We start from the raw sequence: 130,010 nt of genomic DNA on the forward strand, positions 1-130,010 counted from the left end.
GTTGTTATAGTCCATTAGCGGTCAAGTTTCCAGTGAAGAGAAGGCTAGAAAGGAGCCACATCACTTTTTTCTATGGCGACAAAGCCTCTTTACAAATGTATCGATGAACAGCTTCAGTAAGGTATGGCCGATTCTCGCAAAGCTCATTGAGAAAAATTATTCCTTGCATGTTACGTGATGCATGTAAAAAAATTTCATACTCGTAGTAATTCATTAATAGGTATGATGAGCAAAATAAACATTGTATAGTTTCAGAAATTTAAACTATCGACAACTAATTGTGGCTTGGAAATGTTATTGGAAAATGTTTTTCTGTAATCAATGAGTGAATGCTATCTGAATTTTATCGCAGCTTGATTCCAGAAAAAAAATATGTGTATTGGATTTGATGTTCATCTGAATCTATGACTTCATTTGAAAATTAAATAGAAAAATTGTATCATGGCTTCTTAATTTGTCATTCAACAAATAACAATCGAAAAAAGGGTCACTTTAACTACATGCAGAATCCACAAAAGGTAACACTGCAATTTTGGAGAGTAAACTTCCAAGAACATAGCGCCGCCATGTGAGCGCTGTTGCTATGGAGAATTAGAAAAAATATTGGTTGCTATTATCCAATCAGTTTCAAATTCACTGTTTTAAACAATACGTATTTAAATTTTTCCCAAAATCATTGAAAACACTGAAAATTTCTGTACATATGCTTCTCAATCACCTTTGATATAAGAAACTATATTCTGTGACGAAAGGATACTGTATCCTTCACTTCACTACAAATATGACCAGGAACAGACACATCCTAAGTGGCTTGAAAAATCCTAAGTGCAGCTTGCCATGTGACTTCAAAATCAGTATTGGAGCCTAAAATTTTCTATATTTGATTGATAAAACAATCTAAGAATGACAAAATTTTCTGATTTTATAATGATGCGTCTTCCAACATGAAATGAGACATCAAGTCTCAAAAAAGTCGAAAAATTATCTAAGACTGGAATAGTTTTTCCCCTTTCTTGGGAACTGACTATTATTGGCTTCTGAGAAATCTTTCTCTCTGGTGCCTAATTTTTTTTCTTTTTTCAATTTGTCACTCGCTGCACTAGGCCTTGAAAAAGTTTTAAAAAAATTTATGGTAGCTTTCCTCAGAAAAAAAAAGAAGAGAAAAACATGCTTGGATCTCAAAAAACTTGGCTGCCACACTGATTATTAATTACCATATTCAGAAATATTTACTCACATCCATGGTCTTTCCTAATCAGCAAGAAAAACAAAACTAAATCTAATATCTACAGGCATCCAAAACCATAAACAAAATACAATATCAGCCCACTATTCATATTGCAACAGAATATATCATAATAATTCCACTTTACCTGCTCGGCAGCCTCCGGAGAATTAAGTGTCCTCTCCATATCAGCATATTTTTTCCAATAGCCATAGCAATAGGGATACCGAGCAAAGAATGCAGCAAAAGCTTCTCGTGCTGCTTCAATGTTATTCTGTATTGAGAGGGTAGAAACAAAATTAGCTCATGAGAGAGAGATAAATAAATGACATGACATAGTAAAACATTAAAAGTACAGGATGTCCACAAATGATTGAAATGGTTTAAATATTTTATTGCAGTAGGTAGCTACACGTAGAGGCTATAACTGCAGTTGACAATCATTTGCCAATACTACCATTCATTGCTTACACACATATCACAATATAGAATTCAAGAAGAATCCGTGAACATTTTAATGGAAATGGGACAGCACTACCTTATTAATAAATAAAACATATTAGGCTTTCATGGCCATCATTCGAATATAATGGAAAGATTTCAGGCTGTTTGGCTATCGTGAATGAGTGGTAAAATTGAATTGAGCATTAGCTTCCCTTCCTTGAGTATTTCTTCTATAATGGTAGTAGACTCTTCATCTGCAGTAGACTCAAATTTCTAAGGCCATACACATAATGAGGCGACCAAGAGGTATGAGAGATTATAATGAAGACTTGAGACAAAAACATTGTTTTGTTCTGAACAACATATACTCGAGAGGAAGAGAAAGAGGCACTCAACGAGGAGTAAAATTTGAACAATCCAGTTTGTTTTCACCTTGAGGTGGTGAGTGGTGGTTTTTGCTATCTGCTGATATTGGTCTGTTTCTCATTTTTCTTTCCCTCTTTTGTGGAGGCATCATCACCATCACACCCATACATTTCACAGCCCCTCCAGCGATTTTCTCTATATGCATTTTTTTCAGTAGCAGCTTATCTCTTCACTCTACTATAACTGCAGCTTAACACATCCAGATAGATCCTGATAGAAATTGGTTCGAAGAGAAAAAAGGTGACTTGATGTTTGATGTAATTTTACCTCTTGTAAGTAAAAACCAAATGAAATGATGAAACAGACTGATATTTGCATAACACCAAAATCAATTACTATCTATAAATCAACCATCATAAAATCATGAAACCACTGATCATTTGTAAAAACCCTGTATGTAAACAGAGTAAAGTTACAATGAAAGTGAATCTAGGTTTTTATTTAGTTTTAAAAATACAAAAAAAAATAACGATGACTGCAGCAGGCAAGCGATTGTTTGGTACCAAAAAAAGTCCAACACACTTTTCAATAGATGAGATTCTCAATATTGTCATTTTCGGACAGCATTTCTTCATTTGAAGCTATGATCTTGAAAATGACCAAACTGTGATGAACCACTTGCCTCAACCGAGATCACAATGAGTACCATGAAGTAATCCAACACAATAAGAGCTGAGATTGAACACTGAATAATTTATGTTAGAGCACTTATTTTGAATGGGGTGGTCCCTCTTTCACCTACTGCGGGTCCATACAGTTATATTCCGCGAATCAACAAAAAAAAATTCTTCACAGAAAATTTTTCTGCCTAGGGAGAAGACCTAACAGAGATGGCATGAAATACAATATGCATTAAATACACTCAAAAATAATTATTATCCTGCATGAAATATCTATAACTTAAATCCAGAGTCTAGTGTGGACACAACTGATTTTATAACTCTAGCTCTCAGAAAACTGCTTCACCAGACCTGCGTGGGCCCTCAGGTCATCCAGGGTAAAAAACCCTTCCAAGAATACATATATACAATATATAAAAACCCTTAAAAATACACATTAAATACAATTAACCTAATAGGTCCCCTACAAAAAAATAAATCCCCGATATGCATCAGCAGTGACAGAAAGAAAAACCAACCCATTGCCTAACAACACAAACATCATGACACACAAGCGCTAATGTTCGAAGAGAGCATAAGTGTTAATGAGAAAAATGTAAATTTTTGATTACAAGTTTCCACTCGGCTAGATCAGCCATGACCCTCATCACCTAGTAACCAGGAAACCAAAAAAGGAGGATGTCATCACAAGATTGATTTCCCAGTAAAGATTTGAAAGATCCAGGGGGTCTATTACGCTCATGTCGTTATGTCCGCGTTTCAAACGTGTTTGGGGTTTGCGGTGCATTGTGGGATAGATTTACGTCACCATCGCTAAAGGTTGATTTTTCTCACATCGTTACTAGCGATTTTCGTTATCGACATCGCTACGTGAAACGTTAACTAACGAGAACCGGAGACCACTCGTTATGTTCGCGTTACGGAAATAAACATGGCCGCTCGCGCGTACATTTTTCGATGGTGAGAGCAACGGAGACAAATTAGTTAGAATTGGAAATTATTCATTCATTATTAATTTATCAAGTTGTTCATTATAATGAATAATAATTCTCTGAATTACATTACTTAATTTAGTAACATGATTTAGAGACAGCATTATCGTTTAAAATGTTATCTGTACACATACTGATTGGAAAAAATTATTCATAGTGGTAAATCGTTATAAATTATTATACTCGGTACAAAGATAAATCACTCTACACAACGTTATTATTTTTTTTAATCTTGTATGGAAATGTCTTTATTCTAATCTTAAACTCATCTCAATATAAGAATATTATTTAACTGGTAAATCTCTCTATCGCGATGTTTTCAAGACATTTTGAAATTTGCTCAATATTTTTTTTACATCTCGTTCAAAATCAACGTCAATATATATTTAAACGTCTCCAGATTTTCCCCTTCTTAATTCGTTTAATAACATTGATATTTTGTAATATGAATTAAGTGTTGCTACTTTCTGTGCAGTACACAGAAGTGTAATGCAGTAAACACCATTACACACACACACACTATACTCTGTACACTATAAAAAAATCAAAGTAAATTTTATTAATCAACAAATAAATTTTTTCTAATCCTTGAGTGCATTTTCTGATCGGAGTATAAAAAAGATGTCAACAACAGTGTAAATTTGGTGGTACTTCATTTTCATGTGTGAAACAAGAAAACCAATTTTCTAATTAATGATGTAAATAAAAGGTTACTTGTTCTTGATTTTGACTTAATATCAAGACGGTAGATAAATGTGTTAAAAACATGGTAAGATATGATATTTTTGATAGTCGTTTTGGAAATTCATAACATCATTGAACTTCAATAGAAAATCATTTTTTAAACGTAATAATTTAGAAAATTTCCCCGCGCCAGTATCATGTGTGTGCATAGCCTACCTTTTTCTCAAATATTTGATGAAAATAAAAATAATCCGGATGAATTAAAAAAAATGCAGCTTAGAAAATTAGGGACAACCAACACACACTAACGCGTACAAATAAATAAAATAATAATAACGCACGTGCTGCAGCACTCGTTGATAGTGATGATGATTATCAGCAGCGGAGAAAATTATCCGATTGGTCCATCCCTTTCGGAGCTAACGCAACTCTCGGACCAGGGAGTTTTTCGTAAAATAGATAACGACATACTGCTGGTTGCTGAGAAAAATCGATGTGAGCGTAATAGACCCCCAGGCCAATACGTGTCCAATCTGGTCGAAAACAAACGACCCTGCCTAGCCCTCATTTTGTGACAAACCACTTGTCACAACCAGAATCTCAATGAGTACCACGAAGCAATTAAATGTCAAGACTGAACTCTGAATAGTTAATTTTAGAGCACTTATTTTCAATAGGGTGGTCCCTGTCCAGCAACTACTGGTCCTTACGGTTACAAAACATGGAACTAAAAAATTTTGAAACATTTCTCAATCGATAATCAAACATGCAATTAAGGAAATTCTCACTTCTTGCTCCACATAATGAAGAAGGTATGTCCACCCAGGAAAGTCTGCTGGATTGTCTCGAACCACCTGCCAATACTTTTCAAGCTCTGTCAATGGCTTGTTACCATCTTTCTCTAAAAAAAAGCAAAAAACAAAAGATCAAGGGAGGAAAATTTAGCAAATCTAATATTACTGGAACAATCAACATATGCATAACACAAACAACGACGATATGAGCTATATTCTTTTTTCTTTTTGTAAATCGAGAACCCAAATACTTTACAGTTATATACTTAAGCAACACACACAGTAAGTGTTCAATGCCAATATTTTTGGTGCAAACATTCTCTCACACTTACAGCACAGCTAAAGAGCAATTTGGAGGATAGGCTCCACAATCCTGTTGAAAGAAATAGAAGAAAAAAAAAACAAGAAAAATTCTTTTTCAAATAACAGATTTAGGGGGCAAAAAAGGCCTTTTTTTCCTGTTCCTAAGAAAATTACTCTCTATGAGATAAATGCATGAAATTAACCTTGGTGCTTTTTCTTTTCTTTGGTCTGATCTTCAGTCATTTTTCCAGAGATTCTCTTTCGTTAAACCTGCAATCAAGAATATATATATGCCAAATTAAATTCTGCCATAGTAAAACGTGATTCATTTATATAAAGGAGAAAAAAATACTAACGACAAGAAATTTCAGGTTGAAATCTGAATCAAAGTATCTTACTTTATTATTGCATCAAGACCAAAAATTGAGTGTGCCACTCTTTTGCCTTTACTTAACGTTGCCAGACATCCAGTTCTTATGTTTATTGGTTATTACCTGTGACATGACTGTCCTATATTTTAAAAAAGGGCTGGACAAATGCCAGGCACCATGGTGGATAAAAAATTTATATTGGCATCTAAAATTTTCTTCGTACAGTTACTAAATTATAGGCTGAGAGTAGAGATGGGATGAATGTTCAGCAGCTATTCAGCCCTTTTGCTGGATATTCAGTACACCAAATAATGCCTAGGTATTTGGCCGAATATCTGCGGAAATCTAAGTATAACAAATTTATTTTAAAAAATTATATTACTTGGAATTTTTAGCATAAATTAAAAATTTGTTAGTGGAGTATGTCCTTCCTGTGAAAGAAGTCAAGTCAGGGTGAATTTATTGGATAAGTAAAACACAAAACTGAAAATAGAATCCTACTACAATTACACAAGTTCACTAGCTGAAGAATTTATATAAACAAGAGCCATGGGCAGAGATACAGGGGTATTGCCCCTCCAGCATCAAAGGTGGAGTCGACTGATCTAATGCATGTCTATATATGTATTGACATTATCATCATGCCCCCCAGCAATGAGACCATGCCCTCCAGACCTTCAAGTCTATCTCCGCCTATGACAAGAGCCATATTGAGCTACTGAAAGAGGAAAAAGGGACAAAGGATATCAATGAAGGAAAAATTTGAAAATAAGTTAAAAATTTTGATGCATTACTAGTTGAGAATAAATAATGATTGAGACATTTTCCTGATTAGTTGTAAAACTGATGTGTTGAAAAATAAATTGTTTGTGTAAGTAACATTAAAATGAAATGTTTCATCGTTTTTGATTGTCAGTATCATATCAATAAAAATCTTCCAAGTACAAATTTAATATTTATTGAAATAAATTGCATAATTAAAATTATTAAATAAATTCTATTTTATATAAAATTTATTGATATTAATTTTATTTTAATTTAATTTATAATTGTGATGAATTTTAAGAAAATTGATACTTGGCCAAAACATTATATGAATATTCAGTATTCGGCCAAATCATTATTTGTCCCATCCCTAGCTGAGAACAGCACAAAAGAATTTATATCAGCATATGGCAAGATGAAAGAGGGTCATTATGCCCTGAAAAAGTCAAAAGTAGTATTATTTTGAACGTTTTTTTTTTTTTCTTCAGGTGAAAAATCTGTTGGCGCCTAAAAATTTTTCTGGCACCTAGATCTTATTTTGATTTGTCCGGTCCCGTTTTAAAAAATAAGCTATTAGTGCCCCAAATGTTTATTAGATTTGATGTGCGAACTATTTTATTTTCCTCCAAAAACTTCTGAACTCTACAATTTTCAACATTGCATAGGTGCCAATTCACAGACTTGAAGAATCTGTAGTTCATTTTGTATTTCATGTGACAAAATATTTCACTGCCAAAAAAACAAATAGAAAGGGAAAAATAGGGATTTTTTGAGAGATCACATAAGGTGACCATATCTTTTTTTCCTGGACATTCCGCATTTTACCTGATTATGGACATACTTTCTTTTAACGCTTTTGTGGGTAATTTTCTTCCTTTCGAATTTCTCTTCTTTTTTTTTCTTTGTGATTTTATTGTTTTGAGAATACCAATAAACAAAAGAATTGTCATTTTATTGAATATATTGGACTCAAATAACATCAAGCCCAAACTACTATAGTGCAATATGCACTTCCCAACGGAGCATTTAAGAAGTGTAGGTGGGAAGTATACTTCAAAGGATTAAGATAAGATATATAAGGCCGATATGCTGATGACAAAAATAAAGTGAAGATGATATTAAAAATATAAGGATAACATTGGCTTGAAAAACATTGTTGGCCAATGAAAAATTTTAATAGAGCCAGTGTGCCAACGTAAATTATTGGCACCAGAAAAAACTGCCAATTTGACTACAACCTCGCTTATGAAATCAATTTATACATTATAATTATACCCATTTATACATTACTTATAATGTAAAAATAGAGCATGAAGATTCCTTGACCACCAATCTCACAAAAAGAAAGTACAGTGAAAGTTCCCAACAATGATGCTCAATATAACTATAAATTTCTCTATAACTACTTTTTCTTGTGGTCTGCAGGTTATTATGTTGAGATTTGACTACTTGAAAGCCCATTTACAAGCATTAATTAGTTAACTAAATTTTAAGTTACGAATGGTTAAAAAAATGTCCACACAATATTAAGTAATTGGATAATTTTTATGGAGGCAAGCGCAACTGGCACATATGCACTAGTCTACCCTAATCAACGGAGGAAGACACACGTAACGCAATGGAAAATATTAATAATTTTTTATATATAACTGGCATTCAGAGAAGTTTTTTTTTTAAAATCATAGCTTTTGCAACCATGAAGATGATCCGGTAGAACTTACGAATATTGTGATTAGAGCCATATTATATAATATATTAATCAAAGTTAAAGAGATAAATTATGAATTATGTAAACCGAAATGATTATGGAAGTGGACATGGTTATTTAGAAGAGGTGGGATGGGTGGAAGCGCATTTTTGTCCCACGAACTAGCAGATGAAGACAAATCAGAATACTTCCACGCAATTAGAATGTCCAAAGAGTCGTTCTATTATTTGCTATCTAAAATAGAACCCGACATATAGAAAAACAGACACTGTAATGAGATGTGCGTTACCACTGAAATTAAAATTAATCATTAAATTTTCTGGCAACCGGAAACAGTTTTCGAAGTTTGTCCCACTTCTACAGGGTATCTGAATCTATTAGTATAAGCAAAATGTTACCTGTAGTAATTCATGAGAAATTTGATTATGTATTTTTACCAATAGATAGCAGCAAATTAGTTTTGGGTAAGGAAAATATTCCAAAAAGCCCCATTCAGTTTTTAATATATAAATCCTTCACACCCGATATTTTTGAATCTTCAATTTTTTCAACTAGTGGGAGCACGTCGACTGAATACTTCGCAGCATCCACTACATAAAACAAAGATTAATTTTCAGCTAGTTTTTTAAGGTAGTTTTCATCATTTCTATGGGTCAACAAACTTCATGATGTAGATATTTTTCAACAAATTTGAAGGCTGTGTCCTCCAGCCACTTCGCCATCCTATATTTTCAAGGAATTCTAGCTAAATGAAAGGAGACAACAGAGCATAAACAGGTTCACGCTTAAGATCAAAATAACCCCCGAGAGCAAGAAGACACTCGGTAGACCTATGCACTGGCACGTGATAGGTCTACTTAACCAAAAAATACAATAGTCTTTATTTCACTAAATTACTTAATCACTTACCAACAAAACCCATAAACTCAGGTCCTTATCATCTGCATACATTTTAAAGTACTTGACAACTTAAAAAATTTAGTTTACTTAATCACTTAATGCGTGGAAATGAACCTTTATACTTCCGATCAATTTAATTGTGCTTAAAAAATATAGTCCTGAAATAGACAAGATACAACCCGAATAACATACAAAGAGGAATTAACATCTTAGCAGTAGTGTTGTATGCACTGGCCCCCAGAGTAGACTAACATCCTCCCTACATCTGGTTAGCAAACCAGAGATGCCCATCCCCACAAAGTTCAGGGGCCAAGGTCTTTTCTTTTACATAGTCGCGGCATAAATGGTTAACACACAAGATGACTTTGAATAAATCAGGTTTTACTCATACTCAATCAACAACCTCCTCGGATGCTGAATTTCACAAGCCTATAATGTTCGGTACTCAAATTTTTCATTGGGAAAAAAAAAAAGTTATTTTCTTTAACAAATTGAGGAAACAATGAAGAGGCTGATTCTACAAGCAAGGATGCAGCCAAACAGATAGCCTTTTTTTCCCCATCACTAATAGTTTAACTTGGCACATTGAAAACTTTTCATTGGCAATCAAAACGTTTCCAAAGCTGGGAAGATACTTTCATTTAGCTTTAGTGCTGTCCTAATCTATTTTTGCACCACTTGAAATTCCTAATCTATTTTTGCACCACTTGAAATTAAGTTTTTGTCAACAACATCTCAGCCCTCTTGTATTATCGTTCTAGTTACTTAAATATGCATCCTTGACTTGGTAATTTTTTAATTTGTTTTTCATTGAATGAATAAAATATGATGAGAAAACGTTTCAGTAAACTTTAACAGAAATCGGTCGCATACCAGTAGAAGAAAACCTTGTTTCTTGCCTAAAATGTGTTGCTAAAATGATTTCAAACACACTGACACCAAGAATTTTGTTGCTGTTGACTGATTTTTTATGTTAATTCTAGGTTGCTGTGTTTATCTTGTGTTATCTTGGTATTTGAGTGTTGTGTAACTTTATTTGGCAGCCATATTCAATTTCTACGATTTTGAAGATGTTTGGTAAACAATAAAGTTTTGTAAGCAAAGTCGCAGTCAAATAGGAATGCTTTTTTGTGTGATCATCAATAGTTTACTTCGGCGCACTGGCTCCTAAAATTTTCCATTGGTAGCCACAAGATATGACAATTTAAATCAGTTTGATTCATAAATCACTTGATTTTTAAAAAAAAATCATTGATTTAAATCACAAAATTTAAATTTTGTGTTTTTTCTTTACAACTTCAATTATATTGAAGTAAAGGTAACCTGGTATAGTTTGCATGTGATAAAGTTCGTTATTAAAAGAGAAGTATAGAAGATCTTTGTGGTAAATATAGACTAACTTAATACCTAGATATAATACAGAAAGAAAACTGCTCATTTCTAGATTTTGTGCATAGAAAAAATTACAGAAAAACAGAGTTGCACTTAGCTTAACGGCACTAAGTATTTTCAGTGCATTTTGATCTGACACTAGGGTTCCCTTGATTAAAAGAAAACAGGAATTATTTTTGGTATGAAGTCTTGAATTCTATGCCCTAATTACTGATTCCAAATAATAGATTTTATAACAACATAAATATCATTGGGTTTTGGACTTTACTTTTTGTATTAAAATTTTGAATTTGCTCGTTTTTTTAAACAAAACTCATTGAATTCTGTGAAAGAATTAAAATGTGTAAACTATTAAGAAACATCATGCAAGATGGAAACACATCCATTCATTGTGCAAGAAACAATCTTGCCAATATAGAATTTATTTTATTTAGCTGATGCTGAATGGACCTATGGTTGTACATTGAGTGAATTGGCATGTCTGCACCATACGTGGGATACTTGAGCTGCCACCACAAATTTACTTTAATGGGAGGACAGCCTTTTCTCTACAAGAAAAATATTAATCCATGAAGTAAATTTGGGCGGAACAGCTTCGGCATAAGGGACACGCCAACTTGGCGACTTTTTCCCGACGATAAGTTGCCAGCGCCGGCACACTGTGGTGTTCTGCGTTGTCAATGTTCTACAATTTTCTTTGTTAAAAAAATACAGCAAGATGGCACTGGTGGTTGTTTTCTATTGTTTCTAGTGCGTCTTTTAAAACTTCCAACTGCCATTTTCAAACGTATCTTCATTCTCCCTCTTTTCTTCCAAATGACATCACCTTATAGCCGCGACATTTTGAATGATTTGAAAAATCATTAGAGATTAGTTCATTTATCTCTTCCTTCCTAAATATAATGTAGTGTGTGGGTCGAATTAATAATTGGATATCTGTTCCCTCAGGTTGTACCTTAATATTTTCCAATATTTATTCTTTTCTACATACAGGATGCCCCTGTATCCTTTTAATTTATTTTTCTTATTTTATTCGAAAGAACCCAGATTTCCGGAGAGTCCGGGTTTTAATTAATAATTCATCGAATATATTTATTTATACAACATGCAGGACCGTTGCTTATTTAAAAGAATCTGGATTCCCGGAAAGAGAGTCCGGGTTTTAATTAATAATAAATAGAATATATTTATTTATACAACATGCAGGACTGTTGTTTATTTTCTATGCTGGTGATTTTTTTTTTCAGCGCCTGTAATGTGTATAACGGCCTTAGCGAATTTTAATGGGGTCGTTGGACATGTTTGGCGTCGAAAAAAAAGTCGCTGTCGCCAAAAATCGCCAACCTGTCCCTTATACCAAAGCTGTTCCGGATATTATACCGGGGTGAACTCGAGGGAAAAGTCATCTAGTCTCCGCCGGGAATCGAATCTAGGACCCCTTGCAAACTGGGCAAATGCATTAGCGTACACCGACAAAATAATCAGGGCGGGACAAATCCCAGGCAACTAGAAAATCGGTATTGGCAATTGAAATTTCCTAAATCCTCCAATTCAGTTGCTAAATTGGAGTAAATGTCTAAATTAAAGTTAACGGATGGCGCAAAATTTCGTGATTTCGTTACGCTATGTCTCTTAACATTAGAAAAGTAAAGGGAAAACATTATTTAGGACCGTTTTTTTAACCAAAATACCACGCTTGGGTCCTAAGAAATTGGGCTGGCATCTTTATCAATAAATGTCCCCAGCCCCGCATGGGACTAGATTAACACCCCTCTCTACAACTAATTAGCCTACCCGAGGTAGCCCCCGAAGTTCAGGGGCCCACTTCCCAAGTTTTTTTCCCCCACGTAGACACTGCCGTGGTTTACCCAAGAATATCAGTTTGAGGAATCGGATTTCATCCAACTTACTCGGATTCATAATTCAAAAACCTATAAAACACTCGGTATTCAAATTTTTCATCAAAGAAAAAAAAGGCCTCTATTAACCGATCGAGGAAACGACCAAGACATTAAGGGATACGCATACTATAATTAACTAACCGGTTTGTTTTCGGGAGACAAATACATGTACTTACACAATCGTAAAACAAGATTAAAAGATATCCCGAATCATGAATATAATCGAGATACTTATTGCAGCTGCTCTAAAACAAACAACGATTAACGGCAAATAGATAACCCTATGAGGATGTGTCTCTTCAAGAAGCGTCTCAAGAAGGTGGAGGAGGCCGACAGCTTGGAGGAGATGCCGACGAACAACAGACGACAATCTGTTTGAATCTTGAGAAAAATAAATAATATCGTTATATATGACTCTATGTTGCTGCTGCCATCTACACCAATTGATGGTTACTTTTGCAAGGGTTAAAAAAAATAGCGATTTTCGATTTTTGTTTCAGTTTCATGTTAGTTATGGTACTTTGGATCTGAGTTATTAATTTCACGTCGGAGCCTGTTCCAGGAATTGTCAGATATCTTTGTTTAAAAATAAAATGTATCTTTAAAAATATCATGAGTAGGGCTGGCATTCCCCCTCCCACATCCTGAAGTAGGGTCTCCAGCATGGCCACCCCCCCCCACAAGGGAGAGGCTGACAGGGCTCCAGCCCTGGGGCCCGGGACGATTCTCATCATTTTTTTGTTTTTTCACGCCATAAATTCCCTATAAATGGGGCCCGTGAAAAGTCTGATCTGGGGGCCCACCAAAGGTCCCATCCTAGGGGCACACGCATCAGGATGGGGGGGGGGGGCCCATGGCCTTAGGGCCATCTTAAGAACATCATGGGCCCCCGGGCCAAGTCATTTTTCTGAGGCCCTAGCTGGAAAATTCTTGAAAAATGCAACTATTTCTCATTTTTCCGAGGCCCCTTTTCTCTTGAGGCCCCCTGGCCGTGCCCGGGTGGGCCCATGCGTTAAGACGGCACTACATGGCCTCCAGGCTGGGATCTTTTGCGGGCCCCCTGTCAGACTTTTCACGGGCCCCCTGTCAGACTTTTCACGGGCCCTCCTATAGTTAATTTATAGTGTGAAAAAACAAAAAATGATGAGAATTGCCCTTGTGGGGGGGGGGGAGGGGCATCAGTGCTGTGTATTAGTGACACAAAGATGTTTCTTATACACCAGCGGTTCTAAACATTTTCGACTCGCGAAGCCCTTTTTGGTTTATAGGGTGAATCCCCCTTTTTCATTTACAGTTTGGTAAGCAGTGCCTTCTTAAGGCATGGGCCCTACCGAGTACGGCCCGGAGGCCTCAAGAGAAGGAGGGGCCATTCACAAAAATGAGATCTGGTAGAAATTTTCGAGAATATGCCTGGTAGGACGTCCGAAAAATCACTTGGCCCGGGGGCCCATGACACTCTTGAGACGGCATTGCCTGTAAGTGCTAATGCGGCCTTCATCTCATCAACCGTCAGCCATAAAGATATAGTTTCAGTTTGAGAAATGCTCAAAAGATGTTCAAAATTACCCTGTACCAGTTTTGAGAATGGAAAATAAAGTATGTAACGAAATAAATCTAAATTTTTATACTGCCCCCTTGTCCTCTAACTTCCAATTGAAAAGTTGTTGCCCCGTATCTCCCGAGGCCAACAGGAAAAATTCCATGTTTCTAAAAGTGCAATATTCGCTAAGATATTTTAATTTAAAAATCGGAGAAAAGTTGGGAAAGGACAGCATAAATTAGGGAAAGGAGCGTTAGTTATTGCTGTTCTTTCTTTTTATCCTCCAATTTTTGAATTCACATATCTCAGCGAATATTGCATTTAGAAACATGTAATTTTTTTCTTTTGGACTTACAGTAGATACAAGGCAATAACTTTTTAATTGGAAGTTAGAGGACAAGGGGACCGTATAAAAATTTAGATTTTTTTTTACTTTGTGTGACACAATGTTCTTTCTCTCTTAGAACTGGTGCAGGGTAATTTTTGAGCACTTTTTGAGCATTTTTTAAACTGAAACTATATTTTTACGTTGATGAGATGAAGATCGCATTAGCACTTACGGGACACCAAGGTAAAGCCCCGTATGCTTCGTTTTTTGTTTATTTATCAAATTTACTTATTTACTTTATTTTTTACGAGGGGTAATGGAGCCCCTGGGAAATGCACATGGAGGCGCCGCGAACACCGGTTGAGAACCGCTGTTAGACAGGAAGACCCAAATTGTTTACATAGTAGATATAGCTCTATTACCGTTGGCTTTGGAAACATATTTTCAATTCAAAAAAAAATTTCGAATCACGCGCAGTTACTTAAAATATTAAAATTTGTTTGAAGGGTCGACCAGGGCCGTCTCTATTATAGAACAGAGACGGCCCTGGGTCGACACACATAGGAAATAAAGAAGTTATCCTTTTATAGTCTCTCTGTGAATTTCTGGTACAAAATCGAGTCACCTTTCTAAGCCGCTGTGGTTGCCACGTGGTCATAGTGACAGATTCGCATCGCGCGAACCCGGGTTCGTACTCCACCGGCACCATAGTGGTGGTCAGTTGAAGTTGGTTTTCTGTGGTTCTCAACTTCGAGGAACGAATGCGAGGTGATCTTGCCACAGAGAGCAACAGGCCTACAACGATACAAATATTCAATCATTGCACTTCACTCACAATTTGAAATATAGATGGCAACACTGAAAATCAGACACAAAACTAGATACGCACTTAGACTGTTGGGTAACACACACACACTTGTTCGAGATTCTGCCACAAAGCTGATCTGGAAGAGATCTCGACAATGGGATAGGTCTGGTGGCAGAGTCCTGGCGTTCATTCAGTCTTCGTGGGCTCGAAAACCCAATTAAAAAGTTGTTGCCATTTCTCTTCTGAGTTCCTCAAAAAAATTTCATGTTTTCAAGTGCAATATTCGCTGAAATGTTGGAGTTCAAAAACCCGAGAAAAAGTTGGGAAAAAGTCGGCATAAACGATGGTCAACGCTTCTTTCCCACCTTTTCTCCGATTTGGGAATTCAAATATTTCAGTGAATGAAAAATGTTTGTTCGGGTTCAAAGACCGTCGTCCGTTTGAGTTAGTTCTCAACGTTTCCCCAACACTAATGGTTGGAATAATCAGGGGAATTGATAAAACTGGATCAAAAGTCCAAAGTCCAGCCTGGACTGCTACTGGCATAGGCGGTGATAGACTTGAAAGTCTGGGGAGGGGGGGGCATGATGATGATGATGATGATGTCAAATACATTAGATCGGTATCGGCTTTACCTTTGGCGCTGGGGGGGGGGGGAGAGGTATTGCTCTACCATGCCTCTCCCCACCCGCATCTCCACCCATGGCTACTGGTAAACCGAACATGTGCATCTCGGCATCTCGTACACATTCCTCTGTGGAATTTCTAACGAATCGGTACATGCATTAATGTGTGTTCTGAGTATATATGTGAACTAACGTATTCATGTTGTCAGTTATGTTTGTTTCGTGTTTCAGATGGTGCGACCATCTGCCTTCCATATTTTGAAGTGAGGATAGCGAATACTTGAATTTTACTGTTATGTAAATATAATGTTGAAGATCTCTGCCCACTCTATGCGGAAAGATTTTTCCAAAGGAGAGGTTGGCTCACACTCGAAGTTGGGAAACCTCAGAAAAACCTACATCAGCCAACCACCGCTGTGCCGTCAACCGGGTTCAACCAGCACCACTTAGAGATAGAAGGCCTTTACAGTGTTTGCCATAAACGTCATTCAGACTACTTAGCAAGTTTGCCACATTTTGAAACACAGAATCCTGTTTCGTTTCTTTATGGACGAGGTGTACATGTGTGGTTTAGTAGTATGAAAAGTTCGTAAAAGGTTCGGATGATACAAAGGCGCAACTTGATGTAAACAAAAATAAGTAACTTGCGAACAAGTCTTTCGGGCTCGTGAAAATTTTTTTTCTGTACTAGTGAAGAGACCTTTTAAAAAACTTTTATAATGTAATCCCGGCCTTAGGTACACACACTTACACTTCCGGCATATCTCATTAGGTAGTAAATTGCCCATGGCGATAGACCTGAGTTGTGCTTGGTTTGAAAGAAAGAAAAAGATTCAAAAGCTGAGAAAGGATGACACCTGTGTGTGCACATTTGATAACATCCCTTTTCCCAATTTTTACAACAGATGGCGCCAGTACACTGATCAAGAGCCCAAACACTACAATAATTTTTCCCTAGTTTTCCCCGAGTATTTTTTTTGGGGGGGAGGGGGGACATTTGCCGTGAATTCACAATGGCACTAACAATTTCAAGGGAATTAAAATAAATTTAATGCCTCAAGACATTCATTTTTAAAAATATTGTTGGTGCTGCTACCTACTTTCAAAATCAGAAGTGCCTTTTGTGGTGATGACGAAGCTCAGGTATAAAAAACCAAATTCTTCATTCAGCTTTGCTCCGTATAAACAAAGCTTATAAACTAACCTAAAAGTTCAAACTTCCAGTCAGTTACTTTTTCAAGACCCAAGGAGACATCTAAAACAAAGGACCTTCAAACAAGCAGACGGCAGGTAAGATCGTGAAAAGTGAATTTTTCCGCACTCTACTTTTATAGTAATGTGCTGCCATCTAATGTCAAATTTAAAAGTGATTCATGTGGTGATGAAGTAAAAAAACTATATTCTTTATTCCGCTCAGTTCCTTTTAAAAAAAGCTCATGAACTGAACTGGAAATTTAAACTGACAGTTCGGTTATTTTATTAGAGCATAAGGAGACGTCCAAAGCAAAGAGCCTCTTAATGAACGACAGAATTAGACGACAGACAAGAAGTCGGTTCCCTACAAAGTAAGCTCACAAACAGAACTGGCAGTTCGAACTTCCAGTTCAGTAAGTTTTTCGGGACACAAGGAGACATCCAAAACAAGGAACCGAGAGAAGCAGACGACAAAGATTCTGAGGTTTGTTTATATATTGTTGGTGCTACAATCTAATCTCGAAATTTCAGGTAATTCATGCGATGATGAAAGAGAGAGAGAGAGATTTCTTTGTTATTTTTTTGCATAAAATTTTTTTATGAGATCAAAATTTCGGTGAAGTCGGGTTTTCCTAGGAGCAGGTTTTCTGCGCCATGTGCAACGTGAATCGCACAGCGCGACACGCCGTCCACTCATAAATAAGAAAAGCAGCATGACTGTTTTCCTACAGAGCGCAATACGCCTCCCGACAGCGCTTTAGGTCGAGCGTGATTGGTCGACTGCTTCTGGAGGAGTCAAATGCGTCGTGCGACGCGCGTTTCATCGATCTCTTCATTTTTGTTGTGTTTTCTTTCCCTTCCTTTCAAACCGGAGCATGTAGACGCCAGAGTAGGTGATGCCTCGGGCCATATACTATAATATAGCTGTCCTGATTTCATGTGCTACGCTAGGAAAACACAAACGCGTAGCGTGATTATGTAACAAGTTTCTGCTGGCGCGAAATGATCCAGTTTGGTTCACGCTGTGCGAAAAAAAAAAAAAAAAAAATTTTTTTTTTCTTTTTTTTTCTAGGAAAACCCCGGCGTAACAAAATTCGTACATTTGCAATAATCGATTTTATGGAGGAAAAATAATTTCCACAAAACAAATTCGGGCAATATGGATGATCGAACAAATAAGTGAAAATACGGATTATGTGGTCTTCAGATAAGGTTACCAAATTCAAAACTGAAAAAGGAGGACGCCTGGTGCGAACCTTAGGCAGGCCGTCTTAACTCATGCTTCCCCCACCCCGGGCAATGCCCGAAGGTCCTCGAGAGAAGAGGTACCTCAGAAAAAGTCTTAAGCCGGGTTTTCTGAGGAGCAGGTTTTCCGTGCCGCGCGCAACGTGATTTGCCCAGCGCGACACGCCGTCCACTCACCAATAAGAAAAGCAGCATGACTGTTTTCCTACAGAGCGCAATACGCCTCACGACAGCGCTTTAGGTCGAGCGTGATTGGCCGACTGCTTCTGGAGGAGTCAAATGCGTCGTGCGCCGCGCGTTTTGCCGATGTTCTCTTCACTCTCTCTCGTTCTTGTGTGTTTTCTTTCCCTTCCCTTCAAACCGGAGCATGCAGACGACAGAGTAGCTGATGCCAAGGCCATGTACTATAATATAGCCGTCCTGATCTGATGCGCCACCCTAGGAAAACGCAAACGCGTGGCGTAATTATGTGACACGTTTCTGCCGGCGCAAAATAGTCTAATTCGGTTCACGCGGCGCAAGAAACCTATTCCTAGGAAAACCCAGCTTTAACGCATGCTTCCCCACCCCCGGGCCGTGGCCGAAGGGTCTCAACAGAAGGGGTGCCTCAAAAAAACGAGACGTAGTTGAATTTTTTGAGAATTTTTCAGGTAGGGCCTCCAAAAAATCCCTTGGCTGGAGGGCCCATGATGCTCATAAGACGATCCTGCCCGTCAGCCCCACCCTTGCGGAGATCATGGAATTCCAGTACTTGATTCCTTTACTTCTATTAATTTACATTAATTAAACAAAAACATCAATAAAAAATTCGAAAAATGATCAAAGTTATCGAATTGCAACGTATATTTGATAAAGAGATGATGAAGCGCTTTAAAAGTATGACAAAACTTTCTGTCTGTTCAATATGGTTCGAGCCACGATGAAGTGTCAGCAGGTGGACCACGCGCTAATTATTATTAATAATTTATGAATTTTGTAAAATTAATTTAAATGCCGTTCCCTCTTAATGGATCGCGTTTGATTACGATCCAGACTATCAACGCGTTCCTCAAATAATGAAAAAATGAGTGTAATAAAATGCGTCTTTTTCTGAAAAAATTCCCGCTTCAAAATTTATGTTCGTAACTCGAAAAGTTTGTAAGTCGGGGAGCAACTACATAGAATGTTTTTAGATGGGCCGCAAAAATTTTTTTACATTGAGTCGCGAATTTCTCCTAAGCCCGGACCAGTCTCAGATTTTTGAATTTAAATATCTCAGGGAATAATGCAGTTAAAAATATCTCATTTGTTTGTTGTTCTCAGAAGAGAAAGAGCAACAACTATCTAATTGGTGTTAGAAGACGGGGGGGGGGGTCGTATAAAAATTTACATTTTTCATTTTATGTAGACTGTATTTTCACACTCGTACAGTGTGGTTTCTGGTCACATTTTGAGAATTTTTCAAATTAGAGAAATATAATAAATGGAGATATTTAAAATGGGAGATAAAGGCTGTAACTATACTCCAAGGAGAAACCATTGAATCTCAGAATGGCCATAATATTACCAATATGCAGGGCCGCAACTAATGGGGTGAAGCAGGCGTGTCTGGTGCGCCGGGCGCATCACAAAAGGGGGCGCAAATTTAACCGTTTAAACTATCCTTCAGCATTACGAGGGAAGGGGTGCCTAAATGGGCAGTTGCCCAGGCTAACCAAGTATCCAGTTGTGGCCCTGCCAGTAGGTATCTTATTTCCTAATAAATCACCGTTATATATATTGGGTATTTTTTTCTTTTAGATACATTCTCGAGTTTGTAATTTACACCTGGTAGAATTTCTTTTACTCCTATAGATCAAACTACACAGTTGATCCACTAATGACCCACAAAAATCATGTGCTTATTCTGTAGAACTTGGTTTACTGCATGGGTCCACCTGCGCACTTCTCCGGGTTGTCAAGTGACAATTAGATCCGGTTCCGATTTTTAAGAGCGAATATGCAAATAGGTAGGTAGGAATTTTTAGGTAGGTAGCAGTGCCTCTCTCAGAGAAATCGCTATGTATGTGGGCGTGTGATAATGTTAAGACAGCCACTTTATGAAAATTGTGAAAAGCTAATCGAAAAACTGAGCAATAAATTGACATCTAGTTTGCAATATTATTAGTTTCTCATCTTTTGTGCCATCCTTTGTGATAATGATCTTCAACTATGCAATCAAGTGCTCTTAAAATTTTAGGATCTTCTATCGGATGATCGATATTGAAAAAAAAATTGTACATTTAAAAAAAAAAATCATTTGATATCTTTTTGTGGTGCCCCTTTATTACTGATGCCCTAAGCACGTGCTTATTTTGCTTAATGGTTAATCCGGCCCTGCCCAACCCTTACTAACAATCATCGGGATTTCCCGTTCAAAACGTTTACCCGCTTACAACGCGTTTTGCATGATGGGTTTTTTTTTAGAACAAAATAAGCTGGACCCAACTGTAGTATCTTTCGAGTTTCGCATCATACGAGACGCGTATGAAGTGCATAAAAGTAAAGTTACTGTAAATATTTAGAGGGGGCTAAGAATTGTCGAAAGGGTGGGGAGGGGCCTCAAACATAATATTTCCATAGCTATGGAGATCGTGGCAAATGTGTTTAAAGAGGGCTCGAGCCATTGCCACCGTGACTCACGGAGGAACGGTGGCAATGATTAATAACGCTTTGGTGATGATAGTCAAGATGGCCGCGCACACACGCTACCTTCGCCTTATACTGATGACGTCAGATGGAATTTTCAACTCAGCCCTCTGGCCTTGAATCACGGCAATGCTCGAGCCCGTGGGTCCGATACAAGTTTTACACCTATGATGAGATGTTAACAATTTAATCCCGACTAATTAGTATCAATGTTTCCTGTAAGCTGCGCATTCAATTGACAGCGTATTGCGGAAATGCTGTAGCGTGTATAAACATTATCAGGAGTGACGAGAGAACTCGTTTAGCAACTCTCGTATATTCCTAAATTGAGACCAGTATAATAAGTGGGTACTTGGATGAAACTGGAATCTACTATCTACTACTCACTGAAGTTATAAAAAAAACCATCATGTATATATATATCATTTTCAACGAGTTTTCAATAGAAAGATTCGTTCTGAAACCAAGGGCGGCAGCACGGGGTGGGGAGGGGTGTCCACTCAATTAGGGGTGCCAAATCCGAGTTCAAAGAGCGGGAAAAAAAGCTTTGTTGACCAAAACACCCCCTCCCCCAAGTCCACCGAGTACGCCAGGGGTGCGGAGGGAGGGTTCTTCAGGCGAGATTATAACGTTTTTAAAGTAAAAAAACCGAATTTTTTTTTTTATAAATTTATTTTATTTAATATTTTAATTTCTGAAATTTTAAATTAGTTTAAGCATCTATAGCAGTGATTCCCAACGTGGGCGTTAACGCCCCTTGGGGCACGTTGAAATGTTCCAGGGGGGGTGGTAGAAGCTACAGGTATGACATAGGATCCTATGGGTTAGATTGCGTTGGGGGACGGTGGGAGAAAAAAAATATTTCTAAAGAAGGGGGCGATGGAACAAAAAAGGTTGGGAAACTATGATCTATAGCATATCGTAGTAATAAGACATCGTTCGTTGTTAGTGTAGAGAGGTTGACTAAAATGTTACACAGTAACTATAATACTACTGTACTATTGTCATGACCCCTTACAAGTGTGGGTTGACAGGTCTCCAGCCCAGAGACCCGGGATGATACTCATCATTTTTTGTTCACGCTATAAATTCACTATCGAGGGGGCACCATAAAAGTTTGGCCAGGGGGCCTATCAAAGATTCCAGCCTAGATGCTCTGCCACGACCTCCTATATAGGTTATAAATGTATAAGAGGTCCAGGATATGGGGTCATGACTATTGTTCTCTATTTAACTCCAGATCAGGGGTCATTCAAGTATTACGTCAGCATCGAGGGTGGGAGAAGGTTTCGGATTTGCTGACTTTTGATGACAGGGGGGGGGGGGGTTGAAGGTTGTTTACGTCATCAACCACCCTTTTTGAAGATATGAAATATTCTAAGCTGTTGGCGATATTTTGCTAACAAGGGGGAGGGGGTCAAAAAGGGGGATAATCTGCTTACGTAATACTTGAATGGCCCCTCAGAGGTTCTTAAACTTTTTGTTTAATCGCCCTTTCTTGAGAATATTTATTAATCATCACCCTCCCCCCTAGCGGTTAATTACTTCAGTACTTATTAAATTTATCAACGACGCTTAGGTACTGTGCATAATAACTAGTAAAGGTGACTAATTTAGGGAAATTTAACGAATTTATTAACGACGTTCTGTAACTATGCATAATCACCGATAAATGTGCTAAATTTATCTAACTTACCAAAATGCTCGGTGATTATGCATAATAACCGTATTTATCACCTTTACCGTAGCATATACATTTTATCATCCGATGCATCGGTATGCCGCTGCCTGTCCTAGTGAATTCACAGTCTCCGGAAATAGCACATGACCGCGTTGCCCGGACGACGCGGTGGATCCTGGAAGAGACGTTCGAGATGCTCCGGGAGGAAACAGGGTACAGAATAAAATAGCAATAATAGTAAAAAAAGGAGAAAAGCAGATCGATTTCGCCGATTCTAGCGCGGGCTCTCTCTCTCGTCTTCTTCAATACTACCGACCTCCCTTTAGAGATGAACCAGTCCTCTTTCAACTCTGACTCTCATAACTCAACGGGAAAATTAGCATCGAAATCTCTGGTAGTGCGGTATTCCTCATATTTACGATGTGTTGTTCGTGGATCGATTTTGCCGTCTTGGGAATTACGAGTCCAAGCGTTTTCTGTCCGGGCTGCTGTCCAGGGATCCATTTGGCGATAGAGCCGATGTAACGGCGACTGACCATCACCGTGTACGACGTAAACACCATTCCCAGTTGCATCTCCTTTATTCCCTCTCCTTATTGTTTCATCTTACAATGGGTAGTATCCGCGGCCCGAATAGATAATAGCCGATAATTAGATTCAATATTCACCCTAGAAACCAATCCTGGAGTATGTAATAGTTCTCCTGCACCGCTCCTCCCCTCCCAAAAAAATAAATAAAAACTGGCATTTTCACTGTGTAAATTACGCCTCATTTACTGTGGAGGCCAATGGCGAACGACTGAAACCCTTCTGACAAGTAATTCACATGGAATTTCTTTTTTGATGTCATCATCATCAAATTTCAGTGATTGAATTCGCGTCACGTCGCATCGGATAAATGGATAAATGTAAGTACTGATCGCAGTCAATAATTTAATTGACGAGATGCTTATGGATAACCACAACCGGATGACCGCTTTGATACTCCTCGTCTTATGCTGCTCCGTTAAAGCACTTCCAGAAGTCATCAAAGTTGGTAAGTTTTTGCGTTTCGGATTATTGATAATTACAAGAACACATTATATGTCACTGTAAATAATATCGTACCAAAATAAATATTTTACAGATAACGCAAATAGTAGTGATAAAATCCTAGTTCTCATGCTTTAGCCTAGTGATGGGCGAACTACGGCCCGCTTAGAGGTTCTATCCGGCCCGCCGCAGATTTCAAAGTAATAGGATAGAAATTTTCAATTCCAGTGTTTTAAAAAAAAATTTGTTGATTTGATGATCCATTTTTTTTTGCATATGGAGAATATAGTTGAGAGAATTTAAATAGAAATGTATTGATCAAAAAAATTTTGCATAGGGGACCGTTCAAGTATTACGTCAGCAAATTTTTAGCCATTTTTGACACCCCCACCCCCAACTCATATTGAGACCAGAGACGTACGCGGAGGGGGGAGGGGCATAGTGGGGCTCATGCACCCCCCCCCCACCCCAGACGATCAAAAATTTATTTTTTTATGCAAAAAAATATTTAAAAAAAACGATTAAAATTTGTAAAGAAGATACATTTACATGTTATCATAATCAATTTCTGTTAATTTCAATGCCATTTGAAGACTAAGAACTGAAAATTTCTCTTTACGAAATTCATTGCGACCCTCCCTCTAAGCTATATATGAGTTACTTACCCTGGCGTAGCGAATATGATTCGCCATACGGGGGGGGGGGGGTTCCCCGGCCGGAGGGAGCATTTATTTCCTCAATTTAAAAAAAGAAAAGAAATTACATCTCCTACCCAGGGAGCACCGTTAACCAACCAACAATTTACATTAGATTATAATTATAGTAACAGAACTACAGGATTACAGCTTACATTATACCCCGGGCAGCACCATTAACATGACGCGAGCAGGAATTTGATATGCTTCCGAGGTTATTATATTACGATACTCTATTTATACGTCATCATTATTCTTCCCTTACATAGCTTGCTTAGTTAAATATATGCTTGCTTAATTAAATATATGCTTGCTTAATTAAATATATGCTTGCTTAATTAAATATATGCTTGCTTAATTAAATATATGCTTGCTTAATTAAATATATGCTTGCTTAATTAAATATATGCTTGCTTAATTAAATATATGCTCATATATGCTTGCTTAATTAAATATATGCTCATATATGCTTGCTTAATTAAATATATGCTCATATATGCTTGCTTAATTAAATATATGCTCATATATGCTTGCTTAATTAAATATATGCTAAATATATACTTGCTTAATTAAATATATGCTAAATATATACTTGCTTTAATAAACATAAACGCTCGAAGTCATATATGCTAAACCCATGGCCAGCGGGTCAAATGGGACGCTAGGGGTTATTTGATGCGACCCGCCACCTCGAACCTAATTTTGTAAAAGTGAACTAAGCGGCACTTTACAGATCGCTTAAGTCACCCTTGGCACAATTCCACAGCATTCAAGTGGCCCGTGACATACTTTCAGATCACTCAAGTAGGCCTGGGGCACATTTAGGGGAGGGGGCCTTTAAGTGACATGCGGAACAGTTTTAGAACAATTAAGAGGACCACAGTGCAGTTCTACATCGCTCAAGTTACCCGCGGCAAATTCCCAGATTACTTAAGCGTGAGGTCCGACAAACATCCATGTTATGGAAACTGCATTGATACTTAAATTGTTTGCCTGTGACATGCATGTACAAGGTGTAGGTGTATTATTTCATATTTATCTCATCTATACAACGATAGTCGCAAACAACTTCAGAAAACTCTTCGTATAGTCTCATATACATTCTGGTACTGTATAGTTCTGTATGCAGTGAAGAAGGTTTGATTTTATACCTTGACATAAACATGATGTCTAAAGTTTTTTGATAGAAAATTGTCCAATTTTGTTTTGCGGTTTTTCTATGTTAAATTTTACAAAGACACGCATTACTCACGGAAAATTCAAAATTTATACAGGCCGGCCGGACTTGTCAATTTTGAGCTCGCATAAAAGAAATGAAATATATAATGCAATTTAAACATGAAATCAAAGATGGTTTTGGTTCGTACGTCAGTATGTAATGCTCGTTTTAAGGAGCCGTTCAAGTATTACGTCAGCAAATTTTTAAACATTTTTGACCCACCCCCCGTCAGAAAAAGTCAGCAAAACTCTGACCCCCACTTGTCAGCAAAATGTCGTCAGCACTGCCCCCCTACCTCCATATTGGTGGTAGGGGGTCCACCAACGCATATTGGTAGGATCATAAACGTACGCAGGAGGGGGCATAGAGGACTCGTGCGTTCCCCCCCCCCCCGGAAAAAAAAATTTTACATTAAAAAAAATTTTTTTTCTTTATTTAATGTAAAAAAAAAATTTTAATTAAAATTTCGAAAGAAAATACCCTATATGGGGGTTATTACAATCAATTTCTGTTAATTTCAATGCTATTTGAAGGGTAAGAACTCAAAATTTCTCTTTAAGAAATTCATTGCGACCCACCCTTTATGCCATTATATGGTAAACCCTTGACCCACGGACCAAATGTAGCCCTGAAGGTTATCTGATGTGGCTTGTCCCCCCCTCAAACCTAATTTTGTAAAAATGAACTAAGCGGCACATTTACAAATCGCTTAAATGGCCCATGGCACAATTCCAGAGCATTTAAGAGGCCCGGGGCACATTTTCAGATCTCTGGAGTAGGCCTCAAAGATCACTTTCACATTCAAAGATCACTTTCACATTCAAAGATCACTTTCACATTCAAAGATCACTTTCACATTCAAAGATCACTTTCACATTCAAAGATCACTTTCACATTCAAAGATCACTTACGTAACCCGCGGCACAGTTCCACTTAAACGATCCGTGGCACATTTGAGAGACATGTGGCACAGTTTTAGAGCACTTAAGTGGCCCCCAGTGTGGTTCTACATCACTCAAGTTACCCCCTGAACATTCCCAGATTACTTAAGGTATCCGACTACCTTTCTTGTCACTTTTCTTTAAAATGGTTCTGGAGTGAACTGGCACAGTTTCAGAGCACTTAAGCGGCCCGGGCACATTTCCGGAGCATTTTAAGGATCCGCGAAACATTTAGAGATCCCTGAAGTGGCTCTGTAGGGGACTTATCAATAGGGAGTATGTTAGTTCAGGTGCCCAATAACTACAGATAGGTTTTTTCCGTTTTTGGCGCCTCGAATAAGATGCCATTAAGAATATTTCATATCTTCAAAAAAGGTGGTTGATGACGTAAGCATCCATCCAAACTCCCTCCCCCTTGTCATCAAAAAAGTCAACAAATCGGAAACCCTCCATCGATGCTGACGTATTACTTGAATGACCCCTAAGTGGGATCATCAGTACCTTATTTCAGGGGTGGCCAACTTCTTTCTGTTGGAGGATAACTTCATCACCGAACATACTCCCGCTCTGTCTCCTTGGGAGATATAAGCTGGGTTCCCCAAGGGGTGTGAGTATGCTGGAAGAATCGGGCATGTTGGAGGATCAGCATAATGGTCGGCTGCAGCATCGCGGGACGCACTAGAGGCCCCACTCCGGCGTATAAGCTGGAAAACTCGCATATTTGTAAACCCCATAAGTAATATGGTGAAACACGGGAAATTTTGTCGTTTTGACTTTTATCAAAAATAACTTTTGCACATTCCTCCCTTTTTCTTCATAAACTTTCCATTTATATGGTTGCGTTCTCTGCTAGATGCAATGCATTAAAAATTGCAATTTCTTCTGCAAATTATGTATATGATATATGTATTCTTTTTTACGTGAGCAGGGCCGTTGGGAGCATTTCGAACCGGTGGGAGCTCGTCTTGATCTTTTTTGTAAGAAAATTTTTGATTTCTGAATAAATTGTGAGTAGGCTCGGATGCGCCACAAACTACGCGTGGAGTTCGAGCACCCACAGCACCCCCGTCTCTGACGCCACTGTACGCGAGCTACCTTTTTCAACCGGATTATTGGTGATTCGGTTTGAAGAAGTGCCAGTCTGGCGCAACGAGGAAAGTCACCAACTTGCCATGTCGAAACCTAGAGAGATCAATGCTTCTCTGTTTTCGAAAATCATAGTGTCCCTGTATGGAAGTTCCGTGGGTGTCAACGGCACAGTATCAAGCGATATTGTACTATCAAATATGACACATTTTTGCCTGCGTAGCTCAGTCGGTTGAGGTTTCGAGGTGGCATTGTGAGTTGGCGTCCAGTTCAAAAACGTTTGGTCGTCGTGAGCAGAGAGCACTAAACATGCATTCAAATACAACATGCCCAATGAGAAAGAAAAAAAATGCCTACAACAAAAACTTCATGAGCAATTTGTGTGTGAAAATTGGCAGTATGGTGAGAACCATAAGCTATTTTTCCGTCACTATAAATAATGATGTTTGTTAATCAAGAAGTCTGCGGTAGGAACCCAATAGCTCAAATAATGATCACAAATTCAATTTAATACCAAATTTTTTTTTTCCGTTTTCGGGGACCGCATGCTGCCCGTGGGTCAGCTGTTGGCCACTGTTATTTATTTCTCCATTACGGATCTCAATTCCAGGACCCCGATTTTGACGTGAGGGAGTTCTGGACAAAACAGGAACTAGGAAGGGGGATCCTTATGACCAGCATCGAATATTTTCTATTAGTCAGTGAATATGTTGTTAAAATTTTGGGGAACCTGGACAAATGTCCCGCTTGCCCATGAATAAATAATATCCTGATGAGGTTCGATGTCTTTTTGTACTGTCTCAGTGAGAAAAATCACTCCATCCTTAACTTATTCAAACTTATACTATCTTATCAGGGAAGCTCTATGCAACAAATATTTCATTAATACTGGTTTATGGTCTCCACGTTTCATTGTTACTCATGTTTTAACGACAATAATTTGGGTTCTTTCTTAAACGTGGGTTTCTTTGGAAATTGAGAGGGAAATCTCTGCATATTAATAAGGAGCTACCCTTTTTTTTTCCCGGCTGTGAGTCTCTGGTCGATTTTCTGATTTCTTTCAACATCTCCTGTAGCTACAGACACGAAGCCAAGGTATACATGAATGATAGTCATCAAAAACTATAATAACACTTACGGTGCGACTATCGTGTCCACGATATGAGGAGATATAAAGCTGAAAAATCTCGGTCATTTATTATCCTAAATTGCCTCAGAAATCAATATGGGATCTTTTTTTTAAGTGGCATTCAGCGTACAAAAAAAATTTGATAATTATAATTTTTGATGGTAATTTATAGGAGGGATATTCGAGATCGGAGATGAACTTCTGGAGACCGCTTTTCGTTATGCCGTCGATCGTGTCAATTCTGAAAGTCGCCTATTGCCAAGCTCTCACCTGACAGCTCACATTGAAAGAATCGAGAGACATGACAGCTTCCAGGCTGCCAGGAAAGGTAGGTAACAAACAAATATGCATATATGATTTTTTTTAAAAATTATTTTCTAATTCAACTATGCATTTAACAATGGTGGCTGATGTGCATAGGAAGATATATGACTTTTTAAATGTCTTCTTTGGAAAAGACGTTTCAAGTTGTAGTTTCGATCAATCATTGTAATTCTACTGGATTCATAGCATTAATCACGATGCTAAATGTATGATTTAAATATAAACTTGATACTCTCTTTAAAAGTAATCTTAGCACTTGGTCCAAGAATCGTAAGCTGTCACACAATATCTCGTCGTTGAAAATGAAGGCATGTAAAATATGAAATCTTGTATTTCTCCATTTCAAAGTAAAACTTAATACAGCTGACGCTCGTTACGGTGACCCCTTTGTTATAGCAATCATTCCATTACATCGACCGGTAGGATAACTCCCAAATGTTTTCATAGAACGACTATCATCTATATGGTTTAATTTCGATATGAAGAGCCTCACAATACAACGTCCGTTTTCGATGGGACGAAGTGGGTCGTTATATCGAGCGTCGATTGTATTTTGCTTTGCGATTGCGTTCTTTTGGAAGTTGAATGCCCCCATAAATTTAAAAACTCTTATGGAGAAAACCTCTTATTAATTTGAAAAACTTTGAAAATCAAGACGACATTTTCAATGTTATATCTTCGATAATGTGAAAGCTCCAGCAGCTCAATAGACATCAAGTTACAAAAATTTCACTGATTCATCTTTTTTCAACAACCGTATGCACGCCATTCTGGATCTGTGCATATGTACAAACTAATTACATGCCGGTTCACGATATAGTGATTATGTTTCATCTCTATGTGGCTTAAATTTCAAGTTAGCGTTAGGAAGTTCACGAATTTATCACCGGGTGGCGTTTTGACCAGCCCCATCATGTGACGCATACCCATATTGCTATACCACTATCTTACTTCCATGGTTCTATCTGCCATATTTCAAGAGTTGGTCAAGTTTATGTGGAATTTCCGATGTTCTAAATTTCTCTAAAATACTTATCTTTTTTGCTCCTGGGCATCCCAAAGTGATTCGAAGAGGTAGAAAATGACTATAAGATGCTGCACATGTTATTGCATTCGAGATCTTCAAGTGATCGTAACTTTTGGATGGATGAAGACAGAGCGATGGGAGAAGTGTTTAGGTATATACTAAATCAAATATGCGTTACGTGATGAGAACAACAAAATTGCCCCCTGGTGGAGCATTAATCAACTTTACTACGTTACCTTGACAACTAAGCAAGTTATGAACAGAATTGAAACGCAAAGTTGTGGAATTTCATTTGATGAAATGACAAAATGAAAGACGAACGGTTTCTGAATGTGAAAATACTTTAATATCTTAGCCTATAATTATTTAATTCACACGATAAGTTACATTCATTCCTATGCAATGCTCTCTTTTTTTTAAAATTCTAAAATGTTAATGTGAACTGGGCAGCATCGGCTATTGTTGCAAGTTTGGAATATTAATAGTTATGTGCATTATATTTTGTACGTAAAGTTAGAATTATGTTCTCCTTCTCCACTTCATAGTATGCGAAATGTTGAACGAAGGCATGGCCGCTATGTTCGGTCCACAGTCAAATGAATGCAGTGCAGCGGTTCAGTCGACTTGTGACGTGCTTGAAGTACCTCATATCGAATCCAGATGGGACTATAGGACGAAAAGGGACAACCACTCCATAAATCTTTACCCGTTCCCGACAGCACTCGGTAGAGCCTATTTAGATTTCGTCAAGGCTAAGGACTGGAAGCACTTCGCTATCGTTTATGAAGAAAGTGACGGTGAGTTTTTGAAGATGTGTTGGTGTAGATACCTTTGTAAACGATACCTGATAGATATATTTATGTAATTTTATGTGTGTATGCACATCTACAAAATTTGATTCTTTCATCAGCTCTGATACGACTCCAAGAGCTCCTCAAAGACCCTTTTATTCGTCAGCGGAAAGTGGCCGTCAGGCAGTTCGTCCCGAGACAGGAATACAGGAAACTACTCAAGGAACTCGGTAGGGCTGGAATAAAGAATATAGTAATTGACGTGCCTACAGATCACGTTCAGACAGTCCTCAAACACGTAATATATGACTTGTTTTCATTTTACTTTTGATAAATAAAAGTAGAATTATATACAGTGTGTCGCATCTCACATCCAAAGACTACGGTTTCCTTGTCCTCTAACTTCCGATTAGAAAGTTGTTGCCCTCTATCTTCTGAGGCCAACAGCTGAAATTCGATGTTTCTAAGTGCAATATTCGCTAAGATATTTGAATTCAAAAGTCGGAGAAAAGATATGAAAGAACAGCCAATTACTAACGGACACAACGCTTCCTTTCCCTCATTTATGCTGTTCTTTCTCAACTTTTGTCCGATTTTTAATTCGAATATCTCAGCGAATATTCCACGTAAAAACTTTGATTTTTTTTTTGTTGGCCTCAGAAGAGACAGGGCAATAACTTTCTAATTGGACGTTAGAAGACAAGGTGGACCGTATAAAAATTTAGATTTCTTTTACTTTGTTAGGCCATGGCCCCCCACAAGACCGGGGCTGATAGGACTCTAGCCCTGGGGCCGGGACAATTCTCATAATTTTTTGCTTTTTTACGATATAAATTAACTATAGAAGGGCTCGTGAAAAGTCTAACCGGGGCGCCCGCGCAAAAAATTTCAGCATAGGGGCCCTGCTCCAGCATGTGGGGGCCATGTGTTAGGCACTGTATACACTCTTAAAACTGCTGCAGGATAATTTTTGAACGCCTTTTGAACATTTTTTTAAAATTAAAGCTATACCTCTACGACGAACGGTTGATAAGATAAAGGCCGCATTAACACTTACAGGCACCCTGTATATATCGCTCTTGTTCATTTCTTCGACAAAGTTAGCACATGCAATGCAATTTCACATAACATCCTGCACGACACTGCGAACCCTGCATATAATGAACGAAATCGTCGGTATACCGTCCGATAGAATGCATAGCTACTTATTAAATAGGATATAGCAAACGAAACCTTTTTTTTTTTGCCCCTTAAAGTTCATCCTGATAGGTTTCAACTGTAATCAAGTACATATGTATGTGCATGTCACTTGCATATTAATGCGCAAAACCATTCGTAAATAAATTACTATATACAGTCGAATCCCGTTACAACGACTCCAGAGAAACCACTTCGCTATTATAACGAAGTTTCGTTGTAAAGGAATTCCATGTTTTTTTTCATTTTGTTCCTATGTAAACTTATCTGGGGATTAGAAAAGTGTTCGTTAAAACGACATTTTCGCTATAACGGTATTCGTTAAAACGGGATTTAACTGCATATAAAAAAATTAACCTAATTGCGTGTATAATTTTAATTGCTATTCGTAGGCTCAGCAAGTTGACATGATGTCTGAATACCACAACTACTTCGTAACGTCGCTGGTAAGTTCCCTCAGCTGTTTCAGTTCCAAATGCACTAAATAAAAGCATTGTTTTTAAGGTACTGCATGTGAAGTTGTGATATTTTATAAACGAATAACTCTCATATGAAATAAAATATTACTTCTGTTTTTCGCATTAGGACTTGCACACAATAGATTTAGAGGATTTCCAATATGGCGGAACGAACATAACTGGTTATAAGTTGATCGACGAGGAGTCTCCAGCTTACATCGAGGCTGTGGAATCCTGGAGATCACCGGCCATGAGGGCAGCTGGCCAGGAACCAGTTATGAGGGTGAATCCTCTTATCATATATAATCTCTCTCGTGCATTACTTATATACAAGGTGTTCCAGAAACTCCAGAAATTCGAAAATAGTTTAAAAATTAATAAAAATTAGCATATTCGAAAGTTACTCTGACGAAGGGAGATGTTTTTTGGTATATGAAAAAAAAAATTAGTTCACATTTTTGTCGACAGAGGGCACGCATGAAAGCAAATCACAAAATTCCGTACTTGAACGCTTTTCTCAATAACTTCTGTGTCCGAAACGTTCGTAAATCTTCAGCCGACGATTCGTGGCTGAAGTAGCATTCAACTTCACCAATAGTGCTTTATCCACCAATGGTTAACATCGCAATGAAACCTTAGGGGCCGTTCGAGTATTACGTAAGGAAATTTTTAACCATTTTTGGCCCCTCCCCCTCCGACGATCAGAAAATTTATTTTTTTAATTGAAATTTCGGAAGAAAATTCCTCTATATGCTATTATAATTAATTTCTGTTAATTTCAATGTTATTTGAAGGCTATGAACACAGAAAATTTATCTTTAATAAATTCATTACGACCCATCCTCTAAGCCAGTGGTTCTCAACCGGGGGCCACATGACCTCAGGGGGCCCCTAGGATATTCCAGGGGGGCACGGATGAAAATCTGGCAAAAGGGGAGCCACGGTTACTGATACGGGGGCCACGAAGAAGTTTGCGGAATTAAATTTTTTTAGTCACTCTGACTAAAAAAAATTTAATTTCAAACAAAAAATGCATAGAATATATTTTTCGCAATTTTTCCGCTATTCACGTAACAATAACATGAGGAAGAAAATAAAAGCGTTGCATGTAATCTCGGTGGGTTTGCGACTTGGGGGTGACAGTAGGGCCCTCACAGAAACTACAGAAGAGGTTTAAAGCAAAATGAAGTTACTGTAAAGACAGAAAGTGTTGTGTGAGTTCGAAGACTTTTCATTCAAAGAGGGCTGCCATAAAGAAAGCAGACAAAGATTTGTTGACCGTTCATTGACGTTTTTTTTGACTGCTGGTAGTAAATGCAATCCAAGAAGTAGATGGGTGAGAAATGAAAGCTTGTGTGTAAAAAAACCCCATCGTTTTCATGCAATTACAGACGGATAGCCATCTAGTTTAGCACAAAGCTATCTTCAACCGACACTGAGTGGTCTGATCATTGATCATTTTTATCGCACCACGCACGGTCATTTTCTGCACACGAGGGCTAATTTTAGACCGGGACCTACAATTTATTGCCGATTCCGAACGGCAGACTTGTTTCTTATACTCATCGAGAGGTTGGTGCGCTAACCCCCTCGATGGTAGACTCCCTGCGGTAGCAATTTTTCGCTGCGGTCAGGAAAGTTTTCTGACAAGGACGAACCGGGTATCGAACTCGCAGCACCTCTAAACCTGAGTGGTCTGATGGGGAATATATTTATAAAAATCGAATAAAGAACGATTGCTCTGGGGTATTTTTTATGAATTTTGAAAGGGGGTGCCAATCGATTGCCTCTGTTGAAAAGAAATAAAGTCGAATTCAGTTATAACGAACTCCATCCAAGAGACAAAATCATACATGAGCAAAAATACCCGCGAAATTAAATTTTTTAAAACTACACATTGCTGTATAACTTAAGGAGCTGTAATTGCATAAATCTGCTGTTGTGTCTCAATCGCAAGTGTTCATATGCCATTCCTTTCAATTTAACAGGAAAAACGTGATTTTAAACATATTTAAGACGGTCTTAACGTCATTTGGTTTGTGCTGATTGGTTTCTATATGCAATCCAAGCAGATAATGTATGGGGACTTCCTTTAAGATTGACACCACATCTTTAAAGTTTTTTTAATCTATACTGTAATGCTTCCTATTAACTGCCCTACTATCTAAGCCTGCTGCTGGCCTACTACTGGCCTGCAACATCCCAAATAATTTCAATTCATTTTTCCTATCCTTCAAGAACAATGTTGTGGACATTAGAAAAAAAACTTCTAAAATGGCGTATGACCACATTTAAAGCAATTTAAATCCGTTTATTTGAGACTCATTGCATCTGCTGATTTGGGGCCATTCAAGTACGTATTACGTCAACATCGGGGGGGGGGGGGGGGGGGGTTCGGATTTGCTGACTTTTGCTGACAGTGGGGGGGGGAGGACTTCAAAAATGGCTGAAAATCTGCTTACGTAATACTTGAATGGCCCCTTATTTATATTTTCCGATGGGCTTGAAATCCTGATAATGAATCATTATGTTCACATGAACAGTTTCGTCACTGCGTTACGCAATGACAAAATCCGTATATACAGGGTGACTCGAAATGTTACGCCGCCGCCAATAGCAGTCTTTTTTTGTTTTTTTTTTTTGCCTTGTAGCATTTGCCGCGAATTCACAAAGGCACTAACAATTTTAAAAGGGAATTAAAATTAATTTACTACTCTAGCATACTTTAAGACATTCATTTTTAAAAATATTGTTGGTGCTGCTACCTACTTTCAAAATCAGAAGTACCTTATGTGGTGATGACGAAACTCAGCTATAAAAAACTAAATTCTTCATTCAAAGCTTATAAACTCACCTGAAAGATCAAACTTCCAGTTCAGTAATTTTTTCAAGACCCAAGGAGACATCCAAAACAAAGGACCTCCAAACAAGCAGACGACAGGTGAGATCGTAAAAAGTGAATTTTTCCACACTGCACTTTATAGTAATGTGCTGCCATCTAATGTCAAATTTAAAAGTGACTCATGTGGTGGTGATGAAGTTCAAAATGAAAAAAACTATATTCTTCATTCCGCTCAGTTCCTTATAAACAAAGCTCGTGAACTGAACTGGAAATTTAAACTCAAAGTTCGGTTATTTTATTAGAGCATAAGGAGACGTCTAAAACAAAGAGCCTCTTAATGAGCAGACGACAGACAAGAAGTCGGTTCCCTACAAGCTAAGCTCACAAACAGAACTGGATGTTCAAACTTCAAGTTCAGTAATTTTTTCCGGACACAAGGAAACGTCCAAAACAAGTAACCTGGGGAGAAGCAGACGACATTACTGGTCGGACTTATTACTGGAGGGAGCATCCAGCCACCGCGACTGCAGCGACATCAAATGCAAGTAAATCACGTGCCTCGGTCAAAACAAACTTCCCGCCTGGCAATTTTTCCAAAGAAAGGTACAGTTCGGTCTCTAAATATTGGGTTTTAAAGATTTAAAAAAAGGACAGAGAGAAGAATTCATCTAAAGAGAGATTTAATTATTTTTATTTAATACCGGAATCATTTCTTCCATCATTTCTTGAATTTTCCTTAATTATTTTTTGAATATTCTTTCATTAATTCTGGAATTATTTCCTTTATTAATTATTATTTCTTTCATTACTTCTTAAATAATTGCTTTCATCAATTCTGGATTGGTTTCTTTTATTAATGCTGAAATTATTTCTTTTATTAATGCTGAAATTATTTCTGTCGTTGATCCTGAAATTATATCTCATTAATTCTGGAATTATCTTTCATTAATTTTATTATTATCGCTTTCATTAATTCTTTCACTAATTTTGGAATTATCACTTTTATCAATGCTGGAATTATCACTTTTATCAATGCTGGAATTATCACTTTTATCAATGCTGTAATTATCTCCTACATTAATTCTAGAATATTTTCTTCCATTAATGCTGAAATTATCTTTTTTTAATGCTGAAATTATAACTTTCATTAATTTTGGAATTATCTCGTCCATGCTGAAATTATTTTTTCATTCATTGTTTTAAACTCCTATTTATGCCATAAGAAAATAACGGGGGGGGGGTCGTGTTTGTTTTCACCGAGTCACGTGATGCTCCGACGAAAGATGTTGGGGCACACAGTTCTCAGCACTGCCAAGACGGAGACCGCTGACGTCCTACTCTCTCCGGAGGCTTGATTTATATACTGTTGGTGCTGCCATTTAATCTCGAAATTTCAGGCAACTCATGAAATGATGAAAGAGAAATAGAGAGTTCTCTTTGTCATTTTTTCGCATGAAATTTTTTTATGAGACGAAAATTTCGGTAACAAAATTCGTACATTTGCAATAATCGATTTTATGTAGAAAAAATAATTATTTCTTTCCACAAAAACATTCGGACAATATGGATGATCGAACAAATAAGTGAAAACACTGATTATGTGGTCTTCAGATAGGGTTACCGGATTCAAAACTGAAAATGAAACTTAGGCAGTGCCGTCTTAACGCATGCTTCCCCCATCCCGGCCAGTGCCCGAAGGTCATCAAGAGAAGAGGTGCCTCAGAAAAACGAGACGTAGTTGAATTTCTCGAGAATTTTCCAGGTAGGGCCTCCAAAAAATCCCTTGGCTCGGGGGGCCTATGATGCTATTACGACGATCCTGCCTGTCAACCCCACCGTTGTGGGGGGGGGGGGGGGTCATGGAATTCCAGTACTTGATTCCTTTACTTCTATTAATTTACATTAATTAAACAAAAACATCAATAAAAAAATTCGAAAAATGATCAAAGTTATCGAATTGCAACGTTATATTTGATAAAGAGATGATGATGAAACGCTTTAAAAGTATGACAATAATTTATGTTTGTTCGATATGATTCGAGCCACGATGAAGTTTCAGCAGTTGGACCATGATAATTATTATTATTAAATTATGAATTTTATAAAATTAATTTAGATGCTGTTCCCTCTCAATGGATATCGTGTTTGATTACGATCCAGACTATCAACGCGTTCCGGAAATAATGAAAAAATTAGCGTAATAAAATGCGTTCTCTCTGAAAAAAAATTCCCCTCCAAGATTTATGTTCGCAACTCGAAAAGTTTGTAAGTCGGGAACAACTACATAAAATGTTTTTAGAGGGAGCCGCAAAATTTTTTTTTGTATTGGGCCGCGAAATTCTCCCAAGCCCGCACCTGTCTCCGATTTTTGAATTTAAATATCTCAGGGTATAAAGCAATTAAAAACATGTGATTTGTTTGTTGGGCTCAGAAGAGAAAGAGCAACAACTGCCTAATTGGAAGTTAGAGGACGGGGGCCGGGGGAGGGATCGTATAAAGATTTCAGTTTTTGTGTACACTGTATTTTCATCCTCAATACTCGTACAGGGTGATTTCTGGTCACATTTTGAGAATTTTTAAAATTAGAACCATACCACTACGACGAACGGTTGATGAGATAAAGGCTGTAACAACACTCCAAGGAGAAACCATTGAATCTTAGAATGGCCATAATATTACCAATAGGCAGGGCCGCAACTAGTGGGGGGGGGGGGGGGCAGGCGAGTCTGGTGCCCCAGGCGCATTACAAAAGGGGGCGCAAATTCAACCATTCAACCTATCCTTCAGCATTACGGGTGGGGGGGGGTGCCTAAATGAGTAGTTGCCCCGGCTAACCAAGTATCCAGTTGCGGCCCTGCCAATAGGTATCTTATTTCTGACGATTCACCGTTATATATATTGGGTATTTTTTATTTTTAGATACATTGTCAAGTTTGTAATTTACACCTGGTAGCATTTCTTTTACTTCTATGGATCAAACTACACAGTTGATCCACTAAAGACCCACAAAAATCATGTCCTTATTCTGTAGAACTTGGTTTGCTGCACGGGGCCCATCTGGTCACTTCTGGCAACCAAGTGACAATTAGATCTGGTTCCGATTTTCAAGAGTAAATATCCAAATAGGTAGGTAGGTAGTAATTTTTAGCCATAGGTAGTAGTGCCTCTCTCAGAAAAATCGCTTTGTATGTGGGCGTGTGATAATGTTAAGACAGCCCTGGGCGTACTTTATGAAAATTGTGAAAAGCTAATCGAAAAACTTGGCAATAATGTGAAGTCTAGTTTGCAATATTATTAGATTCTCATCTTTCTCTTTCACGCCATTCTTGTGATAGCGATCTTCAATTATACAATCAATGGTTCTTACAATTTCAGGATCTTCTATCGGATGATGGATGTTAAAAAAAAATCGTGCATTAAAAAGAAAATACCATATGATATCTTTTTGGTGGTGCCCCGTCAGTACTGATGCCCTGAGCACGTGCTTATTTTGCTTAATGGTTAATCCGGCCCTGTGACTTCGTACATGATTTCTCTGGAATGAATGTTTCAAACAAATATTTAAATATTTTTCACACGTATTTTAGTTCATTTTTTCAAGTTCATACTATGGCTACAACATGAATTTATATCCTTGATACATTATTGAAAACGATGTGAAAGGTTGAACTTTTCAATTGTGATTCATTTCTGTGTGGCTACTCACTCATTATATACTACTTTTATCCGCATGAAGAGAATGAAATTAATAAAACTGCTTTGCTGCCACTTTTTGCGATTTTTATCGCTACAAGAATGCGTATTTTGGAAGCTGCAACTGACATTTTCTCAACGAAGCCATAATCATTTACACAAAAATGAACTAATTTGAAATAATACAAATTTCATCCAGTACAATAACTTGATGACATTGTGCCGTCTTCAAGCGCAGAATTTACATTGATTGGAAACAATTTGTTCTATTTTTTTTACTGTATTCTATTACGTTTATTTTGCTCTTTCGTTATTTTCATAAATTAAAAATTAATCAAATTAAATTCAAACATATTGATATACTTCAGACAATTTTTGAATAACTATCTTCTAATGGAAAAACGGGGGGGGGGGTGTGGGGGGTGGGTGTGGTAGAAAATTATTCGTCTTCGCAAGAGGGGGGGCCATAGGAATGAGAAATGGTTGAAAGGGGGCCATGGACAAAAAAAGGTTGAGAACCACTGCTCTAAGCCATACAATGATAAATCGCATAAAGGGCCTTGGCCCGCGGACCAAATATGGCCCCTGGAGGTTATCTCATGCGGCCTGCCCTCCTCAAACCTAATTTTGTAAAAATTAACTAAGCGGCACATTTAGAGATCACTTAAGTGTCCCGTGGTACAATTCCAGAACACTTAAGCGACCCGTGACACATTTAAAGATCCCTCGAGTGACATGCGACGTAGTTTTAGCGCACTTACGTGCCCCCCAGTGTGGTTCTACATCACTCAAGTTACCCGTGGCACATTCTCAGATTATTTGAGTTATCCGCGGCATATAATTGCGGATCACTTGAATGATGCGTGGCACAGTTCCAGAGCACTTAAGTGGCCCGGACACATTTCCAGATCACTTGGATCCGCGAAACATTTAGAGATCACAAAGTTTCTCTGTAGGGCACTTATCAATAGGTGGGGGGAATGTTACTTCAAGTGCTCACAAACTAGCAAAAGATTTTTCCCGTTTTTGGCTCACCGAGTAAGATACCAGTAAAAAAATTTCATATTTTCATAAAGGGGGGTTGATGACGTAAGCATTATCCAAACCCCCCCTTCCCCGGTCGTCAAAAGTTAGCAAATCGGAAACCCCCCCCCCATCGATGCTGACGTAATACTTGAATGACCCCCTTATGTAGCGCTCCCTATCAACAAAAATCTGAACTTCTTTTCTGCACAGAAAAAATCCCCCTCCGTGAGAATAACTTTTCACAAAATTCCAATATACAAATATACAAGTTGACATTCAAATATACATATTCCTTGAATTTTTATGAATTTTTAATCAGTTTACAAATTTATGGGACACCCTGTATACTTACGGATGAATAGAGTTGTGTGAATTTCACAAATAAAAATCCAGATTTCGCCAAAACCAATATTCGAAATCGAAATTTTTACATTTATTCGCAACAATGCAGAAAATAAAAATTTCCACTTATCACAATTTTTGCATTTACTCGCAAAAAAAATTTTCAAATTGAAAATTTTGCGTTCACTCGCAAAAATTTTCGCAAATCCTAAATTTTGCATTTACTCGCAAAAGAATTTCAAATCAAAAAATTTCGCATTTAGGCCGGTATTACACTATAAAAGTTTGATAAAAGTCCTATTATAAAACTTGAAAAATGCAGCCAATAAGGTCAACGGTTACATTTTCTAGAATGTAACAAATAACCTTATTGGTTAGATTTTTCAAGTTTTATAAAAGGGATTTTATCAAACTTTTATAGTGTAATACCGGCCTTACTCGCAAAAAAATTTTCAAATCGGAAAATGTTGCATTCATTCGCGAAAACGAACTAAACTAACGAGACACATTTTTTTCACTGTGTAGTTTAATTGGGAGGCCAAGTGGTAAAGCAATGTAATTAGTTGAATGTCCTAGAATTCAGAGGCTCAGCAAAGCTAGTAGTTATTTTCGCTTCAAAAAATATAAATCATCAAGATTTCGCGGAAAAGTAGTAGAGAAATCAAATTTCCGTACTCTTATTTCATCAAAAATTGCGAATTTCACATTAGTCGTATCAGTTCGTTATATAAAATATCCCTACGGATGAATTGTGTTGATTTTGATATTTTCATGTATATATAATAGACCGAGGCAGCGTTGCTGTACGATGCGACTCGCCTGTTCTCGACGGCGCTGACAGATCTCGACAGGGGACAGAAAATTCACATCAAGGCTTTATCATGCGATTCCGAAGAACCTTGGTCTCACGGGATTTCACTCATCAACTACATGAGGATGGTTGGTATCTTGTATCTGTGTAATCACGATCTCTCTCAAAATCTTCAAAGGTTATAGTTTTTGAATTTTCAGAAACTTTCTCGTGATTACAATATTTTTTTTTCCCGTCCATTTGAAATTATACAGATTAACATCAAAGGTCTCACTGGAGACATAAAGTTCGACCATCATGGATTCCGATCAGACTTCAGACTGAAAATGATGGAGCTCACTCATGAAGGACTACAAGAAGTAAGGAAAAAAAAATTATATTACACAAGCCCACGCAGCTTAATGTGATTGCATCGGGGCTCGGGGTTTCTGACAACAATAACCGAATAATAACTATATCCAAAAAAAAGTCACGTTCACGCAGGTGCGGTGACCATACATCCCGTTTGGTCGAACGGGACGAATGGTAAACAGGTATTGGTAATATGGGATAACTCAGTTTTCCTTCCCACAAAATGGTTGCAAAACGTTAAAGAAAAAAATAGCTACATTTTTTTTCTTAAATTCTACTCTAAAATGGGACTTTCATTTATCTCCTTTGAGCTAAAATCTTGTATTTTTAATATTTAGTGATCCTATATCACGTATAGTAATGTATATCACGAATAACGATATTTTTTTAACGGGCAATATGTTTCACAGATCCCTTGAAAGTCTCTGATAGAAAGAAATTAGAATGTGGTCAACCGAAAGAAACTGATCAAGAACTGAAGTAAAAAGGGGGGGGGGGTCGTCACATACATTTGCCTTCACTATAAGAAAGAAATCGCAAAAGAGCAGCCCCACACGTACATGAGTCTCAGCGAATACCACGGAATGATTATGACACTGAGCGTGGAAATGTTTGTCAACGGGGAATGGGAAGAGCTGTAACTTACAAGGGAAAAAATAAGATCGGTTGAACCTGGCTTCAGAATGCGCGAAAAAAAAAACAACTTCCGACGGGAAAAAAAATTGATAACATCATCCTCTTGGGTTTCCAAATTGGTTGAGATGACCCCGTGGTACTGCAACGACATTAACCTTTTGCTATGTCAACATAGGACCACGTCAGGAAGCAACGATATTTCATTGTTACAACGTCCCCTTACGATAGTAAGAAGGGCCCCCGTGAATTCGGATTCTCAGCAATAGCATGTTTACTCCTCCCACTCCTCGTTGTGGAAGCGAGGGGGGGGGGGGCGGCACTATAAAGTACGAACGGTAGTGATACAACTAAGTGCTGAAATAAAACATCTAGACCGCAAAGAATTGAAGTCAGCCCGCCAAACAACACTTTATTAGAACATTCACTAGGGATTTGAAAAAAAAAATAGATGGCAGCCCGCACACTAAACTCGAATCCCATTTCAGGAAACCTTTTTCAGGAGGCACTAACCTGACGTTAGCCTGAGCTGTCTGAAACCTCTCACTACAAATTTATGAGCCTTTATGGGATAAATATGTCCCGATGTGAGTGAAAGGGTTAACGTTAACCCGAAAGGCCTAGGTTGGGCCCACCATAATGATGATATCTGATGACATGTTTCTCAGGGTCAAGTTTGTAAAATTGAGGTTTATATGGTACATCCAGCCTTTCAGGGAGTCCCTGGGCATCAAATTCCCTGGTGGGGAATGCTTTTTAGACGGCAATAGTAGTCGTCAACTGATGATTCTTTAGTGTCTTAAAATTTACTATACATATACGCGAAAACAAACGTATTCATTATTTTTTATTTCTTGTATTTCAGGCCGGCGAATGGAACATACACACTGGACTAAACCTTACAAGCAATTTTACACGTGTTTATGAGGAAGTCGTCCAGTCGATGAAGAACAAGACTTTGATAGTCACGACGATACTCGTGAGCATCGATTTATTGAAATACTTAGATATATGTACTACGTATATACGAGCATTGTTTGATTTAAAAACATCACATAATGGAATTTAAGGAAGCATGTTTTTTACTAAAATATCATATTATATATATGTAATGTAAGCTCTCCAAAAATGTCATAATCATGTAATATTTTAAGACGCATATTATCTCCAACATCCTATTATTTAATTTGAGGACGCGTGTAGTTGCATTATTATGTAGTTGTTAAGTAATTTAAGGACGCGAATTTGTCTCCAGAAATATCATATCATGCAATGTAAGCTCTAAAAATGTCACATTATGTGATTTAAGGACGCGAGTTCGCTTTAAAAATATATCATGCAATATAAGCTACAAAAATATCATACTATGTGATTTGAGGAGGCTTGTTTGCTACAAAATCATATATGGTTTTGAAGACGCATGTTTACCCCAAAAATATCATATGAGATTTAAGGACGCATGTTTGCTACAAAATCATATATGGTTTTGAAGACGCATGTTTACCCCAAAAATATCATATGAGATTTAAGGACGCATGTTTGCTCCAAAAAATATTACATTATGTAATTTAAGGACGCGTGTTTGCTCCAAAATCATACGTCATGGCCCCTAAAAGGGGGAGGCTGACAGGGCTCCAGCCCCGGGACCCGGGACGATTCTCATAATTTTTTGTTTTTTCACGAAATAAATTCGCTATAAAGGGGCCCGTGAAAAGCCTGGTACGGGGGCCCGCCAAAGGTCCCATCGTAGGGGCCCCGCATCAGGATGTGGGGGCCATGTCGTACGTGATTTTGAGGACGCATGTTCACTCAAAAAATATCGCATTACATAATTTATGGACGCATTGTTTGCTGTAAAAATATGTTGTGTGATTTATGGACGCAATTTTATTCAACAGAACGATCCCTATACGATGCTGAAAGAAAACCACGAAGAACTTGAGGGAAATAACCGCTACGAGGGCTATTGCATAGACTTACTGAAAGAGATCACAAAAATCGTTGGCTTCAATTACCGTATAGTCGAAGTATCAGATGGTAGATACGGTGAGAAAAACGACCAGGGTGAATGGAACGGAATGATCAAGGAGCTCATCGATGGGGTATTTATTGTACATAACGGATACAATTTATGACTTAGATTTCATGATTAATTTTCCATTTGAAACTCGAAATTGATTTGTGTGTTTGTTTATTTATTTAGCGGGCTGACTTGGCCGTTGCCGACCTCACGATAACCTTCGACCGTGAGGAGGCGGTCGATTTCACGATGCCCTTCATGAACCTTGGCATCAGTATCCTCTTTAGAAAACCAACCAAGAAGGTACCGAAGCTTTTCTCGTTTCTGTCACCCTTATCCTTAGAGGTTTGGGTATACATGGCCACGGCTTTTCTGGGCGTGAGCCTCTTCCTCTTCATAGTAGCACGATTCAGTCCGTACGAGTGGACCAATCCGCACCCGTGCAACCCGAACCCGGACGTACTAGAGAACCAGTTCACTTTGCTCAACACACTGTGGTTCACTGTAGGTTGCCTTATGCAACAAGGATCAGAAATCACTCCCAGGTATAATCAGTTTGTATCTTATTTATTCTTATTGCATACATCAGTGGTTCTCAATCTTTCATGCATTAAGTATCCCCCCTCCCCGTTTTACCTGTAAATGCGTTATTCTTACTTACCCCTCGAAATGCATAAAAAACTTACGTATTCCTCACAAATTAGTAGGAGGCTTGCTTACTCCCTAAAAATGCACGTACGTGCGCACCCTCAAGGCCCAAGGTATGTATATGGTAAATCAGGTTCTACCCCAAGATATGAATGTGAGGCTTGCCTACATTAACACATATACTTTACGTACTTCTTACGTTGAAGACGTGTGTCTCATATAGATATGCGTCCGAGGCTCGTGTGTCTCATATAGATATGCGTACGAGGCTCGCGTGTCCACAAAAATGCGTAGAAAGCGTGCGTACTCATAGAACTGTGTACGGTAGGAGGTTTACGCACTCGGGGAAAGGTAGGAGTCTTTTGGAAACCTCTTTGCGTTCCCCTATGCTCACTATGTTCACTGTGCATTAACTAGTGTTTTATTCTTTTTCAAACTATTTCACTCATTTTTCCAAGCCACAATTATTTTCCAAGTACTCTAGTCCCGTCATGTAACCTTACGGGATAAACGTTCCACAAATTGGGAACCACTCTCATAGATTACCAAAAACGAAACTAAAGTCCCCCAATCTCTGGAAAGGAGGTTGGCTTTTGGCGATAAATACGTATTGTTCTTAACCTAGTTATGTTTTCTTTATTCTGTATAAAAGAGCGATGTCTACCAGAGTAGTTGCAGGGATCTGGTGGTTCTTCACTCTCATCATGGTATCATCCTACACAGCCAATCTCGCTGCATTCCTCACTGTTGAGAGGCTCGTCTCACCTATAGAAGGTGCCGAGGACTTAGCAAAACAGTCCCACATCCAATACGGATGCGTAGCTTCTGGGGCCACGCAAGCTTTCTTCAAGGTAAACACACTTCCGATGTGCATGCAAAATGTTTTAAAAATCTTGAGGGGGGGGGGGGGAATCTCCTCATCGTATAAAATGTTGTAGCATCTTTCTTATGATACCGTTGGCTTTTCAGGAGTCCACGATTCCAAGCTACAAGAGAATGTGGGCCTTCATGCAGTCCGCTCGCCCGAGCGTCTTTACGGAATCCAATGCCAAAGGCGTGGAGCGAGTGAAGAAAGAAAACTACGCTTTTCTAATGGAGTCCACATCAATCGAATACATAATCGAACGTGAGTGTGAATTGACGCAGATAGGCGGCTTGCTGGACAACAAGGGCTACGGAGTGGCTACGCCTACAGGTCAGCGAAGATTCGTTTACTTGTCGAACTTATTAAAACCTATTCTAATTATTCCCGAACACAATGTGCCGCAACGCTTTGTAGTGAAACACCAGATCGACAAGGAGGCACTGCGAGTAATTTTGGCTATGAAATTATACTACTAATAAACCACACATGCACATCGTCCATATTCCACTGCGGAACTTCTAACGAATTTTTACATGTTTGAAAATGCGGGTGCGTGTTGTGAACCTAACGGGAAGTTTGTTTCAGTGTAATGCTTATTATGGTGTTACCTTCTATTTTTCCAACTATGCGCGAAACGAATTGATTGAAAATTTGTACTGCCGTAGGACTGTTGCTCTCTGTGGTGATACTTTTTGATGGGGGGCATCATGAAAGTACTGGTAGCATGCCCAAGGATATCGCGAGCATGAACAGTCGAAGAATTCCTAGTCCAGGGGTGCACAACCTCCGGCCCGTCAAAGGATTTCATCCTGCCCGCGGAAGATGTGCCAGTAGAAAAGTATCGGCAGTAAAAGACCGACTAGATATTTCCTTCGTAAAGATACAGGAAATCGGGATCCATACGAGAGATCGCGAATCATCAATCTATATCCAAAAAAAGGTTGCCAAAGGTAATTAAAGTTGCGAACTAGCGCTAAAACGGTTGAATAATCGCCACCAATGGCGGGAAATAGAGGGCTACTGCAAGCCATTATGGATTCAAATGTAATCAACCGAAGAAAAAAAAAGTATATATTTGGCAAATATGTGAAATGAATACCCGTATTGCATGGGGTATTGCCGTATTTTCCCCGTAAGTTTGGAAATACCGACTTTTCTCTTATAAAAATATTCACAAAGCCGGGACACGAACCAGGGCCTGGGTTCGTTGTCCCGGCGGAAACAAGATGACTTTTCTTTCCGAGTTCACCTCAGCATAATATCCAGAAAATAAAAATGTTTCCTTGATTACTGTAAATATTAATACTTATTTTACACGTTTTGTCATGTTGGAGAGTTTTGTTTTTAGTTTTTTTAAAACATTCATTTTAATCCACTGCGATTTCCAGAAGTGTTCCACTAGGAATACGTACGAGGTGCATTTACGGTTAAACAGTAGAGGTACTCTAGTTCCCGTCATTGGCGGTTTTAAGGGATTTCATAAATAATTGGCAACTTTGCTTGTATCTTTGGCATCATTTTTTGTGGAAAAAGGAATGTTTTCCCCGTATTGTTTCCGGGGAAATGTGGTCATTCTAGAAATAGAAAATCTATAAAAGTCGAGACACAGCCAATATTATAGGAATTCGCCGCGAAATACGAGTCATTTTGTTCACCCAAGTTACACGCAGTGCCGTCTTAACGCATGGGCCCACCCGGGCACGGCCCGGGGGCCTCAAGACTGGAGGGGCCTCATAAAAATGAGATCTGATTAAAATTTACTAGAATTTACCAGGTAGGGCCTCACAAAAACCACTTGGCCCAGGGGCCCATCACGCTCTTAAGACGGCCCTGGTTAGACGCCAGCGAGCGGCAGAAACAACGCATATCTGGCCCACGGACCGAAAACGCTGCGCACCCCTGACATATAGAGAATGTTAGTCTGTTATTCTATTGATACTGTTCCGGATAATGTCTCTCACAAGCATTCGAGGTGGCAAAGCACGAAACAACAAACAGATTTATTTCATAGAACAGCTATTTACAAGCAGAGATTTAGGCGAAACACGATAACTGTAATTGGGCTTTTGCCTGTAGTTTGTATTTTTAAATAAATAAACAATAACAGAGAGCGGCTTCTCTAACATACAAGAAATCTCGTCTTCAAGAGAACTCAACATAACTCTTAGTTCTGTCCCAGCGGCGCTATCGTGATATAGAAGGGAAAAAAAGTCCAGAACAATCTCCACGATTCTCGCGGTATCTTTACAATTTTCTTGGCGCTATGACATCACTAAATTATCGGAGCTGTCACCAGACTTGCTAGGTTTGTTGTTAATTTGGCGAGATTTATAGAAAAACGCGGTAACGGCTATTTACAGGCGAAAAATTACGTAATAAATGATAAATAATGACTATTTACATGATTCTCGTAACAATACCTAACGATAAATTTTTCTGCCGCTCAAGGCATTGATTGTGTGAGCCGTACACGGAATATTCCCTTATTTTCCAGTAATTTTGCCCGTTTTTTTGCAATAAAAAATATGCCTTTTTCATCAATTAAACCTTACTCAAATTCACAATCATCCCCAAAATCGGGGAAGGACATAATTTGCATGATTTGAATAAGCCTTTAAAAATATTCATTTCACATTTCACGTACTGTATTTGTTATCAACACTTTTCTTGTCAACAAATTTTCTCGTGAAGTATATTTCAATTCACTAGAGACTGGACTTGGCTCTTCATTTTCCACCAATTCATAGGCGATAATTTTCAATTTCCCCTATAATCGACAACATGTTTGGCGAAAATTGTCCATCTCCCGTAATGATCCTAATTTTCTATATTTTTCACCGCTAAAATATGGCCATCCTAATCATACCTTACCTTATGCACAGTATTTGATTGTATTTTTTTATATTTAAAAGGTCTTGAAAACATAAACCTTGGTTGCAACGACACCTCGGCTATAACGAAATAAATTCGCGGAATCTTCAGTATCGTTATAACTGAGTGTATTTTTGGTCATAATTTTCGTGATATATTCTCTACTTTTGGTTTTATTCCGGAAACGCAGGTTCCCCGTACAGGATACCCCTGTCTAGCGCAATACTGAAGCTCCAGGAGAATGGAGTACTGCACATTTTGAAAGAAAGGTGGTGGAAACAGCGTCGAGGAGGCGGTAAATGCAGCAGGGAGGACACCAACACGGCCGGTTCGGCGAGTGCACTCAGCCTGGCCAACGTCGGGGGAGTATTCGTCGTCCTTCTGATCGGATTGGCCACAGCTTGCGTAATAGCCGTCGCCGAGTTCGTCTGGAAATCTAGGAAGGTTGCCAGCGAAGAAAGAGTAAGTTTTCGCCATGAGTTTTACCCTTTTACACGAACCCACCGCTTTTAAGAATCACGTTTGGTTCAGTTCAGCCATTCTGATTCTTACATCCGGAGGGTTTTTCTCCGTTTTTCCTTTATTGTTACCTCTGAGTTAGAGTGGTAACTCAGTGGTGTAGGTAGGAGTGGGGTAGGAGTAGGAGTGTGGGTAGGATTGGTAACTCAGGAGTGGGCAGGGGGCGCTTAAGACAAGATTATGATGTGATGTTTTTTGAAGTAAAAAACAAAACAAAAACATTATCAGTTTGTTATTGCACCCACAGTGTGTCAAAATTCATTAGGAATTTTGTATTTTTCCGTATGAGTATTTGCTTTTTTTCTAAGCATTGTTAATTTCTGAGTGTTTTGGGCGAAATTTACTTACACTTCCATGAAGAAGGAAGTGTTCGATTCTATGATTGATTAGAAGAAATTAGAAGAGCATTTATAAGAAAATGCTCTCACGCGACACACCAAAAAGACAATACGGAGTCAAAATTTTCTTAATTTCTGAACTTGACGAATCAGTGACGTTGAATGATAAGCTGTGATGTTTCTCGTTTCGCAGGAGCCACTTTGCGTGGAACTTTGCAGGGAGCTGCGGTTCGCTATAATGTGCGGGGGCTCGACCAAGCCTCTCCGTAAAAAGAGGGGCGTCTCGGGAGACGAACACCAACCCGAGAACGGTCTGCCGTTCATGCCCCTGACGGGCTTCAGCAGCGTGACCACCAAAGAGACCTTCTCTTGACAGGAAGAGGCCAGCAGCGGGTTGCCGCACATGGAGCCTGCCGCTGCCACAGACGAACAGGTCAGCTACTACCGCTATGCACAGTACGATGTATCGGATATCTAGTCCTGCACCAACTCTTACGTCGTCGCTGTAATACATCATCAGTTGTAGACATTTACTATACATACTTATATATGTGTATACATACAATGCATGTAAGGCAGGGTGCACGCACGCTGGAGCGATACTACAAGCGATACAGCCCGCAACTCTCGACACGGGTATTGGTTGAAAAAAACTGAATTTCAGGGGTTTTTTTTTTAACCAATCCGCGTCAAGTTTCAGGTTACATCGCTTGTAGTTTCGATTCAGTGTGGGAAAAATGCGCCTAGGATTGCATTTGTGGAACTTGACCATGCTGCAGCGCTCCTTTATGTCAAAGGTTACAAAACATGAGAAAAAAAAGTGCACTATTATGCAATGCACACAGACACACACACACACACACACGAACAAAAATCGGTTTTTCTGCATTTATAATTTAGATTTAACTGCATTTATATTCGTTAAAACTGAGTTAAACATTTTATTAAAAAATATCGGTTACAATAATTTGGCTTTTTTTTTTCCTCCTGAAGATAAATTATCAATAAAAATTTCGTCACAAATGTGAGAATTAAAACATACAGAGTGCACAGCAAACAGGGGGGGTATATGGCGTTTTACTGGCGAACCGTTGATCCTAGAGGTGTACTTCTAATTAGGAAAAAGTTTTCAAATAACGTTTTGTACTCAGATATGTCATCCAGGTTATTAACGGGTTGTGTAGTTACTATATAATAAAATAAAAAAATATGCAGTCCCCGTGTGCCCCGAAACCCAATTAGAAAGTTGTTCCCATGTCTCCCCTGATGCCAACAAAAAAAATTTCCCCATATCTAAGTGCAATATTCACTGAGACATTCAAATTCGAAAAACGGAGGAAATTTGGAGGGGGGGGGGAGACAGCGTTAAATCAGCACAAGGGAAGATGGAAGGCCTCTGAGGACTGCTTGTGACGTCAGTAAGTAGTCCATTTTCCCCTCAGAATATTCAGGGGAAAAAATTCCCTGTGCTAGTGCCAGTATCCTGAAGCCAAATGCCCGAGTGGCATGGTGGTAAGATGCTCGTCTACCATCGTGAAGGTTGTTGTCAGCGTCCCGGGTTCGAACCCAAGGAAGGATATAGATAAGATATTTTCCCTAACGAACTCGAGGCGATCTCCGATAGACAGCGCCTTCGCTTCCATCTCACTAATGGCAGTATATATGGCCAGAGTCAGTGTTTGGTGAAGTAGTAGTATCCTGAAACCTTGATTAGTGGAACCGGGGTGCCAACTGCAATTGCCTGCAGTGCATACCCCCCTGGGTCATGTCCCTGCCAATCCGAGACAGTAGTGCACTTGGTGCCATATGGTTGGTGCCACAATAATTTTCAAGAGCCTCATTAAGAGGAGGTTATTACCCTGTAGTCTTGTTATGCAATGAGTAGGGTAGCTCACTTATAGGTTAAATACAATCATAAGGTTTGTATATATCGTTCCAGTATCATCGTTGTGAGGAAAAGAAATTATCTCGGGCTCACAATTGGCGATTTCTATGCCCCACATCCAATCACTACGCGATATTTGTGAGCCAATGAGGAAGATTCTACGCCGAAGTAAGAAGAAACGAAATAGCATGCCGTGTTTCAAAATGTGGCAAACTTGCTAGGAATAGTGTGAATAACGTTTACGGCAAACACTGCAGAGGCCTTCTATCTCTAGGAGGTGCGGGTAAAACGGTTTTTCCGCATTTTCAGAGCTGGTTTTTTTCCCCAACTTTCCTCCGTTTCTCGGATTTGAATATCTCAGTGAATATTGCACTTAGAAACGTGGAATTGTTTTTTTTTTGTTGTTGTTGTTGGAGGAGACAGGGGAACAACTTTCTAGTTTTAGGGTACGCAGACAGAGGCTGCATAAAAAGTTAATTTTATTTTAGTAACTATACAAACCCCTTAAAACCTGAATGACATATCTGAGTACAACACGTTATTTGGAAAATTTTTCCTAATTGGAGGGGTATACCTCTAGGATCAACGGTTCGCCAGTAAAATGCCATACCCCCTGTTTGCCACCCACCCTGTATATAAATCTGTCATTTCAGAAAAAAAAATATGAATCTCAGTTGCACATGGTAGCATAATAACAGTTAATTTCCGAGGAAAATTTGACGAACAGCAAAAATTTATTTCCACAAAAACAGTTGACGAACTTTGAATATATTTCAAAAGCATTTCATTGAAATACTTTTAACTTTCTTGAGAGCTTTGAAATTCATAATTTCATGACTGACAATTGAATGTTGTTTTTTTTTATGAATCCCGGTGTCTTAAATCCCATGTTCAAAAAACTGAGTTCGAAATATTACTAACAGCTTTATCTGAATCGCTGAGAATATGATGTACAAGGTGATCTAAAAGTTATAGGAAGAATAAGTTATAATCAGTATCTCTCGAACAGTATATAAACCAGTGTTCTTCAACCTTCTCATACCTGCGCACCGGTGAAATCTTGTGAACAATTTCCCAGACCGGCACAAATAGGATAAAAAAATTTCGAATAACATAAATACAGTGGGACTTCGGTTAACGAGCTTAATTCGTTCCACGAACGTGTTCGTTATCCGAACAGCTCGTTATTCGAATCGAACTTCCCCATAGGAAATAATAGAAACTTTGATAATTCGTTCCGCCATTATTCATTCGCATAAAAATGACTAATAAAAAACCGGCGTTCGATCAATAATTAAACGCAATAATAATAGCAAATGTTACATTAAAATATACATAATATAAATAACGCCATCAATAAATATACAGTACGGTAATGTTTACGAACATGATTGACAATTGACTTACTCTAAACGGCGAGAGAAAGGAGGACTATTATTCAGGGCAATTTACAGACTCCTTGTTGTTTGTAAACTAATTTTTTTACATGACTTTCAAAAAGAGCCTTATCCAATGACAGCTGCTTCTGTGCCTCCTTTTTCTAGGATTTCTAGGAAATGAGAAATTGCAGTGTTCGTTGGACAGATTCATTGCTCGCACACTGCTACAGCTTTGTTTGGGTGGTGGTTCTTTTCTACAGAGTTTTGCACAGATTCCCACATTCTACACATCTCTCTATCTCTCTAATCTTATTTTATGTTAGGGACTTCTCCTTACTCCTCTCTTCCTCAGACGAAATACCGTCCATGAACCTCTTGCTGGTGCGTGCAAAAGAGATCCATAACTTCATCTACCGTCAATTCCTAGACATTTGTCACCACTGGTTCTTGAATGTCATCCTCGTGCACCCTCAGTCCATGTTCTTCCCCAAGTAGTGGCTCCGGTTCATGAGCTAGCCCTTCAAAGTCACGTTCAGTAATGCAAATCAGCCCACAGTTTTCTCCAAACAAAATTTGCAAAAAAAAAACTATAAGCGTACGTACGCATGACTACAATACTACATCTAGTTTTGTATCGTAAATATTAACACTCGCACGTGTTAATTTTCCGAGTGAGGCACGCTTACCGGAGACTTTAGGGGAGAATATTATCAGCAATTCCATAACACGTATATGGGTGAAAGCAAAAAATAATCAGCTCAGTTGTGATAACGTGAAAATAAATGAACAAAGCGCCAAATTTTTGCTCGTAATGCGAATCATCGCTCGTTAACCGAGTTAAAATTCGTCCAAAATTTTTGTTCGTTATGCGAATTGTTCGTCAACCGAACCGCTCATTAACCGAAGTTCCACTGTAATAGGAGGAAAATTCTCTATTATACATGAGAGAAACACCGTCGAGCTTAGATCCCTGCTGCCACCTATCGAATGAAAGGAAAACTGTCTGTTAAAATTCTTCAAGTAAAATTGGCTGTTGGTTTTGAACCAACTTGCAGCATAAATTCAATAAGTAAACAAAGACAATGGTAATGAATCATAAACTTATTCTCCTTATTCATTTATTTGTGAATACAAATACAAAGGCCACAACAGACAAGATGCCCAACGAAGTGGCTGAAAAAGATGCCTACGGCACCCCGATATACGAATTGAGGTTCAAGATTCCATTTTTTTTCAGTAGTTGGACATTCACTGATTACGTGGCTTCAGAGTTGTTTCTCAAATATAAAAAGGTCTGCATTAAAACTTCCATTCGATTAATCTATTTGGTTTTTAGTACTGAGCCCTGTAGGGCTTTTTTCTTTCCACAACATAAATAAATATTTCAAAAGCATCCTTTTCACCCCGCTTGCGGGCAGTGCCGTCTTAAGGCATGGGCCCACCCGGGCACGGCCCGGGGGCCTCAAGAGGAAAGGGGCCTCACAAAAATGAGATCTGGTTGAAATTTCAAAGAATTGCCTGGTAGGGCCTCAGAAAAATCACTTGGCCCGGGGGCCCATGATGCTCTTAAGACGGCCCTGCTTGTAGGTGCCTGCTTTAAGAATTTAGCAAAATGTTTTTTGTGGTTATTTGTTTCCAGAAATGTTGTTTCTAAATGTTTCCAGTGGTTGAAGAACACTGGCAGTTGCAGCGACAATAGACAGTATCACCGACGACGTTTCCATAGAAAAGACGTGTGACGCTTTATTTTAATAACGAAAAATTCATTGCCAGGGTAATTATGTTTGCCACCGACAGGTGACGCTGTACAGACCTAAAGTCAGACCTAAAAAAAAGACCAAAAACGCTGCCGCTATTTGAAACAACACGCCAGAAGCGTATGTACAGGGGGCTTTGCGGACTATAGCTCAGGGTAGCAAGTTCGGAGGGGCGGCAAATTTGTGGAATTAGTCAAGAAATTAGTAGAATGTTAGAAGGATGGGAAAATTTGTATAGCCATAAATGAGCTTCTGCCTAGAGGAAAGAGCGAAGGACTAGGGCAGCGAGTGACCCCGGAGCTTGTGAGTGATCAAAACAGTGTACAATCATGTGAATGACCAAAGGAATAACCTAGAGCAGCGGTTCTCAACCGGTGCTCCACGGAGCCCTCGGGGCTCCTTGGACACTTCCCAGGGGCTCCGCAGCAACTCGAGGAAAGTAAAATAAATCAGTAAATTAGATTGATAAATAAATAAAAAGGTCTGAAGGACTCCACCATATAATTTATATACTAAAAAGAGCTTCTGCAGCCAAACTCGGGGCTCCGCCATAGAAATTATACGATGGAAAGGGCTCCGCGAATCAGAATAGGGTGAGAACCACTGACCTAGAGAGTGAGAGACCAGGTCAGTGACCGACCAAAGGAGTGACCCAGAAAAGTGTTTGAGCATGGACGTGGCCAAAAGAGCGGCCTACCAAGTGTGTAAGCATGGGAGTAACCCAGAGAGTGAGAGACCAGGTAAGTTACCAAGAAATTATAAAAGCATGGCTCCCCCGAGGATGGGGCTGACAGGGCTCCAGCCCTGCGGCCCGGGATGATCCTCACCATTTTTTTGTAATATCTTTTACGCTATAAATAAAATATAGAAGAGCCTTCCGAAGATCCCAGCATAAAGCTCCCCTCCCACGCTCCAGGATGTGGAGGACATGTGCACAAGTATGTGAGTGACCAAAAGAGTGACTTGAAGACTGAGACGGGGGGACAAGCAGACTAACTATACAGGGCGGCTAATTTGAGGAGTGAATGGTCATGAAAACTAGACTGGAATGGGAGAACGGCAGCAAAAAAATTCGTGTAGCCCACAACCGGCAAAACCATAAATCCGCCTCTGCGTTCTGCCCGGTATTCCAGTTGCCTTATACTGCCCCCAACTAAAGCGCTATCCGTCGGTGGAAAATTAAACTATTCTGGCGATAGAATTTTTCGCTATTCTAAAAGGAAAAATCCCCCCCCCCCCGTCTTTTTCTGTTCATATCTACGAAAACTGCATCGCGTGCTTACAGTCAGTCTTAACGCATGGGCCCACCCGGGGGCCTCGAGTAAAGAGGAGGGGGGTGGGGCCCCACAAAATTTAGAACCCGTTGAAATTTTCAGGAATATGCTACCTAGAGCCTCAGAAAAATCACTTGGCCATGATGCTCTTAAGACGGCCATGATGCTCTTAAGACGGCCATGATGCTCTTAAGACGGCCATGATGCTCTTAAGACGGCCATGATGACTTTTTTTTACGTCACTTTTGGATCGCCCTGTGCACGATATACACAAGGGGAAGTGGGTAGTGAGCAAATTCTTATTTTTTCTTCCAAATACATGTTCGAATAAATATTTCTGGAATTTGAAAAAATTGTTTTCGGAAATTAAATCCGCAAGGAAAAAAAATGTTTTGCCGTCCCGTGAAAAATCAGCGTGAGAATTTCTGATTCAGTCCAAACGAACTATTATTCATAATCATTATGCTGTCTAATATTGAAATTTCACTTTTTTTTCCCGAATCTTTAAAACAGGGGGGCAGCGCAACCTCCGGTTAAATGAGGCCCGCTAGAAGGATCCATCCGGCCTTTCGAAACGTGTCTTTCGGTTGAAAAGTATCAATATACATACCTTTAATTTCTAGTCTGACCATATTCCCTTCAAAAAGTACGGGAAATCGGTATCCATACGAGATATCACCAAAAAACATTTGTCAAAGAAATTTCCGAAGGTAATTTTTAGACTTGAGTCTCACCCAGGGTCGCAATTGGAGGGAGTGGGAGGTGATCAGGCTGGTCTGGTGGTGACCCGGGCGATGGACTAGAATGGGAGTCGAATTCACCCTTTAACTGCTTCTTCTACATGCTGGGGGGGGGGGAGCCGAAATTCCGGCTTGCCCCGGGTGGCAAAGTATCTAGTTGCGGCCCTCTGGTCTCACCACGTGGTTCAGAACGCGCATGCGCAAAGTTGAAGAGCCAATTTCAAAATGAAATGGTGTCTTATCGCTAAATGCTCAGTTGGTAGGGTTTTTTTTCGATTTAGAGCCAAGAATTCATATTTCGAGTTGGCGCCTGAGCTGTTGAATATCCAATGCTTTCGTGTAATCAACGTTCCTTCGTTTATCAACGCTTCGTAATAAAGATTGTTGCAGTTACTGACTGCGCCACAATGCTGTTAATCGCTACAAGAAATGACGCCAAACAAATGGCGCCAATTGGAAGTGGTAACATTTTTTTGATAGCTACGCGCATGCGCATTCTGAAAATGTTTCAGTCACGAGACGCTTTATCAACTCAAGTTTTAAGTTAGCAATCATAGTCAGTGCGCCGTCTGGCTATAATTGCTATAACGCAATATAGGAGCCACTCGGGCACGGGCCGGGGACCTCAAGAGAAGAGAGGGCTCCACGAAAATGAGATCTGGTTGAAATTTTCTAGAATTAACCAGATGGGGGTCTCAGAAAAATCACTTGGCCCGGGGGCCCGTGATGCCTCAAGTGCAGATAGGCCTCATGAAAATTAAATTTGATTAAAATTTTCGAGTTTAAGCATGTAAATTGGTAATCAGGCATTTTCAACCAAGTAGGGAGCTCAGAAAAATCATTTTTCCCGGGGAGGACCTTCATGCTCTGAAGACGGCCCTGATTATATAATTAAACAAAATTCTCGATGGCAAGTGAAATTGCCAATAATGCCGTCCCAAATTGTGAACGGCAATTAAAGTTACCAATTATAGCCCAAACAAACTGTCAAAAGTCGCCGACTATTGCTAAAATTGCCAGAGACGGGGAATAGATGGGCTACCGCGAATCGCGATGAATTGAAATTCACCAAAAACACGTGAATTGTTTGACAAATATGTGGCAGGAATAAACTTTTACGAGTCGTTATTATCATTATCATAATGTAATTTATAAGTTACGAAAATAATCTCAAAATTCCTCATTCCAGTAAAAATTCAAGCTGGAGCCTCGTGTTGAAAATATTGGGCGGCACGGGGTGAATTTCATTTGAGAAAACGTTCGGGCTGTCAAAGATTACTTCAGTGTCCCGTAAAATACGGGTTATATGGTCACATCCCCCTCGTATATGCAAGTTTCTGGCCCGCGGACTGTAAAGGTTGTGCACCTCCCTCCCCCCGCGCTTAAAATATCCACCATATATTTGAAGAGAATACAAACCACAAAAATTTTGTTGCCACAATATAACTGTAAAATATTCGCCCCCGCCCCCCCCAATTCACGGTTATTATATATATACACACAAAATATTATTTATAGTGACTATTTATATTTTTATAATTTTTTCCCCGATTATCAATTATGTCTTTCACCGTAGATGTATGTGCATATTGTACCATGTTTAAAGAAAAGTTCAGTAAATAAAAATCTGGTTGTCGTTGTTTCTTCGTTGGAATTTGTGCTTTTCCTCTGCTAACACCTTTTATATACAGGGTGTCCCCCCCGTAAGTGCTAACGCGGCCTTAAATCAACCATCCGTCGTAGAGAGGTGTGGTTACAACTAAGAAAATGTCCCAAAAAAAAGACGTTAAAAAATTACCCTGTGCCAGTTATGGGAGTGAAAATACTGTATGTAACAAAATGAATTTTTTTTTTAATTTTTATACGGTCCCCCCCTTGTTTTCTAACTTGATATTAACCCTCTATGGTGTCCCGTATGTATTTGAATACGCATGGAAAATACATGGTCAATGAAAAATTGGTCTATTATACAGGGTGCATAGCAAACGGGGTGGGGGGGGGGGGGCGTATAGCATTTTACTGTCGAGTCCTTGATCCTAGAGGTACACTTTGAATTAGAAAAAGTTTCCAAGTAACGTGTAGTGCTCAGATATGTCATTCATGTTTCCAGGGGTTGTATAGTTATTAAAACAACAAAAAAAAAAAACTTTATATACAGTCCCCCATGTGCCCCAAAATACAATCAGAAAGTTGTTGCCCTGTATCTCCCGAGACCAACAGGGAAAAAAAATTCCATGTTCAATGGAATGGAATATTCGCTAAGATATTTGAACTCAAAAATTGGGGTCATTCAAGTATTACGTGAGCATCGGGGGGGGGGGGGGGGTCGGATTTGCTGACTTTTGATGACAAGGGGGGGGGAGGGGGGTTTGAAGGTTGCTTACGTCATGAACCACCCCTTTTTGAAGATATGAAATATTCTAAGCTGTTGACGAAATTTTGCTGACGGGGAGGGTGTCAAAAATGGCTGAAAATCTGCTTACGTAATACTTGAATGGCTCCATTGGAGAAAAGTTATGGGAAAAACAAAAAACAGCGAAAACTAACGGACACAAAACGCTCCTCATTTATGCTGTTCTTTCCCAACTTTTTGCCGATTTTTTTGAGTTCCTAATTGGAAGTTAGAGGGGGGGGGCGACCGTATAAAAATTAGGATATTTCTCATTTTGGTACACACTGTATTTTCACTTTCAAAACTGGTGCAGGGTAATTTTTGAACGTGTTTTTTTTTTATTAGCACTTTTTTAAATTGAAACTATACCTCTACGACGAACGATTGATGAATGAGATAAAGGCCGCATTAAGCATTTGCGGGACACCCTGTATTAACTGATCAATCGATTATTTTCGAATGCCAAGCACTTAAAACAAGCGGTCTTGAACGCATGGTCCCCAGCGGGCCGACGGTCACCCTCGGAGCTCTTTCGTCGCGGCTCACCAACCATTTTTGGCGGAACGACTGAAAAACATTAAGAGACGATTAACGCCGCGCATCTAATACATACATGCACAACTCGTGACCCACGAGTCAAATGCGGCCTTCGGAATCATCTGATGTGGCCCTCGAGCTCAAACCTGATTTCACAAAAATGAGAAATAAGTGACACATTTCTAGATCACTTAAGTGATCCACGGTGAAGTTACGTATCACTTGGTTGGCCCGTGATATGTTCCACGATAATTTAGCGGGCTCGCTGCACATTCACTCAAGCGGCCCGCAGCACATTTCTAGATCCCTCAAGCGACTCGCGGTATATTTACAGATAACAGTTCCAGAGAACTTAGGCTAACCGCGGCACAGTTCCAAAGCCCTTGAATGACCCGTGACATATTCCCAGATCATTTAAGTGCATCGTGGCACATTGGTGGTGCCAAGGTGACCCCGCGGTGCATTTGCAGATCCCTCAAGTGGTCCGCGATGCAGTTACACATCATTTGAATGCAACCCCATGCCATATTCTCTGATAACTTAAGCGGTTCGCGGCACATTTCCAGATCCCTCAAGTGACTCGCGGTATCTGTGTGCAGTTCCAGAGCACTTAAGTTACCCGCGATGCAATTCCAGAGCACTTGAATGGCCCGTGGCATACTCCCAGATCATTTAAGTGGATCCTGGCATATATACAGATCACCTAAGCAGCCCAAGGCACATTTTCAGATCACTGTAGGGACCCGTGACATATTTGCAGATCACTTGTGTGACCTGCGGCATAATTCCAGATCACTTAAGTGACCCACAGCATATCTACAGATGATTGCGGCATAGTCACAGGTAACTTAAATGTCCTACAGGGGCGGCCCCGCACCCCTCGCTCAAAAATAACATTTTCAAAATTTCGAAATAATAAAAATTCACGAGACACCCCTACGCTGTCATTCTTTGTTTGAGCCGTGCGTTGACAACAAAAAAGATGTTCAAAAAAACTTTGAAGGGAACCGGACCTGCCTGGGCCATGTAATGCCAGAAACACAAGAATGGACTCTGGTCACACAAGTGTGCATTTTGGTGCCATCACCCAGTAATGTTTCGGTCAAATAAAGGCAAGGAAGGAATTCGGGTTCTCACTTGTCCAAAGCCTGGAGCAACCAGGCAACTGTAGCATGAAAATCACCGGCGGTAGATAGGCTAAAAGTGAGGACAACCAATAAGGACATAGAAGCAGCATAAAATAAAGCATTTTATTGTATTTCAAAAATTTTCCACATGACCTTGTGCAGGACTAATGAGGCTGGGATCTCAGCCGAACAAACGGTGTGACGAATGAAACGAACATTAATGCTCTGGTGCACGGCAAAGTCCTTTTTCCTTGCCTAGCTCCGGGGATTTTCGTGCTACAGGTGCCATTCCAACGCTATTTAGTGTTTTTCAGTATGGAGATCGCATTCCAATACAAAAAACTTGGTGTTGCCATTCGATATTTTCGAAATTTTCTCACTGTAACCGTAACTGTTAGAGTGGCAATGTTGTTTTCCATATCATTCTTGAGCGCATACCTCAAAATACCTTATGCCAAACTTTCATTCAGTTTCTGTGAATGGTATGATAGTTAGGGGCCCATATGTCGGGATAGTTTTTTTATAATCACCCTGTATATAACTAGCTATAATACCCGGCGTTGCACGGGTTTTCTTCAATGAGGCTTTTTGGATCACGTGATATTTCCCTCTTTCTTTGAGAGGGAGATACAAACCGTGTTCAAGTTGAACCAATATGGCGACTTACTTACAAATGGCGACTCATAAAATAAACAAAAATCTAGATTTAAAGAAACGTAGAAATGAATATATTTTTTTTTTCTTTTTCAAGGGGTGCCAAGTATTTTGATTCCCCCCCCCCGAAGTTCTAGTTATTCATCTGCCGGTTTCTGCTTCAAAATATGTTAAAACTGGAATTTCTTCGATGTACTTTATGAGCTCATAATTAATTTTAAAACAATCTAAACTATATGAATTTATGCAGTTAGACAATAAGGAGACATTAGTTTTCATACTTGAGAAAATATAAATAAAAAGTTGAAATCAATGTTATTGCATGTATATCCAAATCAAAAGTAGGTCCGGCTAATTACTTCACATTTAATCTCCCGGGCTTCGTATATCTGTAAGAGAACTCAATATTTCAGAAATCGAGAATTCAATACAATTTTTAAAATGATTGATGTGGTAGGAAAACACCCATTAAATTTCAGCATTTCTACAGTAAAATCGGCAATTTTAACACTGATTTTTATGAGGACCACCCTTTTCCTGACCCTCAAAGCGATGCTGATGATGATTATGACGTATATTCGAAAAGCCTCATTACTGGGAGTATTAAAAATGTGGCAAACCATTATAAATGCATAAACTATCATACATTTACTAACAGGATTGAAGAAGTGACAAACCGTTGTAAAGGCATATACACGTCTGAAACGCATTGTTAGGGAACCACGGTTACCAAAGTGATTGTTGAGGCCCAGAAACCATTGTTGCCCGACAGTTTTTTGCCCATTTGGGGCACTTGCCCTGCTCTGACGAAATTTTAAAGTAGCCTATCGTTCAAGTCGGGTCCTATTTGGTATATATGCAAAATTTGGTGACGATCGATCTAAAATTGTAGATTTGTATAGAGAACATACACACACACAGACAGACAGAAAATCAATTTTATATATATAGATTATGACATGACCTGATTGATTCGCCGTCGCCAAGCCGAAACCGCTGAAGTTATGACTATGAAATTTGGTCAGTGGAGTTTCGATTCATGAAGTAAAGACCCACTAAGAACGACCCCTAAGTGGGGGTGGGGGTCATAAGGGGATTCAAAGGTTATATAGAGAAATCGTGCTGAAACGTAACCGTTGAAACTATAAACATGTAATCCAGTCAATACGTACATTCATTTTATCATGTAAGGACTAAGAATGAAAAGTTTTTTTCTAAATCCGACCCCTAAGGGGCCGTTCAAATCATTACGTCATCATCGATGGGGGAGGGGGGTTTCCGATTTGCTGACTTTTGATGACACGGGTTGGAGGGAAGTTTGGATAATGCTTACGTCATCAACCACCCTTTAAAAAAATATGAAATATTTTTAATTGCACCTTACTCGGTGCGCCAAAAACGAAAAAACCTTTCGATAGTTTGTGGGTACTTGAAGTAACATCCCCCCCCTCCCCTATTGATAAGTGCCCTACACACACACACACACACAGAGCCACTTTAGTGATTTTTAAATTTTTTTGTAATTTTTCGCGGATCCAAGTGATCTGGAAATGTGTCCGGGCGGCTCAAGTGCTCTGGAACTGTGCCACGCATCACTCAAGTGATCCGTGTGTCACGGATGGCTTAAGTGTTCTAGAACTGTGCCCCGGGTCATTTAAGTGATCTGAAAATGTGCCACGGGCCGCTTAAATGTTCTGGAATTGCACAACGGGACAGTTAAGCGAACTGTAGATGTGCCGCTTAATTAGTTCATTTTTTTACAAAATTATGTTTGAGGAGGGCAGGCAGCATCAGATAACCCCCCGGGGCCATTATGCCTTTATGCGATTTATCATTGTATGGCTTAGAGCAGTATGCCCCGGCACCCTAATCTCTGCCGCGAGATAAATAGAAAAAATATTACAGTCCACTTAAGGTCTGAAAACAAATCGAATAAATTATTCTCATGCATGACACATTTATCGGATAAGTCTCCATCTATGGTTGCAGTGTCAGCAATATGAGCTTTTGCTCAAGTCTGTACGCACACGAGCTCTAAGGAAAGATGATTCGTTGGCTTTCATCGTGTAGTGAGCTCACCCGGCAAGTGAGAGGACGTAGGTTCAATTTCCCTCAAAGGCAGTTGAATTTTCTCTCTTGGATTTATCGTCGCATCAGCCAGCTGTCGAAACCTTCGTAATAATAGCGGAGGGGGACATCATCTTCGGATAAGCTGAAAGACTTCATTTTTCAACACTTATCAAGATTGCAAGATGCAATAGATATATGTACTTTCTATCTCTTTCCACCGAGAATCTAGACCGGGTTGTCTCACCATTTGGTTTGGCAGACAATGCGGAGAAAATTTCACACTGCTTGCCGAACCAGAGAAATTTATTGATCCTTGCGTCGATTCCACACTCAAAGATATGTTCACCAAGAGAGACGTCGGTGGCTGTTTTTTGGCTTGGATTGAGAGAGGAGTATCTTAATCTAATGAAGAAAGCAATTAACGCGCTTTCACCGTTTTAAACATATCATTCTATGCGAGCAAGCCTTTTCTCATTATGGAGACAATAAAATACAAAGCAATAAATATACACTGCAAGACCTTGAGGACGATATGGGTGTTTCGTTGCCAATTGTAAAAGGCCTGATATCAAGTATCCGTGCTCTAAGCATCAATCAAAAGTTTCACTTTAATGATTAATCGGACAAAACTCTATGTATTTTCACTCAGTGATTTTTGTTGTAGTAAACTCTGTATTCAAGGATGGGCACCCCAAATTTTGACGTTATTCCCAAGGGTGCCGCAAACTTCAAAAGGTTGGGAAACACTGGCTAAAAGGTAAGTCGCAATGAATGTATTAAAGATAAATTTTGGGTTCATAGCCTTCAAATAACATTGAAATCAACAGAAAATGATTATAACACATATAAAGGTATTTTCTTCCGAAATTTCAATTAAAAAAAACCTTTTTTTGCATTAAAAAAATTTCTGATCGTGGGAGGGGACACGACAGAGAGCCCCCTATGCCCCGTCTCTGATCCCACCAATATTCGTTAGGATTCAGAGGGGCAGAGCTGATGACGAAATATTCGAAATATTGCTGACAGGAGAGGGGGTCAAAAATGCCTAAAAACTTGCTTACATAATACTTTAACCGTCCCTAAGGGAGTGATAAAAGAGTTCAAAGAGGTAACAGAGAAATCACGCTTTACCGAAACCGCTGAAGCTAAGAATATAAAATTTTGTCAGTAGTTTTAGTTTGTAATGTAGAGAACTCACTAAAAAAAGGATATTTCAAAATTCAACATCTAGGGGGAGGGGTAATATGCAGGTGACGAGGGTTTCAAAGGTTATATGGCGCAATAGCTTCTGCTGAGTCCAGCATCAGAAGCTTATTTTTTTTATTCATTTGGCATATTTCGCTATTTTTATATGATGGAGCATTTTTTTCATGATCTTCAGTACTTATAAATATGCAATGTATGAAAATGTGCCATAATTCTTCATAACAATGAGGATGGAGATTCCCCCCTCCCCCCAGCTCTATCTTTCTTTCCTGCAATTGGCGACTTCAGCAAATTATCGGTTGTGATAATTTTTCACTTCGTGTTTTACTTTGTGGAAATGCCAATTTTTTGGCGATATCAGCAACTATTGGTAATTTCCTTTGTGTACCTTTGGCATGATTTTTGACAAGGAATGGGGCATTTAGCATTTAGGCCAGACTTCTTCCTTAATTTCTAGTATTTTTCTCGAGGAAATATGATCAGCCCATTTATAAAAGCATATTTTTAGATTCTAACGGCATATTTTTAGGGCATAAATGCATTTTTTATGGAGCATGTTTCTTTTCAGGTCATAAAAGTCCTAGCTCTAATTAATACAAAGTGATTTACCAACAGGGCTCTGTCTTTGTTTTTTTTTCCATCCAAGCTTCATTATATTCATAAATATCACATGAATCTGTATATTATCATTGAAGTTGTAAACAACATTAAAAGTAAGCATTCCAAAAACCGTCCAAAATATTGAGATTTAAACAAGATTTTTTTAATAAATCTATATACAGATATAGTTTTCGTGACCATAATTTAAGCACAAAGCTGTACAAATATCTACAAATAGTAAATATAACAAGAGGAAAACAAAACTTCGCAACCAAAAAAAAAAACAAACATCATTCACAAACATAAATGCTAAAAGTGAATAAAACAGACATTTGGTGATTTTCTTTTTAGTTACATTCTCTGATATATTCTTTGATTTAATATAAGAACCTACATAATTATTAAATCTAAGTCACGGCTGCGGTCCTGGAACATAAAATCCTAATGATATACTTTTCTGTTGAGGCAAGACTTTCGCGTTCCCTCTTAATGATATTCTACCTCTCGCTGATAGACTTCTCCCAGAAAAGCTCCTGGACGCTCTCAGGCCACCGCGTAAACCTCTGGGGACAGAGGAGCTTGCATGCAATGAAGAAGAATCTGCAAGAGAACCGATAAAAAAAATTATATATATGTGAAAAAAAAAACTTTCACCACACATCATAAAAGAAAACAATTTTTATTCTCAAAACTGGCAATAATATAACATGTTTTTTACAAATTATTTTTAAAATTTCAAGCTAACGGCACACTGTTTTCCCACACAACAATAAAACTCTTTAAAATAAATTTCATCCATAAAATAGATAAATTGGCAACAACTATCATTCACAGATATCGTTTAATTTATTTTGAATGAACTTCAAGGTTACTGTCTACATACTCGCCCTGGGTTTTCCTTTGCAAATTTGTTTTGTGCTGTTTTTTTTCTTCTCCCCCCCTTCATATGTACATCCCTGTTCTGACCGCAGCCCTGACTATACAAAACTAAACACATGCAATAAATGCTCCTCCTCCGAATCCATCTTCAGCAGAGCCATGCAAGTTGGGTTGGTTTGCTATTTGTCTAGTATGCATTGTTGGGCTCACAATGAGATATTTTGTGACAACTGTACACATGGATAGGAAATCCCAACAAACCAGTCAAGGACAATACATAGCATGCACATGTAGACGTGCCCTAATTGTTTGATTAGGCAGAGAAAAAAAGAAGTACAAAAAGAAAATTATTGCATGTATTCCCAAATTTAAATCATTTCTGTCACTCACTCACTCACACACACACACACACACCTATACTTACTTCAATAATAATAATAATAATTACTTCAATTTATTCTGCATTAAAAATGTGTGTCTTCAATATCTAGCTAGGTATTTACTTCTGATACCTCTATGGCAGGAGTTCTAAAACTTTTTCCACCCGCGCGCACCCCCCTTTCCCAGATCAATGCTTATCTGCGACTCCCCATAACAGTTTAACAAAGGATAGCTTTGATCTTTGCCAGGAACGCAGCTCTGCTGAGTCCCCTGACCAAAATTGGTCCTGCAGTGCACATAATCAGAACCCGGGAATCCCCCTATGGGAGAAAATTAGAGTTTTATGTGAAACTTCTACCCATTTGCTTTCAATTCATAAATAAAGATTCATTAGAGTAAATATATTTAAAAAAAACTGACAGTAGTAAATATAATCAGAGCTTGAGAAATCTCAGGCACCAGGTTATTATGGCGACTAAAAAATTGGTATCTGAGCCTAAAGTTTTCTACGCATTACCCAATTGGAGTCTTGGAAGCACAAAAATTATGCGGCTCCTTTCCATGTTGGTCCAAACACTAAGTTCTAGCAAATTCAAAGGAAACAACAACTTTGCACCTTTTTCCTTATTAAAAAACTGTACTTGCTAGGCTCTTAAAAAATTTAAGTGGCGACCAATTTTTCTTTTAGATCTCTGAAAGCTCTGGTAGCAACTTCTAAATACATGAATCAAGATTTAATCAATACAGTAGACTAATAATATTGTCCAGCCTGTCCAGCGTTTTTAGGCGAGTTTTCTTCGAGCATAGAAGAGATAAACATGTCACTGCATGTCTGTGTACAGAAGTTTATAATATTTAAATAGGCTTTTTCAATTAACTTTCAGTCATCTAACACATGCTGGATTAGCGGAAGTCTACTGAATTTTAAAATAAATATTTAATAAATAAGATTTATTAAATTTAAGATTTTTTCTACATATAATTAACGAAAATCCACCTTGAAACAATCATAGCAAAAGTTCCAAACATGAGCATCCAATGACGAGACTATCAATTTCACGAATTAATAAAGTTCTGAGGTTTGTGCAAATTTCTGACATAAACAATAATGCTAAATAAATCAAATGCTCATAGATCAACAAAAGCAGAACTGTATAGAAAGGCAAATATTGAACTTTCAGACGTGCAAGCTTTTGGAATCCAGAAATCTGGAGATTCTAGCAAAGGAAAGTATCCCCCTCCACCCCGGGCACTCATAGACTACCAAAAAAATTCACAAAATTTTTTTTTCGAAAACAATTTTTTTTTAAATTAATTAAGAAAAAGTTCCATTCCTCCCCCAAGACAGGTTCTGCACTGCCCCCCCCCCCCCGAGCAGAATATAATTTCATGTCAGTCTTTCCATGCAGAATATAGAAATCACATCTACATACTGTTCATAAAACATTAGTATTTCATTTCGTGGATGTTATCAGTGATTGATAATCTTGGGAAATATGAACTCTTAAAAGCTTTATATACCTTAAAGTTTTTATATATATATATATATATATATATATATATACACATACATACATATATTCTTTCTGAATACACATTTTTAACTGAAGGAAACAAAAACTTCAAAATACAAAGCTGCTGACAAAAAAACTTGTGTTCACCGCACGGCTCTTAATGGAATACAGTAATGATTATACAGGAATTTCGGCACCCAAGGTCATGCCCCTGATAAATGACTGCTGATAAACGCTACGTAAACAAAGTCACATCTTTGCCAGTTGCTTTAATGGGGTCACCAAGACTTTTTTTTGAGGCTGCTCAATAAGAATGACCACGGCTGTCGTCTATGGGTGTTTTCCCTAACGACGACGTCAGTCATTGACGTCACGACTATGTGAAAGCTCGCAGAAAATCTAATTTTCTGCAAAAATCCGGAGAAATTTTAACAAATCTGGAGAGCAGGAGGAAGGATGAAAAATCTAGAGTTTCTCCCGTCTAAATCTGGAGAGTTGGCAGATCTGAACTTTAAACATTATTAAAGTACAATTTTGAGAAACAAAATTGAGAGCCTTACTCGCAGGTTTCTTTGCACCAGAGAGAGTATAGCCATATGCAGCAAATGCAGCAGACTTGCCAGCTTGTGCACCAGCTAGTTCAGCAGCAGCAGTTGCCATAAGGTTACCTCTTCCACGTCCATTGCCTCTTGGCCCCCTTGAACCTCTTGGTCGACCTCGAGTTCTTCCAGTGCCTCTTCTCTTGAGTTGGGCTGAAGGACTGCTCAATGGTTTAGAAGAATCTCCTTCAACTTTAGCTGAAAGTTAAACATTCAGAAATATTCAAAATACTCAAATTTTCATACAAATTCATTTTTTCTCAAGACTTTTGACATACGGGTATTATAAATTCGATTTAACACAATTCTTTTAAATTATCGTGAAAATATAGATTAAACCCTTTTTAATGAATAAAAACCCTTGTATAACAAATTTATTTCGAACTGTCCTTAATTTTTACATTAATTTTTCGTCATTCAAAAACATAATCTGTATATTTGACTTCCCAGGATTTAAACAGAAACAGTAATCTTTCTTATTGAATAAAGGAGGCGATAAAGTCATTTAGAGTGCATGGGAAGGTTTCAGTGGCCAATTAGTGTACACACAATACCATAAAACATTGTGTTGTCCCCATGTTTTGATTTCAGTAAAGAAATGGCGTTACTTCAAGTTTATGCTCTGTCTTGCGAGCAAAGAATGGTAGGTCATCTGAAGAGTAAGCAGTTATAGTTATATTTTACATGATCACAAGAATATTTCCTATTTCCTAATACTAAATAATCTGAAAATAAATAGATGAGCTATTTATTAAAAACTTGACCAAATTTAACATATACAGTGCAACTTTAATAATTTGACATCTATAATTCCCATGGCTAGCACAATACTAAATTCAATGGGGGGGGGGGGGGACCTCTTTAATTCGACAAATGTGTTGAATTAGTCAACTACGATTTATACTGTGCTTATTACAGCTTATTTTCAAAAATCCCCCAATGTGTTAATTAGTTCAAAAAATTTCACATTACTCTCATGTATTTCAAAAATTCTTTGCATCATTGTTTGTCATTTGCTTGTTGATTGATGGGTCAAAGATTCGCCCCTGCATTTTTGATAGGATTACTTCATGTTATTCTTCTGTTTGGAACCTGAAAACTCAACCCGTGGACTACCAAAGCCACAGATAGATGTGAAAGATTTTTAAATTTTCAAAGCTAGATCAAACTATTTCAAGTGAGAGGAGGAAAGTTATTAGGAACAATTGCACTGCTCATTCACAAAATGGATCTTCCAGCAATCAAAGTATAAATTTCCCCACCTAATTCGGGATTATTCTCAAAAGGAAAACTTCATAGAAAATTGTAGATCAAAATATTTCATGAATTTTTAGATGATGGAATGTAGAATTGTTCAACATGTTCAGTCACACACATAAAACAATTTTTACAAATTGTTGAAATGGAAAAAAAAACCTTGCTAATTTGGCATCTACTCAAGCCAAGACGTTTTTCTATCCCCTTGGGATGTCAAGTTATCAGGGTTCCTCTGTACAAGAAGACACTAGGAGACATCTTGACAAATCTAGATAGAGTACCTAAAATAGAATATTTTATAGGTGCCAATATCAATTTTTTAGTCAACATGGACACATGGAGCCTGGAATTTTTCAAGCCCTGATATTGACACAAAAAGAGTGAATGATCAACTAAGATTAAGACTAATTACGAGAAATGAGCAGTTGTAAATAATTGTGAAAGGAGTGCGCCATCTTTTATGTGAAAAAACACACTTTAAATATGAAGAAATATTCCAGAATCGTTATGATACTACTTTACTGCACACCAACTCTAGTCATATCGCCTAGCCATGGCATGGATGGTCATTGGGTTCTGTACTGCGTATATACTTGACAGGATATTGCTGCGTATAATTTGTTGTTCTATAATCTATTATAGTTTTCTAGCTTACTATTCCAGCACTCAATGATCTTACAATCTTTGAGCCATCTGTGCATATATGAGTTCTTTGGTTTTCTATTTCGTTGTTTTGGTTATTGCCGATAGGTACTTGATGTTGATGCACGTTTTCTGATGGGTGGATAGTTATTTGTTTTTCCCTGTCACTGATACTCTTCTGGAGCAAAGTTTAATGCACCAATCTTTGTTAGTCAATGTAGACTTAACAAGACCCATTTGTGTTTCTGGGAGGTGTTTGAAGATATCCATAGAAACTTTGTTTAATCTGCTGCGACTGTCAAATATTTTCTCAACCATGTCGTCACTTTTTCTACAGCTTCCATCGCTGTTCTTACAATGCCTTTCACTGTGTGGTACGAGACTATCAGGCGAATGTTGTCTGCATTTGCTTGTAATTTCACATTTGATGGCCATGGCTCTTTCCAGATTTTGTCTACCACAAAATTGATAGCTTTCAAGAGTTTATAACTGATGTTGTGCAGTCTGGATGCCCTTCAGTCATTTGTTCCATTTAATGTTTGTTGTATTTCTTCTCTTTTTATATTCGGCAGGTCCTCCACAAGAGCCCAGGGATTTGCATATCTTGGATCAAAGTGCATGTGGGTGAGTGGGGAACGAAGAAGCAGACACAATAGCCAAAGCAGAGACAATCAGTGGCACACAATCAAAATATTACCACTATCTACAGCAAAACAAAAAGAAAGAAAATAAATGCTCAATGTATGACAAACCTGATGTAATGATGCATAATCCAGAAAAAGTGTCCACAAAATAATACAACGCAAAAAATTAGAGAAAAACTTGTACTTTTTACAGCCAATCACAGACCTTTTCCAGATTGCCTTCATCGCTTTAAAAAAATAAGGAGCAGATCACTAGCCTTTTTGATGATATCAGCATTCATATCCATTACTTAACAACCTGTAAATTAACTGCACATCTAAAGAGCACATGGCTGTGCCTGCTGCTAAAAACGTCACTCTCTGGATCCGAGATATTTTTAAAACCAAAAGTAATGTGAATAAAGTATAATTAGATGGATAGAAGACAATGAAGACAAAGTCATCCCACAGATGGCATTTCAACCAATCGTACAAGTAAAAACTGCTTCGCTTGGCCTCCTAGACATATCACTAATTAAGTATACACCAGAGCCAACGAGAATAACTTATAATCATCTTTATTTACACAGACACCTAAACCAGAGCGTTCGACATCTCTCATGTCCAACAGTCAACAACCTTCTATCTCTTCGGCTCCATGGCCTTTTCACCCGATCCGATTATTATACATCACTTCATTTCACTTCCGACACATCCCCCCTTTTATGTTTATTTTGCTCATAAAAATAACTCTAGTTTATAGTGTCGGTGAGCGGATAGTGCTGGGGCTTCCGCACCACACGACCGTATCATGTTGCTCTGATGGGGGATGGATGTTTGCTCTCCTGACGACTCTCCAGTTGGCCTTCTCGGCGGGGTGTCGTCATCCGAACTGTCGCACCAACGGGTGGAAGCTCCACAATTCTTGGATCCGATTCTGAACCAGGCTCAGGGCGTTCAGTCCCGTTCAGGTGGAACTGATTTCTTCTCACAGATCCCCTTGGTGTCTTGATGATGAAAGATCTCGGGGTATCTGCTCTGCGCTCGATTTCGCCCCACGTCTTCATGTCCGCCACACACTGTGTCTCCTACATTCAGCGGCTTCTACAGTGCGGACAACGTGGCGATTATCATAATTTTTTTTCTGCTTCTCAATCCTTGCCTTCTCGTTCCCCCTTAAGTGATCTTCGTCGGGTTGGCAAGGCTTTAGCAGATTGCTAAAGCCTTGCAATCTCAACTAGGACACGTGTCCTTGATGTGACATTCGCATCATGCAACCGTCGAAGAACTTCTCTGAGACGTCTGTCGTGTTCTTCTTGAGTGACTCCCCACACTAAAGTGTCGTCTGTCAGGTTCGTCCCGGCTGGCATACCCTGTAGAAGGTCTGCAATGTCTCATTGAAAAACTTCTGGAGCTGAAGAAATTCCAAACGGAAGTCTCAAGAAACGAAACCTTCCGAAAGGCGTGATGAAAGTCATCAACCTTTGAGACTTCTCTGCCAATTTCTTCTGCCAAAATCCAGTTTTGGCGTCCAGCTTGGAAAAGATCCTGGCCTCTGGGGGTATCTGGCCCAACAGATGATCAACTGAAGGTAACGGAAAGTTCTCACGTTGAACGCTGCTGTTCAACTTGGTCAGATCGACGCAGAGCCTGATGTCTCCATTCGGTTTTGCTGCTAATACAAGCGGAGCACACCATTCACTCGGTTCTGTCACTGATTCGATTATTCCGTCCTTCAACATCGCATTGAGATGCTGTTTTACTTAATCCATTAGCGGGATAGGGACTCGCCTTGGAACGTGAACTGCAAAGGGCACGGCGCCAGGCTTCAGCTTGATTTCATATTCTCCCTTCAGTTCTCCAAGCCCATCGAAAATTCGTGGGAATTCTTTTTCCGAGTTGACTTGAGTTAGGCTGTGAGCCGTCACTTCATTGAGTCATTGAATCAACTTTAGTTGGACGCAATGTTCTCTTGACAATAGTGTACGATCGGGTCCCTTGATCGCATAGACTTTTGCCGAGAGGCTGACTTGCAAGTTAGCTGGCACTCAAACATTCCCTTGATGTTCAAGTTCGCTGCACCGGGACTCGAAAGATTTCGGTCAGGAGGCTTGAGTTTCGGAGATCTGCTTTTATTCCGTTTATAGAGACTGTCTGGGATGACTGTCACGTCTGCTCCTGAATCCAGCAGAATGTTGACTCGGACATCTCCGACAAAGACGTCTTCTTCCCAAGTCTCTTTGTGCGATGACGCGGATGATACTAAGTAGCCAAGGAATGTCCTCAACGTCTTCATCCCGACTTTATGCACTGACAAAATGTTCGCAGCTACCCAACGCCATTCGGATGGCGTTGCAAATGAAAAGAGTTCGGGACACTGGTCATCACAATAAACTTATATATTTAACTACCAAGAATTAAACAGCCATGTTGATCCTACCAAAACTTTTTCGCACATGTATGTTGTGTTAAAATAATTGAAATATCAAAAATACATACTAAACAAAGAAGTTGTCGGAACAGGGGTCGGTGAAGGACTGGAATCATCAACAACCAATGGACCATCACTGCTGTTGTCATCACCAGCCACAGCCAAACTACCCAGTGAATGCTGAAAGAAAAAAACACTAAAGCTAATCAAACAAACCAAAAAAGACTATGCATAACAGTAATCAGAATAAAATAGCATATATTATCCCTCACTTTATGTAGTGCTGCTTGACACATTTTTACAATAACAGGATTTTGAAAAGACGAACCTTTGATTATATCAGGGAGACGGGGGAAGAATGTGTCAGAGCATTCCTTTGTATCTTTACCTACCAAGCCTGTCGCGCCAATCAGTGTGTTTGCATGTGTGCAGTTTTCAATCATCCCAGACTCACTCTGCATGGTCTGTGAAATGAAATTGTGTAGTTCATACGTGAGCCATGCAGTGATCAAAACATGGCTTTTTTAATTTTGAAGACTTGCAAATTAAAGCTGATTTAGATTATGGTGGCAAAATTTGGTGTATTTGAGAATGTAGATAAGCTCAATCTAGCTGAAATACTCAAAATCATGTTTATTATGGTTCATTGGTAAATACACTGGTCAAAAGAATTAGGGGATTTAGCTGTTAATGTAAATTGTGATTCTAAGAACATTTTGACAACTCAGAATATATTTAATTTAGCATTCCCAATTACTATGTCATTTGATCATTTTTGTCGCACCACGGCCACTTTCTGCACACGAGGGCTAATTAGACAGGGACCTACAATTTATTGCCGATTCCGAATGGCAGCCTGTCTAATTTTTTCATGCTCACAAAGAGGTTGGTGCACGAACACTTCGATGGGGACTCCCTGCGGTAAAAATCCTTTTCTATGGTCATGCCACCGTTTTTGTTGTGCCCTTGTGTCAGGAAAGGACAAACTGGGTATCAAACTTGCAAAACCTCTAAACATCCTTTGGTATGATAGGCAAGTATCTTACAGACCTAGGCCACGGCACCCTCCATATTATGTACATAGTTGATATTCCACAACTGAAACGTTTATGAAATCTCGATTTACATTAAAAAAACCCTACTTTTTATCTCCCCTTCCTGATTGTTTTGCAGTATATTTTTTACAAATGGAGAAATGACTTGAATGATGAAAGGTTTGCTGTTGACCCCTTCAAGAAAACAAATGGCTAATTTTTTCTTAACATATGCCATTGGGATAGCAGTACTATATAAAAAGAATGATACTTGCATTACCATATCTGAGATATTAATTGTCTAGCTTGCTAAAACAAATTTTATAAAGATGAAGAATATTTTATGTCACTCACCTACTCATTAAGTACCTCACTATTAATTAAACAAACAGTCCAGATTGGACTGTTTGTTTAATTAGTATATAGCTGATTGTCCCAGAGACTTTAAAGAAACCAGAAATCCATGTTCATCAGAAAAGGCTCTGTTCATCCAATTGAAGACTTTCACAAGCATGTAATATTTATCACAAACAATAGAACTAATCATCCCAAAAGAAACTTAGCCTGGTTTTACTTCAGAGAAATTTTCAACATGTTTTTAAAGGACATGAATTTTTCTTCTTTCACCGATTTACACATTTTGGCCCTAAACTTCAGGCCCATCATTTTGTGTGTGTGGGGGGGGGGGGGGGGGGTGTCATTGGACCTCTTATCCTGCCTTTTACAAAAATGTAAAAAATTCAATAGAAATGGGCAAACAAGATGAAATATATGTTACTTCCAAAGCCCGAAGTTGACGCAGCCAATGTCTGAAATTCTGGCTTTCGCCAGCCCCATATATATCGCTCCCCATGATTCAGGGTCATCGCCACGTTGGCATTTTTTGTGATAGTTATGGCCATTTATAATTAGCCATAGTTAACCATAATAATTATAGTTAGCTATGGCAACCCTAATGATCGAAGGAATCTGCATATCGATATCTCAGTGATCCATATATAGAAATCAACATATAGGGGACAGTCAAATTTCAGACACAGACCAGGTCGACTGAGCTGGTCACTTTACGAAATGGCCAACTTAAGGGGGCTTCGGCAGTAACATGTATATACATGCATTGAGTACATTTTTTTGCCCTAAGAATTCAAATTGTGTTTCCGAAAGCAATTTGAATCACCACAAAAATTAATTTCAATACATGTTTATGCCTAATAAGAATAATTCTCTACCATTTATAACATGATTGATCATTTGACTTCTTACCAAAATTTCCTATCAACTCAAATCACAAATTATAATTCTGATTAATAACAGACACATACTTTAATGAGAAACAAAATATGTTTACCTCACTGTAAGGACTAGGAGGAACAGAGTCAATACTCTGAGCTGAATCATCATGATTATTGCTATATGTTAAAGATGTAGACAAGGAGGATGAATCATCTTTCTTTTTCCTCTTCCCACCTCGCTGAAATAAAATATTTATTTTCACTTCACTAAACATTCACAAAGGTAGATCAAACATTGGGGAGAGCTATATAATTTGCAAAGAAATTATCAAACCGTGGTTCATTGGAATTTCAAAGCCCAGAAGCCATGCAGACTGAAAAATAAATTATATATCGGCACCTAAAATTTCCTATTAGAGGTTGATGACAATATGAAATGCTTGTGATACACATCAGCATTCTCCACCAATATGGAGAAAAGGATTATGATTCCAGGAAAGTTTGGGAGGGGAAGCATTTTGGAACTCAAGTTAGTTCCAAGTTATATATATAGTTAAAATATCATTTTTTATATGAAACTAGAAAACAAATTAATTATGTGAACTAGAAAGCAAAAAAAGAACAATGGCAATTTCAAAAAGAAAAAAATTGAATTTAAAAATGAAAAATTCAAAAAAGAATTAAAAAATGAGAAAAGTTATAGCCAATGTCTAGGGCTCTCATCAGAGGGGGAACACCCTGACATTGGCTTAACACAGAATGTTTTGGTGAGTATATCCTGGCATTCATAGCCTAAATAGATGCTCGATCCCCCAATGTTCTGCTGAAGTATGATTCTTATGAAGGTTCAGGAACTTATGAAGGTTATCAGGTTCTTATTGAATTTAAAAATCAAAATAGAAGCAATCAAATATAAAAATATATAAAAAAAGATGCAGAATGTAAAAGTACATACCATGTGTTAGTCCTACGCTGGTTGTGTTCAAAGTGAACAGTTATAGTTATTGGTGTGAGGAGGAAGTAAGACCAAGGTATAAGGATGAAGCCTGTTGTATATTATGACTTTTTTGAGATTATTTAGTGCGTTGTAATAATACCAATGATTTTCAAAATGCATTAAATAATCTCAAAAATCTTAATATGCAATGGGTTTCCTCCTTACACCTTGGTCTTACTTCCTCCTCACACCAATAACTATAACTGTTCACTTTGAACACAAGGACTAACACATGGTATGTACTTCTTTTGGCATCTTTTTTATATATTTTTATATTTGACTTCTTTCCTATTTGATGAAAAATATTTGTTTTTGCTTCTATTTTGTGATTTTTAAATTCAATCGTACTTCAGCAGAACGTCGGGGGATCGAGCATCTATTTAGGCTAAGAATGCCAGAATATGCTCTCAGAAACGTTCTGTGTTAAGCCAATGTCAGGGTGTTACCTCCTGATGAGAGCTCTAGACATTGGCTGTAACTTTTCTCATTTTTGAATTCTATTTTTCTTTTTGAAATTGTCATTGTTCTTTTTTGCTTTTAAGTTCACACAATTAATTTTTCTGGTTTCATATTAAAAAAATGATATTTTAACAATGTTTTTTCACTACACTGCATATTACAGCTGCCTATGGCACTGGTATTGGTGAGTTTCGACAAATATATATATATAAAGCTACACTTGATTCCTAAGAAATTTGAATAATGTCTAAATTGTGTTGCCAGTTATTGAAAAAATGTTTTGGTTCCTATATTAAATCTGAGCTACACTTGATTCCTAAGAAATTTAAATAATGTCTAAATTGTGTTGCCAGTTATTGAAAAAATGTTTTGTTCCTATATTAAATCTGACTGAATATTACTACTAAACCACACATGCACCTCATCCACATATTCTTCTGAGGAATTTCTAACGAATTGATATATGTAATTGGAATATGAGTGTACATGCTGTGAACCTAATGCAAAGTTTGTTTCTGTGCAATGCTTATTATGTGCAGTTCTGCCATCAAATTTTCTATGAGTGAAGTATGACTGAATAATTGTATCGTTGTAGGCCTGTTGCTCTTTGGGCCAAGACTTTTTAATAGGGAGATCGGCCCGCGTTTGTGCCTCAAAGTTGGGAACCAGAGAAAACCAACTTTAGCCAACCACCACTATGACAAAGGTGGGGTTCGAACTCAGGACCTCACGATGTGACTGAATACTGCATGTATTTATATAGCCTACTATTAAAAATGTGTGTATTTAATTACATACATTATTTGCATATACGGTATTTAACTAGACAGGCTCAATTTCTGAATATGTACGGTCGAACCTCATTGAGACTAATTCAATTAAACGAATTAAATACTTGCACAATCAGATGAGGTACTTGAGAATGACAGTGATATCCTCATTTAACAAATGAATATGTAAATCGTGGATATAGGAATGAATGATTAAAGGCAAAATGACTGTCCTGAAATTGAAATTCCAGATTTCCCCCTTTCGATGAGAAGTGACAATGCCTCTATCCTGTTTCAAATGAATTCTATAAAAATTTGACAATGATGTACAACCTTTTATTGACCTTTTTTTCCTGTCTTGCTTTGCAGTAGAAGTAAGTTTGCCAATTTCCTTAATTCAACTATCTTACGAAGCTTTTTTTTAACTCGGTACATGTGCCATTCTCTTAGTTATTTAATTCTTCTATGCATTCAAAAGCTGGCAGTTATATAAACAGTATTGTTCCTTCTTTTTAAATCTAATTACTTTTATGTTAAATTTTTTTAAAATAAAAATTATAAATTTGAAGAAAAAAAAACTAAATATTTATACCTACACTGAGAACATGTGAATTTTTATAATCAAACTGTTTTATCAGTTAATATAGAATTTGATTGGTTTGAAATATTTCTGATGCCTTTTGAACTTTGTCTTAACAAGGCCTAAATGTACTCACGAACTTTATTTAGACCCTCAGAAGCATTGTAGCAATATAAAAAGTTTAACATTATCTTCCCAGTACAAACATATATGAGAAGAACCCTACTTTGCCTTCCCCGACTTGCTCCAGTTTTCTCTTCTTATCTTGATTAGCTCTCTCTTGCTTTTTCCTTTCTTCTTGTCTAATTCGAACTGAAAAAGAAAAAAAACCAAATTCTTACAAAAGCAGATTTTATCAAGCATAAAATGTACTTGAAATAATATAAGAGCACTATACAAAAATTGATTTAAAATATATATATATTTAATCAAATATTTTCATATCCTTACATTTTTTTTCCAACTCATCATCATCCAATAACAAAGAGACAACCTCTTTAGGTTTCAATGTATCTGGTTTAAAATTTCCACCACTGATAACCATTCTTTGGATCTATGCAAAAAGATGGAAAATCATTCAATACAAGAAAAACAAGAATAGTTATTAATAAGGTTCTCACAGCCAAACAAATAAGGTGTTTAACAGAGCAAAAGGCTGTTGGCATGATCACATTTTATTCTTGGCGCATTCTCCAAATGACAGTGACTGGCATTACATTGAGTCTCTTTTCCAATCTAGACTTGAGAAAGATGATCATAAGCCATCAAGAAATGACCAATCTGAACACAGGGCGCAGTAGCCCAGGTCAATAAGATATCCGCCCAAAGGATATTTAGAGGTGTCATGAGTTTGATATCCAGTTCATCCTTGTCGGAAAACTTTCCTGACACAGGGGGTGCAACAAAAACGGTAACATGACCGCAGGGCGTCCCCCATCGAGGGGTTAGCGTACCAACCTCTCAATGAGTATAAAAAACAAGTCCACCATTCAGAATAGGCAATAAACTGTAGGTCCTGGTCTAATTAGCCTTTGTGTGCAGAAAATGACAGTGGTGCGACGAAAATGATCAATAATCTGAACACAGAGGCTGGCAAGCAGATAAGTCATAAAGCTGCTAGTGCTAAAAATTAATTGTTGACAAGTCTTAGACTTGTAGCTGACAACAAATATTCTGATTCAGTAATGCAACTTAGTCACTTCCTGATGCAACCCACTTGTATTTGGAAAATGTTATGAAAACAAACCTGTACCGACTCTTTGCCCAAGAAATTTCCAAATAAGAATAGAAGTAATTTATAAATTATTTGATTATGAGCCTGCTTTTTATCTAAAATTTGTACATATTAAATATGTATAAATTAAAACTTTAAATTATGTTGTTTTTTTTAGATTTGTTTCAATTTATTACCTCAGATTTTTCTCTGGCACGCTGCAAAATTCTTTCTTCAATGGAACCTTTACAAACCAAGCGATAGACAGTAACTTGCTTTGTCTGCCCAAGCCTGTGTGCCCTGTCCATTGCCTGTTGATCAACTGTTGGATTCCAATCACTATCATAGAATATCACCTGCACATGGGAAAAGTTTTCACCATATAAGTCATGAGCAAGAATACATTTACTAGTCTATAAAATAAAAAAAGCTTGCTTAGCAATGAATGCAAAGTAAATTATAACAAGCTTATAAAGTATCACTTTATGGTTGAAAAAAATGATTTTTACAAAAAATTTTAAAATCCATTGTATTATAGAATTTGTGAACTTACAATGGATACCCCACTTATGTTCCCACTTTTTCTGCTCAGTATGCCTTATTTTCATTTTCCCAACTTCTAAAATTTACTCTTTGAGATATCCCGCTTATGTTTTTTCATGATGGTTTCTGAAAAACGTTATAAGTGGGAGAGATCTGCTGTATAAGAATTTTTCATGTGACAGCATTGGTATTCGTCAATTTTTTCGCAACTATGTGACCCATTTGCTCAAGTTTCATGAAGGGGACACTAGAAATTATATATACCTACATACATTGAGTACATGTTATTTGCCCCCGCCCCCCGGAAAAGTTGAAATGACAGCCTTGAGGGGTCTCTAAACACCTTCAACAGAATGTTTCAGATTACAATTTCTTTATAAACGAATCTGATGTCGAGTTTATTAGAAAATGATAGACAAGTTATTTTTTGGGTCTTTGAAAATTTTCCCTAACCCTTTGTCAAGATGTTCTTGAAGTGAAGTTTCATAGTTTTCTAATGAATTGTTATGGCTGTAGACAACTCAGTAGCTATACAAAAAAATATATTACTCCCTACAAGTTCCCTTCCCTTTTCTTTTATATGTTTAAAATTTGTCCTGAATGTGATCACCATAATGTTTTGTGAATGTATTTATTAATTGACAAATCGATCACCTCAGATAACAAGCAATTCCAACTACAGTGGAATGTTGATAACTCAACATCAATAACTCCCTTGGTCGGCACAATACTAATTTCAATGTAGGGAAACTCTAAATCGACACGTTTGGCTTAAATGCTTAAGTCGCCTACAATATTTGTCCCTTTACCATGACTCGATTTTTACAATGGCCAGTGTGTTTACTAGTTATAAGAATTTTTCGACATTGTTCATGGGTATTTCGAAAATCGTTTGTTTCTTGGTTCTCTATGATGGGTCCTTTTTATGCGTTGAGGGCGGGGGAGGGGGAAGTGATTGTGAAGAAAATGAATGCTTAAAACCTCTTCACGGCTTATCATTTCAGTGGCGTTTATAGGAAAGATCTTTCATTCTTTTCATGGTCAAAAAAAGTGTGGATATTGTCAACATCCAATAAGGATAAAAATCTCATCTATTGGGAGTTTTGATATTGTCTGTTGGGGAGAATGTTTTTGGCGGAACTCAGTTTTAGAAAGTTGTGTTCTTGGAAAAGGAGTAAAATAACAAGAGCTAAAGCCTGTGGTTAGATGTTGAATATATCATTTGGTTTTCATTATGACTATCAATGGCCGTGAATGCAATGGCTCCACACAAACTTCATACTTTTAACTTTAAAATCAAAAGTTAAAATTTTGAAGAAAAAAAACTAGAATTAAGGAAAAACTCAGAGTGAACTCGACAAAGAATATGGAGTTGCACGGAACACCATTTCAACATTTGGTAAAAATAAGGAAAAAATTTTGTCAGCATTTGAATCTTCTTAAGAACCAAGCAAAAAACACATAAGAAATCAGACTTTAGACATGTAGAAGAGGCAACTCTTTTGTGATTAGAATCCATTCGATCTCACTCAATACCATTATTAGGACCAATAACTAAAGAGAAAACAAAACATTTTGCAAAAAGTCTCAAAACTCCCTAGGTGATTTCATTGCAAGCAGTGGATGGTTGATCTGATTCAAAGAATACCATGGGATTATTTTTAAGAAAGTTTGTGGAGAGAGCGTATCTGCATCTCAAGAAACTTGAAAATTTTAAGAATGATATTCTCAAACCAGTGATAGAAGAGTATAAAGATGCAAATGTGTTTAATTACAATGAGACAGGTTTATTTTTTCGGTTTTTGCCAAACAAAACTCTTGCCTTCAAAGGAGAAAATGTGAAGAATGTAAAAAACAAAGATCGCTTTTGGCAGCACTCTGACAGGTCGGAAAAATTGAAACCATTTTAGCTATTGGAAAATTAAAAAATCCCAGTGCTTTTAAAAATGTTGAAACTCTTCCTGTGGACTATAATGGCAACAAAAACGCATGGATAACATCAGAGATTTTCAAACAATGGTTGAAGAAGCTACATAGAAAATTTTCAAGGGAGAAAAGTTTTATTTTGAATAACTGCACCACCCATCTAAAAATGTACTTGATTATTTTTTTCATGAGGTAAATTTTTTTTATACGTTTTGATTCTATTGTGAAACAACCCAGAATCAAAACTAATAAGAATTAGCATTTTATTTAATGGAATTGTTCAAATGCGTATAATTACGTACACAAAAGCGATCAGACAAAAATTTAGAGTGAAACCCAGCTAACTTGACATGCTTAATCATCCGCTTAAGTCAAATGTTTGTCGATACTTTTGGAGTGCTGAGTTACCGAGAGTCTAATGTATTACCCCGTTTAAGAAAACATTCCTATACCAACAAAGTCTAGCCCCCATCTTTCATTTTCATAACAGATATCCCCTCTTTTTTGTTTGTGAATGTTAAAAGATATTATGGTTCACTCCTGGTGGTTTAATAGGCAGATTTTAAGTCTCAATACCTTACAATAGATCTTGTCCAGTAGAACCTTGGTTATCTGAAGTTACTGGGATAAGCCCACATCAGTAAACAGATTTTCAAATAAATATGCATACATTTAAAATTTCATTATTAACTATACCAATTATAATCAACTATACATTCAATACATGTACAAGCAATTTGGAAAAACAAAAAAAAAATTTTCAGCAATATTACTTAAACACAATTATTTTTCTCTAGTTATTATGAAGAACTTACAGTATCAGCTGCAGTAAGATTTATGCCCAGACCACCAGCTCTAGTACTCAAAAGAAATGCAAAAATATCAGACCTGAAAAAAAATAAAACCAAATATCTATTGCTGAAACAAGAAAATCAAAGTTGAGTATATTAGGGGAGGGGATGTCACACATTCATGAAATGATCAATAATAGTTTTTGGGCAACTAAGCTGTCCTACATGTCAGAGATAGCACAAAACATTTCCTCAATCTAGTGGCTGGCATCATCAGAAGATATGTTTTTTTAGATCTTATACAACAGCCATGCAGCTCAAAAATATTTTATACATCCAGCAATAGCTACAAAAACCTAATCACGATAACTTATATTGATTATAATATATTGATTTTTAAATTATTAAATTTATTGCTGATATTAATTTAAGGATTATTTTATTTCATTAAACAGAATTATGATAGCCACAAATATAAGCGATGCCATGAAATGGAGTCAGGCAATGTTGTTCATACAGCAGGTAAGTTAAATGCCCCTCCCCATGAGTGTACATGCGTGCAGTTATACCAGGGAAAAGCAGTTGTGAACCAGTCATCACAGAATACAGTCGCAATGTTTTTGAAGTAAGAGCAGAATAGCTACATAAAAATTGAAAGTGCTAGAGGTTGTAATGCACAACAGGAGGTTGCAATACATGTTAGTAGTCCTTAGTGTGCCCGAGTGGCACAGTGGTAAAGATGCTCGTCTTCCACTATGAAGGTTACCATCAAGGTCCATGGGTTCGAATACAGGCATAGAACATTCGAAACAAGTTCTTTACCTACTGAGCCTAGGGCGACCACCGATGGATGGAGCCTTCATTTCCCACCCAACTCCACTGGTTGGAAATTGCCGTATGGCGATATATGACCGGAGTTGGTGTGCGATGTAGTAGTAGTCCTTAGTGACACTGTCTGGCATTGCGATGTCTAGCACAATGAATTTTTAACCAGCTCCTGTGCTCTTGCTTCAAAAACATTGACTGTATTCTGCGACATTTCATTCAGAACTGCTCTTTTTCCTATCATCACTGTGCACACGCATGGTGAGGGAAGGGCACGTTCTTTTGCTCTGAGGGAGGGAGGGTCCCATTTCATGGTGTCACTATTAAAAAAATAAACCTTTGTATTTCGTTACTGCACAAAATTATTTGCTTAGATTTTTTGCCAATTCCAAAATATTTAATTATGAGTTCAATAAAATAGAAAAGTAGAATTTGAGTGAACAAAAAATTTCAAATTTGTTTGAAATCATTCTTCTGAACATTTATAAAGTATACAATAACATTAAATGGAATTTTGCCAAATATTTTTCAAGAAACAATTGATAAAAAGCTTATTTATAAATTCTAAAACTGCTTGTCCCACTTTTTTCTGAGTTTTAATAGATATTTGAAAACACAAAATGAAAAACTGCATCATTTAGGCTGTGATACACATGCTACTAAGTAGCATGAAAGCATGCCACTTCTCAGCATATGAAACCAATGAGATTATTGGTAACATTCGTGCAAATTTGTGGTAACATTCATTACTAATAATATCATTGGTTGCAAGTACTCAAAAAAGACATGCTTTCATGCTACATAGTAGCTTGTGTAGCACAGACCCTAAATATGATACACTGAGAACCATAATTTTTAGCAAATTGGACAAGACAGTTTCATTCCTTAAATGATTAAGCTGACCTTGAGATGATTGCAAATTTGAACACAAGGCCATGCTAAACAGAAATAGTTAAATAAAGGAAATTCTTGCACCTGGGTTTTACTGTATATGTATGTCTGTACAAACAAAGACCTACCGTGCTTGAAAATCTGCAACCATATCTCGCCTATCTGATATCTTAGACGACCCATCCAATCTCATATAGGTATGTTTCCTGTGCCACATATATTCCTGTTAAGTAAAATTGACATTAAGTTATTAGCTTGAATATATCCTCAGCTATTTTCATATCAAATTATTCCAAAATAAGTACAGTAGACTATCAATAAGTCAGTCATCCAGGGTTCTTCATTGAGCATAGAAGAGGAAAACATGTCACCTGAATGGCATGTCTATGCACAGTTTATATTTAAATGGGATTTTTCAACTAACTTCTAAAAATTTGGTGGTTTCTGTAATCTAGCACAACTCAATTAGCAAGAGTCTACTGTAAATAGAAGCAATGATAGTTAGCATTGCGGTGTCAAAATTTTGAATTGTGAACACACATTTATATATCACATGATTGTAATTTATAATGATCGATATTTTTTTTAATATATCATAATACATAATTATTACACAATATACCAATGTAATTTAGCAAAAACAAGGAAATGTACATTAAAAAAATCATACTTCGAGAAGGTCTATCATCCTTGTCATCTGTGAATATATGAGAACCCGATGTCCTTCTCCTTTCAGTTTGTTTAACAGACCATCTAGTACTGTTAATTTACCAGAATCTGTGACTAATGTTTCTCTATCTGAAAAATTTTTTATGAATATAAAGTCAGAAAGCAATTGACATCAAAATATATCTAAAATTCAAATTAGGGACTACAAAAAAAAAAATCACGTATTTGCATGGGAAAATTAACTGGATAAAACAATGCAATTTGCTAGGAAAATACCTGGTATACTTATACATGACCAGCCATTCTGAGGCCTCAGAGCATCAAGTCCACCGGGAAGATTATTACTAATCTGTGGTATACCACCTGGCATGGATGAGGAAATGAATTGCTCACAACCACGCATCAATGCTTTAGATACTTTAGAGCCACAGAGTTTACGCCTAAGCAGCCACCACCTTGCGCTACTATCTGGACAGTATAAAGACAATGGTTCTGCCTGTACCTATAATATGAAAGTTCATAAAAACCACATCAAACAGCATAAAAATTATTGGTACTAAATCACACTTAATTAGATTTACTAAAGCATTTAAAAAACTTTTCGGAGCTGCTTCTACGTACCTTAGGGCGTACATCAGTTAGAAACCGAGGGAGAAAAGAAGGTTGACATTCAATAATTTTTTCCTAGTAAAATAATGTAAGTACAAACATGTTATAAATATATTCAAAGCTTTTTAACACAAAATAAATTTCAGCAAACAGAAAACTATAAGAATTCCATAAATTTGCAAAATAACGATTGAGATGACTTGCTAACAGATTCAAATGAAACAGCTTCCATGACTGATCAGATCCGATCTTATTCAAATGGTAGTTCACTTATATATCAAAAGATCATACAACAAGAATATCCTGTGAAAGATGCTTGTGTAAAAAGTGGAAATTTATGTATAGTATGCCAAGTGGTCTGGTAAAAAAATATCCTGATGTCATGTAATCAAATACAAAAATTCATTCACAGAATATTTAATTAAATCTGCCATTTGAATCAATAAAAATGTTAAAAAAACCAGTGAAAGTTAAAATATAAGAAAAAAGTTTGCATTCTCTTCTCAAAGTTCAGACAGGAACAATTAAAAAAGTAGTAAATTAAAAATTTTAAAAAATTCTTAAATACTAAAATTAAATTTCAGTCACATAAAGCCTATTTTTAAAATAAAGATGGTTGAAGCCACTTACTCTTAGATTCCCCCCAGCAGAAACGGTGCCCAAACTTGGCTCCATTTCTGTAATCCTTCTGGTTTTGGAATAGTACTTGTGATCATTGAACCCATATATATTTTTTGTTTGGTCCATGAATAGTAAGTGATTAAAGGCACAGGGATCAACAGACATGGAAAAAATTGAGTTCAATGGTGATAAATAGAAGCTATGCTTCGAAAGCAATCTGAAAACACAAAAAAATAAGTTTTAGTACTTGAAAATGCATAAAATTATCAAAATATTTTCTTTGCTTTTTCATAAGTATAATTCTCAATTTCTTGTATTGAAAACAGACTTAGTGTAATTACTGTCTCAAAATCTAAAAACTGAATTTACTTTGATTGGCTTTCATTTTCATGCCAAAAATATTCATGATGTATCCTATAAGCAGCTTCTCTTGTGATATATGCAGCAATCCACCTAGAAATATTGACATATGACAAGTGATGTATTTCAAGGCATAATAAAAATATATAATAAAGAAATTATGGGTAGATTACCTAAACCTACTTAATTTCCTATGTATAATTGGAGAATTTAAATTTTTCTACTTTGAAAGAAAACTTCAGCACAGATTGCATTGTTGTATAATCCACATGCACAAATTTCTATTCAGTAACAATGAGAGATTAAGAAATGAAAGGCGTTGTTGATCACATTTTTGTAAATTTTGTTTTGTTTTTTTAATTTAAACGTGTAGGTCACAGATTTATGTCTTTAGAGAATTACATTTTTACAAAATGTCTTTTAATATTTACTCCTATTCCAACCTTTCAAAAGATTGCAGATAATACACATTTGAATCTCATAGTAAAGATTATATGTCAATGTTTCATTAATGTATAATACATGAATTATAAACAGGAAATTATGATAATTATTAAGAACATATTATGAAGCAATAAAACTATATTTGTTAGTAATAGAGTATAATTGAACATGTAAGATTAAACAAAATTCTTCAAACCTTGCCAAGAGTCCACTAAGAAAGATTTCAGACATTTGATGAGGACTTAGATCAATGAATCGAGAAAATGAAAAGCAGCTGTCTAGTTGATGAAAAACTGAAAAAAAAAAATGTATTAAGCATAATTATAATAGACATTTCATATTAGTGAAAGTATTTAAATGGCTTAAACATGAAAAAATCTGTTCTAATTACAGAAAAAGGTCTTGTGAAAATACTCAACTGTTGTTGCTCGAAGACGGAGGAAACAGTTGATGATGAATGTACTCAGGATTAAATATATTGAGCAGGTTCAAAAGAAGTCTGTTTTCACTTTCTTCATGAAGACAAAACAATCCTTTGGAACAAAAAAATAAATGAGTCATATAGAATGCTACAGTGAATTTTTTTAATTAAAGCATTATGTCAAGTAATCATCCTCAATTAATGTAGGGATATAAATGTATAACATATAAAAATATAAAACAATTTTTTTTTATAGTTTACACTACATTACAAGCATTATAAAAAACTATCTTTTACACAATATTTATTTCTAGTTTTGCTTAAAAAGTGCCTTGGAAAGTGTCATCTGAAGCTTCTGCTATTAAAATTATATAATCAATTTGAAAAAAAAAAGGATGAAAACTGTTTTTGTCAAAACACATTCTTCCAAATTTAGAACAGATAGTTATTTGGCCTTTTCCATGCAAGACTACTTTGGAAATTTTTAATCCTTCGAGAATGGAATCCTTGGTTATCCAGAACAATTATAAGCAGGGGTCTGGCCAGACTTTTTTTTGTAGGGTCCTGTTTTTGTGAAAAATGAGTAATTTTGTGGGAAACGAAGTAATCTAGTTAATTTATCACAAAAAAAAATGAAATTTTAAATTTATGGTTTCATTAATTTTTATTTGGTGAAGGGTCTGGGAAACTGACCCAAATTTTGGCTGGATAGACCCCTGATAAGGATTTAGTTTTTGGCAGTTTTCACTCAATAGTTTTTTTCATATTTGCAGTTAAATGATTTCTAGTTTTACTCCACAAATGTAAGTTTATATGAAATACAGTAGAAACTTGATTACACGGAATGATGGTGATGGAGTGCACGACAGATAACCAAAGCTACTGTTGAGCAGTGATGAATGAGTTGAGCTCATGAATTACAAAATATTTTTAATGAAAGATATATTTATGCATTTAACCCTGTTTAAAACGAATAGTAAAGTGTATATAATACACACAAAAATTATTTACATTGTTAGAACTACAGTTTGAGCCCGATTTCTACATGAACTAGTGAGGCATTTGTGCAAGGTCCTCAATTTCAGCTACGAAAAATATATTTATACAGCAGACCCTCACTATTCCAGCACATATCAGACCAAAGTATGCCCAATTACTGGAAGTTAGCTTTGAAAAAGCCCATTTAAATAATATAAACTTCTGTGGATTGGCATACAGTGACATGTTTTCCTCCTCTATGCTCGAAGAAAAAAGTTTGATTACAGGACTTGTCAGACTACCATATGGCCGGATTATCAAGAGTCTACTACCTTTGACCACAGTCATGGTGGGGAAAGTGGGAGGCTGATCCTTGCTTTGCAAGTCAGATTCTGACAAGTAGTGAAAATTGACTTTCACAGTAAAACAATATCCATAACAGGTTTTCTGCTTTTTTGCTCTTATTAAAGACCATGTAAAAAAAGTTTGTCACACTAAAGCAATAAATACTTGCTTAACTCTACATCTCCTATGAAATAATCAAGGGCCATTCTCACAGGAAATGGGGGAGGGACAGTACAAAAATAATTGAGTTTTTTTACAAGTATAATAATTCTCGCTATTTCATTTTTATTTCGACATGAACATTTCCAAAGTTGAAAAGTGGGCTAAAATATTTTATTGTCACAAAAATTATAATTTTGATTGCATTACAATAAGCGTGGAGTCTGGTGCAGCTACACTTGATACGTAAGAATATGGCTCTGGAGAATTTTCAAGCTGTCTATACTTTATGACGGTTTAGATATTTGCACCCTGGTGAATACACTTCTCAGATATTCAAGGTTCTACTACACACACATCGTTAATACTTTCAACTATAAAACTTGATAGATACTTCCATCACATTAACAAACAAAAATCACGTAAATATATATAACCTGCCTCTTTACAAGGCCATTGAATTTCTTTACAACTCATTTCACAAGCTTCCAAATTAAAACTAAATACAAACTTTCTATAGCAACAGTCATCAACAGTATAGGGGTATTGTGCAACAAATTTAAAATTGAAAGAAAAAACACTACCTTCTCTAAAAATGAGCTTGGATAATGAATGTGTCTCCAACTTCATGTGAAAAGGATGCTTAACCTCCCTTCTTTCAAACAAATCAGGATGATTACACACCTATATGGAATTCAAAATTACCAAAAATGAAATAGTTTACTTAAGGCATGAATTTATATATTGTATAAAACTTGCTAACTCTGAAAATGAAGAAAATATATATAAAACTTGATCAGAACCTTAGTTAGAAGTTCAAAAATTTTACCTAAAAGAAGGTATATCTATTATGTGTTAAAACTTTCCAACCATGGAATTATTTGTGTTAATACTCACATAGAAGATGTACACCTATGTGTGTGCACAAGTGAAAAATAATAAATCTTAAAAAGCCAAAAAATAATTGTTACTATTGGGATCAGGTAAGAAAAATTAATATAGATTTTCATAATGTTACCACAAAGTTACTGGCCACTACAAAGTGATTGATCAGTTAGTGGCCACTTTCAGAAGCTGCACTCAAGACAAGGATGGTAGCATAAAATTGTATAAAGCTATTGTATGCATAAGGGGGAATAATTTTGGCTGTTCATTGACGAGATGGGCCATTAATGACTCAATGATAGTCACATTCAGAGATACAGTCGAATCCCATTATAATGAACTCCAAGTGGGAAAAAGAAATCACTTCTTTATAACAAAATTTCGTTCAACAAGGAATTCTAGGTTTTAGCATTGTTTATATGTAAACTTATCTGGGAGATTAGAAAAGAGTTTGCTAAAACAAGATTTTCGCTATAACACTATTTGTAAAAATGGCATTAGACAATAAAGTTACTCTGAGGACTAAGAAAAAAATATCGTGGTAGAGGGATTATCATTGTATCGAAAAGCAACATTATCACATGTTGCAAAATTTGTGCCGTTATCTTTCATAGATCTTCACTTCTTATACCAACAGAAAATGTGCTTTCACGTATTTATTAACTGAGAAAAACTGATTGATTAGTTAATAAAATTCAGTTAAAGCATTGCCCCCTCTACAGAGGCAATGCACAACATTACTTTCTGTGCAAGACATGAAAGGGTAATGATATCAACAACTTCATCAACACTTTCAGTGATCATGTGGTGCAAAATATTAGTGTTCTTAGACACCCAGAAGAACAAAAACAAGTGAAGTTAAAAATTAAATTCAAGATGATTTTGATTAAAAATATATCATTATAACGGTTTCAAAATCTCTTTAAAAATGTCATTATAGAGGAATTTATCACAGTAAAGGATATTGTTACATCGATAGTTTAACATTAGACTACAGGCAATTGTAAATATGATTTGAAAAACTATTGTCGTAGCTGGGATTTATCGTTTTATAAAATTATTGTTGTAATGAGGTTTCACTATAATCCCGATTTGACCAATTGATTTAAATGCATGTATAAGTTCATATAGAACAACGAACTGAAAAAATATGCATATATCTTTTGAGTGTAAAAACTGAACACTCAGCATATAAGTATCAAACAGTACTGCATTGTCTCTGTGGTGATCAACTAGGGTTATGGAAAGTCATTAAAATATATAACTACCATTAAAATTATAAAACAAATCATTCAATTACCTTACAACTTAAAATTGGTTTACATACCTTGCGAAACTGCATGACTAAATTTAATAAACTTGAAGTAGCTGACTGTGACTGAACTGAAGAAGCAGATGAAGACTGCATGAGGTCATCTATGGAAATCTTATTACGTAGATTCTGATATAACAACTTTTGTCTCTGGGTCAATTGGCAGCACATAAGAATTTCAATCTATAAATTCACAAATAGCATAATGCATATACATATAATGAAGAATTAAATTTTATTGAAATTCATTCCATACATTTTCTTATAAAATTTACACTTTCGTTAAATTTGATTTCAAACTAACATCTTGCACACATTATGAAGAAAAATTATATGTATTTATTTAATTACTTTGTGTTCTAGCCCATAGTAACTGATGGTGAATTGTCATAATGAAAACATGGTTAAACATAAATGGTAAATTATAAATTACAACACAAAAATCTAACAAACCAACACTATAGAACAGTTAACCCTTAAACATAACCATATCATAGAAAATTTTGAACACAAATTTACTCTGAAAGATTTTATCATCAAACAATTAAAAACCTAAGGCAAAAAATTGGCAAAATTCATAAAAATTAATCTCATAATATCAGAAAATAATATATTCAAAGAAAACTACAGCCTGTAGACCAATAAAACCATAATTGGCATGATCATATGAAAATGCACATTGCAATAGTCAGATTCTCCCACGTTGCACGGGCACGCAAGACAAATTTTTCGCCACAAATACAAAACCCCAAAGCCGAATATATCAAAATCTACAACGTATGCCACAAAACAGTGAGTGTCACTGCAGAACAATCTGGAAAAATTAAGTGCAGAAAACGCTTTATGAGGATTTTTATCACAGAACATTTCCAGTCAGCCAAGGGCTCGTTGCAGAACAGTGCAAAACATTCTGCTTTGGGGGATGCAAAATAAACCATAGGTCAGTGGTTCTAGTGGCGGATCTATGGGGCCCCCAAATGAAATGCAATAAGATAATATTGCAACAGGGACTAAAAAACTGGTGAAATTGTGACATTTTTCAAAAGTCAAGACGGAAAAAAACAGGACTGTCACGGAAATATGACAAAATGCAGGACATATAGTCACCCTATGTTGAGACTAGTTTTTTTAAGTGATTCGTAAAATTACCCCTTCCAACAGCGAGCTCTAGATCTGCCCAAGAGTGGTTCTAAACTTTTTCCACCCACGATACCCTTGGCCTTGTCATTGTTTATGTGCGACTCCCAAGAACAGTCCAAACAAGAATCATCCCAAAGGACTGAACGGGCACTAATCAATGCACCAACTTTTTGCGATGCCCCTAGGAGATGCAACGCACACTTTGGGAACTGCCATAAGTGAATATAGCATATTGCTATTGCATGCTTCAGAAGGAACAGGTCAGCACATGAAAATAAAAATTATAGAGAACACTGATCAATAAGATATTAACCTTTGTCAACTGATTATATTCCAAAAATGGCCTTATTGAATTTTTTGTTTATGAGGTTGAGATTCTTTTCATAAGAAAACAAATGGAAGATAAATCTAAAAATAAGATACAATAGGATCTTGTTACACCTGTCTTGTTATATTGCACACATTGATATTTTGCACCCTTCATTGAAATCATTGTAAAAAATTTAACAAACATTGGAATCTAGGTAAAATTTTTGGTAACGTCAAGCATGTCTCTTGAAATGAGCATGAGCGGTGCAACAAGGGAATGACTTAAGGTGACTCTTACAAAGGTAGCTTGTGCAAGTTTTTCTGTTTTAAAACTTAATTCTATTTATTACCCAACTATTGTATAAAACATGTCATACCTTATCTGAAAGCTCATTTTCAACATCTTTTTTAACACGCCTTAGCATGAATGGCTTTAGAATTTTATGAAGTCTTGATAAGTGCTCTAAAATAGAATAAAATTAGAAAACAATTTATAATAAGTTTCAACCAAAAAAAACAAAAACAAACTAATAGGCTCTTTCTATAGCTAAGGGGGAAACCACAGTGAGTTTGAGAAATCTAGAGCAAATACTCAAACACCAGCAGTTAGCATCATAAGATATTAAATGAAAATGCATGCACCAAACAGAATGGAATCAACATTCTTACAACTGGTATTAACTGACTGAAATGTGGGAGGAAAAAAACATTTTCAGAAAATTCAGCTTGAGTGGTCCTTATCTACAAGGATTGGCCATTTACAGCACACCACGAAAAGTTAAAGTATCAATGCCTCTGATTACATTCAGAGATTTCATCTAATATCCCTTGACACCAATCACCAGTTTAGATAAAACATTAAGCCAATACTGAAACTCAAGCAATGGCCCATTATTCTAAGAGATTCTTGCTCATTGAATGACAGCCATGAAAACTCATTCAACTCAAAAAATTCATATTTTTCATTCAATGAGAAAGTTTTTCATTGAGCTATGCCATTAGAAGAAAAAACCAAAGAAAATGTGACAAGAAAAATAACTTTCTATACAGCAATGAGCCTTTATATTCATTATTTTAAATATAATGTCTCACATTTTGGTGCACTAATTATTAAAAATCAGCACTTACTTTCATCAATTACAGATTTATTCTCAGCATGGCTCTCTATGTCCTTAGAAAACCACTCATTGAATTCTTCGTGGGAATCAAACAAGGTTGGCATGATAAAATGCAGAAGGGCCCACAGCTAAAGTAAATGTTTATAAACATAAGAAACATATATACTTGCTAATACACAATCAAAAAGTTGGAAGATTTGACAATAAGCTCAAATATAAATTTTCATAAACAAGTTGAATTCCTTTTTTTTAGTGGATACAGTTTCACACTTAAATTTACCATAAAAATATTATTTATTTTTTTTATCAATGTTATAATATTATCTATAAAATGTTATTAGTATTCTTGTGATATCTCAGTTTTGTATGTTACCAAACTGAATTCAAAAAATTATACTAATCGATTGCTTTATCAATTGATTACTCCATCTTTTGTTACTTGATTTTCCGTAATATATTTACGTATCTAAAATATAACTTATAAACTTGAACATCTTAATAATAGGCAAAAAGTTATTTAATTATCTAAAGGGTAATGGGGGATAATAGGGGGTTATCTAACGGTTATATGCGAGTATTTTAAAATACAAATATTTGTAGTTAGACAAGTTTTTGCTGAATTTAATTCCATAAAGCAGTTTTAATTCAATTCACACTTAATATACCCATACTCAGGGTTGTTTGGTTTAAACCTTGGTTTTAACCAGGTGGTTTTTTTAAAAAAACCACTTATGATAACGTTAATATAATTAACGTTATCATAAGTGGTAATTAAATATTATTAACATATATTATATTAAATTATATATGTTAATATAATTTAAAAAAACCACTTTGGTTTTTTTCAAAAAATCAAATAAAAGTTGCCTAAATATCCTTTTTTTCATTGAAAAATATCATATTGGTTCATTATTAGCCAAAATGTTTCATTTTTACCACATTTTATATCCTTGGGGTACATTCTGATGGTATATCTTTAACTGACATAAGATTTTATAAGTGGTTTTTTTCAAAAAGTCTCATAAAAGTGGCCAGAATATATATATATATTTTTCATATGAAGTATCTTAGTTATTAAAAGTTATATATAAAAGCCAAAATTTCTCATTCTTACAACATTTTCTAACCTTTGGCTACGTTCTGATGCTCTATCTTTAGCAAATTCATGAATAAGGATTGCGTCATACATCTAAATGTAGTGGTTTATTATCTCAGGGGTTTTTTTTCCTTCACACCTTCACAAAGAAGCAGCTACAGTAGTGACACCATCATGTTAGGGGGCAGGTGGTAATATAATCCAATAAAGACACCAGCTGTCCTTAAAGGACAAAGACTAGTGTACTAGTATTCGATTGGGTCCAACATGGCAAACTCTTGAAGCGTTTACATGAGATTGGAATTGGGGGCAACTTGCTGAATTGGATAGAATCGTGGTTAAGAGATAGGTCGCAACGAGTTATGGTGAACGGGGAATTCTCTGGTTGGACAGACGTCACAAGTGGAGTTCCTCAAGGAAGTGTCCTTGGCCCCATACTTTTTTCACTTTTTATCAATAAACTCGATCAGGGTATCGATGGGATTACTAGCAAATTCGCAGATGATGTGAAGCTAATGGGGGTAATCGGGAATGAAAGCGATAGGGAGTTGCTTCAGACCAACTTAAACAGGATTGCAGCATGGGCAAATGAATGGAGCATGACGTTTAGCGTAGATAAGTGCATGGTCGCTCATTTTGGTTCGAACAACCCACGGTTCTCTTACGAGTTGAATGGTGTCACTATCCCCGATTCAACTAGGGTCACCGATTTGGGAATTCTCATTGACGAGCAACTTAGGTTTTCTGAACATTGTTCAGCGGTGGTCAAAAAAACGAATAGAATGCTTGGTCTCATTTTCAAAAAGGTCTCTTCGCGTTCTCCTAAAGTCATTCTTCCGCTTTTTCGAGGCTTAGTTCGTCCTGGACTGGAGTATGCTGTAAGGTTTTGGAGACCATACCTACAGAGGGACAGACTTGGTTGAAGGGGTGCAGAGAAGAGCTACGTGTGTCCTTATTGGCACACAGGGCTTGAGTTATGAAGAGAGACTTCATTTTTTGAATATGTTCACATTGGATGAACGCAGGTGTCGAGGAGATATGATCGAAGTGTTCAACATTTTCAATGGGATGGAGAGGATGGACCATGAACTTTTAGTACACCGCCAATCGACTGCTTTTACAAGGGGACACCGGTATCGATTGGTGAGGGACAATGCAAGGTTATGGTGTTCCAGGGAATTTTTCTCTAATAGGGTTGTTAATAAATGGAATAGCTTACCCCCGGAGGTAGTAAATTGTAACACAATTGACACGTTTAAAAAGAAGTACGATAAACATGTTGGGGTAAATCGAGAAGCTAGAATAAGACAATCATAAGTATTCTTTATGGGCATTGTATAATATTTTATCATGTGTATATATTGTTTATAATTTGTGTTAACTGCATTTTTAATTGGGTTGCTGTTTTTTTTTTTTTTTAAATATATGACAACCATATTTTTATGGGCATCTTTTTATCAGCCACCTCGTTGGGCATTTTGCCTGTTGTGGCGTTGTATTTGTATTAGTAGTACATTACCCCACATACATTTTCATTTTCTTTCCCATAAGAAGTAGCACATCTCCTACTGTATATCTCCCAGTCTTAATATTCAATAGTTGTTTTTTTTATACTTTCACACACACACTGTTAAGCCCAGTTAATCAAGGTTCTACTGTATAGTAGTAACAGATTTGTGAAAAATAATCAGCTATATATAGGGGGATTATAGTTTAAGTTTTGATTCTCCAAAACTATACAATAAGTACTGATCAGAATGACTTGAAAATTTGCATGGATACTCCTGAAGCAATGGAAGTTTCTTTCGCAAAAGAAAAAAGTGCAAAATGTGCAAGTAGATGATGCTGTACTTGGCCAGTAGTATAATCTATTTTGTGCAGCCACATCATTTCGGCACTTCCACAGCATCAGTGTGTGGATAGCACTTCTATCAAGATGCATATTGTAATACCAGCAAAGCAGCTGCTGAAGACCCATTTTGACAGGATGCCACTTAACCCTTGCAACTTCTGGCTGTGGGGGTACCTCAAAATGTTATGAACAGTGGTCAGATTGCAAACTTTGGTGAATTGCAATCTCCAGCACATTCCCTATATGTTAGAAGTTCCTCAGGGATATGAACCCGGGGGGGGGGGGGGGGCGTTCGGTTTAATAAAGCTGAGCACATGCTGCAAGCACATCCACATTATGACCATTGCATACTCTGATTCTGTTTTTGAACAAGAATTTTTGTGCTTTCAACCTCATAGCCAGAACACGCGGCATCAACATATGTAACATTTCTTAAGTAAGTTGTAGTTATTTGTTCAATTACTTCATTTTGTGATGTTTCCATGAATTATGAAATCGTGAAATGCTATAATTAAGGTATCATTCTGCCATGACTGGCTATTGTTTCCATTCTGCAAGCAAATTTCTCACATGTTGGATGATGTCATTAATTTTACATTTTTAAGTATTTTTTTCCCCCTTTACCAAATAAAATTGTATTTTTTCAGGAATATTCATGTCAATTTACAAGTAATTCTGACAATCGTTCTTTTTTTACAGTGTTTTGAAATCAGAACCTTAGTTTCACCCTGTATATCGTAAATCATTGCTAATTAATCTGCATTATTTATGCTTCATTAAATACATTGTATTCAACTAATTTTTATTATAGTTTTTGCAAAATAGCTTCCTAATTAAGTATACTGAAAGTAACTGAAGAAAAACCTTTATATATTATATGATTAATAACAACATTGAAAGAATTTTCAAACACACAGTAGTAATCCATTGAGTTAAGCAAAAAATAATTAAATTGCAAAGGTTGGTTTTTGTTAAAATGTAATAAATATTTATTGATTAATTAGCATGGGAATAGTGTTAATTACATTAATAAACATTTTATTTCAGTTAATTATTAGAAGTTTGAATGATTTTTCAGAAATTTCATTGTTTTTAATGTTAATACTATATAAAACAAAAAAAACTGGTTTAAACCAAAAAACCCCGGTTTTTTTTTGTTTTTTTTAAAAAAAACGGGGTTTTTTACCAACCCTGCCCATACTTAGCCGAAAGAAAAACTTTTTACCTCTGCCATACTATTTTGAATAGGAGTTCCTGTCAGAAGAAGCCTATTTCGACAGTTGAAAGCCAACAGAATTTTCCACCGAACACTAAAAAAAATATTGTACAATCGACATCAGAATTTAATTTTATAACTGAACATGAATGTTTCTATGCCACACTAAAATACATGAAATGTGCATTATTAAAAATATTGAAGGATAAAAATATTCTTTAAAAACTAAAAATATGGTCTGAATTTCAATTTTCAGACATAGATTTCTAATACAGCAAAAACTCTCAATATTTGACTACATGACAACTAAAGGTAACGTGTGCTAATTACACATGAAATTAATGAGCATAGCTAGAGCTAAGTACTTACACAGGTTCAGTTTATGTGCCAGCTAACAAACAGCACACGTTTTTAAGGTAAGCAATTCACACTTGAGCATGAGTATTAAAGAGTTAAGATATGACTAATGTCAGCAAAATACCTCAAAAAATACCAATAGTATTCCTATACTTTCTTGAAATTTAACATTTAGTTGATAAACATGGAAATATGTATCAACTTTAGCATCCTCACCTTGAAGTGCTTTTTATTGCCTGGGCCTCATCTAAAACCATGTATTGCCACTTGATTCTCTGAAAATACTTAACATCTTGAACAACTAGCTGATAACTTGTGATCAAGACATGAAAAGAAGCATTTTCTGTATGAAGGTCTTTTTGACTCCAGAACTTTCTCAAAACCTTTCTGTCTCCAGTATTGCCCCAATATGGTAATACCTATAGTGTAAATAAAAGCATTACGACTTTTAGACTAGAAATTATCAGGTTCAGTAATTGTTCCATGTAATAAATTAAGTTATTTAGGAAAACAGTCAAACTCTGTTACAATGACCTCAGTTATGACAACTCATATAGTATGACCTTGAATGAAACATGCCATTTAATCACTCAAGTTTTACTAAGAATTTCAGATTTTGAGCTCTACACATTGACGAAATGCATGTCTGTCTTTCCTAAAGATAACAATACAATAAATGCAGGACTTGTTGCATAACTGTTTCCATCTGTTATACATTTGCAGAGTTCCCAGAAGCTATGTATGTGTGGAGTGATATCCCATCTATCCCTTTCTCTTAATACCTAAGACATACTACAAATGTCTTCTACTTAATGTACATTCTTTATCTCTTACAGCTTTGTGTTTTATTTTCAAGTACTTCTGCAATTTATGATCACCCAGTGTTTTTTTTAATTTTGGCGAGTTTTTTAAACATTAGACTACGGTATAAAGTCATCCATTGTTTCTACTATAATTGGTGGTTATATGAAAATGTTAGTTGATTATTTTTTAATTGAATGCATGCAAAAAACAAAAATGGATGGTTCACCTTGAAGTTAGGCACAAACTTGGTAAACTCTTGCTGCCAATTATGAAGAGTAGATGCAGGAGCAATTACAAGAAAGGGTCCCCAAATACCCTGCACCTGAAAAATATTAAGAGTAAGTATGTCTTGCAAAAAAACTGAAATATTAATACCCAACAAACATATGGGGGGGGGGAAACAAACTCAAATAGTACCAATGACAAATTTGTCTCACCTTAACAAGAGTGGCAAGAAAAGCAATTGTTTGAACAGTCTTTCCAAGTCCCATTTCATCTGCCAGAATGCCATTTATACCTTTATCATACAAACTATAAAGCCAGTTCATGCCCTAAAAAAGCCAAAATATGACAAGGTTATAGGATAAAAACTTTAAATATTAGACACTGCAGATTAGACATTACAGAGAATTTAGATACATAGCAAAAATGAGGATAAAAAATTGAAGTTTCTGGTTAGAGACCAGTTATTGAGGAGCAAAAAAAGACGAATGAAAACAAGACTAATAGAAAGCTCTAAATAAAAGATAAGGGGCTGATAACATTTGTGTGCATGCAAAATGTCACATCAAAATTCTCAATTTTTTATGCCACTAAAAGCTTCGACAAAAGTTATGAATAATTGAATGTTTCAGAACATCAGCTATAGCATTATTACAAATTGTCCTTTGCACACAAGCCAGCCAGTTTTTGTCTCGAAAATAGCAGTTTGCATATGACATTTTGCACGCACACTGACAATATGATGTCAGTGATCTGTTCCTCTCTTTGTAAAAGAGTAATTTCAAACAAATTTTGATCCAGTTTTACAATTGGTGATGAAGTTGGCTTTCTTTTCGAAGAATCAAAATATGAAAAATATTTTGGTAAGACTGGATTTTTCAATGAGAGAGAGAACCATTTTTCCAACAAAAGCGAATATCATATTGATAAAAATTAATGATAATATATACTAGGGTAAAATAACACTGATTATCCTATTAGGGAGCTAATTTGTCCTAGCCTAGTATAAACAGATTGGCAGTTTGAAAGGGTAAAAAAAGAGATTTTACAATAGCAGTGCATTCTCACTGACAAGTACTAAATATGATTTTACCTTGAGTTGATATGTTTTTAATTTCCCAACGAACATGGAAGGCTGTGGGTGTTCTTCAGTCTCAATACTAGGAGTAGACAACCTTAGCTGTGCATCAACTGGAATAAGATAAATTTCAACAAATAAAAATGACCATATGGGTTTACTGGGGTCCTTTTCTATGATTGATGCATTAGAAAAAAAATGTACGTCAGGTATAGTGAATCATACCAATTTATTACATTTCATTAAATTTAGCTCTAGAAACAAAATGAAGGTCAAAATATTTAATCAAACATCTACATGAATATTCAATTTAATATGAATAAAAACATACACATTTCACTGGCATCCATTGGTTCAATTTTCACCTCTGGTGGCAAAGATGAGTCAAATGCAACAGTCTATTGAAGAAAAATTGAAAATATATTTAAAATGAAAATTTAATATAAAAGACAAAAAAGTAAATTGTAAAATTGTATTTCTTATAAATTGCAAAGCATCATTTACCTGAGCTACATGAGCCTTGTATGCTTCTTCAGCATGTTTCAAAGCTAAAGACTTCATCTGTCCACAATCTTAAAGAATAAATTCATCAATATGTAAATGCAACATTTGATGAAAAAAAATACAGTACTTTCAAACAATGAAATAGAACAATTTTCAAGAGCACAAAAAACAATTTCAATTTGAAAAATAATGCTTGATGCCATACCATAATCATCAGCCCCATTTATCAAAGAGCTCGAAGAGGTTTCAACTGGTGGCTCATCCAACTGGGAAAGAATTTGCTGCTCTTGTGCATCTTGTAAACCCCGAATCTTACGACTCATGAAATGAGCATACAGTTCTGTCTGAGTTATTAAAAAATTCAGCTTCCTCTGCTGCCTTTTAGCCTATAATAAATGACAACAAGTCTTTTATTTTATATACTCTCAAATTTCAGCTTTTTTTATTCACGAAAATTTCGTTTTCTGCAAATAATCTGCAAATTGTACATTATAATTTTTAAGTGCAGATTAGAAAATCATTGCAAAGAAAATCCATTTTTTCTCCTGAGAGGTTAGAATAGAAATATATATATTTTTGAAAATAAAATATTCCTTAAAATTTTCAGATGGTGCATAAATGACTAGAGAAATCAAAATTAAAAAAAACAAAACATGATAAACAAACCTCTTATTAATCAGGATTTTGTTATTGATGAATGAAATTTATACATGAAGATTATATGGTATTTGCTGTGAATGTTTTCTTTCTCAAGGTAGTGAAATTCTTATGTGTGATTATATGCAGGAAATTACAGTGCACCAACACCAGGCATTCATATTAACAACAGATGTGAATATATGCACTTAAGATACTTTAGCTTCTTTAGAAATTCTGCAAAATTATATTTCCTAAATAAACCTGCAAATTAGACATATTTAAACATAACATTTTTTAAAAAAGATTGCTCTCAAACTACAATAAGTCTTTCCAAACTGTTGAAAATATTATCTACACTACCTTAGAAGAAAACCCAGTAGAATTGTAGCTGATTACACTGATTCAAAAATGCATTTTATATTCAATTTAGCTGCTAAATCAAATCACAATCCATGGAAACTAAAGCATATAACATCCTCATGATTGCATAAACCCAGTGGTTCTCAACCGGTGTTCTGCGGAGACTCCAGGAAAATGAAACGAATCAGTAAATTTGATAGATAAGTAAATAAGAGAGGCCTACAAGGTTCTGCCATAAAAATTATGTGCAAAAAAGGGCTCCACGAGTCAAAAAAGGTTGAGAACCGCTGCATAAACCTATAGAATGCATTATCAAATACATAAATTTTATCTCAAAGTATAAGTAAACAATGTGTAAGATTACCTCACGTAATTCAATATCCATTCTCAGTTGCTCCTGAGCCTCTTTCTCTGCCTTTTTTCTGTGTTCTTTCTCAACTTTCTCGTATCTTTTCCAATAGAGGAGCATCTCTTTAGTCAGACGCCTTGCACGGCTGGGAACATCTTTGGTATTCTTTTGAGAAAGCAGGGCTGACTTTCGCACTTCTCTTTGACAAGCTTGAGCTAGCTGCAACATCAAATTGTATCCAAATTACAATTTATGGATTTAGGACCTCTTTTATAGTTGAGGTACAATTCAAAAGTAGTCTTCACAAAATTGATAAAATCTTGATTTTTTTATATAGTAAAAAGTATTCCATAGTTCCCATTTTTTTAATTTTTTTGATACAAGGTAAAAGTTTCCAAAATAAAAATTACAACCGATTTCTAGACAGAATAAGCATTAAAAACACTATGAAAAGTAAATACATAAAAATCTGAGTATTATTTTAAGCAGAAAAAAAGAGTAGAAATATTATGGTGTGTGAATAATAGTGAAAAGTCTTATCAACTAAAGCAATTAGACTATTTACATTTCTGGAAAAATTCATGGTTACGTGATCAAAACATTCTACTAAAAGCCATATTTTTGGTTCTTTTCTTCCTGACATGATTTTAACCATTTCCAGTACTATGTCGAGGTGAACTCTATACAAGTATTCCTCTGAGGAATACATGATGAACTGATTAATGAAAGAATGTGCTGTGTATCATATGTGTACTTAAAGTAAAAATGATTGTTAAAAAATGTGTTATGTTTTAGAAGTGCTACCAAAATCATTAAGACTGCCGAGCAACTTGATATACATAAAAATAGATTAAAAATGTGTAAATTAATTATGTGCAGCAAAACAGGCTCTTAGTCAGCACTAGAGATGGGACAAAGTGATTTAACCAGATACCAAATATTCTGCTAAAGTTTTGGCTAAATACTGAATATTCAGCGGCCAGACACCAATTTCCTTAAAATTCATCACAATTATGAATAAAACTGATGTTTTTAATTAAAAATAAAATTATTCGTAATTTTAAATGATTGAATTTTAACTATGCAATTTTTTAAATAAATGTTTTAAAAAATGGCAACTGAATTAATTAATAATTATGCAATTTATTATTTAAATAAATATTTAAACAACCGGCAATTGAAAGACTTTCATTGTCATGATACTGACAAAATTTAATGATCATATATTGCATTTTAATATTACTTATGGAATCAACTTTTTTCCAACACTGTTTACCAATTATATATCTAATTAAAAGCATGTTGACCATTATTCACTTTCAACTAGTAGGGCATGAAATTTACGACTTATTTTCTTATTTTTCCCTTATTTGATGCTGTTTGTCCCTTTCAGTAGCTAACTACATATCTTGTCTGGGTATATCCTTGAGTTAGTGAACTTGTGTAATTCATGCTCCCTTTCACTTTATCAAAGTAGGATTATATTTTCAGTTTCATGTTTTTCTTATCCTAAAAATTCACACTTCATAACATCTTTCACAGAAATGGATATACATCACTCAATAAAATATAATCAGTAGATTTTTAATTTATAGGAAAATCCCAATTAATGTATTTTTTTAAAATTAGTTTGTTGTCCTTAGATTTACACAGATATTCGGCCGAATACTTTAGTATTATTCGGCCAAACCAAATATTTGACAAAAGACCCAAATAGGTCGTATACTGCATAGTGGCCGAATATTCGTTCCATCTCTTAGTCGGCACAAAATAATAATCTCTCATTCTCAACCAATTCAAATAAAAACAAAAACAAAAAGAATGATATAACTGAATTATAACATCAAACAGATACTTTTGAATTTTCTAGAATGAAAAAAACCAAAAAACATGTAAAGATATTAAAAAACAATGAATTTTAAAAAACCTATGAAATTATTTACCCTTTTAGTTGAAGTCAAAACTTCTTTACGAGCTGCTAGGCTTTGTTTCACTGCCTGTCAGAAAAATAAAATTTATTTTGAAAAATTTCCCTATAAAAATACAAAACTAAAATCCTAAAATAAAATCTAAGTAAAGTTTTATTAATATTTTATAGTTCAATTTTTAATCAGAACAAGATTGGTTTGTTATGGTTATTAAATACTGTATAAAATTTATCAAGTGGTGAAAATTGATAATTCCTACATTTATTTACATCGTGTTATTGCATACTTTTTGAAAAAAATATCAAGTCCAAAAGAAATAGTTTTGAACACTTACTCTGGTTTCAGAATTATTAACTTTATTTCAACATAAAATATGTGATTTAATAACCAGAAAATTTCCAAAGTTTATGTATATATGCATATATATATAACATGTGTTTTATTTTTTTTTTTAAAGTAAAAAAATGTTGCTTCTACCTCCTTTTCTTCAACTCTCAACCCCATATTTTCTGTTATCACCACAAAATTGATTAATCTCAACAGTACCCAATTCTCCAGGACAAATATGTTGTAAAAATTTTTGTATGTTTTTAATTATTTTTTGACTCAAATAAAGTGTTCCAGGCTCTGCCACGAAGCCGGGCTGGAAGAGATCTTGGCAGTATGATAAATCCAGTGGCACAATTCTGGCATTTATTCATTCCTACTACCCGATTTTCTTTGTTCAGATTTTATCAACTAATATACTTTATGAAACCAAAATCATTTGCATGATAAATAAATGGAAATTTACCCTAGGCATTTCTTTTTTGGACAAAGCAACCCAGAGACGCCTGCGTTTCATTGTCATGACAGCTTCATGCGAAGCTGCACTTTTCTTTTTGGTTTGCCTTTGATGAGTCACTCCATCGGAAGTCCCATCCAGTTTTTGACCTTTTTTTCTAGATGAAGACTGTGGTCCATCCTGAAAATATTTTAAAAATGATTAATGAGAAAGTTGATTTAAAAAACATTGAAATAATAAATGAAAAAATTCATAAGTGAAATTATAAAAATTCCCATTAAAATGCCAGTGGAACTATGAAATCACAAAACTACTTAAATTTTATCACTTTAGAACAATGGTTCCCAACCTGTGCTCCACGGAACACTTAGGGCTCAGCTGCCACTCCAGGAAAATAAAATAAATTTGTGTTTTCAGTAAATAAAAAATATGTGGCCCCTCCTAAATGCTCCTTCATAAAAATTGATTCTAAAAAGGGCTCTACAAGTCAAAAAAGTTGGGAATGATTGCTACAGAATATGAAAATCATACATCAGGGTACAAAAAAAATAATTACCTGTGTATCTCTCATACCAGAATTCTCTTCTTTGATTTTCTTCACTTTTGCTGAAAATCAAATGAAATATCAACATTATAATTACAAACAAATACATTTTTAAAATAAGTTAATCTATGAAAATAATTCAACCATCATTAACCAAACACAAAATGTTCAGAAATCTTAAAAATGAAATCTTTCATGGGTTTTGTATAGTACATGAAATACTTCATGAAACAAATGTGACATCATGGCGTTCAATTATGTAACCATTAACAAAAATGTTAAATAGTGATCACAGTCACTGCAACTGAATAACCGAAGGAGCATAAGTGGATACAAGCTCTATGAAAGAGGGAGGGGGGTGCAAATTACTGAGCAGCTGTGTATAGTGAACCGAAGGAGGGCACTGCCCCTACTGCCCTCCCTCTGTATCCACCTGCACGAAAAAGCAACCTGTCTCATTTTCATGAAGACAAATTCTTTTGCCTTATTAATGAGATACACTTTCCTATAACTATAGCTATTTCTTTTAAAAGAAACACTAGGGCTCTTATAGACAAATTACTTTGATTCAACTGCATCTTTTATCATGTGATTCATCTTAATAAAATAACTCGTTTCACATTTGATCACACCTCATACATTTATACAGGTGAACATTGTCATATGTTTACTTGACAACTGATTTTTCTCAGTCTTCTACTTTCCTTCAAAACAAAAAAAAATTAATGTGTGTTGGTATAACCTGAACTGTTTTTGAAATATTGTATCGTATAAGTGCGTAAGCCTTTCCTAGCCTCTTAATATGAAATGACAACAAAACTCCAGCAAGCTGAGTGGGGAGGAGCAATCATGCTGTGCTTTTCAGGGAGTGAGGGGGGACTAAGGAATTACCTGTCCATAACTTATGTTTTTGAATATTTTGAGATATATTTACACGCCATGTCTATGTTTTTAAGACTTGATGGACAAAATGTGATAATGTTGAAGTTATTAAGCAATAAATGCCTTCATCCAATTTTCTGTCCTTTTTATGAAAAGTCTATCTCTTCCTACACTTTTCTTATTTTCTACCCAGTGGCTTGCTATTTTATGAATGTATGCTGTTTTTAACCTTTTCAGTTTTTCTACTACTTCCCAAATTTCTGTACTAGCTCCTTTTCTTAACATCTGGGTACTGCCTCTCCCCCACCATTCCCTTTTGAATTTCAGTCTCCCTCACCCTTTTTGACTTCCACACTGTACGAGACAGTTCAACCTTTTTTCCCACTCAAACAACGTTGCTTGAGTATATTTGAATGCTGTGAAATTGCACCCCACTACTCATCAGTAATTGGTTAGAGAACTAACTGAGCCATCCACTAAGTGCAGAGCAAACACACTTAATAACTAACGAAGTCCTCAGAGGTAGCTTATTTTATTGCAGATGGTGTGGCAAGCTCAGCACATATCCCAAGATTTTTTATGCTCTTCAAAATGAGATTAGTGGCAAATTTAAGACGTCTTGAAACTATAGAGTACCGAAGCCTGACTGTCGTTAAAAATTTGATTGTAAATATTCTTTAATTAATCCCATATATATATATATATATACACACACAGTTCTAAGTATGAGCAATGGTGAATTATGCACAATGACATACCCCTTTTCTTCTCTGTAGGTTTTTCTTTTTTCTTGTTTCCCAAAATAGATTTTTGATGATCATGAAATTTATCACAGTTTGACAGCAAACCAGTGCTGTAGTACTGGTACTGCTTCAGCTGAAATCAAAAAGTAGATTAACATATATCTCAATGAAATACTCTTCCCTCCAATATCAATCAGTACATATAAATCAAATAATTTTACTTTAAATATTTTAACTGTTTCTAAAGCAAAAAAATTCTGAAGCATAACAAAAAATGCTAGTTTTAAACTACAGAGAAGCCTGTATGAAACTGAACGACAAGAGGCTGAACTAATGTTTCTGTTTTAGATAGGTTTACATTTTAAGAGGTGCAAACCAGACCACTAACCATCAATGCAACCCCATCTTTTGGTTCCGTTCAAGACAGGTTTCACTATACTAACAGAATGAAATTGTGAATAATACATTGTGAAATTGTGAAGAAATGCCACTAGACAACAATCGATTTATAAAATTTGTGTTTCCATATAAAATTAAATCATCCAGGGAAGTTTTAAATGGAGAATATGACAACAATAAATTTAAAAATCATTAACCTCTGGATTAGAGTGAAATTCGGCCTGAGCCGACTTTTTGAGTTTGTGAAGCTTCAACATATCTTGCACATCTTCTTCTGTGATAGGAGCAGAGTCATCAGTCCCACTAGAGTCCAGTGTATCTTCTGAATCACTGCTTAGCAAAACATCCTTAAAAAGGAGAGGTCAACAAACTCATATGAAATCTTGTTTAGCATAGCAATAATTTACAATAACTTATTTAAAACAGCACATTTAAATCTTCTGAAACTGGTAAAATCGGGTCAGAAGTATACCAGAGAGTTCAATATTTTGGCATGTACAAGCCGATTATAAATCAGGAGGAATATTTAGTAAAAAAAAAAACAATATAGAAGAAATATTTTCACCAACATTTGGTTTTTATTACTAACATATCTGAACAAACGTTTTTAGAATATAAGAAGTCGAAAAAAGATCACAGGCATTACAACAGTAATTGAAATATACTGGTGTATTTATGCACATTGTTGAAAGTAAGATATTTAAATCAATGAACAATTTCCTGTAGAGTAAAGAGCTAATTTAGATTTCTTTCATTAGAAAGAAAAATTAAAAAAAAAAAAGAAATTAGAAAGAAAGAAAGAAAAAGACAACACATTTTCATTATATTTGCAGAAAGCAGACTTCACAGGTGAATCTTTGAAAAGGTTTCAATTTTAAAGAAAAATTACATGCCAATTGCATTGCGTGAAAAAATATGAGCTTAACAATATGCTCTTAATTTCCCCCCGTTTCAAACCCAGGATAAATTCAGAAAGGAAGAGATAAATGCTCCTTAAAACATCTCTTATCTTGTTACTAAAAATATAAGAATTTTTTTTCACAAAAGTTTAAAATAGCTAAAAAATAGGTTAGATGTCAAATGTATTTGCTCTATTAACTTGCATTAAATACAAAATGTGACTGAAAACACATATTTAAAATGAATACTACTTTTCAGTAAACATGAATAAAAAAATGTATAAAGCCAGAATTCAAATCCCAAAGTTTACCTTCAGCCATTCTCTGTTCTTTTTGACCTTGCTAAAATTATACAGCTGAGGTCTATCTGATTTTTCTTCTGAAAAAAATGATAAATGAATATAATGCAACAATTATTTTGATTTCAGTGAAAAAAAATTTCAAGCAGGCACCCACATACATATATATATCAGTCAGATTCAAAAAAAAAATTAAAACAAAAAATAAAAACCACGAGAAATCGGATTTAATTTCCAAAACTTGAAAACAAATTTATTCATCTAAGTTTTTAAAGAAAATAACCAATGCATAAGCAATGTCAATTTCTGCTTAGGCCCACCACTGTGCTCCACCCATCTTTTGTAATTGATTAACCCTAATTCAATACTCATGAACAGAAAAAATATTCAAAACCAATAAAGAAAAAGTTTTATTTCTTTTTAAGTATAGATAATACACACAATAAAGCAAGCCTCTATATAACAAAACTGCTGTTTTATAAAAAAAATTGTTAAAATTATTTTTTAATGGAAGGGGGAAGAGAAATTAACAAATTTTTCAGTAAAAAATACATTTATCTGCCAATTTAGAGTTTTGCATAACCTATATACATACCGATTGTTGATCTAAATGCTTCCCGCAAAACATCTGGACTGAAATCAACTTCTGCATTGCTTGGTCCACCGCCATCAGGATCACTGAAAATGCAAAACCGGGTGAAAACATTTTAATATAAGAAAATTTTAATGCAATAAATTCTAAGAATATTCTATTGATTCAGAATATTCTATTAAATTGAATACTAGTTGGTAAGCACAAAAAGTTTAAGAGAAAAAAATCAAATACAGTGATCCCTCACTTATATGTTTCTCTCAGTTATAAGATCGTTTTCTGCACTCCCGGTCAAAGACAGTCAAAGGTGTATAAATAATAGCATAATAATGCTATTACTTATACACCTTTCTCACTTATGTTTTTTTCCCTTGTTCTTTTGCACTGATGCCTGTATCCCTGTATTATGTTTAGCCATGATGAACTGGCATCTCAGTTCTGTCTCTAACCCTCTTACACAAATTAGTTTAGAAACAGAACAAAAAAATAGGTTTAGTTATACAGTGGAACTTCGGTTAACAAGCAATTTGGATGACAAGTAATTCACATAACAAGTAAAAATTGTGGACAAATTTTGACTTGGTTAACGACCAATGATTTACATTAGGAGCAAACATTTTGGGCTTCAATTATTTATTTCCATGTAATCACAACTGAGCTGACAGTTTTCTGCTTTCATTCACACGCGTACTGTGGAATTGTGGGTAATATTTTCTCTAGGCTCTCACAACACCTTTTAAAGAACCCCTCCTTCTTTAGGGGGGCGGGTTAATTAGCATGCCTCACTTGAAAAATGAATACACGTGCAAACATGACTGTTTACGATACGAAACTAAATGCAGCATTGTAACCATGTGTGTGTGTGCGCTCTTAGTTTTTAAATTCTGTTTGGGAAAACTGTGGTCTGATTATATTATTGAACTTAACTTTGGAGGGGCTGGCTCATGACTAGGAGCCAACATTTGTCAAAGAGGTTGTGTCCTTGGGGAAAGACCATGGGACTGGAGGTGTATGAGGATGACATTCGAGGACTGGTGGTAGAACATGGCCAGGAGTTAACATTAGATGTACTTTCCTTTGTATGCAAAATTTTATGAACGATATCTCGTCTAGGGAAGAGAGAAATGATAAGTCCCTGACTTTTCAAATGAGATTGAAAAGATGTATAGAATTCAGATATCTGCAAAATTTAATAAAACAGAACCAAACAAATAACTGTAGCAAAGCGAGGAAATGAATCTGTCCAAAAACAATGCAAGTTCCCATTTCTAAAAAATCCTAAAAACAAAGGGAAAAGAAAGTGTCATTGGATAGGTTCTTTTTCAAAGTCAAACAAAAATAATGGTTTCAAACAACAGAGTCCATAAATCGTTCTAAACGAGATTATATATAAATATTCCTCCTCTCTCTTGTAGTTCAGATTGTAGTTAATTTGTAATCTTATTTATCATATTGTATGTTTATTTATGGTATTATTGTATAATATACTAGCTATAATACCAGGCGTTGCCTGGGCTTTCTTCAATGAGATTTTTTGGATCGCGTGATATCTCCTCCTTTCTTTGAGAACATACAAACCTTGTCTAAGTTAATCAATATGGCAAATTCCTGCATGACTCATGAAATAAACAAATCTAGATTTAAAGAAAAGTAGAAAAGAATATATTTTTTTCCTTTTTCAAGGGGTAGTAGGTATTTTGTCCCCTCCCCCTTCTGAAGTTCAAGTTATCCATCTGCCTGTTTCTGCTTCAAAAAATGCTTCGTTAAAGAAATGGAATTTCTTTACGGGCCCATAATTAATTTTAAAACAACCTAAACTACATGAATTTATGCAGTTGAATATTAAAAGACAATACGGAGACATTCATTTTCATGCTTGAAAAGATACAAATAAAAAGTTGAAATCAATGTTATTGCATGGATATCAAACTCGAAAGTAGGTCCAGCTAATTACTTTATATTTAATTTTCTGGGCTCCATATCACTAACAAACTCCATATTTCAAAACAATCTAGAATTCAATTTTTTAAAGTATTGATGTGGCAGAAAACCACACTAAATTTCTGCATTTCTACAGTTAAAATCAGCAATTTTAACAGATTTCTATGGGTATCATCTTTTGCCTGACCTTAAGTGATGCTGATGATGATTATGATGTCTATTCAAACAGCCTTATTACTGGGAGGATTGAAAAAGTGGCAAGCCATTATAAAGGCGTAAACTATTATACATATACTGGCAGCATTAAAGAACTAATAAACCATTTTGTAAAGGCACATATGTCTGAAATGCATTGCTAGGGAAACACAACCAAAGTAAACGTTCCGAAAGTGATTGTTGAGGCCAAAAAAACCATTGTTGCCCGACAGTTTTTTTGCCCTTTTCGGGCATTTGCCTTGCTCTGACAAACTTTTAAAGTAGCCTATTGTTCAAGTCAGGTCCCATTTGGTATATATGTAAAGTTTGGTGACAATTGATCAAAAATTGTAGATTTGTATAGAGAACACACACACAGGAAATCAATTTTATACATATAGATTTTATTGCATTATTTGTTATTGTGTTGTAACATTGGTTGCCGTTTCTGTTAGCCATTTTTACTTGAATAAGTAATTGTGGGACGAATTACCTGAGTTCTGATTATTTCCCATGGGAAGTTTCATTTGATATATTAACGATTCGGATAATGAGCAAGTTGGTGGAATGAATTAAGCTTGTTAGCCAAAGTTCCACAATAAATTGGATTATAATTTATTTATTTTTTTAAATTACCTTTCTGTTTTAGTGAAAAAAGATTCAACATAATCCAAAAAAGGCTCCAATCTCACAGCTCTATGAAGACGCTGCAAATGCAATGGCTTTGCTAGAAGACCATGGTCATTCTCAACCGAGGCTACGGCCTCAGCTAAGCTTGGGATGCCTAAAACAAGTAGAAAAAATATCACTGAGCACAAGTGAAAAGAATGTCACTGAATAAATTATATGTACACACAAAACATGTCAAAATGAAATAAAATTACCAACACTTACCGTTCATTGAAAAGAAATCAACTGATATTACTGGGAAACTGAGGACTTCTTTGAAACCTTTTCATAGAATTTTTATCAAATTCTGCCGCTAAGTTGTGAAGCATGGCATCTTTTGACAAATCAACCTGAAATAAAAATAGCATTAACCTATTAATATAATTGAAACATGGGTTCATGTTTTTTATATTCATTCTGCAACAAATAAAATAAATTGAAATAGTGGTAAGGGGTCATTCAAGTATTACGTCAGCGTCGAGGGGGTTTTGGATTTGCTGACGAGGGGGGGGGGGTTCGAAGGTTGCTTACGTCATCAACCACCCTTTTTGAAGATATGAAATATTCTAAGCTGCTGACGAAATTTTGCTGACAGGGGGGGGGGGGGGTCAAAAATGGCTAAACATCTGCTTACGTAATACTTGAATGGCCCCTAACAGGAATATATGCAGAGCCTGATTTTTGAGGAAGGCACACCGATGGACTGAAGAGCGAGAAAAACATTGAGTTAAATATAACCTTAAAAAGATAACATTTTACATTGCAAAAAGCTGAGTAAAACAGCATATATGAAGATTATATATATTTTTTTTTCATTTAATATTTTTCCTTTTCTTTACATTAATGGGGGGGGGGGGACAGGCCACCTCCTTGCATGCACATACACGAGCGAGTAGCTAAATCTCCAAGAGGGTGTGCATTGTGGTGGGGGAAGGGGTGTTCTTTCAATCCACCTTGTATCCACTTGTGCCACTAATACACATTTTCTTAATGGATGGGCTTTTTACATTTTCTTACCTCCTCTATATCAGCTACTAGAACATGGTATATTTCTTCTATGACAAGGAAAGTGAAAAGCAAAAGACTGGGCAGCAAATGTGTGATAAACGTTTATAGGACAGCTCGTAGTACTGCAATTACAATGAACCCTTACACATGGCCTCAAGGAATGAAGTTAACTTCCGCATAAGCCTACAACTGTGGAAAAGGAAATTGATTTTCTCGATTCATCATGGTACCTATGATCACCACAGCAGACTAAAAATTGTGACATGCACCAGAGAACTATCAGTGCTGCCACAGAACAATTTTGAGAATTTAAAAAAATATATCCATGTAGCAAACATTCTGGAAATTTTCATGCAGAACATTTCCATTCAGCTGAGGGCTCGTTACTAGAGACCAGATTTTCAGGCAAAATGCCATAAATGCCTATTTTCAACTTTTTTTTTCGTAAAAATGCTTTTTGAATTTTTCCTGCCGTAAATGCCTATTTTGACATTTTCATGTTTATTCGTGAGTTGTAGATGATTTGCTACAGAATTTAAACACTTTTAGCATTTGAGAACTTGAAAAGAATCTTTCTGTTCAAAATCTTCAACCTTTAGTATTAATTCTCATCAGAAAACCTTCCCGCTTATAGACCCATTTAAACGCAAATAGACATAAGTGCCTTAGAGATAGGAAAATTGTTAAGCATAAGAGTAACACTTTTCATCTGTGCTATACAGGGCCATAGCTAACCATTCCTGTGCAAGAATTTGAATTTAAGCCCCCCCTTCTGGGCCCCCTTCCAAGTGGGTCCTGTGCCCTGTGCAAGAATTTGAATTTAGGCCCTTCTGGGGCCCCCCCCTCCAAGTAGGCCCTGTGCAAGAATTTGAATTCAGGCCCTTCTGCCCCCCTCCCTTCCAAGTGAGCCCTTTGCAAGTGCACCTATTGCACCTGCCAGGTTAGGGCCCTGGTACTACTAGCTTTCAGGTAACTTCAACACACCATTGAATTCTCATCAAGATTGTAAGAGCTCTAGATGAAAGCGACCCATGTATTCAGAAAAGGTATGCATAAATTAGAAAGTTTGTTTTTCCACAGGCTTCACATGACATGTCTTGCTCAGGTATCGCACAGCATTGTGGATGAATAGCTGACCAATGACTGTCCATCTACAACAGGCATCTCAACCCGTGCTCCCTGAAACACCCAGATGCTCGATGTTCATGTCTGATTTCGTGCTCATGAGCACTTGATAAACATTCCAATTAAAAATTAAAAACCATGAATAAATCGCATTGAAGGATTGAGATCATCCGGATTTCCTGCATTCATATGTCAAATTTGCCATGAGAGTGCTCTTCTCTTGGTGATGGGTACAGGCAGTGCTTGCAACTAAAAAAAAGCTTGAAGACCTCTGCTCTGCTGTTCCCAATCTACTGCCATCAGTTGACATCATGGTTCCAATAGAGCAGGATGGGGGAAACTGACAGGGCTCTAGCACTAGAGAGTATGCTGTTTTGATTTTTTTTACACACCATAAATAAATGCCTGCAAACAACCATGACAAGTTTTTTTAGATATACAAAAATTATCTGAAGAATTCGAGAATTTTTTTCCTCGAATTGATGCAAACCGATAGAATATGAAGCTCAATACTTGAAAATTTTGAAAGAAATGTCGTTAGTATGAAAAATTCTAAAATAGTTACATATGAAAACATTACACTTTTATATAACATTCTTTAATTTCAGCTAGCACTATTTTGCATGTGAAAAAATTACAGTTAATTACAGTAAAACCTCTTTTTGCGGACGCCGGTGGAACAAAAAATTTTGTCCGTAAAAGAAGGGTGACCATTAATGAGGGGTTCGAAATACATACTTTTATTATACAAGGAGAAATTATTATTTGGCCATAAAAGAATGGTGATCGCACCTGAGGGGCAGGGTTGGCAGGTTTTTGACACATGGCAGTTTTTGACGGTTTAAACTGGCAAAAACCTCAAATATTGCTTTTCAATATAAAAATTCCCATTGGGAATACACACATTAGCGACATGTAATGTTTAAAGTGACTATGTTATACAAAGAATAAATATTCAATATGAATTGTAACAGAATTATTTTGCACAAAATATACATGGTTTCTTTCCTATAAAATATACAATTTGAATACAGCATAGCATAAACACTGAAGGGAAAACTATTGAAGGATTTGACATTCCGATTCAAGATGGTTCTTGATCTTCCAAAATTTCTTCAACTGCTTATATATGTGCATTGATATAAACCATCTGCTGTACTCTTTTTACAACAGATAAGTGTTTAAAAATGTTTACAATCATATATGTAACGTTGATTTTTGTTATTACTAAATTATCTAGATAATCACCAATACTTAAACGATACTCCATAGCTGCCAACTTTTGAAAATGAAAATTCGGGAGATTTTCGCGCAAACCCGTATTTTATGCTAAAACCATTCCCTAATAAATACAATAGGGATTTTTCCAAATAAAATAGGGATTTTCCAAACATAAAAGTTAAAGCGTAGGGAATAAAATCCCTACTGAAGTCAAATTAAAATAGGGATTTTACACACATGGAAGTTAAACCCTTGGAAATAAAATTCCTACGCAAAAAACAAGTGAAATTGGAGGCCAAAACTTCAGTGATGTAAAAATAAATATTGTGTTCAATCAGAAACGCTGTGAACAAACATTCTGCGCGAATGACCCCAAAATCATCCGAAGATGATGGAAAACACCGTCAATTTTTGAATAACACTGACTTTTTGTGACACTTGCTTGATGGTTTTTTTTTTCATTTCACGAGTGATGATGGCAGTCTTTCCATGCCCGATGTTTATGTCCGTAACACAACTTGTACAAAAAGGAAAAGTCGGCCCTCTTCTGGAACGTTTGATGAAAGGAAATTCATCGAAATAAGTATCTTTAAAATTGATTAAGTATGTTTTTGCTTATCAGTATTCGTGTTTTGTTATATCGCACGTTATAACAAAAGAAATTTTGACCACATGCGCGTGACTATAATCTTCAATTATTATCCAGGACTATTGGCTGCTAAGCCATTTCCCTGCACGATAAGACAAACAACTTTCTTGTTACCATCAGAGGATTTGTAAAACTTCCTTAAAAAGGGAATTTCCCCATTTACGACGTGTGACGTCATTTCGAAACGGGAAAAAAAAGAGGCTTCATGCCCCACAAGAAATTCCTTAGGGATTGTTTTTATAAGCGGGGATTTTTTTTAATGAAGTAGGGAATTTTAAGGGACAATTAGGGATTTTTGTGGTTTTCGTAAAAATTCGGGAGATTTAAGAACTTTTCGGGAGGTCGAGCGATGAAGCTAAAATTCGGGAGATTCCCGAAAAATTCGGGAGACTTGGCAGCTATGGATACTCTCATTGTGAATAACATTGAAATATATTTAGAGATCAAAATTTTAAATTGTAAGACTAAAATGTAATTTAATTTGACAATGCTAGCTTGTATATTATGCTTAAGAAACTCCTGTAACTTATCCTTAGTCAAACTTAGTAATTCTTACTTTTGCACTATGATATGGTATATTTACTAGCATTTATAATGCAATGGTTTTTCAATTGAAGCTGTATTCAAACATGCAAAAAAAAAATGCTTTGGGTATCAAGTCCTGTCAGCTTTGTTTTGGTTGAAAATACACTTTAAAACTCTGTGAATTTATACACATTGAGCTAAGAAATTTTTAGGTGAAAATAAATGAGTTTAATTAGTGCATTAACAGATGCTGCGTGAGAATTTTTATGTGGAATAAAATTTTGGGCAGATCAGATGTTTTCCTGCGTTCCATACACTTTGGCACTCCAGGTCTCTGATCCGTCCCATGGCTCAAAAACATTCCGAACACCAGGCATACCCGAAAAAGATCAATATTTTATCTGGAGCCACTCCTGAATGCAACGTATGTGTGTGGACACACAAATTCCAACAGACCTAACATACACAACTGAACACCTTTTCGGAGTTTCACAGATCTAAGTTTAAGATGCCCAGAATGAAACAGGTGCATAAGGTCAAAGTCTGCTAGACACTACCTTGGCCTACTAAGGAATACTAAGCCTACACTAGGCTTGGTGAAATGCGGCCACACTGAGCCACATTTAGGAAACGCCTCTTTTTCATTTCAAGAAACTTTGTCCTTTTAAAGTAAACTTGGAAAGGGCTGGGCAGGCACACAACCAGGGGAGGGCAATGGGATTGGGCCCCACAAGAGCCCAATAATATAGGAGAATGAATTTGTCCCATATTTAATGGGACAGTAGTGACTAGCACACATCCCCTGGATCAACGTCTTAGGGAGGGGGGGGGGGGGCGACAGCTGGTTTTGCACAGGGTGCCGGGCGGTTTTGTGCAAACCATTTTAAAATATATTATAGATGAGTATAGGAAAAATTTGAGACTCCACCAGTTAAAATAAAAATGTTCATTTTTTGATGAGAGCAAATTAATCTCGTAACTCAAGGTACAACAAACGCTATTACATATTCATAAAATCAGCGATTCATGTATTAGGTGTTTAAAAATGATAACTCAAAGAATTATAATTGCCATTATTCTTATTTATTTTTGTAAATAATGCAAGGAGACTAGTTGGAATATAAGTATTGATTTTGATGTTCTTCAGATTTTTTTTTTAAACCAAGCACAACTCTGGTCTATTGCCATGTGGGCAAATAACAAAGTTGTACATGAAGTACAAGTGTATGCACCGAACATTCTGAATAGAATGTAGTCTAATATTGTCAGATTTCTTAGTGCTGCAATCCACCGATCTCCCCATTAAAGTCTCATCATAGAACAACAGGCCTACAACGATAAACATTCAATCGTTACGCTTCACTCATAGTCAGGGAAACTGATAGCAGCACTACACGTAACCAACATTATACAGAAATGAACTTAATGTTCGGTTCACTACATGTACACACACATTCCAACATGTACCTATTTGTTAGAAATTGAACAGAGGAATATGGATGAGGTGCATGTCTGGTTGAATATTAATAGTGCTGCCACCTATATTTAAAATTCTGAGCCAAGTTGTATTGATTGAATATTTGTAGCACTGTAGGCCTTTTACTCTGATGTTTCCAAACACCCGAGGTAGCAGATGACTTAGAAGCTCTGAAATGACAAGATGACATGAAAAATTTCTATTAGAATCGTGAAATGTTATTTAAGCTTCCATCTAAAGCGAGTTTGTGATGAGGATTGAGTTCTCCCAAGCAACTCACTGCTTGTATCTCGAGTATGAATCAATCCATCGAACACAACTCATGGTAATAGCACATATTCTCAAATTCAACGATTCACATACTAGGCGTTAAAAAAAAAAACTATGGCAATTCGAAAGACTCCACTAAGTCTTATGTTGTTTGTAAACAAAATTAAGGTTGGGGGGGACCAGTTGAAATACCAGCACTAGAAAGAATGATTCTAGTGTTTTTTAACAGGACACCTCAGATGCTTCCAAGTCATCCTAAGGCTCTCAAAATCACAAGATCATGACACATAAAAAAAAATTCCAACTGGGATCATGAAATGTTGTCCAAACTACCAACTCAAGTGAGCTCCCGATGAGCGCTCACATTTCTCGAGCACACGCACGCAAAGTCCGATGCAACTCGCAGCTCGTATCTCGCTCCGAATCAATCCATCAAACATTTCATATTACTCGCATTTAAGTCGGCGAGTAGCTATTTATAAATCGGTTACCAACGAGAACAACTCGGTAATAAGCCTAGCACAATCAATGGGAATAGCGAGTGGGTGCAACATTCCCCCCCCTCCTGCTTCTCATACACGAGATAATCTTCTCTCATTGAGCATCCAAAATTATCGGTAAACAAGAGAAAAAAAGAGAAAGACATGTTTTGTTTTTTTTTTGCGACAAATCTAACAGTCGGCCATTACCTTCAAATATCGGCAAGATTTTCTTCCGCCATACTCGCGAGTTGAATGACTCGGATAGCCACAAATACCAAAATGGCGATGCGAATTCGCCTCCGAATCACTTCTCGTATTCCTTCTTGAAACAGCGGCGGTTCTCCTCATGACTTCACCTTCACAACGCAATGGACAACAGCGCATCGCCATAACCACAACCAATTGCGCCCTCGATCCCAAAAACCCTCGGCAGCCATCGATTTCCGCCATCATTTTCAACCGCGTTTGGCCCTCCATATCACTCCAAGTAACTGTGACAGACTTGGCTGACATCTGGTAGTCAAAAGCTGAAGTTTTACAAAGGTGCATTTTCTGCAGCCGGGTTTCGCTATGAGTTTTCAGCGTGGGTCTATGTCAATTCGTCGCGCTCAACTTGTCACGTGACAATTCGTAGCGTTCAATTTGTCGCGATACAAATTTGTCACAGACTCATTCCGTCGCGGTACAAATTTACCGCAGACTCATTTCGTCGCTGTACAAATTTATCGCAGACTAATTTCGTCGCTGTACAAATTTGTCGTAGACTCATTCCGTCGCGGTACAAATTTGTCGCAGACTCATTTTGTCGCGGTACAAATTTACTGAAGACTCATTTCGTCGGTGTAAATATTTGTCGTAGACTCATTCCGTCGCGGTACAAATTTGTCGTAGACTCATTTCGTCACTGTAAAAATTTGTCGTAGACTCATTCCGTCGCGGTACAAATTTGTCGCAGACTCATTTTGTCGCGGTACAAATTTACTGCAGACTCATTTCGTCGGTGTACAAATTTACCGCAGACTCATTTCGTCGCTGTACAAATTTGTCGTAGACTCATTTCGTCGCGGTACAAATTTGTCACAGACTCATTTTGTCGCGGTACAAATTTGTCGCAGACTCATTTCGTCGCTGTACAAATTTGTCGTAGACTCATTCCGTCGCGGTACAAATTTGTCGCAGACTCATTTTGTCGCGGTACAAATTTACTGCAGACTCATTTAGTCGGTGTAAATATTTGTCGTAGACTCATTTCGTCGTGGTACAAATTTACCGCAGACTCATTTCGTCGCTGTACAAATTTGTCGTAACTCATTTCGTCGCGGTACAAATTTCTCGCAGACTCATTTCGTCGTGGTACAAATTTGTAGCAGACTCATTTCGTCGTGGTACAAATTTCTCGTAGACTCATTCCGTCGCGAAGTTGTAGCGGAGTCATTTCGTCACGATGTCAATTCGTCGCGACAAATTTGAATTGCTTTAAAATTCAAATGTTTGTTGTGATCTTACAAATAGGATAGTTGCTTTAGGCGTAAAAAATGAAAATAATTTTTTTTTCTCATTTATTGGAAAAATGTTCCCCCTTCCCATCCCTATTTTAATTTCTATTAAATGAAGGAAAGTATTCATTGAAGTCATCGAGGGACATTAAAAACATACACCAAGATAATAAATTGCGATTCAATAAATTTTTAAAATTTAATTTTCGCCATATAAGCGGAATTTCATTGTATGCACTTGCAATGTGGGAGATAGTCTACATTGCAAGTGCATACAATGAAATTCCGCTTATATGGCGAAAATTAAATTTTGAAAATTTAGTTTCCACCGTATAGAGGCCGTGCTTCCTGCTTTCTGTCGGAATTTCCATTTCTTACAGCAAGCTTTCTTACTTACAAGCAGATTTATTTTAAAAAAGGCCGAACACATACTGGGGATGTGAGCGGAGAGGTACGAGATAAGAGTTCTAGTACGAGATAGCGTCGAAAACAAATGTACTGTTTTGTTCTGCGCCTCACATACTCGGGCAGCGAGACAACGAGGAGAAAGAGGCAGCTCCAAGAGGTACGCGACTCTTTCAAGCCGGTTTGTTTTTACCGCGAGGTAAAATCAGACGCTATTTGGGGATTGGTCAGTTTTCTCCCCTTTTTTTTCTCCTCGCTCTCTTGAAAAAAAAAGAGAACTTCTGAGGGGGGGATCATCATCATCATCACACCCATTTGGTTTGGAGGGAGTGCTTCTAATTTTTTTCCACTTTTGGCGCTCTCTCTTCTTTTCGATTCCCATTGTGCTTAACAAAGTCTATTTAAAAGTTTGACGATTGTTGTGGTAGCATTTTACGGATTAATTCCCCCCCGTCATTCTTTTAGACGTGAATATTTTTCAAAATTTTACTGGGACTACGAGATATAGATATTTCGCAAATTTCCGCCCATCCCATTGCGCTTTTTGCATGGAAAACTACACTATGTGCAAGAGAACTTCTTTCTGACGAACGAACAGTGCTGCAACTAGGAGGGGAGCAGGGGGTCGTGATCTGGTTTCCCGGGCGTAGTATCAGAAGGGGCGCAAATTCCATCCTTCAAATTTCATCTTTTCAATTGTCCCTGAATAGCTTTTAATAAGAAACGTACTGCCATGGGACATAGACACCAGAACATGGCGGGGGGGGGGGCTATTTCAACCCCTCCCCCCCCAATAAATTTTGTGTTGGGGGCTGAGAACCTCCTTCCCCAATTAATGAATAAATAAAGCGGGGCACTGCATCCTTCTACATATGAGTTCGAGGCTCGTCACGGGTGACCACTATAAAATCATAAGTTATATACCACTATAAATAATTATGCAGTCGCTGGGGCGGAAAAATCCTGTCTTCCCCCACGAACACATCAAAAATCTTTTAGAAAAAAAACTTTATCTATGTACTGTCTATACCAGCGGTTCTCACTGTATTTTTTTTACTGATATTACAATTTACTGATTCACTCAATTAAAGTAAAGTGAATCAGTAAATTTTATGACCAAATGAAAAAAAAAAAACGTAGCGTACGGGGCTCCGTTGTAGAAATTATATACTAAAAAGAGCTCCGTGACTCAGAAAGAAGGTTGAGAATTGCTGGTCGACACTAATTTTCTATTCAATACTGAATATGTTCTTAGAATTTCAACGAAAATTTGTAGAGATTTTTCCAGGAACGTCATTTCAACGTTTTCCAGGGGGGGGGGGGGGGCAGGCAAAGAACATGAACTCAATGTATGTATATCTACTCTATAATATAAAATCACAAACTCGAAAAGGGCCTGTTTCTAAGCAACCGAAATTAGTGACGATTTTATGTTACGGAAATGGGTGACGTTTTTTGAGTGACGGAAATCGGTTACGATTTTAGGTCAAGTATTCATTTAACTCTATAGTCCGTTTCAGGTTAACTTTGCAGTGAAGAGGAAGCTACGAGGGAACCGCATCACTCGTTGCTATGACAACGAAAGCCTCTTAACCTATGTATCGATGCGCGGCCTCGGTAAGGTATGGCTGATTCTCGCCAATCTCGCAGAAAAAAATATTTTTTACGTGTAACGTAATGCTTGTAGAAAAAATTGCAGTCAGTTAGTAACAAAAAATTAGCTAATGAAGAAAAAAAAATCATTGTCGATACTTTCAGAAATCAAAGTTGCGGTTTTTGAAATCATTTTTTTTTATTGAAAAGTATCTTAGTAACTCCTATTAACCCGGTTTTCACGTTTGAATTTGGGAATAGCCCCAAATAATAATAATAAAAATGATAAGGCGAAATTTAGAATTCTTTTACTCACTTTTCTTGCCGAAATTTCCGTCGCTCACCCACCCGAACGCACGGTATACGTCGATGCCACTTATTATCACTACAGTTTTAGTCATTTTTCACGGATTCCCATTCTATGGAATCCTCACTTGACGTTGTAGAACTATCTGATTCTCTATTACTTATTAATTGTTGTTGCTCCAACATGTGTTCCATCAGGCCACCTGCAATCCAAAATTCCTCTTCTTTTTCAATAACGTGCTTTATGCATTATTGCCAAAAAGAACGGAGAACGTTTTAGCGTGTCTATCTCTGGTGAAAAGAAAGATACAACTGTAACAGAAGGAAAAAATACACTGCAAGCCTAAACCATTGTGGGTCTCTCTCTCTCTTGCTTATTTATATTTATCTGGAGAGACACTGAAGGGTCATCTGGAAGAACAGCCTCTGCTGTGGGGGAGGATGTTGGTGTGGGTGAAAAATAGACATTACTTATGTCAACACCCTCCGCTATCGGCTATTGGAATTCAGAAACCACCCCTATCCTACGAACACGGCAAGAAATAGATATAAAAAAAAGGGAGGGGGGGGGGGTCTGGAACCGTAACCAACCCCCATAAAGAGAGCCTCTCACAACGGTATCGGCGCTGTCGTGAAAGAGGGACACTTGCTGTAATCTATGAGTGAATATTTGAATTCGTTGGAGGTTATTTTCGGGAGAAAAAGAAACTAATTGAATATTCGTCTGGGTGTGTAGGCCTATAACTACATGCAAAACTGAATGAAAAATTGTATCGGAAAAAATTCAACAAAATGACGATATAATATATATATATATATATAACTCTCTCTCTCTCTCTGAGCAATCAAAAAAAAAAAGCACGATAGTAATATTGGCGGGGAAAATTTCTTGGAAATCGCGCCAAAATGTTCTTGAGCTCGCCATGGATTTTTGATAATGGTAACCAATATTTTTCTAATTTAAAAATTTTAAACGAATATACATTGGTTCAAAACGGTATTTTTTCAGTATCTTTTTCAAAATCATAAAAAAATTTGAAATATTCTATATAAATGATCATCAGAAACCTCCGATGTAAGGGAACTATATTTTGCGGCGAAGGAATACACTCTCTACCTTTCTCTCCACTGCAAAGTTAACCTGAAACAAACTATAGCATATTTGGGACCCATTTGACCCATCGGGACCAAGTTACGTGCACGTAATGAGAGGCTCCCACATCCTACAGCAGGGCCCCTAGTCTGGAATAGATGGCGAGCCCCCAAACCAGCTTTTCGGAGGCCCTCTGTGGTTAATTTATAGTGTGAAAAATCAAAAAGTGATAAGAATCGTTCCGGCCCCTGTCAGCCCTGCCCTTGTGGAGGGAGGGGGGTCATGCTGAGAGGTATGTATATGTATCATATACATATAACACCAGTGCTCCCAACACACAGGGTCGGGATACCCCGGGGGATTGCCATGGCCCCCACATCCTAAAGCAGGGCCCCCCAGGCTGGGATCTTGTACGGGCCCCCAGACCAGACTTTCACGGGCCCCTTTATGATGAATTTATAGCGTGAAAAAACAAAAAAATGATGAAAATCATCCCAGGCCCCAAGGCTGGAGCCTTGTCAGCCCACCCCTTGTGGGGACCATGGGGATTGCACATATACCTTAATGGGGAAGTTAAAAGGTTTGATTTCCAGGGCCCTTGATGGATCGGATCTCGTTGTTTTCTTGCTGCTTTAACATTGAAAAATCTGCGATAGCGGAGGCTCAAGATGTATCCAGTCTGGGGACCCCATAAAATTTGCGAATTCGGTCACGGGTAATTGAGGGGGGGGGGTGCCTGGAATTTATTCGTTGGTAAAATGAATACAAATGAACATTTGCCGTGGCACTCACAGGGGGGATGTATGACAAGTTCCGAGTCAGGGAACCGTTTCATTTTGGGGGCCCTGGGTGAATCTCATTCTTTTCTGTTATTTAACATTTTAGAATTTGTAACAACGAAAGCCCAAGATAAAACCAATCTGGGGACCCCACTAAAAGTATGCGAATTGGTGTCCCAGGTAATTGGTTGGGGGCCCTGGATTTCATTCGTTGGTAAAATGAATAGAAATGGAAATTTTCATGGCGATCACAGCGGGGATGACCGACAAGCTTCCAAGTCGGGGGGCCCATGTTTACAGGTTTCACTTTGGGGGCTCTGGATGAATCTCATTCTTTTCTGTTGTTTAACATTGTAGAATTTGAAACAGCGGAAGCCCGAGATAAACCCAGAATTCAGTCTGCGTCCCCCACTAAAAATCTGAGTATTGGGTCCCCGCTACTGGATGGGGGCCCTGGATTTCATTCGTTGTAAAATTGATAAAAATTTAAAATTTTCGTGGCTCCTCACCGGGGAGATGTCCGACAAGTCTCCAGGTCGGGGCCCCATGGAAATGTTGACAGGTTTCATTTTGGGTGTCCCTTGGTGAATCTCATTGATTTTTGTTGTTTAACATTGTAACATTTGCAACACATCGGTAGCCCGAGATAAATCCAGTCTGGCCCCACTAAAATTCAGCGAATTGGAGTCTGGGGATCCCCATGGGCAAGTTTTCTGGGGGTACTTGATGAATCACATTTGTTTTTTGTTGTTTTCTTATTATAAAATTCGTTTCTTCAGTAAGCTGGTGCTTTCACATGTCCCATTTGTGCGTTTAATGCGATTATGATTTGTGCATTTATGAGAATTGGCCACTCTTAGTATCGTAATTTGTAAGTCTATCGTGATCTTTGACACCCAGGTTCAGAAGGGCAGAAAAGGAAAGCGTTAAGTGACTCCAAAAAAACTCAAACAGAATGAGAGGTAGAAATGGATATTTAATTAGGTTCTCTTTAATCTCGTTGCTGTTGAAAAAACAAAATTACATTCCTTAATTTCTTTAAATAAAACTTCACATAGAAATCACATTATTAACATCCTTTTTTTTTTGATTATGAGATCTCAGTATTACACGGGCAGGTGCACCTAATTAAAACAACACAATTAAATTCTCGATTGTCATTATTAATTCTCGGAAGTGGGGAGGATTCCAACCAAAAGGAACATCAAAGAAATACTACTTATCTAGATGCCGTCACCCTTATTTCTTGACTGTTGACCCCGAAGTTACTTAGAGACACTCACAACACTGCTAGAACACTGCGATGGATGACTTCGAGACACGCACAACACTGCTAGAACACGGCGATGGATGAAACGAAGGGTTGGTCGATCATTCCTGGCAGCAGTGCTATGGATTAGTAGACGGCGTACACGATGGCTCGGTTGTCCTCCTTGGACGTCTCTCGATGGCGAACCAGGTTGTTCGGTATCATTATGAGTTCTCTTTCTTGCTGGTTTGGGGAAAGGTCTAATTCGTTTTTTTTTTTTTTTTTTTGTTTCGATTATTTTTACATCTAATTTCAGCGAATAATTTCGACATTTTAACTCTTTAACACCAATATTTTTCCTATTTTGATTCATTTAGAACACATGAAAATTCGTCATATATATACACGTTTCAATTTTGAGGAATATTAAAAAAAAACAAATTTTAATCTGTTGTGAGCTGCCCCGCGGTACTGCACATCAGTAAGCTGGTGCTTTCACATGTCCCTTTCCATAGTACGCTGATGAAGTGGGACGAAATAAACAAGATATGCTGTGATGAGAAGGGGGGGGGGGCGCCAAAGGCGACGGGGGGGGGCAGAGCCCCCTAGTATATATATATTTGTATATATATTTGGCATTTTTAGTGTATTTTCAAAAGCCCCCCCCCCCCCTCGAATGGCGGCCCTGCCCTGGATTTGTCAACACGTTGATGGATTAGCAGGGGTTCTCAAACTGTGCGCGCCAACCTTTGTCAGGGGTGCAGCTTCGCAGTAGTCTTGACAAAGGTTTTTCAAAGAAATGCTTTGCTTACAACTGCTCTTCACATAGGCGTACGCAGAATTTTCTCGGTGGGGGGGGGGGGGGGGGGTTAGATTTGTTTTTCCTTCTGGAGGGTTTACGTTTTTTCCGGCAAAATAACACTATAATATTGGCTTAAGGGGGGAGGGTTAGAACCCCAAATCCCCCCTTTGCGTACGCCAATGGCTCTTCATAAGAGAAATGGGCGGCGCTGGTGGAAAATGTTTGAGATTGAGAGCCCGTTTTTTATGAAAACGGATAAACACCGTGATGATTGCTCATCGCTTACTGACATTGTCGAAACATGGTTTCTGTTTTTTCTCTTTTATTTTATTGTACTGAATATCTGTTATTTCCGTGGATTTGAATTGGAATGCCGTGTGTTATGAAAGAGACACGAGCTTTTTTTCTGATGCAAATAATGAACACATCTCACACACAATACATATCTTTGTATTTCTTACAAACTCGAAACCACTTTATTGCAGCATCCGTGCGTTCATTGAAATTGGTTATGCATAGAACATGCCGGATAAAAGCAATGCCGTCTTAAGGCATGGGCCCACCAGGGCACGGCACGGGACCCGGGAGACCTCAAGATAAAAAAGGCTTCACAAAAGAGAGATGTGGTTGAGATTTTCGAGAATTTGCCTGGTAGGTAGGGGCTCAGAAAAATCATTTGGCCCAGGAGCCCATGATGCTCTTAAGACGGCCCTGCATATAGGAGGAATCTGTAATTCTGGGATGTCATAAATAATGGATCCACTCTGATAATTTGTGATTAACGACCACGTATACATTTATCGCTAATAACAATCATTTTCATAATGATACACTGGCCATAAAAAAATAACGGTTGCGTCATCGAGGGGTGTATGGATAACTTCTCGCTTCATCTCATTAGCGGTGATATTTTCTTTAGAAAGTATCGAAATTAGCTTCTGCGGATCATAGGCATGTATTTTTATTCAGTGTCAAACTAATTGTATTGTCCCTCTATCTTGATTGAAGTATAATTACTTAAATCTTTCTGCAATAATATTATAATATAATAATATTATGCAATAATATTCGAAACAACGGTTTGATACAAGAAGTCATTAAAAACATATATCAGGACTTGTAGTCTTTTGAGGATTAACGCGATTATTGCAGCGCTTCTCAACCTTTTTTGACCCACGGAGCCCTTTTCCGGTATGTAATTTCTATGGCGGCGCCCCGGACGCCTATTTTTTATTTATTCATCAAAGTTTCTGACCTATTTTTATTATTCACAAATATTAATATTTTTTTTTTCAAATTTACTGGTTTTTTTTATTTATTTTCCTCGAGTGGCCACGGAGCCCCTGGGAGTTCACACGGGGCCCTAAGGGCTCTACGGAGCACTGGTTGAGAACCGCTGGTTTATTGGAATCCTCCAATATTGCCAAACTGATTGATTTGGCATGAAGAGGCTAGTAGGGTTACTAGTTGGCGAGATGTCACTTTTCCCGCTCAAAGGCTTTTCTTCTTTATCCTTCAGAACTCCTGCAGTCATTTTCGCTCTCTCCGCTTCGTCAGTATGTGAGGGGACATCGAGATGATTATCGATGTATTTTCTCTTTTGAAATCGCTCGCTTTGTTCGACTCCCCAGTATGTGGGAGATATAGATGACCTTTCCGCAATGGAAAAAAATAATTATTTTCAGTAAACTGCGTGTACACATTTGTTCAAATTTCTTATTTCACGTATAAGACAAAAACCTATAATACAAGCTCGTATGTTAAGATGTACAGTGAAGAATCGACAGGTTCAACGAATTGATTCTGCGATAAATTGACGTTACGACGAATTGACACTGCGATAAATTGACGTCACGACGAATTGACACTGCGACAAATTTATACCGCGACGAATTGGAGCTGTGACAAATTTTTACCGTGACGAATTGACACTGCCACAAACTTGTACTGTGACGAATTTGTACCTCGACAAATTGAGGCGCGACGCAGGGGTGGCTTAAGCGAGGGTGTAAGGGGTGTGGCACACCTGGGCGGCAACGTAGGTTTCATTTAAGACCCCAAAATTTAACACAATTAAAAATTCACATGACATCACGCTTTTGAGTCATACCTCGACAACGGAAACGTTGAGAAAATAGACAGGGCCTCTGACCGTAATACCAGAAAAAAGAATGTAAGCTATCTGGGCGGCTCAAGACAAAATCTGTACTCGTGTGGGACTTATTTTTTGCGCCACCTACCTATTACCCCCTTCATAGCTCCTACATCCTGTGTCAGGGCACCTAGGCTGGAATCTTCGTTGGGGCCCATGCCAGATTTTCCATGGAGCCCCCCCCCCCTTCTACAGTTAATTTGTAGAGTGAAAAAAGAAAAGTTATAAGGGTTTAGTCCCAGGCCTCAAGCTGGAGCCCTGTCAGCCCTACTCTTGGAAGGTGATGCCCCTACCTCACAATTTATCCAAATAATTACTAACAAAACAATTTTGTGCCCCTCCGGAGAAGACAGTTTGCTTTTTTTCGGCCAATGGAACTTTTGTTACCTCGGATTTAGCAACCCCCCCCCCCTCTTGAGCGGTGCCCGTGTGGCCGCAATGAGTCGCATGGCCAAGCACCGCCCCTGTAAAAATGGGGTTTTCAGGACAATAGGCAATCCCCGCTTAATCCCCAACAGGACAATAGGCAATTCCCACCTTACGAGTGGGTGTCTTTACCCTCTTCCGCAGCCCTCCGCTAGATGACGCTCACACGTTTTTTCTCAGCGTCACGCAATTTTTTTCTCCCCTTCAAGAAAATTAAATAGGGGATGTACATAAATTATCGTTTGTAATTTTTTTTTCCAAAGTCTTTAAAGTTTTTAACCCACTTTTACTCTGAAGAAAAAATTTACTCAAAGATGACTTTTCTAGAAAGTTTTCAACACATTCCCCCACCCCCATTTTTTTTTCCAAGTTAGCTGTAAAGAAAAATAAACACAACGAAAGTAAATTACAGAGTCATTTTATATGAAGCAAGTTTTCATTTATTTACATGATTAAAGATATATACATTGAAAAATAATTTGAATAGTTGAGTAATAAAAAAAATTTACAAAAAAAAAAAATACAAGAAAGATAATATTTACAGAACACT

The 130,010-nt window shown here is 37.0% G+C and overlaps 3 protein-coding genes across 3 annotated transcripts in view; 1 reads left to right on the forward strand and 2 right to left on the reverse strand.

Annotated features, from left to right (window-relative positions):
• Prp39 (pre-mRNA processing factor 39) overlaps window positions 1-12,845 on the reverse strand; it is a 48,691-nt gene extending 35,846 nt beyond the window's left edge. The window contains exons 1-4 of the mRNA XM_089245785.1: window positions 12,702-12,845; window positions 5,692-5,758; window positions 5,180-5,292; window positions 1,374-1,499 (exon numbers count right to left, since the gene is read on the reverse strand). Of these exons, the coding sequence (XP_089101911.1) occupies window positions 1,374-1,499; window positions 5,180-5,292; window positions 5,692-5,731 (279 nt within the window). The 5' untranslated portion in view covers window positions 5,732-5,758; window positions 12,702-12,845. The remainder of the gene's footprint in view (window positions 1-1,373; window positions 1,500-5,179; window positions 5,293-5,691; window positions 5,759-12,701) is intronic.
• A 10,093-nt stretch (window positions 12,846-22,938) lies between these two features.
• On the forward strand, window positions 22,939-50,434 carry KaiR1D (Kainate-type ionotropic glutamate receptor subunit 1D). Its single transcript, XM_089245786.1, has 15 exons — window positions 22,939-23,650; window positions 28,889-29,044; window positions 30,613-30,864; window positions 30,978-31,156; window positions 32,448-32,501; window positions 32,641-32,796; window positions 41,203-41,355; window positions 41,482-41,586; window positions 43,077-43,190; window positions 44,110-44,313; window positions 44,415-44,776; window positions 45,532-45,730; window positions 45,849-46,074; window positions 48,806-49,077; window positions 49,666-50,434. The coding sequence occupies exons 1-15, from the start codon at window positions 23,560-23,562 to the stop codon at window positions 49,843-49,845; spliced, it is 2,703 nt and encodes a 900-aa protein (XP_089101912.1). The 5' UTR covers window positions 22,939-23,559; the 3' UTR covers window positions 49,846-50,434.
• Window positions 50,435-65,234: 14,800 nt separating this feature from the next.
• Ino80 (chromatin-remodeling ATPase INO80) lies at window positions 65,235-119,609 on the reverse strand. The gene is made up of 39 exons (XM_089245787.1): window positions 119,367-119,609; window positions 112,628-112,752; window positions 112,370-112,517; window positions 109,601-109,683; window positions 109,018-109,085; window positions 108,005-108,154; window positions 107,424-107,541; window positions 105,796-105,845; window positions 105,249-105,419; window positions 104,471-104,524; window positions 102,543-102,746; window positions 101,385-101,565; window positions 101,180-101,247; window positions 101,007-101,073; window positions 100,691-100,788; window positions 99,813-99,926; window positions 99,602-99,697; window positions 98,788-98,990; window positions 98,224-98,308; window positions 94,061-94,178; window positions 93,310-93,395; window positions 91,499-91,666; window positions 89,871-89,970; window positions 87,803-87,916; window positions 87,580-87,676; window positions 86,949-87,032; window positions 86,589-86,796; window positions 85,971-86,033; window positions 85,626-85,851; window positions 85,351-85,478; window positions 84,809-84,903; window positions 82,989-83,061; window positions 79,902-80,060; window positions 78,942-79,044; window positions 78,718-78,803; window positions 75,802-75,924; window positions 73,488-73,599; window positions 68,428-68,664; window positions 65,235-65,693 (listed from the first exon to the last, which is right to left on the reverse strand). The coding sequence occupies exons 2-39, from the start codon at window positions 112,632-112,634 to the stop codon at window positions 65,506-65,508; spliced, it is 4,533 nt and encodes a 1,510-aa protein (XP_089101913.1). The 5' UTR covers window positions 112,635-112,752; window positions 119,367-119,609; the 3' UTR covers window positions 65,235-65,505.
• Window positions 119,610-130,010: the final 10,401 nt, after the last annotated feature.

The sequence above is a fragment of the Pholcus phalangioides genome, unplaced genomic scaffold (assembly GCF_987345545.1).
Source record: "Pholcus phalangioides strain wild (caught in Gottingen) unplaced genomic scaffold, Ppha-v1.0 ptg000016l_1, whole genome shotgun sequence".
Taxonomy (NCBI): Eukaryota; Metazoa; Arthropoda; class Arachnida; order Araneae; family Pholcidae; genus Pholcus; species Pholcus phalangioides.

Bases quoted from the DNA above. Each gene is read 5' to 3' on its own strand.
- KaiR1D (XM_089245786.1), top strand. From the start codon at position 23,560: ATGCTTATGGATAACCACAACCGGATGACCGCTTTGATACTCCTCGTC. The intron at 29,045-30,612 runs GTAGGTAACAAA...TCCACTTCATAG, and splicing joins CTTCCAGGCTGCCAGGAAAG to TATGCGAAATGTTGAACGAA. The intron at 46,075-48,805 runs GTCAGCGAAGAT...CCGGAAACGCAG, and splicing joins CGGAGTGGCTACGCCTACAG to GTTCCCCGTACAGGATACCC.
- Ino80 (XM_089245787.1), bottom strand. The intron at 99,927-100,690 runs GTAAAATCATAT...TGGCTTTTTTAG, and splicing joins TAAAAACATATCAACTCAAG to GGCATGAACTGGCTTTATAG. The intron at 78,804-78,941 runs GTAAGGATATGA...TTTCTTTTTCAG, and splicing joins TGATGAGTTGGAAAAAAAAT to TTCGAATTAGACAAGAAGAA.